Raw genomic sequence first — 144,179 nt, 5'->3', positions numbered from 1 at the left:
TAGACTATGTATTCAGCCGGGGCACATACTTAAGGAATGTCCAGAATTCACTTGCCATAAATGTAGTGAACAAGGGCATTATGCCAGAGAATGTTTGAACATAGGTAATGTGTGTGAAATGTGTGACAGACCGAAAGTTAGATGTAGCTGTAAGAAGGGAAAAGATCACTTACTTTTGCAAACAATGGACCTCACTTCTGAGGAAGAGGAGGGGAGTGTGTTTATGGAAGGAGAAAAAGAGAGTGACATGGGGAGTGTGACTTCAGAGACAGTGGCAGATATGCCTGAAGAGCCTGTAATGTCTTCTGGCAAAACACGAGACGCAGTTTTGGTCTCTGCTGCTGACAAGGTGGAACAGCAGCACATGATGGGTGAAATACATACACAGGTAGAGATGGTGCAAGGTGCTTCTCAGGTGCCTGAGCCAGTTTCAAGCGTGTGTAAAAATGACACCAAAGAGCGAGCTGGGTCCACTGAAGTCACTGGCACTGTTAAAGCGCACTTTTCAAAAGGCTTCCCTGCCGCTCCAAATCAGGAGACGGAGGATGAAATAGATAGTGAGGATCATCAGTTGTTTGCAAAAAATAAGAGGTCATTGTCGAAAACTAGGGAGATGATGGGATTTGGAAAAAAGAAAAAGTAGGTTTTGAAAGGACTTGTTTTGCTCTGATTATACCTCTGCACACATTACTAATGATTACAGTCGCATCCCTAAATGGTAACAGTTTGAGAAACATGAGCAAATTTGAGCAGGTTTTAGTGTCTGTTAAGGCAGACATGTTGTGTTTTCAAGAGACCAATTGGACAGATTCCAAAATACAGGAGATTAAGAGTAAATGGTCTGATTTAATTTTTTGTAGTCATGGAAGTGATAAAACATGTGGTGTGGCTATTTTGATAAAAAACGATGTGGTTCAAAATGTAAAACAAATATATGCTGACAATGATGGCAGACTTATTGCAATTGAATTTGAAGTGCAAAATGTAGTTTTTCGTTTAATCAATGTTTATGCTTCAAACATTGAATCTGAAAGGAGAGAAATGTTTCACAACTTAAAAACACTGTGCTCAGAAAACTGTATATTGATAGGAGACTTTAATGTGAGGTGTAGTAGAATGGATGCCTCTAGTTGTGCTAGATTCAGATATGACTCTTCTAGAAATGCATTATGGAAACTTATGAATGAGGAGAATCTAGTAGATATATGGAGGGCTGAAAATCCAAACAGAAGAGTGTTTTCTAGAAGGCAGGTGGTGCTAAAGGAATTAAAACAAAGCAGAATTGATTTATGTCTAGCAAAACAAGAATTGGTGCAGCATGTTAAGAAGATGTCATATAACTTTACAGCATATAGTGATCACGCAGTAATGTCATTTCAAATGGGTTTTGGTGTGGAGAGGAGAGGGGGAGGTGTCTGGTGTTTAAATGCCAGTCTGTTAAAGGAGGAAGGATATAGAAATGAAATTGTTGAATGTATTAATGATGAAATGTCTAATGTACTGTTAAAAGAGAATGTGTGTTTATGGTGGGAGGAAGTGAAAGGAAAAGTAAAAAACTGGAGTATTAGGTATGCTAGAAATCACAACCGGTTAGATAAGCAGAAAGAAACAATGCTTAGAAATAGGATGTTGCATGAACTTGAAAAGGCTGATACTGATCCAGACTATGATGTTGTGAATTATTTGAAAATCCATGCAGAGCTGGGTCGTTATGAAAAAAAGAAATGTTTGGGTGCTATTGTTAGGAGTAGGGCACAGTACGCTTTGGAGGGAGAGAAATGTACATCCTTTTTTTTGGGGCTTGAAAAAAGAAAACAAACTAAGAGTTACATTGTAGAGTTGGAAAATGAAAAAGGTGTAAAGTTAAACGATTTTGTTGAGATCTTAGATACAGTTGAATCCTTTTACAGAAATCTTTACAAAAAGAATGATGTAGATAAAGTATGTGTTGAAAAAGTGCTGGATACAATTAGTGCCAAAGTATCTCAGGTAGATAGAATGATGTGTGATGAAGAGATTTCGATTATGGAAATCAAGGAAGCAATTGTTAACACTCAAGGCAATAAAAGTCCGGGTTTGGATGGTTTAACAAATGAGTTCTATAAAGTCTTTGTAGATATTTTGGCACCCATTTTAGGGAAGGTGTTTCATTATATGGAAGAGAATAAGGAAATCCCTGAGTCTATGTCAACTGGTATGCTAACGATTTTATTCAAGAATAGGGGCAGTAGATTCAAGTTAGAAAATTATAGGCCTATTAGTCTTCTAAATTCCGATTATAAGATATTGACTAAAGTGTTAGCGAATAGGATGAAAAAGGTGATTGGGAGTATTATTGCATCAACACAAGCCTACGGTATACCTGGAAGAGATGTTGCAGATGTAATTTGTACAATTAGAGATGTTGTTAATCAAATGAAAAATGAAGGCGGTATAGTATTAAGTTTGGATTTTAACAAAGCCTTTGATAGAGTGGAGCATAGCTTCCTATTACAGACTATGGAGAGGTTTGGTTTTGGGCCAAAGTTTGTAGCTTGGATCAACCTGTTGTACAGCGGGGCTAAAAGTTGTGTCAAATGTAACGGAGTGGTAACAGATACTTTTCCTGTAGAGAGGTCAGTAAGGCAGGGCTGTCCTTTGTCAGCTCTGTTGTACAGTATTTCTACAGAACCGTTAGCTACTTTAATAAATAGTAATAAAGAGGTAAGGGGTGTCGGAATCCCAGGTGGTGGTATCAGTGTTGTACATCAGTACGCTGATGACACTACTTGCACTGTGAAAGATATAGGAAGCATTGGAAGCATTATGAGAATCATAGATATATATGGTAAGGCATCGGGCGCTAAAGTTAATATAGAGAAGACTGAAATAATGTTTGTTGGGGATATCGATGCAAATAAGTGTGAGATTCCATTCAAGATAGCAAGGGATTTTATTAAAGTGCTGGGAGTAAACATTGGTGTAAAGGAGAAAGAGGCAAAAGATATAACTTGGACTGGGATCCTTAATAAAGTCAAGCTAACGTTAAATTTCTGGAAAAATAGAAAATTAAGGTTAAAAGGTAAAGTAATTGTTGCAAATGCTTTGGTATTATCTAAATTTGTGTATGTTTTGGGAGTCCTGGACATGCCTGAGTGGGTGCTAAATGAATTAAATAAGGTGGTGTCTAATTTTATATGGGATGGTAAAGGTGTTAGAATAGCTCAGAAAACATTGATAGCTGACTATGTGGATGGAGGTTTAAAACTTGTAGATTTAGATGTCAAAAGAAAAGCTATTAGGATAAAAACAGTAAAGAAATATTTGTATGACAGTGAAGATTATGGCTGGAAACACTTCTTTAAGGTCTACTTAGAGGAGAGTGGTGGATGTGGAGATAATGGTTTATTGATGGGGCTTAAAAGGAAAATGTTTGAAAAGGTACCAGATTTTTATAAAGAGGTGCTAAATGCATGGGCAGAGTTGTTGCCTAATGTATATTATGAATGTGGTCATATTGACCTGATTATGAATCAACCTATATTTCTGAATGAGAAAATCAAGAACAAAGAACAAGTTTTGTATAATAAAGTATTTAGGAGTGCAGGTCTACGACAAATAAAAGATTATACCTATGAGGTAATTCCAGGGTTTTTACCTGAAGAAGCTATTTTTGATATTATCAAGGAATGGGATGAAGAGGTGGGAAGGGGAACAGTGAATAATATGTATGACAAGATAAAGAATAGCATACCAAGCGCATGGGTGGATTTAATAAATAGTGAGGTTGAAAGAGAAAATCTGTTTGTATTTCCTAATTTGTTCATTGGTAGCAGTGAGAAGAAAGTACATTTATCTACTATACCAGTGAAAATATTGTATAGAATAATGGTAGGAAAATGTTATAGAAGGCCGGCTGCTGAAAAATTTTGGAAAACAGTTTTTCCAGAATTTGATGAAAAAAAGATATGGGAAAATTTAAATGTAAAATATAATAGTAAGGAGTGTGAAAATAATGATTTTAAGTTAAGACACAATAGAATATTTACAAAGGTGGTGTTACATCAAATTAATTGTGAAGTAAAAAGGGAATGCGATATATGTGGATGTTTCCCAGAAACGCTTATGCATTTGTTTATAGAATGTGAGGAATTAAAAGATATGTTTTGTAAAGTTAAGGAAATGTTAAGTAAAAACTGGGGGGGTGATTTCTTGAAAAAGTATGTGTGGGAGGAACTTGTGTTATTTGGAGTGTCTGGTAAATGTGATGGTGTTAATGTGTGCTTGTTGAATATTGTTTTGAGTTTTGTGAGGTATGCTATTTTTTGTAGGAGGAATTATGGTTTTTTTGACAGGAAGAGGGTGAAGGTGTGGGGTATTTTTATATCACTGTTTAGTAAACACATGGATATGTTGTTTAATTATGGGATGGAAGATTTTGATGAACATTTTGTTGAGGGGTGTGGGTTGATTGCAAAGGTGGATGGTGGAGGAATCACTTATAATTTTTGAAAGAATTATTTTGAATATTTTCTTTGTTTTTTTTTATTTGATAGGGGGTGGCTTTTATCTGCCTATTTTGTGGGTGGAATGTGTTATGTCTTAGTCATGTCTGTTTTTTTTTGTATAATAGTTTTTTTTTGTATTTTTATTTCTTTGGGTTCTTTGATTTGATAGGGGGTGAATTGTTCACCTGCCTATGTTAGGCTAGTGTCTTCTGTATTGTTCTTTGTAATATTGTACTGTAAATATTGTAAAAAATTGAATTTTTTGATAATAAAAAATAAAAAATAAAAATACGCCCGATCTCGACTGATCTCGGAAGCTAAGCAGGGTCGGGCCTGGTTAGTACTTGGATGGGAGACCGCCTGGGAATACCAGGTGCTGTAAGCTTTTTGTCCCAGTAGAGCGTGCTCTTGTGTCATGGAGCAACTGCTTTTTATTTATCACCCTAATAATATCATGTATTGTTATTGGACTAAATGCAGTTTGTGTGCTGCCCTGCCCTGATCAAATCAAATCAAATAATGGACAGTGCGTTTCCCTCAAAATATAGGCAGTACATGCAGCCTTTGTTTTTAGTCTAGGAGACAGTCAATGTCTGTAGTCCATTAGGGCACTATACAATCCCTTCAATGTTTTGCCTGATTCCGTTAATTCCCAAGTTCCCTTTTCTCCGTTTAGATTTCCCCGTTGACCGTTTGTCCCTGTTTTGGCAGGTTTTCGCTCTCAAAAGTACACCTTTTTAATAGCAAAACAGCACAATTGGATGTTCTATGTCCACAACAATGTTTAAACCCTATCAGGTGACCATTTGTGAGGTCTGGGAAAAATGTAAGACATTTAGATGTTGGGGTGTAGTTACCCTTAAATGCAAGCATGCACCAGGAAGAGACCTTTGTATGGTTAAGCGGTGTTGCTGTAGAACAAATGGCAACTGGAGTGATGCAAATGATCACGGTATAATTCTGCCATGCAGGCATAGGCTACTTTGTAGTTAACATTTACTTGCGAAGGTTTTGGGGAAAGCCATTCCTTCCCTACCAGAAGAAGGTTATCATTAGCATCATCGCTAACGGCTACACAAAGTGTAGACATACGCGCGCACCGCACACATGCACACAGACAGGGGCATTCCTGTGCCGTTTCAGAAAGTTCATGGAAATACGAATCACTGATGCATTTTGTTCATGTCTTATGATTGACTTGGGCAAATGAATGCGTTTTCTAACAAGTTGAATAGATTTAGTTGATTTCTTACTAAGTTCAATAAATGTTTGAATATTGTTGAATTTCGGTTTAATGTCTGGATTCCGTGATTCGGTCCGCAACGCCTATTTTATAGGGCCCTAGTCAATGAACTTGTCATAAATCAACATAGGATATGCCCTCTTCCCCCCCCCCCAACAAGACTCAAATATATATATATATATATATTGGAAATGTAAGCAGGGGTTGAGCTTCTTCAGTTTGTGTCACAAAGTGGATACGTTTCTGTGTCCCTTTCAGAGTGAGTGACACATTGACTTTATATAGTGTACCAAGAGTTGTTCCCTCGCTTACGGCCATACCAGCCTGAATACGCCCGATCTCGTCTGATCTCGGAAGCTAAGCAGGGTCGGGCCTGGTTAGTACTTTGATGGGAGACTGCCTGGGAATACCAGGTGCTGTAAGCTTTTTGTCCCAGTAGAGCGTGCTCTTGTGTCATGGAGCAACTGCTTTTTATTTATCACCCTAATAATATCATGGATTGTTATTGGACTAAATGCAGTTTGTGTGCTGCCCTGCCCTGATCAAATCAAATCAAATAATGGACAGTGCGTTTCCCTCAAAATATAGGCAGTACATGCAGCCTTTGTTTTTAGTCTAGGAGACAGTCAATGTCTGTAGTCCATTAGGGCACTATACAATCCCTTCAATGTTTTGCCTGATTCCGTTAATTCCCAAGTTCCCTTTTCTCCGTTTAGATTTCCCCGTTGACCGTTTGTCCCTGTTTTGGCAGGTTTTCGCTCTCAAAAGTACACCTTTTTAATAGCAAAACAGCACAATTGGATGTTCTATGTCCACAACAATGTTTAAACCCTATCAGGTGACCATTTGTGAGGTCTGGGAAAAATGTAAGACATTTAGATGTTGGGGTGTAGTTACCCTTAAATGCAAGCATGCACCAGGAAGAGACCTTTGTTTGGTTAAGCAGTGTTGCTGTAGAACAAATGGCAACTGGAGTGATGCAAATGATCACGGTATAATTCTGCCATGCAGGCATAGGCTACTTTGTAGTTAACATTTACTTGCGAAGGTTTTGGGGAAAGCCATTCCTTCCCTACCAGAAGAAGGTTATCATTAGCATCATCGCTAACGGCTACACAAAGTGTAGACATACGCGCGCACCGCACACATGCACACAGACAGGGGCATTCCTGTGCCATTTCAGAAAGTTCATGGAAATACGAATCACTGATGCATTTTGTTCATGTCTTATGATTGACTTGGGCAAATGAATGCGTTTTCTAACAAGTTGAATAGATTTAGTTGATTTCTTACTAAGTTCAATAAATGTTTGAATATTGTTGAATTTCGGTTTAATGTCTGGATTCCGTGATTCGGTCCGCAACGCCTATTTTATAGGGCCCTAGTCAATGAACTTGTCATAAATCAACATAGGATATGCCCTCTTCCCCCCCCCCAACAAGACTCAAATATATATATATATATATATTGGAAATGTAAGCAGGGGTTGAGCTTCTTCAGTTTGTGTCACAAAGTGGATACGTTTCTGTGTCCCTTTCAGAGTGAGTGACACATTGACTTTATATAGTGTACCAAGAGTTGTTCCCTCGCTTACGGCCATACCAGCCTGAATACGCCCGATCTCGTCTGATCTCGGAAGCTAAGCAGGGTCGGGCCTGGTTAGTACTTGGATGGGAGACCGCCTGGGAATACCAGGTGCTGTAAGCTTTTTGTCCCAGTAGAGCGTGCTCTTGTGTCATGGAGCAACTGCTTTTTATTTATCACCCTAATAATATCATGTATTGTTATTGGACTAAATGCAGTTTGTGTGCTGCCCTGCCCTGATCAAATCAAATCAAATAATGGACAGTGCGTTTCCCTCAAAATATAGGCAGTACATGCAGCCTTTGTTTTTAGTCTAGGAGACAGTCAATGTCTGTAGTCCATTAGGGCACTATACAATCCCTTCAATGTTTTGCCTGATTCCGTTAATTCCCAAGTTCCCTTTTCTCCGTTTAGATTTCCCCGTTGACCGTTTGTCCCTGTTTTGGCAGGTTTTCGCTCTCAAAAGTACACCTTTTTAATAGCAAAACAGCACAATTGGATGTTCTATGTCCACAACAATGTTTAAACCCTATCAGGTGACCATTTGTGAGGTCTGGGAAAAATGTAAGACATTTAGATGTTGGGGTGTAGTTACCCTTAAATGCAAGCATGCACCAGGAAGAGACCTTTGTATGGTTAAGCGGTGTTGCTGTAGAACAAATGGCAACTGGAGTGATGCAAATGATCACGGTATAATTCTGCCATGCAGGCATAGGCTACTTTGTAGTTAACATTTACTTGCGAAGGTTTTGGGGAAAGCCATTCCTTCCCTACCAGAAGAAGGTTATCATTAGCATCATCGCTAACGGCTACACAAAGTGTAGACATACGCGCGCACCGCACACATGCACACAGACAGGGGCATTCCTGTGCCGTTTCAGAAAGTTCATGGAAATACGAATCACTGATGCATTTTGTTCATGTCTTATGATTGACTTGGGCAAATGAATGCGTTTTCTAACAAGTTGAATAGATTTAGTTGATTTCTTACTAAGTTCAATAAATGTTTGAATATTGTTGAATTTCGGTTTAATGTCTGGATTCCGTGATTCGGTCCGCAACGCCTATTTTATAGGGCCCTAGTCAATGAACTTGTCATAAATCAACATAGGATATGCCCTCTTCCCCCCCCCCCCAACAAGACTCAAATATATATATATATATATATTGGAAATGTAAGCAGGGGTTGAGCTTCTTCAGTTTGTGTCACAAAGTGGATACGTTTCTGTGTCCCTTTCAGAGTGAGTGACACATTGACTTTATATAGTGTACCAAGAGTTGTTCCCTCGCTTACGGCCATACCAGCCTGAATACGCCCGATCTCGTCTGATCTCGGAAGCTAAGCAGGGTCGGGCCTGGTTAGTACTTTGATGGGAGACCGCCTGGGAATACCAGGTGCTGTAAGCTTTTTGTCCCAGTAGAGCGTGCTCTTGTGTCATGGAGCAACTGCTTTTTATTTATCACCCTAATAATATCATGGATTGTTATTGGACTAAATGCAGTTTGTGTGCTGCCCTGCCCTGATCAAATCAAATCAAATAATGGACAGTGCGTTTCCCTCAAAATATAGGCAGTACATGCAGCCTTTGTTTTTAGTCTAGGAGACAGTCAATGTCTGTAGTCCATTAGGGCACTATACAATCCCTTCAATGTTTTGCCTGATTCCGTTAATTCCCAAGTTCCCTTTTCTCCGTTTAGATTTCCCCGTTGACCATTTGTCCCTATTTTGGCAGGTTTTCGCTCTCAAAAGTACACCTTTTTAATAGCAAAACAGCACAATTGGATGTTCTATGTCCACAACAATGTTTAAACCCTATCAGGTGACCATTTGTGAGGTCTGGGAAAAATGTAAGACATTTAGATGTTGGGGTGTAGTTACCCTTAAATGCAAGCATGCACCAGGAAGAGACCTTTGTTTGGTTAAGCGGTGTTGCTGTAGAACAAATGGCAACTGGAGTGATGCAAATGATCACGGTATAATTCTGCCATGCAGGCATAGGCTACTTTGTAGTTAACATTTACTTGCGAAGGTTTTGGGGAAAGCCATTCCTTCCCTACCAGAAGAAGGTTATCATTAGCATCATCGCTAACGGCTACACAAAGTGTAGACATACGCGCGCACCGCACACATGCACACAGACAGGGGCATTCCTGTGCCGTTTCAGAAAGTTCATGGAAATACGAATCACTGATGCATTTTGTTCATGTCTTATGATTGACTTGGGCAAATGAATGCGTTTTCTAACAAGTTGAATAGATTTAGTTGATTTCTTACTAAGTTCAATAAATGTTTGAATATTGTTGAATTTCGGTTTAATGTCTGGATTCCGTGATTCGGTCCGCAACGCCTATTTTATAGGGCCCTAGTCAATGAACTTGTCATAAATCAACATAGGATATGCCCTCTTCCCCCCCCCCCCAACAAGACTCAAATATATATATATATATATATTGGAAATGTAAGCAGGGGTTGAGCTTCTTCAGTTTGTGTCACAAAGTGGATACGTTTCTGTGTCCCTTTCAGAGTGAGTGACACATTGACTTTATATAGTGTACCAAGAGTTGTTCCCTCGCTTACGGCCATACCAGCCTGAATACGCCCGATCTTGTCTGATCTTGGAAGCTAAGCAGGGTCGGGCCTGGTTAATACTTGGATGGGAGACCGCCTGGGAATACCAGGTGCTGTAAGCTTTTTGTCCCAGTAGAGCGTGCTCTTGTGTCATGGAGCAACTGCTTTTTATTTATCACCCTAATAATATCATGGATTGTTATTGGACTAAATGCAGTTTGTGTGCTGCCCTGCCCTGATCAAATCAAATCAAATAATGGACAGTGCGTTTCCCTCAAAATATAGGCAGTACATGCAGCCTTTGTTTTTAGTCTAGGAGACAGTCAATGTCTGTAGTCCATTAGGGCACTATACAATCCCTTCAATGTTTTGCCTGATTCCGTTAATTCCCAAGTTCCCTTTTCTCCGTTTAGATTTCCCCGTTGACCGTTTGTCCCTGTTTTGGCAGGTTTTCGCTCTCAAAAGTACACCTTTTTAATAGCAAAACAGCACAATTGGATGTTCTATGTCCACAACAATGTTTAAACCCTATCAGGTGACCATTTGTGAGGTCTGGGAAAAATGTAAGACATTTAGATGTTGGGGTGTAGTTACCCTTAAATGCAAGCATGCACCAGGAAGAGACCTTTGTTTGGTTAAGCAGTGTTGCTGTAGAACAAATGGCAACTGGAGTGATGCAAATGATCACGGTATAATTCTGCCATGCAGGCATAGGCTACTTTGTAGTTAACATTTACTTGCGAAGGTTTTGGGGAAAGCCATTCCTTCCCTACCAGAAGAAGGTTATCATTAGCATCATCGCTAACGGCTACACAAAGTGTAGACATACGCGCGCACCGCACACATGCACACAGACAGGGGTATTCCTGTGCCGTTTCAGAAAGTTCATGGAAATACGAATCACTGATGCATTTTGTTCATGTCTTATGATTGACTTGGGCAAATGAATGCGTTTTCTAACAAGTTGAATAGATTTAGTTGATTTCTTACTAAGTTCAATAAATGTTTGAATATTGTTGAATTTCGGTTTAATGTCTGGATTCCGTGATTCGGTCCGCAACGCCTATTTTATAGGGCCCTAGTCAATGAACTTGTCATAAATCAACATAGGATATGCCCTCTTCCCCCCCCCCCCAACAAGACTCAAATATATATATATATATATATATTGGAAATGTAAGCAGGGGTTGAGCTTCTTCAGTTTGTGTCACAAAGTGGATACGTTTCTGTGTCCCTTTCAGAGTGAGTGACACATTGACTTTATATAGTGTACCAAGAGTTGTTCCCTAGCTTACGGCCATACCAGCCTGAATACGCCCGATCTTGTCTGATCTTGGAAGCTAAGCAGGGTCGGGCCTGGTTAATACTTGGATGGGAGACCGCCTGGGAATACCAGGTGCTGTAAGCTTTTTGTCCCAGTAGAGCGTGCTCTTGTGTCATGGAGCAACTGCTTTTTATTTATCACCCTAATAATATCATGGATTGTTATTGGACTAAATGCAGTTTGTGTGCTGCCCTGCCCTGATCAAATCAAATCAAATAATGGACAGTGCGTTTCCCTCAAAATATAGGCAGTACATGCAGCCTTTGTTTTTAGTCTAGGAGACAGTCAATGTCTGTAGTCCATTAGGGCACTATACAATCCCTTCAATGTTTTGCCTGATTCCGTTAATTCCCAAGTTCCCTTTTCTCCGTTTAGATTTCCCCGTTGACCGTTTGTCCCTGTTTTGGCAGGTTTTCGCTCTCAAAAGTACACCTTTTTAATAGCAAAACAGCACAATTGGATGTTCTATGTCCACAACAATGTTTAAACCCTATCAGGTGACCATTTGTGAGGTCTGGGAAAAATGTAAGACATTTAGATGTTGGGGTGTAGTTACCCTTAAATGCAAGCATGCACCAGGAAGAGACCTTTGTTTGGTTAAGCAGTGTTGCTGTAGAACAAATGGCAACTGGAGTGATGCAAATGATCACGGTATAATTCTGCCATGCAGGCATAGGCTACTTTGTAGTTAACATTTACTTGCGAAGGTTTTGGGGAAAGCCATTCCTTCCCTACCAGAAGAAGGTTATCATTAGCATCATCGCTAACGGCTACACAAAGTGTAGACATACGCGCGCACCGCACACATGCACACAGACAGGGGTATTCCTGTGCCGTTTCAGAAAGTTCATGGAAATACGAATCACTGATGCATTTTGTTCATGTCTTATGATTGACTTGGGCAAATGAATGCGTTTTCTAACAAGTTGAATAGATTTAGTTGATTTCTTACTAAGTTCAATAAATGTTTGAATATTGTTGAATTTCGGTTTAATGTCTGGATTCCGTGATTCGGTCCGCAACGCCTATTTTATAGGGCCCTAGTCAATGAACTTGTCATAAATCAACATAGGATATGCCCTCTTCCCCCCCCCAACAAGACTCAAATATATATATATATATATATTGGAAATGTAAGCAGGGGTTGAGCTTCTTCAGTTTGTGTCACAAAGTGGATACGTTTCTGTGTCCCTTTCAGAGTGAGTGACACATTGACTTTATATAGTGTACCAAGAGTTGTTCTCTCGCTTACGGCCATACCAGCCTGAATACGCCCGATCTCGTCAGATCTAGGAAGCTAAGCAGGGTCGGGCCTTGTTAGTACTTGGATGGGAGACCGCCTGGGAATACCAGGTGCTGTAAGCTTTTTGTCCCAGTAGAGCGTGCTCTTGTGTCATGGAGCAACTGCTTTTTATTTATCACCCTAATAATATCATGGATTGTTATTGGACTAAATGCAGTTTGTGTGCTGCCCTGCCCTGATCAAATCAAATCAAATAATGGACAGTGCGTTTCCCTCAAAATATAGGCAGTACATGCAGCCTTTGTTTTTAGTCTAGGAGACAGTCAATGTCTGTAGTCCATTAGGGCACTAAACAATCCCTTCAATGTTTTGCCTGATTCCGTTAATTCCCAAGTTCCCTTTTCTCCGTTTAGATTTCCCCGTTGACCGTTTGTCCCTGTTTTGGCAGGTTTTCGCTCTCAAAAGTACACCTTTTTAATAGCAAAACAGCACAATTGGATGTTCTATGTCCACAACAATGTTTAAACCCTATCAGGTGACCATTTGTGAGGTCTGGGAAAAATGTAAGACATTTAGATGTTGGGGTGTAGTTACCCTTAAATGCAAGCATGCACCAGGAAGAGACCTTTGTTTGGTTAAGCGGTGTTGCTGTAGAACAAATGGCAACTGGAGTGATGCAAATGATCACGGTATAATTCTGCCAGGCAGGCATAGGCTACTTTGTAGTTAACATTTACTTGCGAAGGTTTTGGGGAAAGCCATTCCTTCCCTACCAGAAGAAGGTTATCATTAGCATCATCGCTAACGGCTACACAAAGTGTAGACATACGCGCGCACCGCACACATGCACACAGACAGGGGCATTCCTGTGCCGTTTCAGAAAGTTCATGGAAATACGAATCACTGATGCATTTTGTTCATGTCTTATGATTGACTTGGGCAAATGAATGCGTTTTCTAACAAGTTGAATAGATTTAGTTGATTTCTTACTAAGTTCAATAAATGTTTGAATATTGTTGAATTTCGGTTTAATGTCTGGATTCCGTGATTCGGTCCGCAACGCCTATTTTATAGGGCCCTAGTCAATGAACTTGTCATAAATCAACATAGGATATGCCCTCTTCCCCCCCACCCAACAAGACTCAAATATATATATATATATATATTGGAAATGTAAGCAGGGGTTGAGCTTCTTCAGTTTGTGTCACAAAGTGGATACGTTTCTGTGTCCCTTTCAGAGTGAGTGACACATTGACTTTATATAGTGTACCAAGTGTTGTTACCTCGCTTACGGCCATACCATCCTGAATACGCCCGATCTCGTCTGATCTCGGAAGCTAAGCAGGGTCGGGCCTGGTTAGTACTTGGATGGGAGACCGCCTGGGAATACCAGGTGCTGTAAGCTTTTTGTCCCAGTAGAGCGTGCTCTTGTGTCATGGAGCAACTGCTTTTTATTTATCACCCTAATAATATCATGGATTGTTATTGGACTAAATGCAGTTTGTGTGCTGCCCTGCCCTGATCAAATCAAATCAAATAATGGACAGTGCGTTTCCCTCAAAATATAGGCAGTACATGCAGCCTTTGTTTTTAGTCTAGGAGACAGTCAATGTCTGTAGTCCATTAGGGCACTAAACAATCCCTTCAATGTTTTGCCTGATTCCGTTAATTCCCAAGTTCCCTTTTCTCCGTTTAGATTTCCCCGTTGACCGTTTGTCCCTGTTTTGGCAGGTTTTCGCTCTCAAAAGTACACCTTTTTAATAGCAAAACAGCACAATTGGATGTTCTATGTCCACAACAATGTTTAAACCCTATCAGGTGACCATTTGTGAGGTCTGGGAAAAATGTAAGACATTTAGATGTTGGGGTGTAGTTACCCTTAAATGCAAGCATGCACCAGGAAGAGACCTTTGTTTGGTTAAGCGGTGTTGCTGTAGAACAAATGGCAACTGGAGTGATGCAAATGATCACGGTATAATTCTGCCAGGCAGGCATAGGCTACTTTGTAGTTAACATTTACTTGCGAAGGTTTTGGGGAAAGCCATTCCTTCCCTACCAGAAGAAGGTTATCATTAGCATCATCGCTAACGGCTACACAAAGTGTAGACATACGCGCGCACCGCACACATGCACACAGACAGGGGCATTCCTGTGCCGTTTCAGAAAGTTCATGGAAATACGAATCACTGATGCATTTTGTTCATGTCTTATGATTGACTTGGGCAAATGAATGCGTTTTCTAACAAGTTGAATAGATTTAGTTGATTTCTTACTAAGTTCAATAAATGTTTGAATATTGTTGAATTTCGGTTTAATGTCTGGATTCCGTGATTCGGTCCGCAACGCCTATTTTATAGGGCCCTAGTCAATGAACTTGTCATAAATCAACATAGGATATGCCCTCTTCCCCCCCACCCAACAAGACTCAAATATATATATATATATATATTGGAAATGTAAGCAGGGGTTGAGCTTCTTCAGTTTGTGTCACAAAGTGGATACGTTTCTGTGTCCCTTTCAGAGTGAGTGACACATTGACTTTATATATTGTACCAAGTGTTGTTACCTCGCTTACGGCCATACCATCCTGAATACGCCCGATCTCGTCTGATCTCAGAAGCTAAGCAGGGTCGGGCCTGGTTAGTACTTGGATGGGAGACCGCCTGGGAATACCAGGTGCTGTAAGCTTTTTGTCCCAGTAGAGCGTGCTCTTGTGTCATGGAGCAACTGCTTTTTATTTATCACCCTAATAATATCATGGATTGTTATTGGACTAAATGCAGTTTGTGTGCTGCCCTGCCCTGATCAAATCAAATCAAATAATGGACAGTGCGTTTCCCTCAAAATATAGGCAGTACATGCAGCCTTTGTTTTTAGTCTAGGAGACAGTCAATGTCTGTAGTCCATTAGGGCACTATACAATCCCTTCAATGTTTTGCCTGATTCCGTTAATTCCCAAGTTCCCTTTTCTCCGTTTAGATTTCCCCGTTGACCGTTTGTCCCTGTTTTGGCAGGTTTTCGCTCTCAAAAGTACACCTTTTTAATAGCAAAACAGCACAATTGGATGTTCTATGTCCACAACAATGTTTAAACCCTATCAGGTGACCATTTGTGAGGTCTGGGAAAAATGTAAGACATTTAGATGTTGGGGTGTAGTTACCCTTAAATGCAAGCATGCACCAGGAAGAGACCTTTGTATGGTTAAGCGGTGTTGCTGTAGAACAAATGGCAACTGGAGTGATGCAAATGATCACGGTATAATTCTGCCATGCAGGCATAGGCTACTTTGTAGTTAACATTTACTTGCGAAGGTTTTGGGGAAAGCCATTCCTTCCCTACCAGAAGAAGGTTATCATTAGCATCATCGCTAACGGCTACACAAAGTGTAGACATACGCGCGCACCGCACACATGCACACAGACAGGGGCATTCCTGTGCCGTTTCAGAAAGTTCATGGAAATACGAATCACTGATGCATTTTGTTCATGTCTTATGATTGACTTGGGCAAATGAATGCGTTTTCTAACAAGTTGAATAGATTTAGTTGATTTCTTACTAAGTTCAATAAATGTTTGAATATTGTTGAATTTCGGTTTAATGTCTGGATTCCGTGATTCGGTCCGCAACGCCTATTTTATAGGGCCCTAGTCAATGAACTTGTCATAAATCAACATAGGATATGCCCTCTCCCCCCCCCCCCAACAAGACTCAAATATATATATATATATATTGGAAATGTAAGCAGGGGTTGAGCTTCTTCAGTTTGTGTCACAAAGTGGATACGTTTCTGTGTCCCTTTCAGAGTGAGTGACACATTGACTTTATATAGTGTACCAAGAGTTGTTCCCTCGCTTACGGCCATACCAGCCTGAATACGCCCCTTTTTGGAATTTCAGGAAGTGGATGAGCGGCAGGTGTCTGAGTGCTTGAGAGAGGATATCGTTTGTTTGGAGGTTTTTTTGATTTATAAGTTTGAAAGTTTGTGTGTGATTGTAGTTGATTTTCTTTGAAACTTTTTTGTTATTATCCCCCATCGGCGTGAGCTGTTTGGGGGATATTGATTAAAATAACCGGATGGACAACATGGCGTCAACATCAAGAATACAAACGACGACGAGAAAGGACAACAGTGAAATCAGAATTTCAAATGAAGAACTGAAGAAAAGAAAGTATGAGAAGGAACTGACGGTGAACGTGGAAATAATTGGAGAAGGGAAAATAACAACGATGGAATTGCTGAGAGGAATAAGGGAAGTTTGTGGAACAATACTTGGATGTAGAATGAGAGACGGAAATAAGTATGAAATAACAATGTCTCATGTAAAGGGAAAAGAAAGACTAATGGACGGGCTAAAGATAAAGAACTGTCAAATCATGGCTAAAGAGCTAGGGAACGATGAGCTTGTGGTGTCCTTTTTGAACTTGCCTGCATACATTACAGATGGGGAGATATATGAGAAACTAAGAGGCTGGAAAGTGAAGGCGACCACGCCAATCAAGAGGAGGATGTGGCCAGGAACAGACATTGTAGACGGGACGAGATTTTGCAAGGTGAAGTTCACAGACAATGTGCAATCCTTGCCATATTCTACCAAATTTAACACTGTCGAGGGATTTGAATATTTTCGTGTAATCCATGACAATCAAGTGAAGGTATGTAGACTATGTATTCAGCCGGGGCACATACTTAAGGAATGTCCAGAATTCACTTGCCATAAATGTAGTGAACAAGGGCATTATGCCAGAGAATGTTTGAACATAGGTAATGTGTGTGAAATGTGTGACAGACCGAAAGTTAGATGTAGCTGTAAGAAGGGAAAAGATCACTTACTTTTGCAAACAATGGACCTCACTTCTGAGGAAGAGGAGGGGAGTGTGTTTATGGAAGGAGAAAAAGAGAGTGACATGGGGAGTGTGACTTCAGAGACAGTGGCAGATATGCCTGAAGAGCCTGTAATGTCTTCTGGCAAAACACGAGACGCAGTTTTGGTCTCTGCTGCTGACAAGGTGGAACAGCAGCACATGATGGGTGAAATACATACACAGGTAGAGATGGTGCAAGGTGCTTCTCAGGTGCCTGAGCCAGTTTCAAGCGTGTGTAAAAATGACACCAAAGAGCGAGCTGGGTCCACTGAAGTCACTGGCACTGTTAAAGCGCACTTTTCAAAAGGCTTCCCTGCCGCTCCAAATCAGGAGACGGAGGATGAAATAGATAGTGAGGATCATCAGTTGTTTGCAAAAAATAAGAGGTCATTGTCGAAAACTAGGGAGATGATGGGATTTGGAAAAAAGAAAAAGTAGGTTTTGAAAGGACTTGTTTTGCTCTGATTATACCTCTGCACACATTACTAATGATTACAGTCGCATCCCTAAATGGTAACAGTTTGAGAAACATGAGCAAATTTGAGCAGGTTTTAGTGTCTGTTAAGGCAGACATGTTGTGTTTTCAAGAGACCAATTGGACAGATTCCAAAATACAGGAGATTAAGAGTAAATGGTCTGATTTAATTTTTTGTAGTCATGGAAGTGATAAAACATGTGGTGTGGCTATTTTGATAAAAAACGATGTGGTTCAAAATGTAAAACAAATATATGCTGACAATGATGGCAGACTTATTGCAATTGAATTTGAAGTGCAAAATGTAGTTTTTCGTTTAATCAATGTTTATGCTTCAAACATTGAATCTGAAAGGAGAGAAATGTTTCACAACTTAAAAACACTGTGCTCAGAAAACTGTATATTGATAGGAGACTTTAATGTGAGGTGTAGTAGAATGGATGCCTCTAGTTGTGCTAGATTCAGATATGACTCTTCTAGAAATGCATTATGGAAACTTATGAATGAGGAGAATCTAGTAGATATATGGAGGGCTGAAAATCCAAACAGAAGAGTGTTTTCTAGAAGGCAGGTGGTGCTAAAGGAATTAAAACAAAGCAGAATTGATTTATGTCTAGCAAAACAAGAATTGGTGCAGCATGTTAAGAAGATGTCATATAACTTTACAGCATATAGTGATCACGCAGTAATGTCATTTCAAATGGGTTTTGGTGTGGAGAGGAGAGGGGGAGGTGTCTGGTGTTTAAATGCCAGTCTGTTAAAGGAGGAAGGATATAGAAATGAAATTGTTGAATGTATTAATGATGAAATGTCTAATGTACTGTTAAAAGAGAATGTGTGTTTATGGTGGGAGGAAGTGAAAGGAAAAGTAAAAAACTGGAGTATTAGGTATGCTAGAAATCACAACCGGTTAGATAAGCAGAAAGAAACAATGCTTAGAAATAGGATGTTGCATGAACTTGAAAAGGCTGATACTGATCCAGACTATGATGTTGTGAATTATTTGAAAATCCATGCAGAGCTGGGTCGTTATGAAAAAAAGAAATGTTTGGGTGCTATTGTTAGGAGTAGGGCACAGTACGCTTTGGAGGGAGAGAAATGTACATCCTTTTTTTTGGGGCTTGAAAAAAGAAAACAAACTAAGAGTTACATTGTAGAGTTGGAAAATGAAAAAGGTGTAAAGGTAAACGATTTTGTTGAGATCTTAGATACAGTTGAATCCTTTTACAGAAATCTTTACAAAAAGAATGATGTAGATAAAGTATGTGTTGAAAAAGTGCTGGATACAATTAGTGCCAAAGTATCTCAGGTAGATAGAATGATGTGTGATGAAGAGATTTCGATTATGGAAATCAAGGAAGCAATTGTTAACACTCAAGGCAATAATAAGTCCGGGTTTGGATGGTTTAACAAATGAGTTCTATAAAGTCTTTGTAGATATTTTGGCACCCATTTTAGGGAAGGTGTTTCATTATATGGAAGAGAATAAGGAAATCCCTGAGTCTATGTCAACTGGTATGCTAACGATTTTATTCAAGAATAGGGGCAGTAGATTCAAGTTAGAAAATTATAGGCCTATTAGTCTTCTAAATTCCGATTATAAGATATTGACTAAAGTGTTAGCGAATAGGATGAAAAAGGTGATTGGGAGTATTATTGCATCAACACAAGCCTACGGTATACCTGGAAGAGATGTTGCAGATGTAATTTGTACAATTAGAGATGTTGTTAATCAAATGAAAAATGAAGGCGGTATAGTATTAAGTTTGGATTTTAACAAAGCCTTTGATAGAGTGGAGCATAGCTTCCTATTACAGACTATGGAGAGGTTTGGTTTTGGGCCAAAGTTTGTAGCTTGGATCAACCTGTTGTACAGCGGGGCTAAAAGTTGTGTCAAATGTAACGGAGTGGTAACAGATACTTTTCCTGTAGAGAGGTCAGTAAGGCAGGGCTGTCCTTTGTCAGCTCTGTTGTACAGTATTTCTACAGAACCGTTAGCTACTTTAATAAATAGTAATAAAGAGGTAAGGGGTGTCGGAATCCCAGGTGGTGGCAGCAGTACGCTGATGACACTACTTGCACTGTGAAAGATATAGGAAGCATTGGAAGCATTATGAGAATCATAGATATATATGGTAAGGCATCGGGCGCTAAAGTTAATATAGAGAAGACTGAAATAATGTTTGTTGGGGATATCGATGCAAATAAGTGTGAGATTCCATTCAAGATAGCAAGGGATTTTATTAAAGTGCTGGGAGTAAACATTGGTGTAAAGGAGAAAGAGGCAAAATATATAACTTGGACTGGGATCCTTAATAAAGTCAAGCTAACGTTAAATTTCTGGAAAAATAGAAAATTAAGGTTAAAAGGTAAAGTAATTGTTGCAAATGCTTTGGTATTATCTAAATTTGTGTATGTTTTGGGAGTCCTGGACATGCCTGAGTGGGTGCTAAATGAATTAAATAAGGTGGTGTCTAATTTTATATGGGATGGTAAAGGTGTTAGAATATCTCAGAAAACATTGATAGCTGACTATGTGGATGGAGGTTAAAAATTGTAGATTTAGATGTCAAAAGAAAAGCTATTAGGATAAAAACAGTAAAGAAATATTTGTATGACAGTGAAGATTATGGCTGGAAACACTTCTTTAAGGTCTACTTAGAGGAGAGTGGTGGATGTGGAGATAATGGTTTATTGATGGGGCTTAAAAGGAAAATGTTTGAAAAGGTACCAGATTTTTATAAAGAGGTGCTAAATGCATGGGCAGAGTTGTTGCCTAATGTATATTATGAATGTGGTCATATTGACCTGATTATGAATCAACCTATATTTCTGAATGAGAAAATCAAGAACAAAGAACAAGTTTTGTATAATAAAGTATTTAGGAGTGCAGGTCTACGACAAATAAAAGATTATACCTATGAGGTAATTCCAGGGTTTTTACCTGAAGAAGCTATTTTTGATATTATCAAGGAATGGGATGAAGAGGTGGGAAGGGGAACAGTGAATAATATGTATGACAAGATAAAGAATAGCATACCAAGCGCATGGGTGGATTTAATAAATAGTGAGGTTGAAAGAGAAAATCTGTTTGTATTTCCTAATTTGTTCATTGGTAGCAGTGAGAAGAAAGTACATTTATCTACTATACCAGTGAAAATATTGTATAGAATAATGGTAGGAAAATGTTATAGAAGGCCGGCTGCTGAAAATTTTTGGAAAACAGTTTTTCCAGAATTGGATGAAAAAAAGATATGGGAAAATTTAAATGTAAAATATAATAGTAAGGAGTGTGAAAATAATGATTTTAAGTTAAGACACAATAGAATATTTACAAAGGTGGTGTTACATCAAATTAATTGTGAAGTAAAAAGGGAATGCGATATATGTGGATGTTTCCCAGAAACGCTTATGCATTTGTTTATAGAATGTGAGGAATTAAAATATATGTTTTGTAAAGTTAAGGAAATGTTAAGTAAAAACTGGGGGGGTGATTTCTTGAAAAAGTATGTGTGGGAGGAACTTGTGTTATTTGGAGTGTCTGGTAAATGTGATGGCGTTAATGTGTGCTTGTTGAATATTGTTTTGAGTTTTGTGAGGTATGCTATTTTTTGTAGGAGGAATTATGGTTTTTTTGACAGGAAGAGGGTGAAGGTGTGGGGTATTTTTATATCACTGTTTAGTAAACACATGGATATGTTGTTTAATTATGGGATGGAAGATTTTGATGAACATTTTGTTGAGGGGTGTGGGTTGATTGCAAAGGTGGATGGTGGAGGAATCACTTATAATTTTTGAAAGAATTATTTTGAATATTTTCTTTGTTTATTTTTATTTGATAGGGGGTGGCTTTTATCTGCCTATTTTGTGGGTGGAATTTGTTATGTCTTAGTCATGTCTGTTTTTTTTGTATAATAGTTTTTTTTGTATTTTTATTTGGGTTCTTTGATTTGATAGGGGGTGAATTGTTCACCTGCCTATGTTAGGCTAGTGTCTTCTGTATTGTTCTTTGTAATATTGTACTTTAAATATTGTAAAAAATTGAATTTTTTGATAATAAAAAAAATAAATAAAAAAAATAATACACCCGATCTCGACTGATCTTGGAAGCTAAGCAGGGTTGGGCCTGGTTAATACTTGGATGGGAGACCTCCTGGGAATAACAGGTGCTGTAAGCTTGTTGTTCCACTAGAGAGTACTCTTGTGTCATGGAGCAACTGCCTTTTATTTATCACCCTAATAATATCATGTATTTTTATTGGACTAAATGCAGTTTGTATGTGCTGTCCTAACCTGATCAAATTAAATAATAGACAGTGTGTTTCCCTGAAAATATAGGCAGTACATTCAGCCTTTGTTTTTAGTCGGTTCATTAAGTTGCATGGAAATACGAATCACTGATACATTTTGTTCATGTCTTTATATAGTGTACCAAGATTTGTTCCCATGCGTACGGCCATACCAGCCTGAATAGGCCCGATCTCGTCCGATCTCGGAAGCTAAGCAGGATCGGGCCTGGTTAGTACTTCTCTGGGAGACTGCCTTGGAATACCAGGTGCTGTAAGCTTTTTGTTCCACTAGAGAGTACTCTTGTGTCATGGAGCAACTTCCTTTTATTTTTCACCCTAATAATATCATGTATTTTTTTGGACTAAATGCAGTTTGTATGTGCTGCCATGCCCTGCCCTGATCAATTTAAATAATAGACAGTGTGTTTCCCTCAAAATATATGTGTCATGGAGCAACTGCCTTTTATTTATCACCCTAATAATATCATGTATTTTTATTGGACTAAATGCAGTTTGTATGTGCTGCCCTGCCCTGCCCTGATCAATTTAAATAATAGACAGTGTGTTTCCCTCAAAATATATGTGTCATGGAGCAACTGCCTTTTATTTATCACCCTAATAATATCATGTATTTTTATTGGACTAAATGCAGTTTGTATGTGCTGCCCTGCCCTGCCCTGATCAAATTAAATAATAGACAGTGTGTTTCCCTGAAAATATAGGCAGTACATTCAGCCTTTGTTTTTAGTCGGTTCATTAAGTTGCATGGAAATACTAATGACTGATACATTTTGTTCATGTCTTTATATAGTGTACCAAGATGTATTCCCATGCTTACGGCCATACCAGCCTGAATACGCCCGATCTCGGAAGCTAAGCAGGATCGGGCCTGCTTAATACGTTGATGGGAGACTGCCTTGGAATACCAGGTGCTGTAAGCTTTTTGTTCACCTAGAGAGTACTCTTGTGTCATGGAGCAACTGCCTTTTAATTATCACCCTAATAATATCATGTATTTTTTTGGACTAAATGCAGTTTGTATGTGCTGCCCTGCCCTGCCCTGCCCTGATCAATTTAAATAATAGACAGTGTGTTTCCCTCAAAATATATGTGTCATGGAGCAACTGCCTTTTAATTATCACCCTAATAATATCATGTATTTTTTTGGACTAAATGCAGTTTGTATGTGCTGTCCTAACCTGATCAAATTAAATAATAGACAGTGCGTTTCCTTGAAAATATAGGCAGTACATTCAGCCTTTGTTTTTAGTCGGATCATTAAGTTGCATGGAAATACTAATCGCTGATACATTTTGTTCATGTCAGAGTTGGGACGTTCCATGGATTCCGTTAAGTGCATGCATATGCCTGTGTGATTGAGTGCTGGGTTTAGTGAACTTGTCGTTCCATCATCATGATGGCACTGACCTTCTCTCGACCAATGTGTTTTGGCTAATGCAGTTTTCAGAGACTGGAGAAATCAATTGCTCAGTCAGGACAGGAGGTGGGCTTGCACACTGTAGTCAGTTTACTGAGCACAGCCTAATAGACAGTGTGTTTCCCTCAAAATATATGTGTCATGGAGCAACTGCCTTTTATTTATCACCCTAATAATGTCCTGTATTTTTATTGGACTAAATGCAGTTTGTATGTGCTTTCCTAACCTGATCAAATTAAATAATAGACAGTGCGTTTCCTTGAAAATATAGGCAGTACATTCAGCCTTTGTTTTTAGTCGGATCATTAAGTTGCATGGAAATACTAATCGCTGATACATTTTGTTCATGTCTTTATATAGTGTACCAAGATTTGTTCCCATGCTTACGGCCATACCAGCCTGAATACACCTGATCTCGTCTGATCTTGGAAGCTAAGCAGGATTGGGCCTGGTTAGTACTAGGATGGGAGACTGCCTGAGAATACCAGGTGCTGTAAGCTTCTTGTTCCACTAGAGAGTGCTCTTGTGTCATGGAGCAACTTCCTTTTATTTATCACCCTAATAATATCATGTATTTTTATTGGACTAAATGCAGTTTGTATGTGCTGCCCTGCCCTGCCCTTCCCAGATCAAGTTAAATAATAGACAGTGCGTTTCCCTCAAAATATATGTGTCATGGATTAACTGCCTTTTATTTATCACCCTAATAATATCCTGTATTGTTATTGGACTAAATGCAGTTTGTATATGCTGCCCTGCCCTGCCCTGATCAATTTAAATAATAGAGAGTGCATTTCCCTCAAAATATTGGCAGTACATTCAGCCTTTGTTTTTAGTCGGTTCATCAAGTTGCATGGAAATACTAATCACTGATAAATTTTGTTCATGTCTTTATATAGTGTACCAAGATGTATTCCCATGCTTACGGCCATACCAGCCTGAATACGCCCGATCTCAGAAGCTAAGCAGGATCGGGCCCTCTTAATACGTTGATGGGAGACTGCCTTGGAATACCAGGTGCTGTAAGCTTTTTGTTCACCTAGAGAGTACTCTTGTGTCATGGAGCAACTGCCTTTTAATTATCACCCTAATAATATCATGTATTTTTTTGGACTAAATGCAGTTTGTATGTGCTGCCTTGCCCTGCCCTGATCAATTTAAATAATAGACAGTGTGTTTCCCTCAAAATATATGTGTCATGGAGCAACTGCCTTTTATTTATCACCCTACTAATATCATGTATTTTTTTGGACTAAATGCAGTTTGTATGTGCTGCCTTGCCCTGCCCTGATCAATTTAAATAATAGACAGTGTGTTTCCCTCAAAATATATGTGTCATGGAGCAACTGCCTTTTATTTATCACCCTAATAATATCATGTATTTTTATTGGACTAAATGCAGTTTGTATGTGCTGCCCTTCCCTGCCCTGCCCTGATCAATTTAAATAATAGACATTGTGTTTCCCTCAAAATATATGTGTCATGGAGCAACTGCTTTTTATTTATCACCCTAATAATATCCTGTATTTTTATTGGACTAAATGCAGTTTGTATGTGCTGTCCTAACCTGATCAAATTAAATAATAGACAGTGCGTTTCCTTGAAAATATAGGCAGTACATTCAGCCTTTGTTTTTAGTCGGATCATTAAGTTGCATGGAAATACTAATCGCTGATACATTTTGTTCATGTCAGAGTTGGGACGTTCCATGGATTCCGTTAAGTGCATGCATATGCCTGTGTGATTGAGTGCTGGGTTTAGTGAACTTGTCGTTCCATCATCATGATGGCACTGACCTTCTCTCGACCAATGTGTTTTGGCTAATGCAGTTTTCAGAGACTGGAGAAATCAATTGCTCAGTCAGGACAGGAGGTGGGCTTGCACACTGTAGTCAGTTTACTGAGCACAGCCTAATAGACAGTGTGTTTCCCTCAAAATATATGTGTCATGGAGCAACTGCCTTTTATTTATCACCCAAATAATATCCTGTATTTTTATTGGACTAAATGCAGTTTGTATGTGCTGCCCTGCCCTGCCATGATCAAATTAAATAATACACTGTGCGTTTCCCTCAAAATATAGACAGTACATTCAGCCTTTGTTTTTAGTCGGTTAATTAAGTTGCATGGAAATACGAATCGCTGATACATTTTGTTCATGTCTTTATATAGTGTACCAAGAGTTGTTCATGCGCTTACGGCCATACCAGCCTCAATATGCCTGATCTCGTCTGATCTCGGAAGCTAAGCAGGATTGGGCCTGGTTAGTACTTGGATGGGAGACCACCTGGCAATACCAGGTGCTGTAGGCTTTTTGTTCCACTAGAGAGTACTGCTGTGTCATGGAGCAACTGCCTTTTATTTATCACCCTAATAATATCATGTATTTATATTGGTGAAAATGCAGTTTGTATGTGCTGCCCTGCCATGCCCTGATCAAATTAAATAATAGACAGTGCGTTTCCCTCAAAATATATGTGTCATGGAGCAACTGCCTTTTATTTATCACCCTAATAATATCATGTATTTTTATTGGACTAAATGCAGTTTGTATGTGCTGCCCTGCCCTGCCCTGATCAAATTAAATAATAGACAGTGCGTTTCCCTCAAAAGATATATATGTCATGGAGCAACTGATTTTATTTATCACCCTAATAATATCATGTATTTTTATTGGACTAAATGCAGTTTGTATGTGCTGCCCTGCCCTGCCCTGATCAAATTGTCAATCATAAGACATGAACAAAATGCATCAGTGATTCGTATTTCCATGAACTTTCTGAAACGGCACAGGAATGCCCCTGTCTGTGTGCATGTGTGCGGTGCGCGCGTATGTCTACACTTTGTGTAGCCGTTAGCGATGATGCTAATGATAACCTTCTTCTGGTAGGGAAGGAATGGCTTTCCCCAAAACCTTCGCAAGTAAATGTTAACTACAAAGTAGCCTATGCCTGCATGGCAGAATTATACCGTGATCATTTGCATCACTCCAGTTGCCATTTGTTCTACAGCAACACCGCTTAACCAAACAAAGGTCTCTTCCTGGTGCATGCTTGCATTTAAGGGTAACTACACCCCAACATCTAAATGTCTTACATTTTTCCCAGACCTCACAAATGGTCACCTGATAGGGTTTAAACATTGTTGTGGACATAGAACATCCAATTGTGCTGTTTTGCTATTAAAAAATTGTACTTTTGAGAGCGAAAACCTGCCAAAACAGGGACAAACGGTCAACGGGGAAATCTAAACGGAGAAAAGGGAACTTGGGAATTAACGGAATCAGGCAAAACATTGAAGGGATTGTATAGTGCCCTAATGGACTACAGACATTGACTGTCTCCTAGACTAAAAACAAAGGCTGCATGTACTGCCTATATTTTGAGGGAAACGCACTGTCCATTATTTTGATTTGATTTGATCAGGGCAGGGCAGCACACAAACTGCATTTAGTCCAATAACAATCCATGATATTATTAGGGTGATAAATAAAAAGCAGTTGCTCCATGACACAAGAGCACGCTCTACTGGGACAAAAAGCTTACAGCACCTGGTATTCCCAGGCGGTCTCCCATCCAAGTACTAACCAGGCCCGACCCTGCCTAGCTTCCGAGATCGGACGAGATCGGGCGTATTTTTTATTTTTTTTTTCTCTTTATTTATAAAAAACAAAATCAACAAAACAATACAACAAATACAACATAATTACACCATCCTTATTCACTAATCAACATAAAATACATAATCTTATATAGACATTAGACATACTCCATTTCAGAAGTTAACCCTAACTCCCCCTCCTCCCTCCTCCATAGACACTAAAGTACTCCCCTTTATAAACATACTTTCAAATTTCTCTAGTTTTGCATTATACATTAATTCCACCTGCTTTCTTAAGCCTGCTTTAAATATTACCCAGACATTCACCTTTTTCCCTTCAAAATGTTTCATATTCCTTCTACAGTAAATTGCATACCTCACAAAACTCAAAACAATATTCAACAGGTACACATTCACACCCAAACATTTCCCCATTACTCCAAATAATATTAACCTATCCCATGCAAAACTTTCTAAAAACTCTTTTCTCCAGTGCCTCCACAACAAAAGTTTTACTTCCTTGAAAAAACCTGTCAGACTTGGACATTCAACAAATAAATGCAACAAAGACTCTGGCTTCATCATACACACATCACATTCCCGCCGTACATCGCGGTTTATCTGATGTAAAATAATATTTGTGTATATACGATTATGCCGTACCATAAAATCCATGTTCTCACAATTTCGTTTATTCCCAAACAAAACCAAATTCTCCCACATCAAAGAAACATCCAAATCAATAAACATTTTTCTCCACATCCTCTCAGCCGCAGGCCTCACACACACAGACTTCAACATACACTTGTACAATCTTTTCTGTGTTACTTTTGATAATACTTGTTTCCCCGATCCTTTACCCACATAGAGACTTGGCAGCACATACAAGTCCTCATATTCCCCCTCCCCATTTATCACTTTTATCCACTCACCCGGAATACATAATTTAATTATTTCGTATATATCTGTAATACTAATTTTCTCTCCACTGTATCATCAAACTCCCACACAGTATCCAGAATTGCCTGCCCCCTTAAAAACCCCGGTATAACCTCGTAAAGAAAATCTTTTACCAATATTAACCCAGCCTTCATGAACATTTTGTTGTACAGCACCTTCCCACCACTCTCTATTTTCGGATTCAAAAACACAGGCTGATTAAATATGTTGTCCTTATTTGTACATGTGTACTCAATCTTAGGAAGAAATTCCCCCCATGCCAAGAACACCTCTTTATAGAACTCAGGCAAACCCTCCAACATTTCCTTCTTCCATGACATCAATAATCCACTTTCTTCACAACCCCCACTTCTGTACAAAAAATGTTTAAAAAACCTTTTCCATCCATAATCTACCTCCCCATATAAGTATTTTTGCACAGTTTTTATTCTCATTGCTTTTCTCTTCCCATCCAAATCCACCAATTTCAACCCCCCATCCTTTAAATCCGAGATAAGAGTTGCCCTTGCAATCCTAGTCCCCTTCCCCTCCCATAGGAAATCTGTAACCAAACCATTGAATTCTTTTAACACCCATTGTGGCATATCCAACGAACCTAGAACATAGATACATTTGGATGCCACCAAAGAATTAATCACCACCACCTTCCCCCTCAAGAACAGTTTTCTTGCCTTCCAATAGGATAGAGTATGTTTTATTTTATTCAAAACCCCAGTCCATGTCTCATCTCTCGTCCCTTCTTTATCCACCCCCAAAACCACCCCTAAAGTCTTTATATAACCTTCAGCCTTTTTGAAAGGGAATCCACAGTCCACTTTTTCATCTATCCCCACATACATTATTTCAGATTTTTCAACATTAAGTTTTGCCCCTGATGCCTTGCCATATACCTCAAAACACTCCATTACATTCTTCACACTTTCAACATCTATCACAGTACATGTAGTATCATCCGCATATTGCTGTATAACACTCTCCCCCCCATCCGGTATCCGTATACCTCGAATTAATTTGTTTGCTTTAATCATTGCTTCAAGCGGCTCCACCGATAAACTATAAAGAGCAGCTGATAACGGACATCCCTGCCTAACAGATCTCTCCAGAGGAAAATAATCTGTTAAAATCCCATTACATTTTACTCTGCTCCTTGCATATCCATTCAGTAAACTAATCCAACCTATCATTCTTTCACCAAACCCAAATTTCCCAAGTGTACGCAGTAAAAAGGAATGATCAACTCTATCAAAAGCCTTATTTAGATCCAAACTCATCACAAACCCCCCTTCCTCCCCCATATGCTTTATCACATCCCTTATTGTTCCCACTGTGTCAGAAATATCCCTCCCTGGTACACTATATCCTTGTGTCTCTGCTATTACTCCTCCCATAACTTTTTTAACTCTATTAGCTAAGACCTTGGCTAAGATCTTATAATCACAATTTAAAAGTGTCAACGGTCGATAATTATCCAAATTTACACGACTCCCTTTATTTTTATACAGTATGGTTAAAACTCCTGTGGCCAGCGAATCTGGCACCACTTGAGTCTTTTCAATATATTCATACAGTTTTCTTAAAATTGGAGCCAACAAATCTGCAAAAGATTTATAAAATTCCGCAGTTAGGCCATCAGACCCCGGACTCCTATTGCAATTAGCATCTAATATGGCCTCCTTAATGTCAGTTAGACTCATATCTTCATCACACATGTTTTTTTCCCCTTCTGTTAACTTAGTATCCACGTGTTCAAGCACCTTATCCATACAGGAATCATTAACCTCTTCTTTTTTAAATAAGCATTCATAATATCTCTCGACCGTATCCAGAATCCCCACCAAATCATTAACCTTTTCCCCTTTATCATTAATTAACTTCGTAATATAAATCTTCTCTTGTCTTCTTTTTTCTAAATTCAAGAAAAATGAAGTACACCTTTCCCCCTCTATCGCATATTGCACTCTACTCCTTACAATCGCCGCATTACATTTCTTCTTCTCATATTCATCAAGTGCATCCTTAGCCAGTAAATAATCCTCCACCCCATGACCTTCATCCTTTTCTATACACTCAAGTTCATGTTTAACCTTCTTACGTAGTTCCCTCTCCTTCTTTTTCAAAAAATAATTCCTCTTAACAGCATATTTTATAGTCAATTCCTTACATTTGGTTTTCAGCTCCTCCCACCACAACCCCATATTCACCTCCATTAACTGTTGTCTTTTGGCCTTCCCAATACATTCTGATATCATCTCAATATAATTTTCCTCCTCTAGCAAGCTATTATTTAAACACCACAACCCACCAGATTTAGTATGTGTCCTTACTCCACAAGAAAATACCACCGCCGCATGATCACTAAAAGCTGTAAAAACATACTTAATTTCTTTCATTAAATTCCTTAAACCCTCATTTACTAAAACCAGATCTATTCGCGTCTGTTTCAACTCCCCTAAAACCACCTGCCTTCTAGAAATTCCTCTCTTGTTCGGATTCTCATCCCTCCATATATCAATCAAACTGTTTTCAAACATAATCTTCCTTAAGACCCCCCTAGATACGTCATTTCTAAAAATAGCTCCCCTTTTCATATCTAATCTATTCATTTTAACATTAAAATCCCCTACTAAAATACAGTTACCCTTGCACCATTTCCCTAATTCTAAAAATATATTCTTTCGCTCTATCTCATTATTCGGCGCATAAATATTTATAATCCTAAAAACCCTATTCATATATTCAAAATCCAAAATTAAAATCCTCCCATTATTATCATTATATATCTTCTTCACATTTTCTACTACATCCTTCCTTAATAAAATTGCAACCCCACTTGAATTTCCCCTGCCATTGTTAACATAAATAAAATCCCTCCATATTTTTTTTACTTCTAAAACACATGCATTATCCCAGTGCGTCTCTTGAATACATAAAATATCTGAATTCTTCATTTGTACTATTCTATTAAATGTTCCCATTGTTCTCAAACCATTTGCATTTATTGACATTATATTTACCATTCTAATAATTAATAAAATAATAAAATATAATTTCATTATCCTCTACCTGTTATCCAGTTTCTTTCCTCTTCCACCCTTTCTCTCCCCCTCTTCCCCCCGCTTTCCTCTTCCTGTATCCTTCCCTCGTTCTTTCAATCTTTTCTCCATCATCCGTGTCCGATATCTCCAAGTCCTTGTTATCCAGCCAACTCAACTTCTTGTCACCCTCATCCGTTGTGCTCCCCATGTTCATCTCCGTCTCTGGTATTGTCATCGTTGTGCTCCCCGTGTTCATCTCCGTCTCATGTATAGCCGTCGTTGTCGTTTCTGTTATTGTTCTCAAACTCGAACCCCTCTCCATTTCTTCACCCCCCGAGGTACTTGTTAGTACTGTGCTATCCCCCAAAACCTGTGAGTCCCCCGTGCTTCCCCCCAGTCCACTCCCCCCCTCCTCCTGAAAACTCCCTCTTCTTATTTCTGAGTCCATACTACTCCCAATTTCATTCATCTTCTGGTCCTTCTCCCTTCTTCCTTCCTCCGTCTCTCCACTCTCCACCACGTCCTCTCCTCCATCTTCTTCTCCTTCTTGCGACAATACAACTGCTTCCTCGAATAGTGCTTGACTCCCCTCTTCAGCCATAACCTCTCCACAGTTGCACTCCGCCAATCTCTTTCTGCATCCACCACAGAAATTCCTTTCCTTCTCTCCGACACATTCTCTCACATAGTGTCCTTGCTTGCCACATTTGAAACACTTAAATTCAGGGCAGTCTTTAACTATGTGCCCGGGTTGAATACACAAACGACACACTCTGACCTGTTTGTCATGAAGGACCCTAAAATATTCTGCTCCCTCCAACGTCTCAATTCTTGTAGAGTAAGGCAATGATGTCACTTTTTCTGTGAACTTGACTTTGCAAAAACGTGTCCCATCAACCACCTCCGTTCCTGGCCAAACTCTCCTCCTTATCTCCGAAACGGCTGCCACTCCCCATCCACTCAGCTTGCCCAGTATCACACCATCTTCTACATATACTGGGAGATTCATAAAAGACACCACCAATTCCTTCACATTAACATCTCTCGCCAAAATCCTGGTGTCCTTTATCCGTATTCCATCCATTAAACGTTCTTTTCCTTTTCCGTTTCTCATCGTAACTTCATACTTCTTTTCTCCTTTCATTCGGCATCCCACCACCTCTCCACACACCTCCTTAATTGCTCGTAGTAGTTCCATTGTCGTCACTTTGTCTTCTCCTTCCAACTCAATTGCCACCGTGTATTCTTTGCCATATTTCATTCCTTCTTTATCTTCATTTTTCTTCCGTTGCGCCCTTTCGTTGTCTTTGTCCATTCCGTTTGTCATTTCCATGTTGTCCGTCATAGTGCTTCAAAAAAAGAATCCGAAAAGAAAAACTCTCCCCCAAGCAGCAAAACTGCAAGGGGGGAAGACTAACCAAACTTAAAACTATTCAACTGCAAGAACAAACTAAAAATATATTTCGAAATCCAAATAATTAACAAAAATAGCTCTCGCGCAAACACTCTTCAGCAAACAATCACTCACAGCTCAAAACTCGCACCTGTCGTCACTTCTCCAATCAGGATGGGTGTATTCAGGCTGGTATGGCCGTAAGCGATGGAACAACTCTTGGTACACTATATAAAGAAATGAACAAAATGTATCAGTGATTCGTATTTCCATGCAACTTAATGAACCGACTAAAAACAAAGGCTGAATGTACTGCCTATATTTTCAGGGAAACACACTGTATATTATTTAATTTAATCAGGTTAGGTCAGCACATACAAACTGCATTTAGTCCAATAAAAATACATGATATTATTAGGGTGATAAATAAAAGGCAGTTGCTCCATGACACATATATTTTGAGGGAAACGCACTGTCTATTATTTAAATTGATCAGGGCAGTGCAGGGCAGGGCACCACATACAAACTGCATTTAGTCCAATAAAAATACATAATATTATTAGGGTGATAAATAAAAGGCAGTTGCTCCATGACACAAGAGTACTCTCTAGTGGAACAAAAAGCTTACAGCACCTGGTATTCCAAGGCAGTCTCCCATCGAAGTACTAAACAGGCCCGATCCTGCTTAGCTTCCAAGATCAGACGAGATCGGGTGTATTCAGCCTGGTATGGCCGTAAGCGAGGGAACAACTCTTGGTACACTATATAAAGACATGAACAAAATGTATCAGTGATTCGTATTTCCATGCAACTTAATGAACCGACTAAAAACAAAGGCTGAATGTACTGCCAATATTTTGAGGGAAACGAACTCTCTATTATTTAAATTGATCAGGGCAGGGCAGGGCAGCACATACAAACTGCATTTAGTCCAATAAAAATACAGGATATTATTAGGGTGATAAATAAAAGGCAGTTGCTCCACGACACAAGAGTACACTCTAGTGGAACAAAAAGCTTACAGCACCTGGCATTCCCAGGAGGTCTCCCATCCAAGTACTAACCAGACCCAACCCTGCTTAGCTTCTGAGATCAGACGTATTCCGGCTGGTATGGCCGTAAGCATTGGAACAAATCTTGGTACACTATATAAAGACATGAACAAAATGTATCAGTGATTCGTATTTCCATGCAACTTAATGAACCGACTAAAAACAAAGGCTGAATGTACTGCCTATATTTTCAGGGAAACACACTGTATATTATTTAATTTAATCAGGTTAGGTCAGCACATACAAACTGCATTTAGTCCAATAAAAATACATGATATTATTAGGGTGATAAATAAAAGGCAGTTGCTCCATGACACATATATTTTGAGGGAAACGCACTGTCTATTATTTAAATTGATCAGGGCAGTGCAGGGCAGGGCACCACATACAAACTGCATTTAGTCCAATAAAAATACATAATATTATTAGGGTGATAAATAAAAGGCAGTTGCTCCATGACACAAGAGTACTCTCTAGTGGAACAAAAAGCTTACAGCACCTGGTATTCCAAGGCAGTCTCCCATCGAAGTACTAAACAGGCCCGATCCTGCTTAGCTTCCGAGATCGGACGAGAGCGGGAGTATTCAGGCTGGTATGGCCGTAAGCATGGGAACAAATCTTGGTACACTATATAAAGACATGAACAAAATTTATCAGTGATTAGTATTTCCATGCAACTTAATGAAACGACTAAAAACAAAGGCTGAATGTACTGCCTATATTTTGAGGGAAAGGCACTGTCTATTATTTAATTTGATCAGGGCAGGGCAGCATATACAAACTGCATTTAGTCCAATAAAAATACATTATATTATTAGGGTGATAAATAAAAGGCAGTTGTTCCATGACACAAGAGTACTCTCTTGTGGAACAATAAGCTTACAGCACCTGTTATTCCCAGAAGGTCTCCCATCCAAGTATTAACCAGGCCCAACCCTGCTTAGCTTCCAAGATCAGACGAGATCAGGTGTATTCAGGCTGGTATGGCCGTAAGCGAGGGAACAACTCTTGGTACACTATATAAAGACATGAACAAAATGTATCAGTGATTCGTATTTCCATGCAACTTAATGAACCGACTAAAAACAAAGGCTGAATGTACTGCCAATATTTTGAGGGAAACGCACTCTCTATTATTTAAATTGATCAGGGCAGGGCAGGGCAGCACATACAAACTGCATTTAGTCCAATAAAAATACAGGATATTATTAGGGTGATAAATAAAAGGCAGTTAATCCATGACACATATATTTTGAGGGAAACGCACTGTCTATTATTTAATTTGATCTGGGAAGGGCAGGGCAGCACATACAAACTGCATTTTCCCCAATAATAATACATGATTTTATTAGGGTGATAAATAAAAGGCAGTTGCTCCATGACGCAAGAGTACACTCTAGTGGAACAGAAAGCTTACAGCACCTGGCATTCCCAGGAGGTCTCCCATCCAAGTACTAACCAGGCCCAACCCTGCTTAGCTTCTGAGATCAGAGGAGATCAGGCGTATTCCGGCTGGTATGGCCGTAAGCATTGGAACAAATCTTGGTACACTATATAAAGACATGAACAAAATGTATCAGTGATTCGTATTTCCATGCAACTTAATGAACCGACTAAAAACAAAGGCTGAATGTACTGCCTATATTTTCAGGGAAACACACTGTATATTATTTAATTTAATCAGGTTAGGTCAGCACATACAAACTGCATTTAGTCCAATAAAAATACATGATATTATTAGGGTGATAAATAAAAGGCAGTTGCTCCATGACACATATATTTTGAGGGAAACGCACTGTCTATTATTTAAATTGATCAGGGCAGTGCAGGGCAGGGCACCACATACAAACTGCATTTAGTCCAATAAAAATACATGATATTATTAGGGTGATAAATAAAAGGCAGTTGCTCCATGACACAAGAGTACTCTCTAGTGGAACAAAAAGCTTACAGCACCTGGTATTCCCAGGCAGTCTCCCATCCAACCACTAACCAGGCCCGATCATGCTTAGCTTCAAAGATCAGACGACATCGGGCATATTCAGGCTGGTATGGCCGTAAGCACAGGAGCCACTCTTGGTACACTATATAAAGAAATGAACAAAATGTATCAGTGATTCGTATTTCCATGCAACTTAATGAACCGACTAAAAACAAAGGCTGAATTTACTGTCTATATTTTGAGGGAAACGCACTGTCTATTATTTAATTTGATCAGGGCAGGGCAGGGCAGCACACACAAACTGTATTTAGACCAATAAAAATACATGATATTATTAGGGTGATAAAAAAAAGGCAGTTGCTCCATGACACAAGAGTACTCTCTAGTGGAACAAAAAGCATACAGCACCTGGTATTCCAAGGTAGTCTCCCATCAAAGTATTAACCAGGCCCGATCGTGCTTAGCTTCCGAGTTCGGACGAGATCGGGCGTATTCAGGCTGGTATGGCCGTAAGCATGGGAACAACTCTTGGTACACTATATAAAGACATGAACAAAATGTATCAGCGATTCATATTTCCATGCAACTTAATGAAATGACTAAAAACAAAGGCTGAATGTACTGCCTATATTTTCAGGGAAACGCACTGTCTTTTATTTAATTTGATCAGGTTAGGACAGCACATACAAACTGCATTTAGTCCAATAAAAATACAGGATATTATTAGGGTGATAAATAAAAGGCAGTTGCTCCATGCATTCACTAACTGTAAGTCGCTCTGGATAAGAGCGTCTGCTAAATGACTAAAATGTAAATGATGGCAGCTGGTCCTTTTGTGGCAGGGCTGAAATGCAGTGTAAATGTTTTTTGGGGATTAAGTTCATTTTCATGGCAAAGAGGGACTTTGCAATTAATTGCAATTCATCTGATCGCTCTTCATGACATTCTGGAGTATATGCAAATTGCCATCATCAAAACTGAGGCAGCAGACTTTGTGAAAATTAGTATTTGTGTCATTCTCAAAACTTTTGACCACGACTGTATGTACTGACATGTATGTGTAACTGATAGATGCACACACACGACATGTTCATGTTTCTAAATGTATGTCAATTGTATTTTGTCTGTAATGTCTTGTTTGTTATGTGTCGGACACCAGTAAGACTAGCTGTCACCATTGATGTCAGCTAATGGGGATCCTAATAAATCAAATCAAATCAAGAGAGGATAGGCTGTGCTCAGTAAACTGACTACAGTGTGCAAGCCCACCTCCTGTCCTGACTGAGCAATTGATTTCTCCAGTCTCTGAAAACTGCATTAGCCAAAACACATTGGTCGAGAGAAGGTCAGTGCCATCATGATGATGGAACGACAAGTTCACTAAACCCAGCACTCAATCACACAGGCATATGCATGCACGTACACACACACACACAAACACAGGCAGATAGGCAGGAATGCATGCACGCACATACACATATATTTGTGTATTGATTCTGATATTACAACACCTTGCACTATTCACTGAGATAACACCACTAGACCAGAGTCCCAAGGTACAGTATATGATTCCCCGTCCTACCTAGTTCTGCTTGGTTTAATGTTTGAAGTTAAAATGTTTATCCTGTAAATGTATAATAGACTTCATGCCGGCTGTGACCACAGTGGTGGAGGTCATAACACAGAGACATGGCTGCCTTTATTTGTTTAGCTACTGGCCCTCACTAAAATGAATCCAATAAGCCATCAGGATGCACCCTGTGGCCATACAAGTGTCTAGGGGTCTGAAAGGAAGACTAGGTAGAGTGCATAAACACACTGACAGACACACATAGAAGAAAACACACATTGTCCCTCTATAGAACACTTACTACCAACACACCCACATGTACATTAACCCTCTGAAACACATACACACACCCTGCATTTATCTGGCCATTAATGGTCTTGGCTGGAGGATGAAGGCATTTGTTATCGTCTTCAGGAGAGGCCAAGGTTTGTTCATCATCACTACCCAGGAGGCACCACTCTGATCTCTCTGTGCCAGTCTTTGTGTGCGGCTCTCTGTGGATTCACCCAGGCTCACTGGCCTGTAAAGCAATCTAATCTTCACTGGACTGCAAGAGCCTTACTGCCTTTACAGAGAGATGCAGGGCTAAACTGTAGCCAAACACTGAACTGGCAGTTTTTTATCGTTTTCAAATTAATGGCAACATTAATGATCTTTACTATCATTGGATAAAAAAACATATTACACATTTAACAGTCTTGGGAGGATAAAAGAGAGCGAGAGAGAGCGAGAGAGCGAGAGAGAGAGAGAGAGAGGGAGAAACAGGAGGATTCATTGGATAAATGGACTGACATTTTTGAAGGGAATCAATTCAGTTACCCCACTGAAACGTGCACTTGTGTGTAGCCTATGTTATGATGTGTAGACTATTTTATGATATGTGTTGTACTAAACAGTATATTAGAAAACCATTCATGATTGCTTTACATACAACATTTGGTCATTGACATACTGTATGTAGTCATTTGATGCTCTCTGGTGGCCTTTTAAGGCATAGCAGCACAGCACTGCCTCCCCATGCTCTCCCATACAGATGACAAAGATGGTGAATAATGAAGGTGTCGCATAAAGGCTGTTTACCTATCTCTTATGCTACATGTGGCGGCGATCTGCTTTTAATAGTGCAGACATAGAGGAGGTGTGAATATAGATGTGTTGCCATGACTATTGCCCGCTGGCCTGCATGTATTCACTGAGTAGACTCTTGGACTACAACAAGTATGTATTCTGATTGCCAACAGTAGTAATATGTTGAGTGTGGCACTTGATAATCAACTGTATAATCATTATCAATGTGGAGTGATTGACCTGTGCTCAGCCACCCTCTCCTTGCAACATGATGCAGGCAGGCAATAGATGAGAAAACAAAGTGCTTCAATAGGGTGAAGGCAGAGGTTGAATATGAGTATAGGCAGAGAGAGAGATGGAGAGAGAAGGAAAGAGAGAGACAGACATACAGATGTAGGATCTTAATTTGAGCCAGTTTGCTACAGCAGGAAAATAATTTTGCAGCAACAGGAAATGTGAATTATGATGTGGATTATAATTAATGGACATTTTTTGTAGGGGTTGATACATTTTCTGTTTGGGCAAATCAAGTCTGACATTTTAAAATGGAAATGACAAACTTTAGAAGCCTTTTGTAATACAATACAAGTTTGCATTTCTTGCTCTGCAGTACAAATCTCAGCAACAAAAGAGTGATCAAATTAAGATCCTACATCTGTACAGACAGACAGACATACAGACATACAGGCAGACTAGGTCTATAGTAATAGGCTGCTCCAGTGTTCTGGAACTTGATGATGTCACAATGCCACTTTACCAGGGATGGAGCACTAGTTATTATAAGGGAACATTATGAGGTAACGTTGCCACGGAAACACACTTCTAACAGAATCCCAGACCACATTAAAATTGTTAGACAAGCTCAGGAAGAGCGTGTTAGCTACATCTCTCAACCTATAACTGATTTGATTGATTACAACAGTACACTACCCTACCGTGTTATGGGTCAGACACTTAGTGACCCTGTCCCTCTGGTCTCCCCTAGGGAGCAACCAAAGGAGACCCATAAACATAAAAATAAACCCAAGGAGAAGAGCATCCCTCCAGCCCTGACCTTTCTTCAGCTGTTTACACTGCTGAGCTGCGTCAGGATGAAGAAGACACCATTTGATCCCTCCCAGAGTGGTGAGGGGAGAAAGGCAACAACGATACACGATACGAACAACAATAATGACTCTGATACTGGTGAGTGTGAGGATGTGTCTATTGACTAGTGCTGCTACAAAGTACAATTATTTAGGCTTCACTTGGAGGAAATGTTTCACTTACAGGCTCTGACTATTCTGCAGGTGATGTGAAAAGGATCAAGGACAAGACTAAAGGAAAGGTTCGGAAAGAGAAAGTTTGGATTGAAGTTCAGAAATCTCAGGACCACAAACGCAGAACGACACCGGAAACAGAAAAAGACATTAAACAAAGATCTAACTCGGTAAGACATCCAAACCTGCTTATCAATGAGGATTTGCCAATGCATTTGATAATTGATAATGACCACAATAAGGAAAACAGTATATTGTGTTGAATTTAATACTTTGACACTGCTTGACAAATGTGATAATGTCACAATGCCCCATCGGATGGGGTAGGCCCTACTAGTTAAAAAGTCTTAACGGAATCCATGGAACGTCCCAATTCTGACCTTACCCCCATTGAAGTTGAAATTGAAATGGTTAAGGTAAGGGTTAAGGTTAGAGTTAGGGTAAGGGTAGAGGTAAGGTAGGGGTTTAGGGTAGGGATGTCTCAAGTATCTCGGATAGCACTAACCCTAGTTATTATTGGGTAACATTTTGCCATGGAAACACACTAGAGCTCATTGGCTATTGATATTGTAGTTTGAAATATCAGTATATTTCTAACTGATGTACTGATTGTGACCATGAGGTCTCCCCTGTGGAGAAAGCAAAGGAGACCCAGCAGAAAGAGAAGAAGCAGAGCATCTATCCAGCTGTGGCGGCCCTGCAGCTGTTCACTCTCTTCTGCTGTGGAGGGAAAGTCAAGCTGAAGAAAACTCGTCCCTCTCAGCACAGACAGAGTAAAAAGGACCAGGACGAAGATAATGCATCTGATACTGGTGAGTGTTATGGGTTGTCTGTTGATTAGATATAGAATGATATTGCTCCACTTGGAAAGATGTGTCTTCAAAATCAAAATGTCTAATCTAAACAGGCTCAGACTGGTCTGGAGGAGATGTTACAACCAAAAAGGTCAAGGACAAGAGTAATGGAAAGGTAGGGAGGGAGAAAGACTGGACTGAAGTCCAGCTATTGAAATCATCTCAAGACCACGAACCCAGAAGTACAACACCAGAAACAGACAAGGGAACTAATTTGGGACAAAGACCGAACTCTGTGAGACAAGCAAACATGCTGTATCATATTTTATTGTGAGCAAAAGATCTTTCCCATAATGTTTTATCATTGGGTATTGCAATTGTCTTATGCAGGCAAATCAAAGGACACCCCGGCAAGTGAAGACCCATGTGGAGAAAATTTACATAAGTCCTGACTCTCCGACTCTACCGCGTGCCCACGTAAGTTACTGAAACCTGACTTACTATACAGACAGACAGAGATTCACACATCCAGGCAGTTTCCCCTCTGACCTCAACCTAACCCCCCTTTTCCTCCGGGTAGAGCTCCCTCTCCCAGTTCTCCCTGGCTAGGAACCTGGCCATCCTCCCGCTGGAGTGGCAGCTACCTGGAGTCCCTCTGACCACCTTGTCTATGGCAACTAGGACAGAGAGAAAGCCATCCACTACCAACACTTCGACACAGGCGCAGACAGAAACACAGACAACAGATATGAACACAGACACACAGACCACTGCCACCTCTCAGAGACAGATCTCCATGGTGACCACCCAGTCATCAGAGACCATGACAGAGGTTCACACATCAGACTCAAGCACCCAGAACTCCACTCCTGACATGGCACTGACCCCTGAGAGCACTAAGGACATGATCGCTACTGATGAGGATGTGAAGGATGACTCTGCTGAAGATTTGATCTCCACCCTAACAGACACCTCTATGGAGAAATCCGTCAGTGAGACCAGCCTGAAAGCCGTCATCGCTGAGGATGAGGAAGATAACAATGAGATGAAGGATATGGCTGCCTCCGCTAGCCCTGCTACTGATAATGCCAATGAGGATGCAAAGCTACTGGAGCTACTTTATTATTATTATTATTATTCCTTTATGACTACATGTTGACAGTGGAGACCGAGCTGTAGGCCTAATGAACATTTCAATATAGCAAAAGCTATACTATGATAAATTAATAAAAACAGTTAATATTTCTGCAGCAAATGTTCACTACTGTTGATATGTGAAGCAACATGCTTAGGTTAGGCATATGTGTTTGAATTCACCAAAACTAATACATAAACAAAAAATATATCAAACCACTACAGGTAGGGAAGAGTGAATACATCAGCATTGAGTTAATTTCGTCAATAATGATCCATGGGCATATTACATTCTGTAATATATGAAATAACAATCACCCACAGTGAATACAAAGCAGACATGTTCTATTTTCTCCCTCTGTCCTTCCCTCCCATGTCCTGATGAGGTTTAGATTGTCTTGTTATCCACCCCTTCAACTGTTTAGCATTTTAATAACGCCTCGCAATCTCAGGGCCTAATTATTTTTGATTCACATGCTTAAAATAGAGCCCACATATCACCACATATCTGAGCGGCCTGAAGGTGCTGTGTTACTGGTGGGTTTCCAACAGATTACAGGGAGATTGGTGAAATAAGTCAACCTAAATAGGGACGATAGGAACATTATCATACTACAGCCTCATTCTCTTTGCCTATATTACAGCAGGGAGGATATATTGGTGTCATCAGAGTAATGGAGTACCACACATACTGTATGTACCTCATGTTTTCACACATCATGATGTAGTTCTTGTAAGATAACTCTGGAGCGTGATCTTGTCGTTTTATCATCTTGAAGGGTGACAGAATAGTGAGCTTTATCCATGACTTTGAGAATGTAGTTATTTTATGAATTCTCACAGGTACGATTTCTGTCAAACTGCACTTTTCTGTCTCTGTCATGCCTGCGGTCACCAGATGTACAGCCTCCCCAGAGCTGCATATTCCAGTGGCCTACATGCATGGATAATGAGCTGAGAGAAGTAGTTGCAGCACATCGTTTTAGGCTACAGCCAAGCTCTATCTTTAACCTGAGAAACATCTTAGTCCTACATGAGTGCACTCTCCACAACAAAGACCAGCCTGACATCAACATACTGTTGATAAAGTAGACATTGAATTAAATCAACATAACATAGACACTGTACATGTATTTTTGATGATTGTTAATCTAGAAAAGACGCAGAACATATTAACTCTGAAAGGGGAGAGAGAGAAGAGAGAGGGGGATGAATGGGTGGATAGAGGAGAGACAGTACAAGGGATGGTGAGATGTGTCCATTTATGAATTAAAATATTCAACTCCCCAATAAGAGGATCAAAGGTTCTCTCACCCAGGTGTACAAACAAACAGACATGCATGTACATACAGACATGCACGGACACACACCTACACACACAAAAATACCCACGCACACACCCACTCCTCTATCCACATGAAGTGGTCAGGGCATCACAGTGATCTAGCTACAAGGACATTGAGAGAAGCCATTTCTCTGCTCTAGAGACTGTAACATTGATGAGGTTCACTGGACGCTCAAACACACCTCCAACATGTCCGTGAAATAAAAGATTACATCATCATTTTAATCCAAGTACTTTTCATATGACTGCACAGTTAGATAAGTATTACTACAGTGAGGACAATTAATAGAGATCCACACTCTTTTCACACTTCGGTAGGCTATCTATGCCAGGGGCTATTCTAGATCCTGAGCTATGAGAATCCCTTGACCTGGCCGAGCTCCCCTCACTGTACTGTAACACCAGGCTAAAACCTATCAAGAGTAATCATGGCTTTAAGTGACCAGTCTATCCTCAGGGGGATACTCCTGACAACACATTGACAGCCAGGCTCTATTACGGTCTGTCAGCTGCTGTTTTTGCTGGCTCTGTCTTTACCCTGCTCATAGGACATGATGGACAGTGTGTGTGTGTGTGTGTGTGTGTGTGTGTGTGTGTGTGTGCGTGCGTGCGCTTGCGTACATGCGCTCATGCCTATGCATGCATGCCTATGTTTGTGTGTGTCCGTGTCTGCATTAATGTGTGTGTGCATGCGTTCCTATGCATGCATGCGTGGGTGCACATGCAAATCTGTGTGTGTGTGTGTGTATGTGTGTGTGTGTATGTGTGTGTGGGTGTATGACTGAGGGCTGGAATGAACAGTCAACTGTTTCTCATTAGTGTCTAGCTGCAGAGGGAGAGCAATAAGACAGTGATGTATGAATGTCCCCTGAGCAATCAGAGACACTATGAGCCATCATGGGAAGAATATATACAGCTTGGTACGAGACTCTGAAACAATGAATGGGTTTGATAGACAAAACATTTTTATACTCTACTACAGTGTTTCCCAACTCCGGTCCTCGAGTACACCCAACCAGTGGAGGCTGCTGAGGGGAGGACAGCTCATAATAATGGTTGGAATGGAGTAAATGGAATGGTATCAACAACATGGTTTTCATCTGTTTGATACCATTCCATTCACTCCATTCCAGCTATTCCACTCCAGCCATTATTATGAACCGTCCTCCACTTATGAGCAGCCTCCACTGCCCCCAACAATACATATATTGTTGTGGCCCCGGACAAGCACACCTGATTGTACTTGTCAACTAATCATCAAGCCCTTGACATCTGAATCAGGTGTTTTTGTCCAGGGCTACAATACAAATGTGTAATGGAGGACTGGAGTAATGGAAAACTGTGATAATATGATACTATATGATACAGATTCTCTCTCTCTCTCTCTCTCTCTCTCTCTCTCTCTCTCTCTCTCTCTCTCTCTCTCTCTCTCTCTCTCTCTCTCTCTCTCTCTCTCTCTCTCTCTCTCTCTCTCTCTCTCTCTCTCTCTCTCTCTCTCTCTCTCTCTCTCTCTCTCTCTCTCTCTCTCTTCCTCTGAACCATAGAGTTGTATTGTTAATTCCACAGACATCGCTCTGTCAGTGAGACCCCATGGAACAGACATAGCATCTCTTGTGTCACCCTAATAATAAATGACATATATTTTGAGGGAAACGCACTGTCTATTATTTAATTTGACCAGGGCAGGGCAGCACATACAAACTGCATTTAGTCCAATAAAAATACAGGATATTATTAGGGTGAAATAAAAGGCAGTTGCTCCATGACACATATATTTTGAGGGAAACGCACTGTCTATTATTTAATTTGATCAGGGCAGGGCAGGGCAGCACATACAAACTGCATTTAGTCCAATAAAAATACAGGATATTATTAGGGTGATAAATAAAAGGCAGTTGCTCCATGACACATATATTTTGAGAGAAACACACTGTCTATTATTTAAATTGATCAGGGCAGGGCAGGGCAGGGCAGCACATACAAACTGCATTTAGTCCAATAAAAATACATAATATTATTAGGGTGATAAATAAAAGGCAGTTGCTCCATGACACAAGAGCACTCTCTAGTGGAACAAAAAGCTTACAGCACCTGGTATTCCCAGGCAGTCTCCCATCCAAGTACTAACCAGGCCCAATCCTGCTTAGCTTCCGAGATCAGACGAGAACGGGTGTATTCAGGCTGGTATGGCCGTAAACATGGGAACAAATCTTGGTACACTATATAAAGACATGAACAAAATGTATCAGTGATTCGTATTTCCGTGCAACTTAATGAACCGACAAAAAACAAAGGCTGAATGTACTGCCTATATTTTGAGGGAAATGCACTGTCTATTATTTAAATTGATCAGGGCAGGGCAGGGCAGCACATACAAACTGCATTTAGTCCAATAAAAATACCTGATATTATTAAAGGCAGTTGCTCCTTGATCAGAGGAGGGTTTGAAGGAATCAGCTCCAGGATCTCAGAAGTGCTTCCCAGGTCATTTTCCTCAGGCAGGCGAGGTTCTTCTGGTTCTGTCTTTGCATCCGATGTCCTCAGCTCGGAGTAATCGCTTGAATCCTCCGCCATCCAAGATGCACTTTCCTCCCCAGAGTCCTCCATGTCTTCCCTGTCCAGTCCATCACCGGAATGCGTGGCCTCTCCTGCATCTACATTGATCAAAGGTCCTGCAGCATCACTGTCATTGAAGTACTCTGAATCATACATTTCAAATGGCAGGAAGTTCACCTGCAGCAGTAGATTTCTGTGAACCACCTTCTCTCTGCCATCGCGGCCTTGGATTCTGTATGTGTGAGTAAGTGGATTGACTGAAGTCTCTGTGAAAATCTCGGGATTCCACTTGTCAGCCAACTTGCGACGGCCCCTTTCATCCTTGTTGGTGATGAGGACACGATCCCCCATGGACAAACTGATGCCTTTAACCCGCTTGTCGTACTCCCGACCTTGTCGTACTCCCGACCTTGTCGTACTCCCGACCTACTCCCGACAACACTCATAGCTTCCTTCAGCCCAGTGATCAGCATCTCGACATACTTGTTTCAATCCACAACACTGGAGTCGTCCAAGACATTGTGGAACATCACATTCACTGGTAGCCGAGGGACCCTACCAAACATGAGAAAGAATGGAGCATAGCCCGTGGTCTCGTGAACAGTGGCATTATAGGTGAATGTCAATGACTGGATTTGTTCAAGCCAATGTTCCTTGGTTTTCAGGGGTAGACTCCTGAGCATGCTGCCTAAAGTCCTGTTGAAGCGTTCAGTCTCTCCATTCCCCATAGGGTGATATGCCGTGGTTCTTGATTTTTGGACACCAGAGAGCTTAACCAATTCTGCTATCAACTCGCTCTCGAAATTCGCGCCCTGATCAGAATGGATCCTTGCAGCAAATCCATGGACACAGAAGACATGATCCCACAGTTTACGAGCTACTTGCTTGGCTGTCTGGTTTCTGCATGGCCATGCACGGGCAAGTTTAGTGAAGTGGTCAGTCACCACCAGAACGTCAACTGAGTTCTTCTTACTGTCTTCCGCTGTCCAAAAATCCAAACAAACAAACTCCACGGGAGAGCAGGTTTTGATGCTCTCTAACGGGGCTCTAGCCGCTGGCTCTGGAGTCTTTGCTAGAACGCATCTCTGGCAGCAGCGTACATACTCCTTGATGTCTCTCTCCATTGCAGGCCAGAGAAACCTCTGTCTTGCCAGGGCTAGAGTTCTAGCCTGGCCTTGATGTCCTGCAAGGTCGTGAATGCCGGTCATTGCTTTGAGTCGCAACACCTCTGGTAAGACATACTGGAATTTTCTCCGGTTTGTGTGACTCTCCTTAATGACACGATACAGAACTCCCTCTCTTAGGATCAAGCGGTCCCACTGCTTCATCAGCAACAACACTTTAGAAGAAACATCATATCGGTCTCGTCTGGTGGGCCATTTCTTATTGAAGACGAAAGGGATGACCTTGGAAACCACAGAGTCTTGCAGCTGGAGACCTCGAAGTTCCTCATGCGAGAGTTCAGGCAAAGTGTCAATACCAGGAGAAAGCAGCTGTTGGATGTTGGAACCAAGCTGGATTGCTTGCATCTCCGTTGAACATTCCCAGTCAATATGGAGCTGACATATAGCTTTCACTTCAGCAGTGGTCAAGGAGGTTATCTCTTGGAGATAAGAAGCCCACCGGAAGGCATCTTGGACATCATCATTTGGCGTCCCAACAGCCTCAGACAGAAGTGCTAGGTAGGACTCCCTCATAAGTCTCCGCGCGGCAGTCACTGCGAAGGGGTCGCGGCTCAGTGCATCTGCTACTGTATTCTTGCTGCCTGGGATACGCTTCAATCGAAGTTGTACGGCGCAAGCTTGGCAACCCATCTTTGCTCGTAAGCGTCCAGCTTGGGTTTTGTCATGATGTACGTTAACGGGTTACTATCTGTCCAGACAGTGAACTCGTGCCCCTTAAGCCAGTGACTGAATTCCTCACACACGCTCCATTTCAGTGCTAGAAATTCAAGTCTGTGTGCCGGATCCCTTCTCTGCGACTTACTCAGGGTCTTGCTCGCGAATGCTATGGGCCTTGCTTTATCTTCACCTTCAGGCACTTGACAAAGCACAGCCCCGAGACCATCCAAAGAAGTGTTAGTGAAGAGAATGTACGGCCTCTCAAAATCAGGGTGAGCCAGCACGACACAATTCAGAAGAGCATCCTTCAGCTTCTGGAATGCAATGACACACTCCTCAGTCCAATCCCACTGTTGCCCTTCATCCTCCCATCTCTTCCTCTTCTCTTTTGACCCCCATTGAGTGCAAACAAAGGCTTGGCTATGGAGGAACAATCAGGAATGAAGTGCTGGTAATATAATACCATCCCCAAGAAGGATTTCAGCCTCCGAGCAGAGGGAGTACACATTTACATTTTAGTCATTTAGCAGACGCTCTTATCCAGAGCGACTTACAGTTAGTGAGAGCATACATTATTATTATATATATATTTTTTCATACTGGCCCCCCGTGGGAATCAAACCCACAACCCCGGAGTTGCAAACGCCATGCTCTACCAACTGAGCTACATCCCTGCCGGCCATTCCCTCCCCTACCCTGGACGACGCTGGGCCAATTGTGCGCCGCCCCATGGGTGTCCCGGTCGCGGCCGGCTACGACAGAGCCTGGATTCAAACCAGGATCTCTAGTGGCACAGCTAGCACTGCAATGCAGTGCCTTAGACCACTGCGCCAATCGGGAGATAGCTGAGCTTGGCTCATCTTGGCAATGGCCTCCACCTTCTCAGCATCCACTGACACACCATCCTCTTTAATGATATGTCCGAGGAATTTCACTGTTCTTCGTAGGAAGTGGCATTTCTTTGGTGCTAGTTTGAGATTGTTGGCACTTAGACGGCTAAACACAACTTCAAGTCGCTGCAGAGCCAGTTCCTCGGTGGGTGCAAAGACCAACAAGTCATCTAGGTAACAAAGGAGATTTGAGAAATGTAGGTCCCCAAATATACTTAACATCATTCTCATGAAAGAGGCCGGGCTGTTACACAGACCTTGTGGCATGCGATTGTACTCAAAGTCCCATCGGTGTGGTAAAGGCTGTGTACTTCTTGTCCTCTTCATGAACTGGAATGTTATAAAATCCTGAGGTCAAGTCCATGGTGCTGAAAAATGCACTGCCACCAAGGGCTGCGAGGCAATCTGCTTGATGAGGAAGGGGATGAGCGTCCTTCACCGTTCGTGCATTCATCCACCTGAAGTCAGTGCATAACCTCAGACTCCCGTCTTTCTTCCATACCATGACTAAAGGGGAGGCATACTCACTAACCGACTTGCGTATAAGGCCTACTTCCTCCATATCTGTTAATACCTTCCTCAGCTTCAGGTAATGAGCAGGCGGAACCCTTCTGTATGGTAGGCGGAAGGGTCTGTCATCAACCAGATGGACAGTTTACTACCTTTAAAGTGACCAAGCCATCTCCCCACATGGGCGTAATAACTCTACCCACAAGTATGTTTCTGGGCATGACCTTTGACCTGGTAGGCTCGACTATTACAGTGCTGCCTGGAGACAATGCCACATTTTTAGGAAGTTTACCCTAAACTAAGTGTTCAGTCTTGGGAAAAAGAGTCACAGCTTGAGTGAGCTTCACGGTCCTAATCTTGCCATCAACTTGCTGTCCCTTCCATCTTGTGACACTTGTCATCATCTGCAGAAACTGCTCACCCTCTGGTGAGTGAGTCTGGCCATCCATGTTGTTGACTAGATTCCAGTATTCGTCAGTGCCCTTCATCTCATGCAATAGATGCTTAATGACGTTCGATCCCAGGATAAGATCATCACGCTGTCCAGGAACAACTAGGGTGGGCACTTTAACATCAATCCCATAGAAACACTTTGGTGAGGCCTTCTTCCCCCCACAACCCACTAACTCTTTAGGAGGCTGATATTGCTGAGGAAGGGCACCTGCTTCCAAAAGTCTCTGCTCAGTAGGTTAACTCAATGTACAGGCCATAGACCCAGTGTCAAGCATGCCCTTAAGCTGCACTTTCCCATGTACAGACACAGAGGTGTAAAACAAATCTGAAAAAGCCTCAACCTCTTGTGAACCTAACATAACAATTTTCTCTCCTTCTTTCGCATCAGAGCACAACATCTCATATGTTTTCTCAAGATCATCAGATTCTTTCCTGGGGGTAGACAGTTGAACACCCACATTTCCCCCCTTCACCTGTGGGCGTGTCAGTTTAACGGTTGCTGCTGTAGTGGGTTTCTCTGCTGCTGTGTTGGGCGTCTCTCACCGCCGGGATTGGCATAGCATTCCCCCTGTTTTGGACAATTTGATTTCCAATGATATGGGGAAAAGCACCAGAAGCACAGGTTCTCATGTCTACAGTGCATCACAGTGAAGTGATCTGTTGAGCCACAAACCCTGCATTCCCTACGCCTGAAGGGCTGGGCGGGGAAAGATGGCGCCCTGGCCTGTGTCTGTGAAACCATAACAGGTGGTATGCTCTTCTCTAAGGTACGTTCAAGGAGGTGAATGAGCCTCTCGATACTTGCACTCTGCCCATCTTGTTTGGCGCTTGATGTGAGAGAAGTGTCACTGCACGCACCAGCATTGGCCCCGCCTTCAAATGGAGTTGTCTGGGAATGTACTGTTACTTGCTTTGAGGATACAGCGGTAGAATGACACATGGTGGCCTTTCTGCGGCGTTCATGTTCATACATTCTCTCCTGTACTTCACTCGCAGTCCATTTCTCAGCAGACTTGTATTGGAATACTGCTGCCAGTTTGGGGTCGGGGCAGTATGTTACAAACATCATGACGACATCTGAGTTGTAACTGTCAATCTTCTTACCTTGTCTCTTAAGGCCCTCGTCAGCAACATCTACGGCCTTGTTCAATCGAACCCAATACTCCCTAACAGCCTCTCCGGGTACAGGTTTAGTATTGTAAAAATCAGCTAAAGGCATGCATGAGTAGGCCAATTAGCTGAAATTCTGTTTCAGAATGTCAAATACAATCTCTGGCTTCTCTTTAGGATTAACAGTTGTCTCATTGCGTAAATTTATCTTTACCATGTCTCTTGCTTTGCCAGATAATCGACTAATCATCTCATCCGATTGTTCCCCAACCGGACATCTCTTCCTCCTCAAGTATATTCTCATCAACTCCTCCCATTCATGAATGGAGCATTTGTCTGTACCATCTCCTCTATATGTAGGAGGTTCCTTTACATCTGATTGCATGATGAACTTCATTTTACTGAGGTCTACATATCCTGCTGACTCTGAGTGATGATCACTTATCTTTTCTGTACTTACTGGTGGCTCATGAGTGCTGGACCTGCCACTCTGTATTTCCTCCCTAATGGAGCTCCCTATTTCCTGGGCTAGCTGAGTGACCAGCTCAGCTAAACCATCTACAGGGGCATTTTGATTAACACTAGATGAAGGGCTTTCATCAGTATTTTTAGTGGAGCAAAACATGGGGGAACCTACTGCACCTACACGCTTTACAGGTGTTTGATCAGGGTATGAGAAAAACCTCCCCATCCCAGCAGTGAATTTGGGTTCATCATCACCATTATAAGATGCCATGTCACTAAACCACTAATGTTATGTTAAAATTTCTGTTGATGAACACACTTATATATTAGTTAACCATAAACAGCACTCTCAATACATCGTTTTCAGAAAATAAATAAACAGGAGAGAATATAGACTGCAGATTCGCTTTTTGCCCCAAGGCGGCAGGAGTACCTTAATGATGTAAACAGAGTCTCTAGAGCAGCAGCGCCGCGGTGATTGAGCTGACGTCGATCAACGATGAATCCGGGTCTAGAAGGCCCCATAACCGGCACTGTACTGCACGGCTGTATCTCTGCGTTGTGTGTGATTGATTGGGACTATAGACGTGGACTTCGGAGATCAGGCTGTTTTAATGAATCAGAACTATCTCTGCATCCAAAAGAAAAGACAAAACATTTGTAGAGCACAAATATGTTCTGCCCATTGTCGCCTCTTTCTACAACATAGACGCACAATACAAAGGACTGGGATCAGTCGAGGAGCTAGCCATCGTTCACACATACAATACCTTAGCTAGCTAGTAACCATGTTAATATCATCCTAAAAATTACAATCTCATCTTAACAATACCATCCACTCATGAGTAAACTCTAAATATACAACATTATTCATGAACAAAACACTGTGTGTATGACTTTGTTCTTGAAGGAATCCAACTTTTCTAAAGAGGACAGAAAAAGCGTGCCTACCTCTCATAGTGCATCAAAATTATTTGAGCACGCAGGGCAAAACGTAAGTACACACTCTCCTTTTCCCAGGATGCAGGCATGCATAATAACAAATCAACATGCTATATTAATATATGAAGATTGTGAAATTCACAAAATACTTTAACAACTGTTACACAGTCAGTTTCATTATGTTTTCATGTTTCATGATTCTGACATTTGACATATGATCCTCATAGGATTATGCTACATAGTTTCAGTGTTGCAGTAAATGTAATCTCAATTCAATACGATGTGCATATATATATATATATATTTTTTTTTTTTGTGGAAAAATAATTTTTATTTTCATTTCACATTCAAATACAAGTACAAATTCAGTGCATAACGTTGTACATAACATGGATTTACAAAAACAGTACCTTAACCATATAGCCAAATAAGATTTCCCTGAAGTTTCCTCTGGGGAAAAACAAAGTTATTCTATTAAACCCATGTTCACTGACTGTAATCTGTGACGCAAGTGTCCTAATATTTTTGTGACGTTCCACGGAACCCACGTTATTGTTTAAACTCGATTCTGATTGGCTTGCAGGACATTCAACTATGTGAGTTATACATTTTGAATGTGCTTTTACGTCAGTGTGACAGATTCACAATACCGAGCGTTTCTCAAACGGTCCTGCGGTTTTATCTGCCTAACGGTATCTTCACGCACGACTGGATAGGCCTTTTGGATACGCTTGTCCAAGGTAAGCATATGCGTCAAGATATAGCCTACTTTTAATGTTTTAGTTCCGAACTCAAAATACTCAAGTCAAGTGATTAATCATAAAAGTTAGTTGTTTTGAATGAGCATTCCAATGGCCAATGCTGTTTTTGGACTATGAGACCCTCGGCTATATACTATGATGAGACAATAACAAGCATAGATTATGCATTACGCATTGCACGAGTCAGTGTCCAGGAAGGAATATAAAGTTGCTATTTTTGCGAATAATCAGTTGACACTGACTCGTTCAATGGGTAATGCAAAATCTATGCATGTTATTTGCTCATCATAGTATATAGCCCAGGGTCTCATAGTCCAAAAACAGCATGGCCACTGGAACGCTCATTGATGGAATATTCCATATTACCATGGCAGTTATGCATTACAAATTCACAATATTACTTGTATTTCAATGATTCATAAAGGCCCAAGACATAAAGTAGCCTGCAATCATTCCATTGCTGACCCATCGGATGGTTATCACATAGAGGATTGGCTTAATCTAGAATCATGGATACCTTTCATGTGAGTATTCACACACCAGATTTTTTACATACCTCAGAAGGACCAACTGGGATTGCAATATCTGGAAGCACTGTCTCATGTACAATTGTTAATGTTATCTCTGAAATGTCTAACAAAATGTTGACTTGACCGTTTCATCAAGATCTGCGCATCACAAGTTGGAACTAGTGGTCAAAATTGGGACAATGTTGCCCAAAATAAATGTTTTCATGGAGGTAAGCACTACACTTCTGATGGGTTTAAAGATTGTATCGTATCACTTTATCTAAAAGTTTGAAAGTAAACCCCAGCTGTTGTTATTCTTTTCCCAGGGAAGAACAATCCCCCATATGCCATGAATGTTTCATTGCTGAACAACTATAGATATTTTTCCTCTAATTTGGCTCACGTTCCTCCAACAGTGAACAAGACCTGCCAACAGAGCTCACTGGAGCAGGGAGACATCCCGTCATCCCTTCGGCACCTGACAAAGTACACTTTTTTCTTCTAAATAACACTATAGTAACATCTTCTGCACAAAGGTACATTCCTAATAAGATTGGTGTTAAGTGAGAAAGAATCCTAAAGATGGTCCAATGGGCATTGTCTGAAGCCTCTCATCACCTCAGTATGTTGAACCACCTGATTTCCTATAGGATTCAGATCCTGCTGAACGATGTTAAGCAGTCGATTAACCACATGCAGGGGAAGCTGAACACCATGCAGGGGCAGTGTATTGAGTTGCAGACTGCCATATCTAAGGTAGTGCCAGATGAGTCTGAGATACAGAAGAATAAGTCTATGATGGTATGGTGATAATGATTGAGATGGTGATTATAATAATGATGACGAGCGGTACCCCACCCTACGGGCGGTAAATCATTGGATCTGATTAATTCAGTTCAATGCAATTCAATCTTTGAGGACTGCAACCATAGAAATACAATTTATTTATGCTACTAATAAGCTATTGTCAACTTCCCATCTATGGTTATTTTGCTCACTGCTCACTGTGAATTGCTCACTGTTACCCTTTGTGTGCAACTATTATTGATTTCTCTCAGAAAAATAATTTGGTTGCAAATGTAACTGGGGCCATGTAAATAATTGTTAGGCTACTCATTTTGAATCCATTGGTGGCAACGTGTGGGACCATAAAAGTCTGTGTGCGACTGGGCACAGTAAAATAATGTGGTTGCTGACCTGCCCTACATCATAGAAGGCCCCTCACCATGTGCCGTGTTCAAGTGCAAGTCGGAACTAGGAAACTCTGACATTTCTGATCCCAAGTTTCCCACGTGTGAAGTATCAGAATCAACCAATAGGAAGCTCTACGCAAATAACTTATATTCATTTTAACTCTGAGGTTCCAAGTTTCCTATAGTACGTGAATGCGTCAATAATTGCCATGGTAATTTTAAATGTTCAGTCAGTGAGCATTATGGGTAATTGTCCTACATACTTACATCAAATGCTTTATGACAGCATCATCTCCTGTAGTTAAGAGTGCCATTCCAAACACATATTTTTTTAAATAAACAAAAATACAAAACACAGCGGAATATGCCTAAAATGAAGAACATCCACTCAAAATTGTAGAAGGAGATCCCCCGCAGCAAAGAGGCTTACGGTATTATAATATATTGTAGATAACATTAATGTAATTTGTGTATTTACAGTATCAGTACACGTACAAATGAATGTACATGTTTGGGATTGATCTACAATTAGTGTACAAAACATTAAGAACAGCTTCCTAATATTGAGTTGGGTGGTGGACCAATCTTGATACACACGGAAAACTGTTCAGCGTGAAAAACCCAGCAGCGTTGCAGTTCTTGACACAAACCGGTGCGCCTGGCACCTACTACCATACCCCATTCAAAGGTTCTTAAAAATGTTGTCTTGCCCATTCACCGTCTGAATGGCACACATACACAATCCATGTCTCAATTGTCTCAAGGCTTAAAAATTCTTCTTTAACCTCACTCCTTCCCTTCATCTACACTGAGAAGTGGATTTAACAAGTGACATCAATAATTGATTATAGCTTTCACCTGGTCAGTCTATGTCATGGAAAGAGCAGGTGTTCTTAATGTTTTCCACACTCAGTGTATGTGACAATGATGTTATAGATTGCAAGTGGTTGATATTTTAGGGAATTACTATGTGTTCTATATTATACCTGCAAATCATCCCAGCAGCCGACGTTGCTGTACAGAGTGGGGGGGGGGGAAACATCCAACATCGCTGGGCAGGGGGAGGGGATCCTCCCAAAAGCCAACTTTGCTGCGCAGAGGGAGGAGATCCTCCGAGCATCAGGCCTCATCCCTGCACAGAGGGATGGGATCCTCCAATCAACCAGTGTCCCTGCACAGAGGGAAGGGATTCTCCCAGCAGCCATCATCACTGCACAGAGGGAGTTGATCCTCCTGATGGCCAGTGTCACTGCGCAAAGGAAGGGAATCTTCCCAACAGCCAGCGTCCCTGCTCACAGGGAGTGGATCTTCCCAAAGGCCAGTGTTCCTGCACAGAGGGAGGAGATCCTCCCCACAGCCAGCGTCCCTGTGGAGAATGGAAACAATCATCCACAACCACCTCCCATCATCCCCATGTTGGCACCACTGTGGAAATGGGATGGTGGAGTGTGTACTCCACCTGTGGATTTCTATTCCAAGAGAAGAGGTCATTTAAGCCTTATATAATAAGTAAAGACATTGCCATTGTGATAGCGTGGGAATAAGTTGTGACAGACCAAATGTGTATGTATGGCTCATGTGAGTGTATGGCTGTAATACTTTCATGCATTTTCTACATAAAACAGGTTTAGCTCTATTTTCTATTTACATTTTTCGTCATTTAGCAGACACTCTTATCCAGAGCGATTTACAGTAGTGAGTTTTTTCGTAATCCAGTCAATCTCTCCAGGATATCGCAGGGATTTTTGTGATATTTGCAGGCAAATATGCTAGATTTTGCTGCGGCAATTATTACATCTTGCATGGCAGTATGCAATTGTTTTGTCCAATTTCTTGCGAAAATGAGCTGACAAGGGAAACATTTGTTGACGTGTGGCTTGATTGAACCTTATTATGCAGTAAATGTGCGGTGATTGGTTGAAATTGCGAGCCCTCTTTTTGTAATATGTTAATGGGTCAGTTCTATGCGATAATATTGCGATGATTTGACTGTTTTATGCCGAAATACATTTACATTGAAATAATGCGGCGATTGGCAAATTTGCAAGCCCTCACATAATATGCCGGGATTTGTTGATTTTGAAACAACAACAAAAATGTGATCCCATCATCCTTGAAGAACCTTCCAGTAATCCCTGTGACTGCTTGGAGGTTAAGATTGGGTTGTAACAGAGTATCAGAGCAAGACGTTCCTACCTGTCAGCTAGTGATTGTTCTGTATGGTGACATGAGCAGAGTCGCCTGACTTCTCCCACTTATTACAGATGTCCGGCTTAGATATGTTGAGCATCCTGCTATGATGTCCATCACCAAGCCAGAACACTCCGAGGCCAACCCTCAGTGCCAGACTGGCAGCCGGCCGGTGGCTGAGCCCGAGACCCCTGCTGTTCACAAGAACAGTGGAAGCTGGCTCAGCTGGGTCTTTGGGAGTGGAAAAGTTAATAAGAAGGAGGTTCATCTACCTGAGGACAAAGACATATCTGTAAGGAACCTGTTATTTACAGTATATTCTATGTAGAGACAATTGAGTGGATTATTCTTTTTTCATTTTTGGCTTGCTTCACATTGCTAATATCTTCTTCCTCAGATTGTCTGGGATCCAACTCTGCACAGATGGGTTGACAAAACTGAGCCCAAGGCTGAGGTATACACTTAAATTACATTCAATAAAAAGCAGTGAAAGACCATTGTATTTCAACTGTGCTAATGTTACTAACAATTTAGAAAATGTGTTGATGTGAGAATATACTTTGAACTTCAACTCCTCCCATTCATGAATGGAGCATTTGTCTGTACCATCTCCTCTATATGTAGGAGGTTCCTTTACATCTGATTGCATGATGAACTTCATTTTACTGAGGTCTACATATCCTGCTGACTCTGAGTGATGATCACTTATCTTTTCTGTACTTACTGGTGGCTCATGAGTGCTGGACCTGCCACTCTGTATTTCCTCCCTAATGGAGCTCCCTATTTCCTGGGCTAGCTGAGTGACCAGCTCAGCTAAACCATCTACAGGGGCATTTTGATTAACACTAGATGAAGGGCTTTCATCAGTATTTTTAGTGGAGCAAAACATGGGGGAACCTACTGCACCTACACGCTTTACAGGTGTTTGATCAGGGTATGAGAAAAACCTCCCCATCCCAGCAGTGAATTTGGGTTCATCATCACCATTATAAGATGCCATGTCACTAAACCACTAATGTTATGTTAAAATTTCTGTTGATGAACACACTTCTATATTAGTTAACCATAAACAGCACTCTCAATACATCGTTTTCAGAAAATAAATAAACAGGAGAGAATATAGACTGCAGATTCGCTTTTTGCCCCAAGGCGGCAGGAGTACCTTAATGATGTAAACAGAGTCTCTAGAGCAGCAGCGCCGCGGTGATTGAGCTGACGTCGATCAACGATGAATCCGGGTCTAGAAGGCCCCATAACCGGCACTGTACTGCACGGCTGTATCTCTGCGTTGTGTGTGATTGATTGGGACTATAGACGTGGACTTCGGAGATCAGGCTGTTTTAATGAATCAGAATTATCTCTGCATCCAAAAGAAAAGACAAAACATTTGTAGAGCACAAATATGTTCTGCCCATTGTCGCCTCTTTCTACAACATAGACGCACAATACAAAGGACTGGGATCAGTCGAGGAGCTAGCCATGTTCACACATACAATACCTTAGCTAGCTAGTAACCATGTTAATATCATCCTAAAAATTACAATTGCATCTTAACAATACCATCCACTCATGAGTAAACTCTAAATATACAACATTATTCATGAACAAAACACTGTGTGTATGACTTTGTGCTTGAAGGAATCAAACTTTTCTAAAGAGGACAGAAAAAGCGTGCCTACCTCTCATAGTGCATCAACATTATTTGAGCACGCAGGGCAAAACGTAAGTACACACTCTCCTTTCCCAGGATGCAGGAATGCATAATAACAAATCAACATGCTATATTAATATATGAAGATTGTGAAATTCACAAAGTACTTTAACAACTGTTACACAGTCAGTTTCATTATGTTTTCATGTGCCATGATTCTGACATTTGACATATGATCCTCATAGGATTATGCTACATAGTTTCAGTGTTGCAGTAAATGTCATCTCAATTCAATACGATGTGCATATAAATATAGCCAAATAAGATTTCCCTGAAGTTTCCTCTGGGGAAAAACAAAGTTATTCTATTAAACCCATGTTCACTGACTGTAATCTGTGACGCAAGTGTCCTAATATGTTTGTGACGTTCCACGGAACCCACGTTATTGTTTTAAACTCGATTCTGATTGGCTTGCAGGACATTCAACTATGTGAGTTATACATTTTGAATGTGCTTTTACGTCAGTGTGACAGATTCACAATACCGAGCGTTTCTCAAACGGTCCTGCGGTTTTATCTGGCTAACGGTATCTTCACGCACGACTGGATAGGCCTTTTGGATACGCTTGTCCAAGGTAAGCATATGCGTCAAGATATAGCCTACTTTTAATGTTTTAGTTCCGAACTCAAAATACTCAAATCAAGTGATTAATCATAAAAGTTAGTTGTTTTGAATGAGCATTCCAATGGCCAATGCTGTTTTTGGACTATGAGACCCTCGGCTATATACTATGATGAGACAATAACAAGCATAGATTATGCATTACGCATTGCACGAGTCAGTGTCCAGGAAGGAATATAAAGTTGCTATTTTTGCGAATAATCAGTTGACACTGACTCGTTCAATGGGTAATGCAAAATCTATGCATGTTATTTGCTCATCATAGTATATAGCCCAGGGTGTCATAGTCCAAAAACAGCATGGCCACTGGAACGCTCATTGATGGAATATTCCATATTACCATGGCAGTTATGCATTACAATTTCACAATATTACTTGTATTTCAATGATTCATAAAGGCCCAAGACATAAAGTAGCCTGCAATCATTCCATTGCTGACCCATCGGATGGTTATCACATAGAGGATTGGCTTAATCTAGAATCATGGATACCTTTCATGTGAGTACTCACACACCAGATTTTTTACATACCTCAGAAGGACCAACTGGGATTGCAATATCTGGAAGCACTGTCTCATGTACAATTGTTAATGTTATCTCTGAAATGTCTAACAAAATGTTGACTTGACCGTTTCATCAAGATCTGCGCATCACAAGTTGGAACTAGTGGTCAAAATTGGGACAATGTTGCCCAAAATAAATGTTTTCATGGAGGTAAGCACTACACTTCTGATGGGTTTAAAGATTGTATCGTATCACTTTATCTAAAAGTTTGAAAGTAAACCCCAGCTGTTGTTATTATTTTCCCAGGGAAGAACAATCCCCCATATGCCATGAATGTTTCATTGCTGAACAACTATAGATATTTTTCCTCTAATTTGGCTCACGTTCCTCCAACAGTGAACAAGACCTGCCAACAGAGCTCACTGGAGCAGGGAGACATCCCGTCATCCCTTCGGCACCTGACAAAGTACACATTTTTCTTCTAAATAACACTATAGTAACATCTTCTCCACAAAGGTACATTCCTAATAAGATTGGTGTTAAGTGAGAAAGAATCCTAAAGATGGTCCAATGGGCATTGTCTGAAGCCTCTCATCACCTCAGTATGTTGAACCACCTGATTTCCTATAGGATTCAGATCCTGCTGAACGATGTTAAGCAGTCGATTAACCACATGCAGGGGAAGCTGAACACCATGCAGGGGCAGTGTATTGAGTTGCAGACTGCCATATCTAAGGTAGTGCCAGATGAGTCTGAGATACAGAAGAATAAGTCTATGATGGTATGGTGATAATGATTGAGATGGTGATTATAATAATGATGACTAGCGGTACCCCACCCTACGGGCGGTAAATCATTGGATCTGATTAATTCAGTTCAATGCAATTCAATCTTTGAGGACTGCAACCATAGAAATACAATTTATTTATGCTACTAATAAGCTATTGTCAACTTCCCATCTATGGTTATTTTGCTCACTGCTCACTGTGAATTGCTCACTGTTACCCTTTGTGTGCAACTATTATTGATTTCTCTCAGAAAAATAATTTGGTTGCAAATGTAACTGGGGCCATGTAAATAATTGTTAGGCTACTCATTTTGAATCCATTGGTGGCAACGTGTGGGACCATGAAAGTCTGTGTGCGACTGGGCACAGTAAAATAATTTTGTTGCTGACCTGCCCTACATCATAGAAGGCCCCTCACCATATGCCGCATTCAAGTGCAAGTCGGAACTAGGAAACTCTGACATTTCTGATCCCAAGTTTCCCACGTGTGAAGTATCAGAATCAACCAATAGGAAGCTCTACGCAAATAACTTATATTCATTTTAACTCTGAGGTTCCAAGTTTCCGATAGTACGTGAATGCGTCAATAATTGCCATGGTAATTTTAAATGTTCAGTCAGTGAGCATTATGGGTAATTGTCCTACATACTTATATCAAATGCTTTATGACAGCATCATCTCCTGTAGTTAAGAGTGCCATTCCAAACACATATTTTTTTAAATAAACAAAAATACAAAACACAGCGGAATATGCCTACAATGAAGAACATCCACTCAAAATTGTAGAAGGAGATCCCCCGCAGCAAAGAGGCTTACGGTATTATAATATATTGTAGATAACATTAATGTAATTTGTGTATTTACAGTATCAGTACACGAACAAATGATGTACATGTTTGGGATTGATCTACAATGAGTGTACAAAACATTAAGAACAGCTTCCTAATATTGAGTTGGGTGGTGGACCAATCTTGATACACACGGAAAACTGTTCAGCGTGAAAAACCCAGCAGCGTTGCAGTTCTTGACACAAACCGGTGCGCCTGGCACCTACTACCATACCCCATTCAAAGGTTCTTAAAAATGTTGTCTTGTCCATTCACCGTCTGAATGGCACATATACACAATCCATGTCTCAATTGTCTCAAGGCTTAAAAATTATTCTTTAACCTCACTCCTCCCCTTCATCTACACTGAGAAGTGGATTTAACAAGTGACATCAATAAGAAATTATAGCTTTCACCTGGTCAGTCTATGTCATGGAAAGAGCAGGTGTTCTTAATGTTTTCCACACTCAGTGTATGTGACAATGATGTTATAGATTGCAAGTGGTTGATATTTTAGGGAATTATTATGTGTTCTATATTATACCTGCAGATCATCCCAGCAGCCGACGTTGCTGTACAGAGTGGGGGCGGGGGAACATCCAACATCGCTGGGCAGGGGGAGGGGATCCTCCCAAAAGCCAACTTTGCTGCGCAGAGGGAGGAGATCCTCCGAGCATCAGGCCTCATCCCTGCACAGAGGGATGGGATCCTCCAATCAACCAGTGTCCCTGCACAGAGGGAAGGGATTCTCCCAGCAGCCATCATCACGGCACAGAGGGAGTTGATCCTCCTGATGGCCAGTGTCACTGCGCAAAGGAAGGGAATCTTCCCAACAGCCAGCGTCCCTGCTCACAGGGAGTGGATCTTCCCAAAGGCCAGTGTTCCTGCACAGAGGGAGGGGATCCTCCCCACAGCCAGCGTCCCTGTGGAGAATGGAAACAATCATCCACAACCACCTCCCATCATCCCCATGTTGGCACCACTGTGGAAATGGGATGGTGGAGTGTGTACTCCACCTGTGGATTTCTATTCCAAGAGAAGAGGTCATTTAAGCATTATCTAATAAGTAAAGACATTGCCATTGTGATAGCGTGGGAATAAGTTGTGACAGACCAAATGTGTATGTATGGCTCATGTGAGTGTATGGCTGTAATACTTTCATGCATTTTCTACATAAAACAGGTTTAGCTCTATTTTCTATTTACATTTTTCGTCATTTAGCAGACACTCTTATCCAGAGCGATTTACAGTAGTGACTTTTTTCGTAATCCAGTCAATCTCTCCAGGATATCACAGGGATTTTTGTGATATTTGCAGGCAAATATGCTAGATTTTGCTGCGGCAATTCTTACATTTTGCATGGCAGTATGCAATTGTTTTGTCCAATTTCTTGCGAAAATGAGCTGACAAGGGAAACATTTGTTGACGTGTGGCTTGATTGAACCTTATTATGCAGTAAATGTGCGGTGATTGGTTGAAATTGCGAGCCCTCTTTTTGTAATGTGTTAATGGGTCAGTTCTATGCGATAATATTGCGATGATTTGACTGTTTTATGCCGAAATACATTTACATTGAAATAATGCGGCGATTGGCAAATTTGCAAGCCCTCACATAATATGCCGGGATTTGTTGATTTTGAAACAACAACAAAAATGTGATCGCAGCATCCTTGAGGAACCTTCCAGTAATCCCTGTGACTGCTTGGAGGTTAAGATTGGGTTGTAACAGAGTATCAGAGCAAGACGTTCCTACCTGTCAGCTAGTGATTGTTCTGTATGGTGACATGAGCAGAGTCGCCTGACTTCTCCCACTTATTACAGATGTCCGGCTTAGATATGTTGAGCATCCTGCTATGATGTCCATCACCAAGCCAGAACACTCCGAGGCCAACCCTCAGTGCCAGACTGGCAGCCGGCCGGTGGCTGAGCCCGAGACCCCTGCTGTTCACAAGAACAGTGGAAGCTGGCTCAGCTGGGTCTTTGGGAGTGGAAAAGTTAATAAGAAGGAGGTTCATCTACCTGAGGACAACGACAGATCTGTAAGGAACCTGTTATTTACAGTATATTCTATGTAGAGACAATTGAGTGGATTATTCATTTTTCATTTTTGGCTTGCTTCACATTGCTAATATCTTCTTCCTCAGATTGTCTGGGATCCAACTCTGCACAGATGGGTTGACAAAACTGAGCCCAAGGCTGAGGTATACACTTAAATTACATTCAATAAAAAGCAGTGAAAGACCATTGTATTTCAACTGTGCTAATGTTACTAACAATTTAGAAAATGTGTTGATGTGTTTTACAGAACAAGCTTGTACCACCAACTCCACCGATGGGGATGTATGGATTTCAGGGGAACCCTGGCAGTGTCCCCAAAGGAGTGAATCCTTACTCCATGAAAGCAGGTGAATATTGTTTTAGACTACATGTGGTTTAACTCCAAGAATCTGTCAGCCAATCATAGCTTTCCCTGGTGATCTCCTGCTAACACCTTTCCCACTACCAGCAGGTCTATGGGGCAGCAGATACCCTACAATGCATTACACTGATGGGACCAACTCAAAGCCTCCAAGCCAGGGGCCTGGACCACTTCCTCGACAGCTCTCTGGCCTGCTCCCTCCCTCACACTTTGACCTCATGGCACCAATGATTGTGCCACCTGACACTCTACCCTACTGACGTATGAATCTGGAAAATCCTTCCAAAATGTATCCATTCATCATTAACTGAGCTTTTACTTTAACATAGCAAAAGGCTGAAGTAGCACGGATGTCAACTATTTTTCTTTTTGTCCAACAGGCCAACAGGCCCTTTTCCAAGAGTGAATTTGCCCATATCCATAAATTGATTTTTTCAGCATAAAAAAACGTCGGCATTGAACATTTATTAAAATATCATCTTTTAATTATATCTCTCCTTCGGGTCGTCATGTTCAATTTAATTTACCATGCTCATTGCTTGTGCATTGCTTTACGTTACATACTGTACAGACAAGTATATTTGACACACAACAAACCCATCTAATGACACTGGTTTTATTGTCTCATTGGTTGATTGAGCATCTGCATGACTGGAAACAATATTATTCTTTCATTCAGAGGGCACATGGTTGGTGGTTGTAGACACAGGTTAACTCAGTTGATTTTAATTGCTGAAAGGCCAAGGCGAGTGAGCACAATTGAGAGATGGTCCGTGCAATTCAGGTTCCTTGGGACGTCCTTACCCCATTGAAGTTGAAATGTAAAATGGTTAGGGTTAGTTAAGGGTTAAGGTTAGGGTTTAGAGTAAGGACGTCCCAAGGATTCCGAATAGCACTGAGCATTGAAAGATGACTGTGAGAATTTGGCTCTCCAGTCTGTCACAGCACAAGCATTGGTGTATATGGCCATTTGTTTTTATTCATTTTTCAATTTTATAACACACAGCAGGTCAATACAAACACTGCAGTAAATTAATGTGAGATGCATAAATTACAGTGAGTCTGATTCCCAGAAAATGCATCCAAAGAGATTTTAGAGAACATTAAAGGCCCAATGCAGCCATTTTTATCTCAATATCAAATCATTTCTGGGTAACAATTAAGTATCTTACTGTAATAGTTTACAATTAAAATGGTCAAAAAGAAACAAAAATAGTTTTTTAGTAAAATAAACTTTCTCAGGCAAGAATTTTGCTAGGACTATCTGGGAGTTGGGAGGGGGGTAATATTTAATCTGAAAACTAGCTGTTATTGGCAGAGGTTTGGAACGCTCTTTGTTATTGGTCTATATAACCCTATATCACCTGGTGATGTCACCAGGCAAGACAAAACTCCACCCATGCAAAACCTGCTGATTAGAAGGTCCTGTGTAGATTGTATTTTCAACCAGCAACTATCAGGAAATAATTTGTACAGTTAGCTTCATTAGCTGTTGTACAATATGATACAAAACACAGGAAAAACTGCATTTATTGTTGTGAAATTGCTAGATATTATTTGTTAGATATTACTGCACTGTTGGAGCTAGAAACACAAGCATTTCGCTACACCCGCAATAATATCTGTTAAACGTGTATGTGACCAATAACATTTGATTTGATTTTGACTGCACTGGGCCTTTAACATTGTGAGCTCACTGTTGCATGTATTCTCATAAGAATATTCTCTGTTGAAAAGCTGAAGGTCATCTTTCAATTATTATTATTATTTTTTATTACATGTCATTACAAAAACCTTTACATGTAACAGCTATCAGATCCCGTCTCAACATAGTATCAATATAAGACTCTAACCATAATCATCCATACATCAAAATAATGACGGTCACTGACCACGTTTAAATGTGCACAGTATTCCAAATAGTAGCTCATATCCAGCTTAAGGTCTTATTCGGGATAAGCTGTTTGCATGCACCTTTGATATCCCACTCATGAGTATGCCTGCTCCATCAATTAACAGAATATTCCTCATTTAAACTCATATGGGTTAAATGGAATAGTAACTGAAATACGGACACTGACTGTAGGCCTATAACCTCTCCAGTGGTGTAAAGTACTTAAATAGTACTTTAAAGTATTTTTACTTAAGTCGTTTTTGGGGGTATCTGTACTTTTCTTTAATATTGCTATTTTTTTTTTTACAACTTTTACTTTTACTTCACTACATTCCTTAAGAAAATAATGTACTTTTTACTACATACATTTTCCCTGACATGCAAAAGTACTCATTACATTTTGAACGCTTTGCAGGACAGGAAAAGTGTCCAAATAGTGAGTGCATTCATTTTCATACTTTGCTCGAGCTAGTCCCACGTGGGAATCGAATCCACAATCCTGACGTTGCACGTGCCATGCTCTACCAACTGAGCTACACCGGAACATGCCTCTATCAAGAGAACAGGTGTTCATCCCTACTGCCTCAGATCTGGTGGACTCATTAAACACACATGCTTTATTTGTAAATGATGTCGGAGTGTTGGAGTGTGCCACTGGCTATCTGTAAATTTAAAAAACAAGAAAATTGTTCTGTCTGGTTTGCGTAATATAAGGAATTTGAAGTGATTTATATTTTTACATTTGATACTTAAGTATATTTAAAACCAAATACTTTTACTTTTACTCAAGTAGTATTTTACTGGGTGACTTTCACTGTTACTTGAGTCATTATGACAATTGTGTACTTTTTCCACCATTGAACCTTTCACGTAGCATAATATGAACTCCTGCAGAATTATGAATTTCTTGCATTGAAATTATACAACAAATGTTAATTTTGTCTCGGGAACAGGAGTGGAGAAATATGATTTATTTCTTGCAGCATCTCTTGAATAAATTTGAATGTGCGTGTAATGTGTTATATTTGAAACTGTTATGCAAGCAGACAGTATTTCAACAACATAAAATATGCACCCAAGATGAACTGAAGTCTTGTTTCGTCGTTTTCTCAGCTTTTCATTCCTTAAAACCGGTAAAACTGATGACATTTGGACATTTTACACAGCACCAAGCTTTCCCCTGTTTTGGAGTTATTGTGTTTTCTCCCCGGTCCCTAAACAAAACAGACAACTTTACCGGTGTTAACTAGATTACTAATGTATTAATTCGAGCACTACTTTATTTAGTCTTCTGGGGCAACAAGTTATGACAGAAGAGCAGCTGCATGTATCAAACTATAGTTGACAAACAAACGGCCTATCCATTTTCGTAAATTATATTATTATAAGCAGAAACTAAATTAGGGGTGAAAGTAGCCAATAGTAAATTATAGTAAATTAATTATAGTAGGCAACATTATTATGGAATTATTATGGTGGATCGAACTGCGCAGGTAGACTACTTTTTGAAATGATTTGTTTGACAATCAGATGAAAATATCATGACACAACACCCATGATTTTTCGAAATTGACCCTGCGCAGACCGCAAAACCAAAAGTAAAGGGGATTAGATGTTTACTTGTCACAGTATCCCGTCTTAGATCAGCATATCCCAGGCATCTTATCCGGGTTTCTCATAACCGGGATACAAGCTTTTTCAGGTTATTGTAAATGGGATATAATGTTTATGTTCGTCAACTCAAAAACAGAATACTTGAGTATCCCGAATAATAACGGGATATTGGTGTGCATGTAAACGTGGTCATTTATTCAGAGCAGTACCACTCTGGGAAGTTAATAAGACCTATGCACAGGACTCATCCTATCCTCCATGTGCCTAATAAAATAGGAATATATTGCAATACATTTAAATATATTATTGAGCTGCAAATTATAGTAGTCTTGAACGATCACATTGACCAGAGATTAAATTACGATCTATTTGAAAGCAAATCAATTTTGAAACAATGAATAGGCTTTAATACTAGCAGAGGAGTCAGTTGTATTGTAAATAAGAATATAATATGTTTCTAAACATTTCTACATTCATGTGGATTCTACCATGATTATGGATTTTCCTGAATGAATCGTAAACAATGATGGGTTAGAGGGTTAAAGATCAATCAATCAAATTGTATCTATAAAGCCCTTTTTATATCAGCAGATGTCACAAAGTGCTATACAGAAACCCAGTCTAAAACCCCAAACAGCAAGCAATGCAGATGTAAAAGCACAGTGGCTAGGAAAAGCTCCCTAGAAAGGCAGAAACCTAGGCAGAACAATAGAGAGGAACCAGGCTCTGAGGGGTGGCCAATCCCCTTCTGGCTGTGCCGGCTGGAGATTATAACAGTACAGTCGTGGTCGAAAGTTTTGAGAATGACACAAATATTAATTTTCACAAAGTCTGCTGCCTCAGTTTTTATGATGGCAGTTTGCATATACTAAAGAATGGTATGAAGAGTGATCAGATGAATTGCAAAGTCCCTCTTTGCCATGAAAATGAACTTAATCCCCAAAAAACATTTCCACTGCATTACAGCCCTGCCACAAAAGGACCAGCTGACATCATGTCAGTGATTCTCTCGTTAACACAGGTGAGAGTGCTGACGAGGACAAGGCTGGAGATCACTCTGTCATGCTGATTGAGTTAGAATAACAGACTGGAAGCTTTAAAAGGAAGGTGGTGCTTGAAATCATTGTTCTTTCTCTGTTAACCATAGTTACCTGCAAGGAAACACGTGCCGTCATCATTGCTTTGCACAAAAAGGGCTTCACAGGCAAGGATATTGCTGCTAGTAAGATTGCACCTAAATCAACCATTTATTGGATCAGCAAGAACTTCAAGGAGAGAGGTTCAATTGTTGTGAAGAAGGCTTCAGGGCGCCCAAGAAAGTCCAGCAAGCGCCAGGACCGTCTCCTAAAGTTATTTATGCTGCGGGATCGGGGCACCACCAGTGCAGAGCTTGCTCAGGAATGACAGCAGGCAGGTGTGAGTGCATCTGCACGCACAGTGAGGCGAAGACTTTTGGAGGATGGCCTGGTGTCAAGAAGGGCAGCAAGGAAGCCACTTCTCTCCAGGAAAAACATCAGGGACAGACTGATACTCTGCAAAAGGTACAGGGATTGGACTGCTGAGAACTGGGGTAAAGTCATTTTCTCTGATGAATCCCCTTTCCGATTGTTTGGGGCATCCGGAAAAAAGCTTGTCCGGAGGAGAAAAGGTGAGCGCTACCATCAGTCCTGTGTCATGCCAACAGTAAAGCATCCTGAGAACATTCATGTGTGGGGTTGCTTCTCAGCCAAGGGAGTGGGCTCACTCACGATTTTTCCTAAGAACACAGCCATGAATTAAAAAATGGTACCAACACATCCTCTGAGAGCAACTTCTCCCAACCATCCAACAACAGTTTGGTGACGAACAATGCCTTTTCCAGCATGATGGAGCACCTTGCCATAAGGCAAAAGTGATAACTAAGTGGCTCGGGGAACAAAACATCGACATTTTGGGTCCATGGCCAGGAAACTCCCCAGACCCTAATCCCATTGAGAACTTGAGGTCAATCCTCAAGAGGCGGGTGGACAAACAAAAACCCACAAATTCTGACAAACTCCAAGCATTGATTATGCAAGAATGGGCTCAGTCAGGATGTGGCCCAGAAGTTAATTGACAGTATGCCAGGGCGGATTGCAGAGGTCTTGAAAAATAAGGGTCAACACTGCAAATATTGACTCTTTGCATAAACTTAATGTAATTGTCAATAAAAGCCTTTGACACTGACGAAATGCTTGTAATTATACTTCTGTATACCATAGTAACATCTGACAAAAATATCTAAAAACACTGAAGCAGCAAACTTTGTGAAGACACAATACTTGTGTCATTCTCAAAACTTTTGACCACGACTGTACATGGCCATTAAGGCCAGATTTTTCTCCAAGATGTTCAAACGTTCATAGATGACCAGCAGGGTCAAATAATATTCACAGTGGTTGTAGAGGTTGCAACAGGTCAGTACATCAGGAGTAAATGTCACTTGGTTTTTCATAGCCGGGCATTTAGAGGTTGAAATAGCAGGTGCGGTAGAGAGAGAGAGAGAGAGAGAGAGTTGAAAACAGCAGGTCTGGGACAAAGTAGCACGTCCAGTGAACAGGTCAGGGTTCCATAGCCGCAGGCAGAAGAGTGGAAACTGGAGCAGCAGCATGACCACGTGGACTGGGGACAGCAAGGAGTCATCAGGCCAGGTAGTCCTGAGGCATGGTCCTAGGGCTCAGGTCCTCCGGGATGGGAGGGAGAGAGAGAGAATTAGAGGGAGCATACTTAAATTCACACAGGACACCGGATAAGACAGGAGAATAACACCAGATATAACAGACTGACCCTAGCCCCCCGGCACATAGACTATTGCAGCATAGGCTGAGATACTACACCCAAGACATGCTAATTTCTCTTGTTATTGGTAATGGTAATAGAACGTCTTGGGGGTATGATCTTTGACCCTCTGTAACGTTCTCACTCATCATTATTCACGATACTTAACAAAAAAAGAGCAAAATTCACCCAACTTATTGTGGGAAGCTTGTGGAAGGCTACCCGAAACGTTTGACCCAAGTTAACCAATTTAAAGGCAATGCTGTATGAAAAATGTATGCACTCACTAACTATAAGTCGCTCTGGATAAGAGCATCTGCTAAATGACTAAAATGTAATGCTACCAAATACTAATTGAGTGTATGTAAACTTCTGACCCACTGGGAATGTGATGAAAGTAATAATACTGAAATAAATCACTACTATTATTCACATTTATTTCACATTCATAAAATAAAGTGGTGATCCTAACTGACCTAAGACAGGGAATATTTACTAGGATTAAATGTCAGGAATTGTGAAAACTGAGTTTAAATGTATTTGGCTAAGGTGTATGTATTCTGCCCTGGAATTGCGTTCCCATGCAAAACTAGACAGATAGCTAACTGAGTCTTCAATAAAACTTCCAAGGCGTGACTTTTCTTAAACGAATGTATTGAAAACGTTTATGTTCTGAAACTGCAAATACAGAAAATAATATACTTTAGTATTCAATTCATATTGACATACTGTAGCTGTACATTATACATTTCAAGTTGAAGTTGCATAAATACAAAGCAAGTGCCAAGTTACCATGTATCTGACATAACAACAAACCAAATAGATAATTACTCTATGAGTAACAACTAGCCAACTCCTTTCATTACTCTAATAATGTGCCAACACCTCTGTACAATAACAAAGCATATTACACTAGAAACAGTAACAAACTATAGTATGTTTTACACTTCTTTTACATGACGCACAAGCAAACTAATACAGCTGACGGCATCCATGAAAGTCAATGCAATTTGCGTGAGTAAATGTAACCAACTAACATTGATAAGTAAACAATTCTATCATTAACAATATTATCATCACTAGCAATATGCTTGAATTGAACTTACAAACAAATATTTTCCGAGGCTGAAGCATAACAAGAAATAGTTGCACAGAAAGAACTGTACCGTAGCGTAGTTTCTAGCTGCTTGTCTGCGTGCAGAATGACTACTCTACTTCCGGTTTTTGTACATTATTCTAAGTATCAGAAAGCTCCACTCGGGGGCAATAAACACCATGGGACACAATGAAAGTCACTCTTAACCACTGTAATAAAATAATCTGTTACCTTCTAACAGGATGGCAGCACACTCCCCGCCTGGTATAATGAAATTGTGCCACTATGAAACAAAACATTTTGCCTCTAGGATGCTTCAGAAAGAAGAACATTCTGAGATTGGTCTCAGAAACACCTTAGCAGTCCCTTGCTTGACGACCTTTAGTTCTACTTTCTTGACCTTTTCGTCAGTACTGGGAAAGGTTTTGACCACAAGTCCGACTGGCCAGTCATTTCTGTGCGCCTGACTGTCTTTCAATAAGACAACATCTCCCACTTTAACATTTGGCTTTTCTGCTGTCCATTTTCTGCGTCTCTGCAGTGTTGTCAGGTACTCCTGTCTCCACCTTTTCTAAAAAGTGTCAGCGAGACACTGGACTTGCTTCCACTGTTTTCCATGAAGATCGTTCATGTGGAAATATCCAGAAGGGGCTGAGGTAGCGCTGGTCTTTTGTGTCAGTAACATTGAGGGTGTGAGAATGGCAGGCATGTCATGATCGGTTGACACTGACACTAGGGGTCTCGCATTGATTATTGCCATAACTTCAGACATAAGAGTGCTCAAGACCTCATGTGTGAGACAAGTGTGGGGGATTAAATATCCAAGTACATCCCTTGTCTGAGAGGTATTTAGTCAGCTCTAAGACATTTGTGTCGATTCCCAGTTCCCTGCAGGCACCTATAAAGTGTGTACCTCGATCAGAGCGTAGCACTTTTGCTGGACCACGGATAGAGAAAAAACACCTCAGCGCGTTGATGAAGCTGGATGTGGACATGGATTCGATGAGCTCAATATGGACTGCTCTAGTAGACATACATGTAAAGAGTACCGCCCAGCGCTTGGAGTCTGCACTACAACCTCTAGTGCGACGAGTTATGACATTCCATGGTCCAAACACATCAAGTCCAACGCTGGTGAATGGTGGCTCAGATGTGAGTCTGTCTGCAGGTAAGTCCACCATCTTTTGGTCAACTGACTTCCCTCTAACCTTGCGGCAGGTGACACACTTGTGGATGATACCAGAGACCAGATGTTTGCTCCCAACAATCCAGAAGCCTGCTGCTCAAATAGCTCCATCTGAAAGATGACGGCCCTGGTGAGCCACTTGCTCGTGATAATGTCTTACCAGCAGAGTAGCGACATGATGCATCCGTGGGATGATGAGAGGATGTTTTTCGTCTTGTGACAGGTCGGCAGAGGATAATCTGCCTCCCACCCTCAGCAACCCATCCTCATCAATCACTGGGTTCAGCTTTTTGAGTGTACTTTGTTTTGGTAACTCTTTTCCTTTCTCAAGGCATTTGAATTCCTCTTTGAAGGCTTCATGTTGCACACAGTGAATGATTGCTGTTTTGGCTTGTGACAACTCACTTGTACTGCATGGTTTTTTACACTGATGCCAGCCTCTGCAGTTGTTGTCGTCCGCACTTTCGTGGAAGGATCTGGCAACATGAATGAGTCGTGCTGTGGCTCGATTGAGAGCTTTCCAGTTCGAGAACCTCTCAAAGCGATGAGAGCCGAATTGAGCTCCAGAAACCTTAGTGACGAAGGCAGTGACGTCTGGCCGAATCTCTGCGTCTGCGTCAGGCTCTACAAGGTCAAAATTGATGGTCTCAGACTCTACTTGAGTTTGCTTGGGCCAGAAAAGGGGGACCTGAGAACCAACTGGTGTGCTTTAAGAGAGCGGCTAGTATGGGCCTGGTTGCATGGTCTGCTGGATTGCTGTCAGTGTTTACGTAACACCACTGGTTTGGATGGGTAGACTTCCTAATACGAGTTACCCTATTGGCAACATACACATAAAATATTTTGGTGACATTGTGGATGTAACCGAGAACTATCTTACTGTCTGTGTAGAACTTGGCTGCATTTACATCAATGTCTATTTCGTCTCTGATCAGTTCATACATCTCAACAGCTAGCACAGCCGCACACAGTTCTAGGCGTGGGATAGTGTGGGCCGGTCGAGGGGCCAATTGAGATTTCCCCATGACAAATCCAACATGGCATTGACCTTCCGAGTCAATAACTCTCAGATAGGCTACCGCTCCTATGGCTACTGTAGAGGCATCCGAGAAGATGTGCAGCTCTCTTCTTGGAGTGGTAGACAAGTAGACTGGGATGTAGGGCCGCTGAATATACAGATGTTCCAACTCCATCAAAGATTCCTTCCACATTTTCCATTCCACTTCTTTTTCTGTGGGAAGGGGGGCATCCCACTCACTCTGGTCAGAAGAGAGTTCTCTGATTAAGGCTTTACCTTGCATTGTTATTGGAGCCACAAACCCAAGGGGGTCATAAAGACTATTCACTGTGGACAGGATGCCTCTCCGTGTAAAAGCCTTCTCATTGTGGGACACCTGGAATGTGAAGCTGTCTGTTTCCAGGTTCCAGGCAAGTCCCAGGCTCCATTGAAAAGGGAGAGGATCCACTCCGAGTTCCAAGTCTATTAAGTCTTTGGCACGGTCCTCCATGGGGAAGGCTTCCATTACTGTTTTGCTATTGGATGTAATCTTGTGTAGTTTCATGTTGGACTCCGCTAAATTGCTTGTGTTTTTCTCATAATGTTGATAGCTTCTTCTGGAGTAGCTACTGATATCAGCCCATCATCGACGTAAAAGTTCCTCACTACAAACTGCTTGGGTTCTGACCCGTATTCCTTCTCACCCTGTAGAGCTGCTCGTCTCATGCAGTAGATGGCTACGGCTGGTGAGGGGCTGTTCCCAAATACATGGACTTTCATCCTGTACTCAGTTATGTTTCTATCTGGGTTGTTGTCTTCATACCAGAGAAACCCTAAGTAATATCTGTGATCCTCACGCACACCAAAACAGTAAAACATTTGTTGCACATCTGTCGTTAGTGCAATGCAATCCTTGCGGAAGCGCATTAGGACGCCCAAGAGTGTGATGTTTAAGTCTGGACCCCTGAGCAGGACGTCGTTCAATGACACGCCTTGACACTCAGCGCTGGAGTCAAACACCACTCTTATTTGTTCAGGCTTTTGTGGATGGTAAACACCAAATATTGGCAGATACCAGCGTTCTTTGTCTCCCTCTAGTGTCGGAGAATGTTCGGCTTGGTCGTTATCCAGCAACTTTTGCATGAAGTCAATAAAATGAAGTTTCATGTCAGGCTTTTTGTCTAATGTCCTACGAAGTGATGTGAGACGCTTCATGGCCTGCTCCCTGTTATTAGGAAGACGACGTCTAGGGGGCGAATGGGTAGTGGAGCCACCCAGTTGTTTCCATCATCCTGGAAAACCTGTTTGTCCATAATGTCCAAGAAGGCTTTCTTTTCCACAGATGGTGCTGGTTTATCATCGTCTTGTGTTTTGTCGAGCACGGAACATCCCAGGCTGTCTGTGCTCACAGTTGTGCTTGGATCTCTCGAGTGCCCTGTAGAGAGAGAGATGTGTTGCTGAGCTACGTGTTTTAGAATTAGTTGCTTATTAGGCTATATATCGATATGTACCCGATGCCGCCCCTCATCTACATTAAACTGCATTACACACTGCAATGGATATTTCAATCCTGAGCCCTGGCCTGCTCTGCTCTTGCTGATCAAAAATGTATTTGTGTGCTGCCTAACCAATGGCAGTTCAGGAGTCGAGTCAAAGGCTTCTTACACATGTTTAAATTTATTAGGCCTAGTCCAAAACATACACTATCTCACACGCGGACTAGCCTATGTTCTGTTCAGTTTGAGAAGGAGTACATGAAGATGAGAAGGAGGACCGGAAGTCAACTTTGATAGGTTGCTACTGCTATAATTGATTTGATTAAAAACAATATGTTTCTTGCCCATGATGTATTTATCAGAGTTATTTACCTCACAATAAGCCAGATTTGAGTAACTTTCATTGTGTTGCTGAAACTTGAATCAATCGGAAATTGACAGTTTATGGTGCTGAAAGTATGCACATTTGCTATAGGCTGCTATATCAATAGATTTTATAATAATAATAATAATATTATTATTATATTATATTATTTGTCGATCAATTCCTCCACCCGCCATGCACTCTTTAAATAGCCCACCTCCGTGTCAATGAAGGGCTGTTAAGATAAAACAAAGACTTGAATTTAGTGGGTACGAGAGGGTATGCCATAGGCCTACCTTTTCTTAAAGAAAATGGCAAGAACTACAGGCCTACTCATTGTTAGCTTAAGATTTTGAAGAAAATAAAACGGATCCGATTATATAAAATGATCTATAACAGCGCTTTGGTCCGCGATACTTTATGCTAGAAACAAGCTGTAAAATAGGCCTACCCGGGAAAGACGTGACTCTGATGCATATGGGAATATCATTATTCCATTTCTTTGACATTCAGAGGCTGAGCTACAACCTTCTATAGCCGAGGAGACAAAACATGGACTTTGCCTTGGAAGTAATCTAATTCTGTCACTATCAATTGATTAAGCTATTCACGTTCTGTACAAAAGAAGATGGAAAATGTATGCACTCACTAACTGTAAGTCGCTCTGGATAAGAGCGTCTGCTAAATGACTAAAATGTCATATAAAATGTATGTTTAAACCCAGACAGCTTTTAGGGAAACACTTGTGACCTCCTCTCGTTGGGTTAAGCCACGGAAGAAGAGTAGCCAGCAGTTAAAGTTGACATTTTTCTGCGTCAGTACACTCTAAAAAGAAAAGGTTCCTGGAGTATCCTTTAGGACTTCTTCAAATTGAAACTGTGCGGGGACCCCTATAAGTTCTTCAAAGAACCCCTTTTAATGGATTCTTGAAGAACCTTTTGAAGAACCTTTTGGGGTTCATTTTTTATTATTATTAATTATTATTATTATTATTATACTCATAACAATAACAACAATAACACAATATTTTAGTTGTCAGTGTTTATTATGATTTTAGTGGCAAAGCAGAATTAAAAAATCTAAATATGAGGTAAAGTCCAATGGGTATATCCTCTGGCGTGTTGATGTTAGTGTTGATGTTCTCCATATCCATAGCCAGAATGATTTTGCAGTGCATGGTGATCAAACAGGTTTCCTGTTATATTCATCAGAGGTGTAGGGAGGGTGAAGTCTGTGAATCCCAAAAATAGTAATTATACAGATGATTAATAAAACATGCACACGACAGTATTCATACCTTGGTTTTTGTGGTAAATGTGAATGAAAAAAACTGTTTTGATAATGGTTTTCATACACATACCTTGTCCATAATGTAGAGACCTATGGGATATTTATTGAAGAGGTAAGGGAGGAGGATGGTAAATGTGATCTGCATAACATACCAATACCAATTTACATACCTTTGCATGCCTCCTCGTTGTCACGATCGTCTACGAAATGAGTGGACCAAGGCGCAGCGTGCGATACGAACATGACTTTAATTGGTAAAGTACACGAAACAAAACAAAACACGATCGTAAAGTCCACAGTGACAATGACTGACAAGGAACAAAAACCCACAAACACAAGGTGAAAACACACAGTTTAAATATGGCTCCCAATCAGAGATAACGAGCCGACAGCTGACACTCGTTACCTCCGATTGGGAGTCATTTGACCAAACAAGGAAAACACCACCAAATAGACAACCCAACCAAACAGAACACAACGAAACGAACACACCCTGGCTCAACATACAAAGTCCCGGAGCCAGAGCGTGACAGTACCCCCCCCTAAAGGCGCGGACTGCGACCGCGCCTCAAAACCCCCAAACAGGGGAGGGCTGGGTGGGCATTACTCCTCGGAGGCGGCTCCGGCTCCGGGCTTGACCACCACCCTTCTTCAATCCCCCCGTAGCGCCCCCGGTCCGATCTGACCCAGCTGGTAGGATCTGGACTGACGACGCGCACCCCTGGCTTGGCGCGTGAGGCAGGAACGGACCGGACCTGGCTGACGATACGCACCCTAGGCTTGATGCGTGGAGCCGGAACGGGCCTCACCAGGCTGACGACTCGCATCCCTGGCTTGGTGCGAGTAGCAGGAGTGGGCTGGCTCAGGCTGACGGCTCGCACCCTTGGCTTGGTGCGAGTAGCAGGGACGAGCTGAACCAGGCTGACGACTCGCACCCTTGGCTTGGTGCGAGTAGCAGGAACGGGCTGGACCAGGCCGACGACTCGTACCCCTGGCTTGGTGCGAGTAGCAGGAACGGGCTGGACCAGGCTGACGACTCGCACCCTTGGCTTGGTGCGAGTAGCAGGAACGGGCCGGACAGGGCTGACGAAACGCACCATAGACTTGGTGCGGAGAGCAGGCACGGGCCGTGCCGGACTGACGAGACGCACCACAGACTTGATGCGGGGAGCAGGAATGGGCCGGACTGGGCTGGCGACGCGCACCACAGACTTGATGCGGGGAGCAGGGACAGGCCGGGCTGGGCTGGCGACGCGCACCGTACACTTGGTGCGAGGGGCTGGAACAGGCCGGACCGTACTGGGGACACACACCACTGGCTCTACCTCGGGATCTGGAACGGGCCGGACCGGACTGGCAACACACGCCAGTACCTCTCGCCGTGCCTCTACTTCCTCCATCCCCTCTTCGACCAGTGGCCCCCGTAACCCGGCGGCCCTCTCCGGCAACCCACTGGGCCGCTCTATCGCGGCCTCCTGCTGGTCCGACGTCGTGAGCCCCCCCAAAAAATTTTCGGGCCGTCTCTCCTACCCGTGGACCAGGTCTCCATGTCCCTCGCCAGCCTCTCGCCCTTCTGCCATAATGTCAAGCCCTTCTCCTCCTCACTCGGCTTGACCCAGTCCAGGAGGCGAAGGAGATCGGTGAGGGATCTCCCTGGCGATGGCTCCTGGACACGCTGCTTGGTCCCATCTTGGTGGGTTTTTCTGTCACGATCGTCTACGAAATGAGTGGACCAAGGCGCAGCGTGCGATACGAACATGACTTTAATTGGTAAAGTACACGAAACAAAACAAAACACGATCGTAAAGTCCACAGTGACAATGACTGACAAGGAACAAAAACCCACAAACACAAGGTGAAAACACACAGTTTAAATATGGCTCCCAATCAGAGATAACGAGCCGACAGCTGACACTCGTTACCTCCGATTGGGAGTCATTTGACCAAACAAGGAAAACACCACCAAATAGACAACCCAACCAAACAGAACACAACGAAACGAACACACCCTGGCTCAACATACAAAGTCCCGGAGCCAGAGCGTGACACTCGTCTGTATACCTGCAGACACCGACATAAAACATTTACATTTACATTTACGTCATTTAGCAGACGCTCTTATCCAGAGCGACTTACAAATTGGTGCATTCACCTCATAGCCAGTGGGATAACCACTTTACAACCATTTTTTTTTTTTTCTTTTTTTTTTTCTTTGGGGTGGGGTAAGAAGGGGTAAAAAGATTACTTTATCCTATCCCAGGTATTCCTTAAAGAGGTGGTGTTTCAAGTGTCTCCGGAAGGTGGTGAGTGACTCCGCTGTCCTGGCGTCGTGAGGGAGCTTGTTCCACCATTGGGGTGCCAGAGCAGCGAACAGTTTTGACTGGGCTGAGCGGGAACTGTGCTTCCGCAGAGGTAGGGGGGCCAGCAGGCCAGAGTTGGATGAACGCAATGCCCTCGTTTGGGTGTAGGGACTGATCAGAGCCTGAAGGTACGGAGGTGACGTTCCCCTCACATTCCGTAGGCAAGCGCCATGGTCTTGTAGCAGATGCGAGCTTCAACTGGAAGCCAGTGGAGTGTGCGGAGGAGCGGGGTGACGTGAGAGAACTTGGGAAGGTCGAACACCAGACGGGCTGCGGCATTCTGGATGAGTTGTAGGGGTTTAATGGCACAGGCAGGGAGCCCAGCCAACAGCGAGTTGCAGTAATCCAGACGGGAGATGACAAGTGCCTGGATTAGGACCTGTGCCGCTTCCTGTGTAAGGCAGGGTCGTACTCTCCGAATGTTGTAGAGCATGAACCTACAGGATCGGGTCACCGCCTTGATGTTAGCGGAGAATGACAGGGTGTTGTCCAGGGTCACGCCAAGGCTCTTCGCACTCTGGGAGGAGGACACAACGGAGTTGTCAACCGTGATGGCGAGATCATGGAACGGGCAGTCCTTCCCCGGGAGGAAGAGCAGCTCCGTCTTGCCGAGGTTCAGCTTGAGGTGGTGATCCGTCATCCACATTGATATGTCTGCCAGACATGCAGAGATGTGATTCGCCACCTCTGGTTATCAGAAGGGTGAAAGGAGAAGATTAGTTGTGTGTCGTCTGCGTAGCAATGATAGGAGAGGCTATGTGAGGATATGACAGAGCCAAGTGACTTGGTGTATAGCGAGAATAGGAGAGGGCCTAGAACTGAGCCCTGTGGCGAGAGCACGTGGTGCGGAGACAGATTCTCGCCACGCCACTTGGTAGGAGCGACCGGTCAGGTAGGACGCAATCCAAGAGTGAGCCGCGCCAGAGATGCCCAACTCGGAGAGGGTGGAGAGGAGGATCTGATGGTTCACAGTATCAAAGGCAGCAGACAGGTCTAGAAGGACAAGAGCAGAGGAGAGAGAGTTAGCTTTAGCAGTGCGGAGAGCCTCCGTGACACCGAGAAGAGCAGTCTCAGTTGAATGACCAGTCTTGAAACCTGACTGGTTTGGATCAAGAAGGTCATTCTGAGAGAGATAGCAAGAGAGTTGGCTAAAGACGGCACGCTCAAGAGTTTTGGAGAGAAAAGAAAGAAGGGATACTGGTCTATAGTTGTTGACATCAGAGGGATCGAGTGTTGTTTTTTTGAGAAGGGGTGCAACTCTTGGCACTGTGAGCAGTTCAGTCATCTGCACCCAATACAGCTAGCCTTCAACATATTCTTATAGCATACATATTCTTACCTCTTTGTTGATTGATATCCATTGAATCATGTCCATTTTCTGTTTTAGAAAGATTTGCACAAATATGAAAAGATGGATGTTATCATCATACAACAATATCAATTTAGATCATACAAGGGACAAAACGTACTTTAAATTGAGCTCTTTAAATAGGCCTATCTCTCGGTCTATTCTTAGCCTGTAATTTCGGTAATTTGTGAGGTAATAAAAAATATTCTGCTAATACTGTATAGTAACTCTATTGCAGTCGACTCTTGTACAGCACACTAAAAGTGTATCTCTTTCTCTACAATTGAGGAAATGTCAGATATTTTGTTGTTTGTGATGGTACTCTAGTTGTGAGGGCCATCCCGTGCCAGCAGTCAATTGATGGTGGATGACCTTCTGCTTGCCAGGGGACCCGGCTGCCATAGAATTGACCTGGATGGATGTGCCTAGCGACAAGCTGCTGGAGCCCATCATCTGCATGGTGAGAAACACACATTCACAGCACAGACATACTCACATTCACTGCTCACAAACATACAGTTGAAATCGGAAGTTTACATACACTTAGGTTGGAGTCATTCAAACTCGTTTTTCAACCACTGCACACATTTCTTGTTAACAAACTATAGTTTTGGCAAGTCGGTTAGGACATCTACTTTGTGCATGACACAAGTAATTTTTCCAACAATTGTTTACATACATATTATTTCACTTATAATTCACTGTATCACAATTCCAGTGGGTCAGAAGTTTACATACACTAAGTTGACTGTGCCTTTAAACAGCGTGGGAAATTCCAGAAAATGATGTCATGGCTTTAGAAGCTACTGATAGGCTAATTGACATCATTTGAGTCAATTGGAGGTGTACCTGTGGATGTATTTCAAGGCCTACCTTCAAACTCAGTGCCTCTTTGCTTGACATCATGGGAAAATCAAAAGAAATCAGCCAAGACCTCAGCAAAAAAATTGTAGACCCCCACATGTCTGGTTCATCCTTTGGAGCAATTTCCAAATGCCTGACGGTACCACGTTCATCTGTACAAACAATAGTACGCAAGTATAAACACCATGGGACCACGCAGCCGTCATACTGCTCAGGAAGGAGCCGCGTTCTGTCTCCTAGAGATGAACGTACTTTTGTGTGAAAAGTGCAAATCAATCCCAGAACAACAGCAAAGGACCTTGTGAAGATGCTGGAGGAAACAGGTAAGGTACAAAAGCATCTATATCCACAGTAAAACGAGTCCTATATCGACATAACCTGAAAGGCCGCTCAGCAAGGAAGAAGCCACTGCTCCAAAACCACCATAAAAAAGCCAGACTACGGTTTGCAACTGCACATGGGGACAAAGATCGTACTTTTTGGAGAAATGTCCTCTGGTCTGATGAAACAAAAATAAAACTGTTTGGCCATAATGACCATCGTTATGTTTGGAGGAAAAAGGGGGTACCTTGCAAGCCGAAGAACACCATCCCAACCGTGAAGCACAGGGGTGACAGCATCATGCTGTGGGGTTGCTTTGCTGCAGGAAGGACTGGTGCACTTCACAAAATAGATGGCATCATGAGGAAGGAAAATTATGTGGATATATTGAAGCAACATCTCAAGACATCAGTCAGGAAGTTAAAGCTTGGTCGCAAATGGGTCTTCCAAATGGACAATGATAATAATAATAATAATAATATCCCAAGCATACTTCCAAAGTTGTGGCAAATTGGCTTAAGGACAACAAAGTCAAGGTATTGGACTGGCCATCACAAAGCCCTGACCTCAATCCTATAGAAAATCTGTGGGCAGAACTGAAAAAGCGTGCGCGAGCAAGGAGGCCTACAAACCTGACTCAGTTACACCAGCTCTGTCAGGAGGAATGGGCCAAAATTCACCCAACTTATTGTGGGAAGCTTGTGGAAGGCTACCCGAAACGTTTGACACAAGTTAAACAATTTAAAGGCAATGCTACCAAATACTAATTGAGTGTATGTAAACTTCGGACCCACTGGGAATGTGATGAAATAAATAAAAGATGAAATAAATCATACTCTCTGCTACTATTCTGACATTTCACATTCTTAAAATAAAGTGGTGATCCTAACTGACCTAAGACAGGGCGTTTTTACTAGGATTAAATGTCAGGAATTGTGAAAAACTGAGTTTAAATGTATTTGGCTAAGGGGTATGTAAACTTCCGACTTCAACTGTAACATGCTGTTTCAACATACACATCCAGGCATTGCAAACTGACTCTCATATTTGTGTAATTGCTGAACCATGCTCATGCTTTTGTTTGTCTTCTCTATGTGTCCCTCTGCCCTCCAATTGGACAGTCCTGAAGACTGAAAGACTGTTTTCTTTCTTTGCCATCCTGCACTTTTATAGTCAGTACAGAGCTCATCATTGAGTGGGGGAGGTGTTGACATTTCATTATTTCTCCTGTCCTTTTCTGTCTTTTTCAGTAGAAGAGACCTTTTCTATTTCTGGATTTGAACTTTGAAATAATAGTTACACGACAGACACTGTTGTTCCAATACCGTTTCCATAGGTTCAGAGAAACAGAACTCATCTTGAAACAGGAAAATATACAACAAGTTTCAAGTAAACGGAGGACTTTTAATTTGAAGCTTATTGCTCGATTTGGACCCGTCAATGTCGCTGATTTCCAGGAGCTCAACTGTGCATCATTTGCTTCACAAAATCCCGCAAACGTGAACGCGCCAGAAATAAACATCGCGAGAATGTAATTATGTGTGAGAGTCAGAGGTTTGAAACCGGAATATAATATAATATAATATGCCATTTAAAAGTCGCTTTCATCCAAAGCGATTTACAGTAATGAGTGCATACATTTTACGTATGGGTGGCCCAGAGAAATGAGACTTTTCAAAGCAATTTTTTGTATCTCTTTTTTTGTAATACTGTATGTATTCCATAATTTTGAATTGATCTCTTCCCACTGGGCACATAAGTCAATTCAACTTCTATTCCACGTTGGAAACAACTTTGATGCCCAGTGGGTTTATTGTGTCACAGTGAATTTTATAATCTGCAGTTGTAACCGGCACTGTTATGCACGGCTGTATCTCTGCGTTGTGTGTGATTGATTGGGACTATAGACGTGGACTTCGGAGATCAGGCTGTTTTAATGAATCAGAATTCTCTCTGCATCCAAAAGAAAAGACAAAATATTTGTAGAGCACAAATATGTTCTGCCCATTGTCGCCTCTTTCTACAACATAGACGCACAGTCGACGAGCTAGCCATCGTTCACACATACAATACCTTAGCTAGCTAGTAACCACATGTTGAATTCAGAATGTTAATATCATCCTAAAAAGTACAATTACATTTGTTAATCTTATCCAGAGCGATTTACAGGAGCAATTAGGGTTAAGTGCCTTGCTTAAGTGCCTTGCACATCGACAGATTTTTCACCTAGTTGGCTCGGGGATTAGAACCAGCAACCTTCCGGTTACTGGCACAACGCTCTTACCCACTAAGCTACAATTGCATCTTAACAATACCATCCACTCATGAGTAAACTCTAAATATACAACATTAGTCATGAACAAAACACTGTGTGTATGACTTTGTGCTTGAAGGAATCCAACTTTTCTAAAGAGGACAGAAAAAGCGTGCCTACCTCTCATAGTGCATCAAAATTATTTGAGCACGAGCACGCAGGGCAAAACGTAAGTACACTCTCCTATTCCCAGGATGCAGGCATGCATAATAACAAATCAACATGCTATATTAATATATGAACATTGTGAAATTCAGAAAGTACTTTAACAACTGTTACATTCACCCCTCCTGAATTTCACCAACCTTGTAAAACGAAATAAAATAATCTACCAAGCTCAAGGCATAATTCTGAATTCAGCTCAAAGCTACCCATAGGGTTCAGGGCAAGTGAAAGTTGGTCAGACCTTAGTGCCTCTTACACTATATCTACCTTCTTTGCCGGAAAATAAACTGTAATTCTGTACTATATCTCTGTACTATGTTCAACTTGCACCTTCTGGGCGATTGACTCAATTAGTCTCTTGACAGGTTTAACTACCCTCCCTGCCCTTGTGTGACCCACCACTGGGCTAGGGGCCATGGTGACTAACAGTGGTTCTGGCCTTAGATCATTGATTAGAGGAGGGTTTGAAGGAATCAGCTCCAGGATCTCAGAAGTGCTTCCCAGGTCATTTTCCTCAGGCAGGCGAGGTTCTTCTGGTTCTGTCTTTGCATCCGATGTCCTCAGCTCGGAGTAATCGCATGAATCCTCCGCCATCCAAGATGCACTTTCCTCCCCAGAGTCCTCCATGTCTTCCCTGTCCAGTCCATCACCGGAATGCATGGCCTCTCCTGCATCTACATTGATCGAAGGTCCTGCAGCATCACTGTCATTGAAGTACTCTGAATCATAAATTTCAAATGGCAGGAAGTTCACCTGCAGCAGTAGATTTCTGTGAACCACCTTCTCTCTGCCATTGTGGCCTTGGATTCTGTATGTGTGAGTAAGTGGATTGACTGAAGTCTCTGTGAAAATCTCGGGATTCCACTTGTCAGCCAACTTGCGACTGCCCCTTTCATCCTTGTTGGTGATGAGGACACGATCCCCCTTGGACAAACTGATGCCTTTAACCCGCTTGTCGTACTCCCGACCTTGTCGTACTCCCGATCTTGTCGTACTCCCAACCTTGTCGTCTCTGTTGCTTGTCAGTGTGCCTTTGGGCAACACTCATAGCTTCCTTCAGCCCAGTGATCAGCGTCTCGACATACTTGTTTCAATCCACAACACTGGAGTCGTCCAAGACATTGTGGAACATCACATTCACTGGTAGCCAAGGGACCCTACCAAACATGAGAAAGAATGGAGCATAGCCCGTGGTCTCGTGAACAGTGGCATTATAGGTGAATGTCAATGACTGGATTTGTTCAGGCCAATGTTCCTTGGTTTTCAGGGGTAGACTCCTGAGCATGCTGCCTAAAGTCCTGATGAAGCGTTCAGTCTCTCCATTCCCCATAGGGTGATATGCCGTGGTTCTTGACTTTTGGACACCAGAGAGCTTAAGCAATTCTGCTGTTTAACTCTCTCTCGAAATTCGCGCCCTGATCAGAATGGATCCTTGCAGCAAATCCATAGACACAGAAGACATGATCCCACAGTTTACGAGCTACTTGCTTGGCTGTCTGGTTTCTGCATGGCCATGCACGGGCAAGTTTAGTGAAGTGGTCAGTCACCACCAGAACGTCAACTGAGTTCTTCTTACTGTCTTCCGCTATTCAAAAATCCAAACAAACAAACTCCACGGGAGAGCAGGTTTTGATGCTCTCTAACGGGGCTCTAGCCGCTGGCTCTGGAGTCTTTGCTAGAACGCATCTCTAGCAGCAGCGGACATACTTCTTGATGTCTCTCTCCATTGCAGGCCAGAGAAACATCTGTCTTGCCAGGGCTAGAGTTCTAGCCTGGCCTTGATGTCCTGCAAGGTCGTGAATGCCGGTCATTAATTTGAGTCGCAACACCTCTGGTAAGACATACTGGAATTTTCTCCGGTTTGTGTGACTCTCCTTAATGACACGATACAGAACTCCCTCTCTTAGGATCAAGCGGTCCCACTGCTTCATCAGCAACAACACTTTAGAAGAAACATCATATCGGTCTCGTCTGGTGGGACGTTTCTTATTGAAGACGAAAGGGATGACCTTGGAAACCACAGAGTCTTGCAGCTGGAGACCTCGAAGTTCCTCATGCGAGAGTTCAGGCAAAGTGTCAATACCAGGAGAAAGCAGCTGTTGGATGTTGGAACCATGCTGGATTGCTTGCATCTCCGTTGAACATTCCCAGTCAATATGGAGCTTCCCTACCAGAAGAAGGTTATCATTAGCATCATCGCTAACGGCTACACAAAGTGTAGACATACGCGCGCACCGCACACATGCACACAGACAGGGGCATTCCTGTGCCGTTTCAGAAAGTTCATGGAAATACGAATCACTGATGCATTTTGTTCATGTCTTATGATTGACTTGGGCAAATGAATGCGTTTTCTAACAAGTTGAATAGATTTAGTTGATTTCTTACTAAGTTCAATAAATGTTTGAATATTGTTGAATTTCGGTTTAATGTCTGGATTCCGTGATTCGGTCCGCAACGCCTATTTTATAGGGCCCTAGTCAATGAACTTGTCATAAATCAACATAGGATATGCCCTCTTCCCCCCCCCCCAACAAGACTCAAATATATATATATATATATTGGAAATGTAAGCAGGGGTTGAGCTTCTTCAGTTTGTGTTACAAAGTGGATACATTTCTGTGTCCCTTTCAGAGTGAGTGACACATTGACTTTATATAGTGTACCAAGAGTTGTTCCCTCGCTTACGGCCATACCAGCCTGAATACGCCCGATCTCGTCCGATCTCGGAAGCTAAGCAGGGTTGGGCCTGGTTAGTACTTGGATGGGAGACTGCCTGGGAATACCAGGTGCTCTAAACTTTTTGTCCCAGTAGAGCGTGCTCTTGTGTCATGGAGCAACTGCTTTTTATTTATCACCCTAATAATGTCATGGATTGTTATTGGACTAAATGCAGATTGTGTGCTGCCCTGCCCTGATCAAATCAAATAATGGACAGTGCGTTTCCCTCAAAATATAGGCAGTACATGCAGCCTTTGTTTTTAGTCTAGGAGACAATCAATGTCTGTAGTCCATTAGGGCACTATACAATCCCTTCAATGCTTTGCCTGATTCCGTTAATTCCCAAGTTCCCTTTTCTCCGTTTAGATTTCCCCGTTGACCGTTTGTCCCTGTTTTGGCAGGTTTTCGCTCTCAAAAGTACACCTTTTTAATAGCAAAACAGCACAATTGGATGTTCTATGTCCACAACAATGTTTAAACCCTATCAGGTGACCATTTGTGAGGTCTGGGAAAAATGTAAGACATTTAGATGTTGGGGTGTAGTTACCCTTAAATGCAAGCATGCACCAGGAAGAGACCTTTGTTTGGTTAAGCGGTGTTGCTGTAGAACAAATGGCAACTGGAGTGATGCAAATGATCACGGTATAATTCTGCCAGGCAGGCATAGGCTACTTTGTAGTTAACATTTACTTGCGAAGGTTTTGGGGAAAGCCATTCCTTCCCTACCAGAAGAAGGTTATCATTAGCATCATCGCTAACGGCTACACAAAGTGTAGACATACGCGCGCACCGCACACATGCACACAGACAGGGTCATTCCTGTGCCGTTTCAGAAAGTTCATGGAAATACGAATCACTGATGCATTTTGTTCATGTCTTATGATTGACTTGGGCAAATGAATGCGTTTTCTAACAAGTTGAATAGATTTAGTTGATTTCTTACTAAGTTCAATAAATGTTTGAATATTGTTGAATTTCGGTTTAATGTCTGGATTCCGTGATTCGGTCCGCAACGCCTATTTTATAGGGCCCTAGTCAATGAACTTGTCATAAATCAACATAGGATATGCCCTCTTCCCCCCCCCCAACAAGACTCAAATATATATACATATATATATTGGAAATGTAAGCAGGGGTTGAGCTTCTTCAGTTTGTGTCACAAAGTGGATACGTTTCTGTGTCCCTTTCAGAGTGAGTGACACATTGACTTTATATAGTGTACCAAGAGTTGTTCCCTCGCTTACGGCCATACCAGCCTGAATACGCCCGATCTCGTCCGATCTCGGAAGCTAAGCAGGGTCGGGCCTGGTTAGTACTTGGATGGTAGACCGCCTGGGAATACCAGGTGCTGTAAGCTTTTTGTCCCAGTAGAGCGTGCTCTTGTGTCATGGAGCAACTGCTTTTTATTTATCACCCTAATAATATCATGGATTGTTATTGGACTAAATGCAGTTTGTGTGCTGCCCTGCCCTGATCAAATCAAATCAAATAATGGACAGTGCGTTTCCCTCAAAATATAGGCAGTACATGCAGCCTTTGTTTTTAGTCTAGGAGACAGTCAATGTCTGTAGTCCATTAGGGCACTATACAATCCCTTCAATGTTTTGCCTGATTCCGTTAATTCCCAAGTTCCCTTTTCTCCGTTTAGATTTCCCCGTTGACCGTTTGTCCCTGTTTTGGCAGGTTTTCGCTCTCAAAAGTACACCTTTTTAATAGCAAAACAGCACAATTGGATGTTCTATGTCCACAACAATGTTTAAACCCTATCAGGTGACCATTTGTGAGGTCTGGGAAAAATGTAAGACATTTAGATGTTGGGGTGTAGTTACCCTTAAATGCAAGCATGCACCAGGAAGAGACCTTTGTTTGGTTAAGCGGTGTTGCTGTAGAACAAATGGCAACTGGAGTGATGCAAATGATCACGGTATAATTCTGCCAGGCAGGCATAGGCTACTTTGTAGTTAACATTTACTTGCAAAGGTTTTGGGGAAAGCCATTCCTTCCCTACCAGAAGAAGGTTATCATTAGCATCATCGCTAACGGCTACACAAAGTGTAGACATACGCGCGCACCGCACACATGCACACAGACTAGGGCATTCCTGTGCCGTTTCAGAAAGTTCATGGAAATACGAATCACTGATGCATTTTGTTCATGTCTTATGATTGACTTGGGCAAATGAATGCGTTTTCTAACAAGTTGAATAGATTTAGTTGATTTCTTACTAAGTTCAATAAATGTTTGAATATTGTTGAATTTCGGTTTAATGTCTGGATTCCGTGATTCGGTCCGCAACGCCTATTTTATAGGGCCCTAGTCAATGAACTTGTCATAAATCAACATAGGATATGCCCTCTCCCCCCCCCCCAACAAGACTCAAATATATATATATATATATATATATATATTGGAAATGTAAGCAGGGGTTGAGCTTCTTCAGTTTGTGTCACAAAGTGGATACGTTTCTGTGTCCCTTTCAGAGTGAGTGACACATTGACTTTATATAGTGTACCAAGAGTTGTTCCCTCGCTTACGGCCATACCAGCCTGAATATGCCTGATCTCCGAAGCTAAGCAGGGTCGGGCCTGGTTAGTACTTGGATGGGAGACCGCCTGGGAATACCAGGTGCTGTAAGCTTTTTGTCCCAGTAGAGCGTGCTCTTGTGTCATGGAGCAACTGCTTTTTATTTATCACCCTAATAATATCATGGATTGTTATTGGACTAAATGCAGTTTGTGTGCTGCCCTGCCCTGATCAAATCAAATCAAATAATGGACAGTGCGTTTCCCTCAAAATATAGGCAGTACATGCAGCCTTTGTTTTTAGTCTAGGAGACAGTCAATGTCTGTAGTCCATTAGGGCACTATACAATCCCTTCAATGTTTTGCCTGATTCCGTTAATTCCCAAGTTCCCTTTTCTCCGTTTAGATTTCCCCGTTGACCGTTTGTCCCTGTTTTGGCAGGTTTTCGCTCTCAAAAGTACACCTTTTTAATAGCAAAACAGCACAATTGGATGTTCTATGTCCACAACAATGTTTAAACCCTATCAGGTGACCATTTGTGAGGTCTGGGAAAAATGTAAGACATTTAGATGTTGGGGTGTAGTTACCCTTAAATGCAAGCATGCACCAGGAAGAGACCTTTGTTTGGTTAAGCGGTGTTGCTGTAGAACAAATGGCAACTGGAGTGATGCAAATGATCACGGTATAATTCTGCCAGGCAGGCATAGGCTACTTTGTAGTTAACATTTACTTGCAAAGGTTTTGGGGAAAGCCATTCCTTCCCTACCAGAAGAAGGTTATCATTAGCATCATCGCTAACGGCTACACAAAGTGTAGACATACGCGCGCACCGCACACATGCACACAGACAGGGGCATTCCTGTGCCGTTTCAGAAAGTTCATGGAAATACGAATCACTGATGCATTTTGTTCATGTCTTATGATTGACTTGGGCAAATGAATGCGTTTTCTAACAAGTTGAATAGATTTAGTTGATTTCTTACTAAGTTCAATAAATGTTTGAATATTGTTGAATTTCGGTTTAATGTCTGGATTCCGTGATTTGGTCCGCAACGCCTATTTTATAGGGCCCTAGTCAATGAACTTGTCATAAATCAACATAGGATATGCCCTCTTCCCCCCCCCCCAACAAGACTCAAATATATATACATATATATATTGGAAATGTAAGCAGGGGTTGAGCTTCTTCAGTTTGTGTCACAAAGTGGATACGTTTCTGTGTCCCTTTCAGAGTGAGTGACACATTGACTTTATATAGTGTACCAAGAGTTGTTCCCTCGCTTACGGCCATACCAGCCTGAATACGCCCGATCTCGTCCGATCTCGGAAGCTAAGCAGGGTCGGGCCTGGTTAGTACTTGGATGGTAGACCGCCTGGGAATACCAGGTGCTGTAAGCTTTTTGTCCCAGTAGAGCGTGCTCTTGTGTCATGGAGCAACTGCTTTTTATTTATCACCCTAATAATATCATGGATTGTTATTGGACTAAATGCAGTTTGTGTGCTGCCCTGCCCTGATCAAATCAAATCAAATAATGGACAGTGCGTTTCCCTCAAAATATAGGCAGTACATGCAGCCTTTGTTTTTAGTCTAGGAGACAGTCAATGTCTGTAGTCCATTAGGGCACTATACAATCCCTTCAATGTTTTGCCTGATTCCGTTAATTCCCAAGTTCCCTTTTCTCCGTTTAGATTTCCCCGTTGACCGTTTGTCCCTGTTTTGGCAGGTTTTCGCTCTCAAAAGTACACCTTTTTAATAGCAAAACAGCACAATTGGATGTTCTATGTCCACAACAATGTTTAAACCCTATCAGGTGACCATTTGTGAGGTCTGGGAAAAATGTAAGACATTTAGATGTTGGGGTGTAGTTACCCTTAAATGCAAGCATGCACCAGGAAGAGACCTTTGTTTGGTTAAGCGGTGTTGCTGTAGAACAAATGGCAACTGGAGTGATGCAAATGATCACGGTATAATTCTGCCAGGCAGGCATAGGCTACTTTGTAGTTAACATTTACTTGCAAAGGTTTTGGGGAAAGCCATTCCTTCCCTACCAGAAGAAGGTTATCATTAGCATCATCGCTAACGGCTACACAAAGTGTAGACATACGCGCGCACCGCACACATGCACACAGACAGGGGCATTCCTGTGCCGTTTCAGAAAGTTCATGGAAATACGAATCACTGATGCATTTTGTTCATGTCTTATGATTGACTTGGGCAAATGAATGCGTTTTCTAACAAGTTGAATAGATTTAGTTGATTTCTTACTAAGTTCAATAAATGTTTGAATATTGTTGAATTTCGGTTTAATGTCTGGATTCCGTGATTTGGTCCGCAACGCCTATTTTATAGGGCCCTAGTCAATGAACTTGTCATAAATCAACATAGGATATGCCCTCTTCCCCCCCCCCCAACAAGACTCAAATATATATACATATATATATTGGAAATGTAAGCAGGGGTTGAGCTTCTTCAGTTTGTGTCACAAAGTGGATACGTTTCTGTGTCCCTTTCAGAGTGAGTGACACATTGACTTTATATAGTGTACCAAGAGTTGTTCCCTCGCTTACGGCCATACCAGCCTGAATACGCCCGATCTCGTCCGATCTCGGAAGCTAAGCAGGGTCGGGCCTGGTTAGTACTTGGATGGTAGACCGCCTGGGAATACCAGGTGCTGTAAGCTTTTTGTCCCAGTAGAGCGTGCTCTTGTGTCATGGAGCAACTGCTTTTTATTTATCACCCTAATAATATCATGGATTGTTATTGGACTAAATGCAGTTTGTGTGCTGCCCTGCCCTGATCAAATCAAATCAAATAATGGACAGTGCGTTTCCCTCAAAATATAGGCAGTACATGCAGCCTTTGTTTTTAGTCTAGGAGACAGTCAATGTCTGTAGTCCATTAGGGCACTATACAATCCCTTCAATGTTTTGCCTGATTCCGTTAATTCCCAAGTTCCCTTTTCTCCGTTTAGATTTCCCCGTTGACCGTTTGTCCCTGTTTTGGCAGGTTTTCGCTCTCAAAAGTACACCTTTTTAATAGCAAAACAGCACAATTGGATGTTCTATGTCCACAACAATGTTTAAACCCTATCAGGTGACCATTTGTGAGGTCTGGGAAAAATGTAAGACATTTAGATGTTGGGGTGTAGTTACCCTTAAATGCAAGCATGCACCAGGAAGAGACCTTTGTTTGGTTAAGCGGTGTTGCTGTAGAACAAATGGCAACTGGAGTGATGCAAATGATCACGGTATAATTCTGCCAGGCAGGCATAGGCTACTTTGTAGTTAACATTTACTTGCAAAGGTTTTGGGGAAAGCCATTCCTTCCCTACCAGAAGAAGGTTATCATTAGCATCATCGCTAACGGCTACACAAAGTGTAGACATACGCGCGCACCGCACACATGCACACAGACTAGGGCATTCCTGTGCCGTTTCAGAAAGTTCATGGAAATACGAATCACTGATGCATTTTGTTCATGTCTTATGATTGACTTGGGCAAATGAATGCGTTTTCTAACAAGTTGAATAGATTTAGTTGATTTCTTACTAAGTTCAATAAATGTTTGAATATTGTTGAATTTCGGTTTAATGTCTGGATTCCGTGATTCGGTCCGCAACGCCTATTTTATAGGGCCCTAGTCAATGAACTTGTCATAAATCAACATAGGATATGCCCTCTCCCCCCCCCCCCAACAAGACTCAAATATATATATATATATATATATATATTGGAAATGTAAGCAGGGGTTGAGCTTCTTCAGTTTGTGTCACAAAGTGGATACGTTTCTGTGTCCCTTTCAGAGTGAGTGACACATTGACTTTATATAGTGTACCAAGAGTTGTTCCCTCGCTTACGGCCATACCAGCCTGAATACGCCCGATCTCGTCCGATCTCGGAAGCTAAGCAGGGTCGGGCCTGGTTAGTACTTGGATGGTAGACCGCCTGGGAATACCAGGTGCTGTAAGCTTTTTGTCCCAGTAGAGCGTGCTCTTGTGTCATGGAGCAACTGCTTTTTATTTATCACCCTAATAATATCATGGATTGTTATTGGACTAAATGCAGTTTGTGTGCTGCCCTGCCCTGATCAAATCAAATCAAATAATGGACAGTGCGTTTCCCTCAAAATATAGGCAGTACATGCATCCTTTGTTTTTAGTCTAGGAGACAGTCAATGTCTGTAGTCCATTAGGGCACTATACAATCCCTTCAATGTTTTGCCTGATTCCGTTAATTCCCAAGTTCCCTTTTCTCCGTTTAGATTTCCCCGTTGACCGTTTGTCCCTGTTTTGGCAGGTTTTCGCTCTCAAAAGTACACCTTTTTAATAGCAAAACAGCACAATTGGATGTTCTATGTCCACAACAATGTTTAAACCCTATCAGGTGACCATTTGTGAGGTCTGGGAAAAATGTAAGACATTTAGATGTTGGGGTGTAGTTACCCTTAAATGCAAGCATGCACCAGGAAGAGACCTTTGTTTGGTTAAGCGGTGTTGCTGTAGAACAAATGGCAACTGGAGTGATGCAAATGATCACGGTATAATTCTGCCAGGCAGGCATAGGCTACTTTGTAGTTAACATTTACTTGCAAAGGTTTTGGGGAAAGCCATTCCTTCCCTACCAGAAGAAGGTTATCATTAGCATCATCGCTAACGGCTACACAAAGTGTAGACATACGCGCGCACCGCACACATGCACACAGACTAGGGCATTCCTGTGCCGTTTCAGAAAGTTCATGGAAATACGAATCACTGATGCATTTTGTTCATGTCTTATGATTGACTTGGGCAAATGAATGCGTTTTCTAACAAGTTGAATAGATTTAGTTGATTTCTTACTAAGTTCAATAAATGTTTGAATATTGTTGAATTTCGGTTTAATGTCTGGATTCCGTGATTCGGTCCGCAACGCCTATTTTATAGGGCCCTAGTCAATGAACTTGTCATAAATCAACATAGGATATGCCCTCTCCCCCCCCCCCCCAACAAGACTCAAATATATATATATATATATATATATATTGGAAATGTAAGCAGGGGTTGAGCTTCTTCAGTTTGTGTCACAAAGTGGATACGTTTCTGTGTCCCTTTCAGAGTGAGTGACACATTGACTTTATATAGTGTACCAAGAGTTGTTCCCTCGCTTACGGCCATACCAGCCTGAATACGCCCGATCTCGTCCGATCTCGGAAGCTAAGCAGGGTCGGGCCTGGTTAGTACTTGGATGGTAGACCGCCTGGGATTACCAGGTGCTGTAAGCTTTTTGTCCCAGTAGAGCGTGCTCTTGTGTCATGGAGCAACTGCTTTTTATTTATCACCCTAATAATATCATGGATTGTTATTGGACTAAATGCAGTTTGTGTGCTGCCCTGCCCTGATCAAATCAAATCAAATAATGGACAGTGCGTTTCCCTCAAAATATAGGCAGTACATGCAGCCTTTGTTTTTAGTCTAGGAGACAGTCAATGTCTGTAGTCCATTAGGGCACTATACAATCCCTTCAATGTTTTGCCTGATTCCGTTAATTCCCAAGTTCCCTTTTCTCCGTTTAGATTTCCCCGTTGACCGTTTGTCCCTGTTTTGGCAGGTTTTCGCTCTCAAAAGTACACCTTTTTAATAGCAAAACAGCACAATTGGATGTTCTATGTCCACAACAATGTTTAAACCCTATCAGGTGACCATTTGTGAGGTCTGGGAAAAATGTAAGACATTTAGATGTTGGGGTGTAGTTACCCTTAAATGCAAGCATGCACCAGGAAGAGACCTTTGTTTGGTTAAGCGGTGTTGCTGTAGAACAAATGGCAACTGGAGTGATGCAAATGATCCCGGTATAATTCTGCCAGGCAGGCATAGGCTACTTTGTAGTTAACATTTACTTGCAAAGGTTTTGGGGAAAGCCATTCCTTCCCTACCAGAAGAAGGTTATCATTAGCATCATCGCTAACGGCTACACAAAGTGTAGACATACGCGCGCACCGCACACATGCACACAGACTAGGGCATTCCTGTGCCGTTTCAGAAAGTTCATGGAAATACGAATCACTGATGCATTTTGTTCATGTCTTATGATTGACTTGGGCAAATGAATGCGTTTTCTAACAAGTTGAATAGATTTAGTTGATTTCTTACTAAGTTCAATAAATGTTTGAATATTGTTGAATTTCGGTTTAATGTCTGGATTCCGTGATTCGGTCCGCAACGCCTATTTTATAGGGCCCTAGTCAATGAACTTGTCATAAATCAACATAGGATATGCCCTCTCCCCCCCCCCCAACAAGACTCAATATATATATATATATATATATATATATATATATATATTGGAAATGTAAGCAGGGGTTGAGCTTCTTCAGTTTGTGTCACAAAGTGGATACGTTTCTGTGTCCCTTTCAGAGTGAGTGACACATTGACTTTATATAGTGTACCAAGAGTTGTTCCCTCGCTTACGGCCATACCAGCCTGAATATGCCCGATCTCGGAAGCTAAGCAGGGTCGGGCCTGGTTAGTACTTGGATGGGAGACCGCCTGGGAATACCAGGTGCTGTAAGCTTTTTGTCCCAGTAGAGCGTGCTCTTGTGTCATGGAGCAACTGCTTTTTATTTATCACCCTAATAATATCATGGATTGTTATTGGACTAAATGCAGTTTGTGTGCTGCCCTGCCCTGATCAAATCAAATCAAATAATGGACAGTGCGTTTCCCTCAAAATATAGGCAGTACATGCAGCCTTTGTTTTTAGTCTAGGAGACAGTCAATGTCTGTAGTCCATTAGGGCACTATACAATCCCTTCAATGTTTTGCCTGATTCCGTTAATTCCCAAGTTCCCTTTTCTCCGTTTAGATTTCCCCGTTGACCGTTTGTCCCTGTTTTGGCAGGTTTTCGCTCTCAAAAGTACACCTTTTTAATAGCAAAACAGCACAATTGGATGTTCTATGTCCACAACAATGTTTAAACCCTATCAGGTGACCATTTGTGAGGTCTGGGAAAAATGTAAGACATTTAGATGTTGGGGTGTAGTTACCCTTAAATGCAAGCATGCACCAGGAAGAGACCTTTGTTTGGTTAAGCGGTGTTGCTGTAGAACAAATGGCAACTGGAGTGATGCAAATGATCACGGTATAATTCTGCCAGGCAGGCATAGGCTACTTTGTAGTTAACATTTACTTGCAAAGGTTTTGGGGAAAGCCATTCCTTCCCTACCAGAAGAAGGTTATCATTAGCATCATCGCTAACGGCTACACAAAGTGTAGACATACGCGCGCACCGCACACATGCACACAGACAGGGGCATTCCTGTGCCGTTTCAGAAAGTTCATGGAAATACGAATCACTGATGCATTTTGTTCATGTCTTATGATTGACTTGGGCAAATGAATGCGTTTTCTAACAAGTTGAATAGATTTAGTTGATTTCTTACTAAGTTCAATAAATGTTTGAATATTGTTGAATTTCGGTTTAATGTCTGGATTCCGTGATTCGGTCCGCAACGCCTATTTTATAGGGCCCTAGTCAATGAACTTGTCATAAATCAACATAGGATATGCCCTCTTCCCCCCCCCCCCAACAAGACTCAAATATATATACATATATATATTGGAAATGTAAGCAGGGGTTGAGCTTCTTCAGTTTGTGTCACAAAGTGGATACGTTTCTGTGTCCCTTTCAGAGTGAGTGACACATTGACTTTATATAGTGTACCAAGAGTTGTTCCCTCGCTTACGGCCATACCAGCCTGAATATGCCCGATCTCGGAAGCTAAGCAGGGTCGGGCCTGGTTAGTACTTGGATGGGAGACCGCCTGGGAATACCAGGTGCTGTAAGCTTTTTGTCCCAGTAGAGCGTGCTCTTGTGTCATGGAGCAACTGCTTTTTATTTATCACCCTAATAATATCATGGATTGTTATTGGACTAAATGCAGTTTGTGTGCTGCCCTGCCCTGATCAAATCAAATCAAATAATGGACAGTGCGTTTCCCTCAAAATATAGGCAGTACATGCAGCCTTTGTTTTTAGTCTAGGAGACAGTCAATGTCTGTAGTCCATTAGGGCACTATACAATCCCTTCAATGTTTTGCCTGATTCCGTTAATTCCCAAGTTCCCTTTTCTCCGTTTAGATTTCCCCGTTGACCGTTTGTCCCTGTTTTGGCAGGTTTTCGCTCTCAAAAGTACACCTTTTTAATAGCAAAACAGCACAATTGGATGTTCTATGTCCACAACAATGTTTAAACCCTATCAGGTGACCATTTGTGAGGTCTGGGAAAAATGTAAGACATTTAGATGTTGGGGTGTAGTTACCCTTAAATGCAAGCATGCACCAGGAAGAGACCTTTGTTTGGTTAAGCGGTGTTGCTGTAGAACAAATGGCAACTGGAGTGATGCAAATGATCACGGTATAATTCTGCCAGGCAGGCATAGGCTACTTTGTAGTTAACATTTACTTGCAAAGGTTTTGGGGAAAGCCATTCCTTCCCTACCAGAAGAAGGTTATCATTAGCATCATCGCTAACGGCTACACAAAGTGTAGACATACGCGCGCACCGCACACATGCACACAGACAGGGGCATTCCTGTGCCGTTTCAGAAAGTTCATGGAAATACGAATCACTGATGCATTTTGTTCATGTCTTATGATTGACTTGGGCAAATGAATGCGTTTTCTAACAAGTTGAATAGATTTAGTTGATTTCTTACTAAGTTCAATAAATGTTTGAATATTGTTGAATTTCGGTTTAATGTCTGGATTCCGTGATTCGGTCCGCAACGCCTATTTTATAGGGCCCTAGTCAATGAACTTGTCATAAATCAACATAGGATATGCCCTCTTCCCCCCCCCCCCCAACAAGACTCAAATATATATACATATATATATTGGAAATGTAAGCAGGGGTTGAGCTTCTTCAGTTTGTGTCACAAAGTGGATACGTTTCTGTGTCCCTTTCAGAGTGAGTGACACATTGACTTTATATAGTGTACCAAGAGTTGTTCCCTCGCTTACGGCCATACCAGCCTGAATATGCCCGATCTCGGAAGCTAAGCAGGGTCGGGCCTGGTTAGTACTTGGATGGGAGACCGCCTGGGAATACCAGGTGCTGTAAGCTTTTTGTCCCAGTAGAGCGTGCTCTTGTGTCATGGAGCAACTGCTTTTTAGTTATCACCCTAATAATATCATGGATTGTTATTGGACTAAATGCAGTTTGTGTGCTGCCCTGCCCTGATCAAATCAAATCAAATAATGGACAGTGCGTTTCCCTCAAAATATAGGCAGTACATGCAGCCTTTGTTTTTAGTCTAGGAGACAGTCAATGTCTGTAGTCCATTAGGGCACTATACAATCCCTTCAATGTTTTGCCTGATTCCGTTAATTCCCAAGTTCCCTTTTCTCCGTTTAGATTTCCCCGTTGACCGTTTGTCCCTGTTTTGGCAGGTTTTCGCTCTCAAAAGTACACCTTTTTAATAGCAAAACAGCACAATTGGATGTTCTATGTCCACAACAATGTTTAAACCCTATCAGGTGACCATTTGTGAGGTCTGGGAAAAATGTAAGACATTTAGATGTTGGGGTGTAGTTACCCTTAAATGCAAGCATGCACCAGGAAGAGACCTTTGTTTGGTTAAGCGGTGTTGCTGTAGAACAAATGGCAACTGGAGTGATGCAAATGATCACGGTATAATTCTGCCAGGCAGGCATAGGCTACTTTGTAGTTAACATTTACTTGCAAAGGTTTTGGGGAAAGCCATTCCTTCCCTACCAGAAGAAGGTTATCATTAGCATCATCGCTAACGGCTACACAAAGTGTAGACATACGCGCGCACCGCACACATGCACACAGACAGGGGCATTCCTGTGCTGTTTCAGAAAGTTCATGGAAATACGAATCACTGATGCATTTTGTTCATGTCTTATGATTGACTTGGGCAAATGAATGCGTTTTCTAACAAGTTGAATAGATTTAGTTGATTTCTTACTAAGTTCAATAAATGTTTGAATATTGTTGAATTTCGGTTTAATGTCTGGATTCAGGGGGGCGCTGTTGGAAGCCAAGGATGTAGCACGCGTCTCCCTATCGCTCCTGAGTTAGTGACCAAATTTATATATTTAACTTTGCAAAATTGCATACATTTCTGTTTCCCCAGGCGTCTGAAGAGACCCATAAACAACTCAGTTCAAGTTTAATAAATTTAAATTCGTAATGACATCAACCCGGCCAAAAACAGAGTCTGCAAGAGCAGGCCGCAGCAAGCCTGCAACTTCTCCCGACTCACCCCCGCCACCGAACGCTGCCAATGCCGGCCCCACGGAAACACTGACTGTGGAGATGCTGCAATCCGTGATAGGCACCCTCAAAACCGACATTTTCTGAAAAATTGACTGTCTCTCTACCAATCTCAGGTCAGAGATATCAACGATCAAAGACGAGCTTAAAAAATCTATCGAGAGTATACAGAATAAGCTCGACGCACATGGGGTGACTTTATCGGATTTGGAGCGAGGTGCTACAGACCACAGCACTCGCATTAGCGAGCTAGAGGCTAACGTCGGCTCATTGACAACTAGGGTGGCATTCCTCGATAATAGATGCGAAGATATGGAAAGTAGAATGCGGAGGAACAACATTCGTCTACTGGGAATACCGGAGGGAGTGGAGGGCCCAAGGCCCACGGAGTACATGGCCCAGCTACTTCAGGAGCTGCTCGGGCTAGAGGAGAAGCCATTGCTAGACCGGGCTCACCGCACTCTGCGTAGCCGACCCAGGGATGGAGAACCCCCGCGACCATTTGTCATCAGGGTGCATTTCTTTCACGTCCGCAACGACATACTGAGAAGATCGGGAGAAGCATCCCCTCTTCTACATAAGGGTAAAAGAGTCTCGATATTTGCGGACTACACAACAGCTGTGGCTAAGAGGCGGGCTAGCTTTGGAGCTGTGAAACGCCAACTACACGCCTGCCCGGGCGTGAAGTTCGGCCTCATCTACCCTGCGGTTTTGAGACTGACTTTACCGGACGGCTCCATGCACAGATTCGAGGACCCGGCTATAGCGGCAGATTTCATCAACAAGAACGTGAAAGCGGCTGTTGTACCGCATGGTGTGTAACAAATGGTTGGCTGGCTGGTCTTCCTAGCAGGCTAGTTAGCAGGCCGAATGGGTGACTAACGAAGCCATCTTTGCTGGGTTCATCGACATATGAATGTCATTCTCTTTTTTATCTCTTTATTTCCAGCCCAGGTTTGCCGCCTCTAATGCCAATATCTGGGGGTCTGCATGGCTGTTTCAGTTTGATCATTTACCATCTGCGTCGAGGTTAAACCTCTCTTAATCGAGGATAGTTTTCCTTAGACTCTGTTGGGGACCATTCTATCCATGTTTGGCTTACTCTAGTTAAATGGTCACTAATCTTAGGTAGCACAGAGTAAGAGTTATCATGCTTAGCTCTAAACTTTCTTTGTATTTAGGGTTTTGCTTGCATCTCATTTGGGGAGATGCTTCGGCAAGGGCGGGTGTGAGGGAAGGGTTTGATCACTCTCTATTTGTATATAGTTTGTATATGTTTTTTGTGCCTCTTCGCTTGTCTTTGTTTTTTACATTTGCGCTTTTAGGTTCAGCTAAGATCTTCAGTTTACATTGTACCTTGTCCTTTACACATCCTCTCTCTCTCTTAAGATATGACTCAGCCTAGTGTAGCCCATACTGCTGGAGGGAATGGCTTTAATTTTCTTACTTGGAACTGCAGGGGCATAAATAACCCAGTTAAACGTAGTAAGGTGCTACACCATCTTCATCATTTGAAAGCTCACATCATCTTTCTCCAAGAAACTCATCTGAAGGTATCACAACACTCAAGTCTTAGGTGCAGATGGGTGGGTCAGGTGTTCCATTCCTCATTTCAGAGTAAGGCGAGAGGGGTGGCTATTTTACTTCACAGATCGGTACCTTTTACATGTTCTAAGGTGATCGCAGACCCCCATGGTAGATATATAATTGTCAGTGGTAGGCTGCTCAATACAAAGGTTCTTCTTGTTAATATCTATGCTCCTAATTGGGACAATGGTGATTTTTTCAAATCGGTTTTCTCTACACTCCCAGATATGTCCACCCATATGTTGATTTTAGGAGGTGACTTTAACTGTTGGTTAGACCCACAATTGGATCGATCCTCCACTAAACCTACCACCTTATCAACCTCAGCTAGAGTTGTTCGAACCTTTATGTCTGAATTCGCAGTCTCAGATCCTTGGAGAATGGTTAATCCAGCTGGGAAAGCATACTCTTTTTTCTCATCGGTTCACCACACTTTTACGCGCATAGACTACTTCCTTGTTGATGACCGGCTCCTCCACTCCATATCTTCATGTTCATATAACCCAATTGTTGTATCTGACCACGCCCCTGTTACTATGGAAGTAGCTTTTCAAAATGTTGACAATCAGCGACCGCCTTGGCGACTAAAAACTCAACTGCTCAGTAATGAACACTTTGTCAATTTTGTTTTGAGTCAAATCGACTTTTTCATGATTACAAATAGAACCCCAAACATCTCTGCGTCTACTCTCTGGGAAACTTTGAAAGCTTATATCAGAGGTGAAATTATCTCCTACACCGCACATGAGAACAAATTGAAAAGGCATAGGTTATCTATGTTAACACGCTGTATTGCCCAATTAGATGACATTTATGCCGTTTCACCATCCCCGGATATTTATAAGGAACGTTTAACTCTGCAAGCAGAATTTGACACACTATTAACAGACCAGGTTACTGAAATGCTTGTCAAGTCTAGGAGCACTTACTATGAACAAGGAGATAAAGCCAGTAAATTATTAGCTCACAAGTTACGTCAACTATCATCATCATCTCAGATTACAAAAATTCGTACATCATCTGGGATATCATTAGATCCTGGGGGGATCAATGAGGAGTTCAAGAGATTTTTACCAGTCTCTATATACCTCTGAAAGTAAAGCGGATACACTGGAATTTGATGATTTCTTCCACTCACTTTCTGTGCCTTCGGTCGGCCGGGATTTGGTTAAAAAATTTGAGCAGCCGATCACTGTTGAAGAACTGTCTAACGCTGTCAAATCCCTTCAATCTTGGTGAAGCCCAGGGCCTGATGGCTACTCGACAGAGTTTTATAAAAAGTTTATCTCCAAAATAGCCCCTATTCTAATTGAAATGTACAATGATGCATTTGTAAATGGTGCTCTCCCACATACTCTCACTCAAGCAACCATCTGTGTTATTCTTAAAAAAAACAAAGACCCTCTTGACTGTGCATCATACCGTCCAATTAGCCTGCTAAATGTGGACTATAAAATTCTAGCCAAAATTCTGGCAACGCGGCTAGAAACAGTCCTCCCATCAATTATCTCTCCGGATCAAACAGGATTTATAAAAAATAGACACTCATTCTTCAATCTCCGAAGATTATTTAATATTATATACAATCCTTCTGTCGACAATACCTCTGAAGCCATTATATCCCTGGACGCGGAGAAAGCGTTTGATCGGGTGGAATGGAAATACCTTTTTTACACTCTAAATAAATTTGGCTTTGGCTCCAAATTCATGACCTGGATAAAACTTCTGTACTCATCCCCCCAAGCCTCTGTCAGGACTAATAACACTCAATCAGATCGCTTCCCTCTGCAAAGATCGACACGTCAGGGTTGCCCTTTAAGTCCCTTACTGTTTGCCCTCGCCATAGAGCCACTTGCAATAGCACTTCGCTCCAACCCCTTCATCAAAGGCATAGTCAGATACGGGCACGAACACAAACTGTCTTTATATGCAGATGATTTATTAATATACACATCCAATCTTTCTGTCTCTGTCCCTGCTGCCCTTGCCACTTTCGCATCCTTCGGTCACTTATCAGGGTATAAACTAAATCTCAGTAAAAGTGAATTGATGCCACTTAACATGGCTGCAAAAAAATCCCCTTTACATAACTTGCCATTTAAAATAGCTCACAGTAGTTTTATTTATCTCGGGGTACATGTCACAATTAGGTTTGAAAACCTTTTTCAAGCCAACTTTGCTCCTCTCTTAACCCGTACTAAGGACGATTTGGAACGGTGGTCTTTGCTACACCTCTCCTTAGTTGCTAGAATTAACTCTATTAAAATGAATACTCTCCCTAAATTCTTATACCTCTATCAGTGCCTTCCAATATTTCTACCCAATACATTTTTCAAAAAGATCGACGGCCTAATTCTACCCTTTATATGGGACAAAAAGCCTCCTAGGATGCGAAAACAGCTCTTGCAGCGGCCCAAACCAGACGGCGGTCTAGCTCTACCAGATTTCAGATTCTATTATTGGGCCGCTAACCTTAGGATCATTCAGTACTGGTTGCAGAGCAGAGTGATATTCCCACCCCCAACTTGGCTGGAGATGGAGGCTGCCTCGTCTACACCGGCATCATTGTCTTCCCTCGCTCACTCCTCTGTTACAGGCCCTTACTCCTCCTTCACCAATAATATATGTGTCAAAACAACATTGAAGATCTGGAATCAATTTAGGCGCCACTTTGGGTTTCAAACAACCTCTTCCTTGGCTCCGGTAGCCTCAAACCCAGCTTTTCCCCCATCTATGATTGATGGTGCTTTCTCAACATGGTCTAATCTCGGTATTAAAAGATTCAGAGATCTGTATACTAACAATACATTTAGTACGTTTCAACAATTATCAGCTAAATTTGGTCTCCCCAGACATCATTTTTTTAGGTTCTTACAAGTCCGGAGTTATGTCCGCAGCATAGATCCAGGATTCCCCAACCTTTCTGGTGGAACACAGTTCGACACATTTCTCACCCCACTTCCTAATCAGAAAGGCACATTGTCAATAATCTATAGTCAAATTTGCTCACTACAAGCCATCTCATTAAACAATATCAAATCCTCTTGGGAGGAGGAACTGGGTGAGGAAATATCTGATGAACTATGGGAAGGGGCACTCAAAAGGGTACATAGCTCTTCTATTTGCGCTCGACACGGCCTCATCCAATGCAAACTCATTCATAGGGCCCACTGGACCAAAGCAAGACTATCAAAAATTTACAAGGATGTGAACCCTAATTGTGTTCGATGTAACCAGTCCCCTGCTAATCATGTGCACATGTTTTGGTGCTGCCCATCTCTTGTTGGTTTCTGGAAAGACATCTTTAACACACTCTCAGAATTAAGCGGCACACAGATCGAGCCAGACCCTCTCATTGCATTATTTGGAGTTTCCTTACCCACAATACAATTGACCAAAATGAATAAGGATGTAATTGCCTTTGTCACGTTGTTAGCGAGACGATTAATTTTACTTAGATGGAAATCCCCTGCAGCCCCTTCTCATGCTCTTTGGATTAAATCTATTTTGAATTGCATAAAGTTGGAGAAAATAAAACAGACACTCAATGGGTCTGTAGACAAATTCTATGCAAAGTGGGCTCCCTTCTTTTCTTATGTTAAAAGAATACATTTCCCTGCAGTTCCAGAGTGATGTGTATTTATATATTGGTGATGTAAGAAGCCTGGTATGTGCATATACGACATCTCGGATGTTAAGGACGGTAATAACTGTGCTAGCTGACCTATAACAACTGGATCAAAACAGATATTTTTCCTTTTTTTTTTTTTTTTTTTTTTTTTGTGTTTTATCTTATTTATGTGTTTAATGTCTATTTTTTCTTTCATGTCTGTCTCTCTATGTTTTGCTGTATCGTTGTCTTCAAATTGTTGTTCCATATTCATACCAAATAACTTTCAAGTGCAATTATTTACTAAATGCTGGTACTGAAAATTCAATAAACAAAGTATAAAAAAAATAAATAATGCGTTTTCTAACAAGTTGAATAGTTTTAGTTGATTTCTTACTAAGTTCAATAAATGTTTGAATATTGTTGAATTTCGGTTTAATGTCTGGATTCCGTGATTCGGTCCGCAACGCCTATTTTATAGGGCCCTAGTCAATGAACTTGTCATAAATCAACATAGGATATGCCCTCTTCCCCCCCCCCCCAACAAGACTCATATATATATATATATATATATATATATTGGAAATGTAAGCAAGGGTTGAGCTTCTTCAGTTTGTGTCACAAAGTGGATACGTTTCTGTGTCCCTTTCAGAGTGAGTGACACATTGACTTTATATAGTGTACCAAGAGTTGTTCCCAAGCTTACGGCCATACCAGCCTGAATACGCCTGATCTTGTCTGATCTCGGAAGCTAAGTAGGGTTGGGCCTGGTTAGTACTTGAATGGGAGACTATCTGGGAATACCAGGTGCTGTAAGCTTTTTGTCCCAGTAGAGCGTGCTCTTGTGTCATGGAGCAACTGCTTTTTATTTATCACCCTAATAATATCATGGATTGTTATTGGACTAAATGCAGTTTGTGTGTGCTGCCCTGCCCTGATCAAATCAAATCAAATAATGGACAGTGCGTTTCCCTCAAAATATAGGCAGTACATGCAGCCTTTGTTTTTAGTCTAGGAGACAGTCAATGTCTGTAGTCCATTAGGGCACTATACAATCCCTTCAATGTTTTGCCTGATTCCGTTAATTCCCAAGTTCCCTTTTCTCCGTTTAGATTTCCCCGTTGACCGTTTGTCCCTGTTTTGGCAGGTTTTCGCTCTCAAAAGTACACCTTTTTAATAGCAAAACAGCACAATTGGATGTTCTATGTCCACAACAATGTTTAAACCCTATCAGGTGACCATTTGTGAGGTCTGGGAAAAATGTAAGACATTTAGATGTTGGGGTGTAGTTACCCTTAAATGCAAGCATGCACCAGGAAGAGACCTTTGTTTGGTTAAGCGGTGTTGCTGTAGAACAAATGGCAACTGGAGTGATGCAAATGATCACGGTATAATTCTGCCAGGCAGGCATAGGCTACTTTGTAGTTAACATTTACTTGCGAAGGTTTTGGGGAAAGCCATTCCTTCCCTACCAGAAGAAGGTTATCATTAGCATCATCGCTAACGGCTACACAAAGTGTAGACATACGCGCGCACCGCACACATGCACACAGACAGGGGCATTCCTGTGCCGTTTCAGAAAGTTCATGGAAATACGAATCACTGATGCATTTTGTTCATGTCTTATGATTGACTTGGGCAAATGAATGCGTTTTCTAACAAGTTGAATAGATTTAGTTGATTTCTTACTAAGTTCAGTAAATGTTTGAATATTGTTGAATTTCGGTTTAATGTCTGGATTCCGTGATTCGGTCCGCAACGCCTATTTTATAGGGCCCTAGTCAATGAACTTGTCATAAATCAACATAGGATATGCCCTCTTCCCCCCCCCCCAACAAGACTCAAATATATATATATATATATATATTGGAAATGTAAGCAGGGGTTGAGCTTCTTCAGTTTGTGTCACAAAGTGGATACGTTTCTGTGTCCCTTTCAGAGTGAGTGACACATTGACTTTATATAGTGTACCAAGAGTTGTTCCCTCGCTTACGGCCATACCAGCCTGAATACGCCCGATCTTGTCCGATCTCGGAAGCTAAGCAGGGTAGGGCCTGGTTAGTACTTGGATGGGAGACCGCCTGGGAATACCAGGTGCTGTAAGCTTTTTGTCCCAGTAGAGCGTGCTCTTGTGTCATGGAGCAACTGCTTTTTATTTATCACCCTAATAATATCATGGATTGTTATTGGACTAAATGCAGTTTGTGTGCTGCCCTGCCCTGATCAAATCAAATCAAATAATGGACAGTGCGTTTCCCTCAAAATATAGGCAGTACATGCAGCCTTTGTTTTTAGTCTAGGAGACAGTCAATGTCTGTAGTCCATTAGGGCACTATACAATCCCTTCAATGTTTTGCCTGATTCTGTTAATTCCCAAGTTCCCTTTTCTCCGTTTAGATTTCCCCGTTGACCGTTTGTCCCTGTTTTGGCAGGTTTTCGCTCTCAAAAGTACACCTTTTTAATAGCAAAACAGCACAATTGGATGTTCTATGTCCACAACAATGTTTAAACCCTATCAGGTGACCATTTGTGAGGTCTGGGAAAAATGTAAGACATTTAGATGTTGGGGTGTAGTTACCCTTAAATGCAAGCATGCACCAGGAAGAGACCTTTGTTTGGTTAAGCGGTGTTGCTGTAGAACAAATGGCAACTGGAGTGATGCAAATGATCACGGTATAATTCTGCCATGCAGGCATAGGCTACTTTGTAGTTAACATTTACTTGCGAAGGTTTTGGGGAAAGCCATTCCTTCCCTACCAGAAGAAGGTTATCATTAGCATCATCGCTAACGGCTACACAAAGTGTAGACATACGCGCGCACCGCACACATGCACACAGACAGGGGCATTCCTGTGCCGTTTCAGAAAGTTCATGGAAATACGAATCACTGATGCATTTTGTTCATGTCTTATGATTGACTTGGGCAAATGAATGCGTTTTCTAACGAGTTGAATAGGGTCAATAAATGTTTGAATATTGTTGAATTTCGGTTTAATGTCTGGATTCCGTGATTCGGTCCGCAACGCCTATTTTATAGGGCCCTAGTCAATGAACTTGTCATAAATCAACATAGGATATGTCCTCTTCCCCCCCCCCAACAAGACTCAAATATATATATATATATATTGGAAATGTAAGCAGGGGTTGAGCTTCTTCAGTTTGTGTCACAAAGTGGATACGTTTCTGTGTCCCTTTCAGAGTGAGTGACACATTGACTTTATATAGTGTACCAAGAGTTGTTCCCTCGCTTACGGCCATACCAGTCTGAATACGCCCGATCTCGTCCGATCTCGGAAGCTAAGCAGGGTCGGGCCTGCTTAGTACTTGGATGGGAGACCGCCTGGGAATACCAGGTGCTGTAAGCTTTTTGTCCCAGTAGAGCGTGCTCTTGTGTCATGGAGCAACTGCTTTTTATTTATCACCCTAATAATATCATGGATTGTTATTGGACTAAATGCAGTTTGTGTGCTGCCCTGCCCTGATCAAATCAAATCAAATAATGGACAGTGCGTTTCCCTCAAAATATAGGCAGTACATGCAGCCTTTGTTTTTAGTCTAGGAGACAGTCAATGTCTGTAGTCCATTAGGGCACTATACAATCCCTTCAATGTTTTGCCTGATTCCGTTAATTCCCAAGTTCCCTTTTCTCCGTTTAGATTTCCCCGTTGACCGTTTGTCCCTGTTTTGGCAGGTTTTCGCTCTCAAAAGTACACCTTTTTAATAGCAAAACAGCACAATTGGATGTTCTATGTCCACAACAATGTTTAAACCCTATCAGGTGACCATTTGTGAGGTCTGGGAAAAATGTAAGACATTTAGATGTTGGGGTGTAGTTACCCTTAAATGCAAGCATGCACCAGGAAGAGACCTTTGTTTGGTTAAGCGGTGTTGCTGTAGAACAAATGGCAACTGGAGTGATGCAAATGATCACGGTATAATTCTGCCAGGCAGGCATAGGCTACTTTGTAGTTAACATTTACTTGCGAAGGTTTTGGGGAAAGCCATTCCTTCCCTACCAGAAGAAGGTTATCATTAGCATCATCGCTAACGGCTACACAAAGTGTAGACATACGCGCGCACCGCACACATGCACACAGACAGGGGCATTCCTGTGCCGTTTCAGAAAGTTCATGGAAATACGAATCACTGATGCATTTTGTTCATGTCTTATGATTGACTTGGGCAAATGAATGCGTTTTCTAACAAGTTGAATAGATTTAGTTGATTTCTTACTAAGTTCAGTAAATGTTTGAATATTGTTGAATTTCGGTTTAATGTCTGGATTCCGTGATTCGGTCCGCAACGCCTATTTTATAGGGCCCTAGTCAATGAACTTGTCATAAATCAACATAGGATATGCCCTCTTCCCCCCCCCCCAACAAGACTCAAATATATATATATATATATATTGGAAATGTAAGCAGGGGTTGAGCTTCTTCAGTTTGTGTCACAAAGTGGATACGTTTCTGTGTCCCTTTCAGAGTGAGTGACACATTGACTTTATATAGTGTACCAAGAGTTGTTCCCTCGCTTACGGCCATACCAGCCTGAATACGCCCGATCTCGTCCGATCTCGGAAGCTAAGCAGGGTAGGGCCTGGTTAGTACTTGGATGGGAGACCGCCTGGGAATACCAGGTGCTGTAAGCTTTTTGTCCCAGTAGAGCGTGCTCTTGTGTCATGGAGCAACTGCTTTTTATTTATCACCCTAATAATATCATGGATTGTTATTGGACTAAATGCAGTTTGTGTGCTGCCCTGCCCTGATCAAATCAAATCAAATAATGGACAGTGCGTTTCCCTCAAAATATAGGCAGTACATGCAGCCTTTGTTTTTAGTCTAGGAGACAGTCAATGTCTGTAGTCCATTAGGGCACTATACAATCCCTTCAATGTTTTGCCTGATTCTGTTAATTCCCAAGTTCCCTTTTCTCCGTTTAGATTTCCCCGTTGACCGTTTGTCCCTGTTTTGGCAGGTTTTCGCTCTCAAAAGTACACCTTTTTAATAGCAAAACAGCACAATTGGATGTTCTATGTCCACAACAATGTTTAAACCCTATCAGGTGACCATTTGTGAGGTCTGGGAAAAATGTAAGACATTTAGATGTTGGGGTGTAGTTACCCTTAAATGCAAGCATGCACCAGGAAGAGACCTTTGTTTGGTTAAGCGGTGTTGCTGTAGAACAAATGGCAACTGGAGTGATGCAAATGATCACGGTATAATTCTGCCATGCAGGCATAGGCTACTTTGTAGTTAACATTTACTTGCGAAGGTTTTGGGGAAAGCCATTCCTTCCCTACCAGAAGAAGGTTATCATTAGCATCATCGCTAACGGCTACACAAAGTGTAGACATACGCGCGCACCGCACACATGCACACAGACAGGGGCATTCCTGTGCCGTTTCAGAAAGTTCATGGAAATACGAATCACTGATGCATTTTGTTCATGCCTTATGATTGACTTGGGCAAATGAATGCGTTTTCTAACGAGTTGAATAGGGTCAATAAATGTTTGAATATTGTTGAATTTCGGTTTAATGTCTGGATTCCGTGATTCGGTCCGCAACGCCTATTTTATAGGGCCCTAGTCAATGAACTTGTCATAAATCAACATAGGATATGTCCTCTTCCCCCCCCCCAACAAGACTCAAATATATATATATATATATTGGAAATGTAAGCAGGGGTTGAGCTTCTTCAGTTTGTGTCACAAAGTGGATACGTTTCTGTGTCCCTTTCAGAGTGAGTGACACATTGACTTTATATAGTGTACCAAGAGTTGTTCCCTCGCTTACGGCCATACCAGTCTGAATACGCCCGATCTCGTCCGATCTCGGAAGCTAAGCAGGGTCGGGCCTGCTTAGTACTTGGATGGGAGACCGCCTGGGAATACCAGGTGCTGTAAGCTTTTTGTCCCAGTAGAGCGTGCTCTTGTGTCATGGAGCAACTGCTTTTTATTTATCACCCTAATAATATCATGTATTGTTATTGGACTAAATGCAGTTTGTGTGCTGCCCTGCCCTGATCAAATCAAATCAAATAATGGACAGTGCGTTTCCCTCAAAATATAGGCAGTACATGCAGCCTTTGTTTTTAGTCTAGGAGACAGTCAATGTCTGTAGTCCATTAGGGCACTATACAATCCCTTCAATGTTTTGCCTGATTCCGTTAATTCCCAAGTTCCCTTTTCTCCGTTTAGATTTCCCCGTTGACCGTTTGTCCCTGTTTTGGCAGGTTTTCGCTCTCAAAAGTACACCTTTTTAATAGCAAAACAGCACAATTGGATGTTCTATGTCCACAACAATGTTTAAACCCTATCAGGTGACCATTTGTGAGGTCTGGGAAAAATGTAAGACATTTAGATGTTGGGGTGTAGTTACCCTTAAATGCAAGCATGCACCAGGAAGAGACCTTTGTTTGGTTAAGCGGTGTTGCTGTAGAACAAATGGCAACTGGAGTGATGCAAATGATCACGGTATAATTCTGCCAGGCAGGCATAGGCTACTTTGTAGTTAACATTTACTTGCGAAGGTTTTGGGGAAAGCCATTCCTTCCCTACCAGAAGAAGGTTATCATTAGCATCATCGCTAACGGCTACACAAAGTGTAGACATACGCGCGCACCGCACACATGCACACAGACAGGGGCATTCCTGTGCCGTTTCAGAAAGTTCATGGAAATACGAATCACTGATGCATTTTGTTCATGTCTTATGATTGACTTGGGCAAATGAATGCGTTTTCTAACAAGTTGAATAGATTTAGTTGATTTCTTACTAAGTTCAATAAATGTTTGAATATTGTTGAATTTCGGTTTAATGTCTGGATTCCGTGATTCGGTCCGCAACGCCTATTTTATAGGGCCCTAGTCAATGAACTTGTCATAAATCAACATAGGATATGCCCTCTCCCCCCCCCCCCCCCAACAAGACTCAAATATATATATATATATATTGGAAATGTAAGCAGGGGTTGAGCTTCTTCAGTTTGTGTCACAAAGTGGATACGTTTCTGTGTCCCTTTCAGAGTAAGTGACACATTGACTTTATATAGTGTACCAAGAGTTGTTCCCTCGCTTACGGCCATACCAGCCTGAATATGTCCGATCTAGGAAGCTAAGCAGGGTTGGGCCTGGTTAGTACTTGGATGGGAGACCGCCTGGGAATACCAGGTGCTGTAAGCTTTTTGTCCCAGTAGAGCGTGCTCTTGTGTCATGGAGCAACTGCTTTTTATTTATCACCCTAATAATATCATGGATTGTTATTGGACTAAATGCAGTTTGTGTGCTGCCCTGCCCTGATCAAATCAAATCAAATAATGGACAGTGCGTTTCCCTCAAAATATAGGCAGTACATGCAGCCTTTGTTTTTAGTCTAGGAGACAGTCAATGTCTGTAGTCCATTAGGGCACTATACAATCCCTTCAATGTTTTGCCTGATTCCGTTAATTCCCAAGTTCCCTTTTCTCCGTTTAGATTTCCCTGTTGACCGTTTGTCCCTGTTTTGGCAGGTTTTCGCTCTAAAAAGTACACCTTTTTAATAGCAAAACAGCACAATTGGATGTTCTATGTCCACAACAATGTTTAAACCCTATCAGGTGACCATTTGTGAGGTCTGGGAAAAATGTAAGACATTTAGATGTTGGGGTGTAGTTACCCTTAAATGCAAGCATGCACCAGGAAGAGACCTTTGTTTGGTTAAGCGGTGTTGCTGTAGAACAAATGGCAACTGGAGTGATGCAAATGATCACGGTATAATTCTGCCAGGCAGGCATAGGCTACTTTGTAGTTAACATTTACTTGCGAAGGTTTTGGGGAAAGCCATTCCTTCCCTACCAGAAGAAGGTTATCATTAGCATCATCGCTAACGGCTACACAAAGTTTAGACATACGCGCGCACCGCACACATGCACACAGACAGGGGCATTCCTGTGCTGTTTCAGAAAGTTCATGGAAATACGAATCACTGATGCATTTTGTTCATGTCTTATGATTGACTTGGGCAAATGAATGCGTTTTCTAACAAGTTGAATAGATTTAGTTGATTTCTTACTAAGTTCAATAAATGTTTGAATATTGTTGAATTTCGGTTTAATGTCTGGATTCAGGGGGGCGCTGTTGGAAGCCAAGGATGTAGCACGCGTCTCCCTATCGCTCCTGAGTTAGTGACCAAATTTATATATTTAACTTTGCAAAATTGCATACATTTCTGTTTCCCCAGGCGTCTGAAGAGACCCATAAACAACTCAGTTCAAGTTTAATAAATTTAAATTCGTAATGACATCAACCCGGCCAAAAACAGAGTCTGCAAGAGCAGGCCGCAGCAAGCCTGCAACTTCTCCCGACTCACCCCCGCCACCGAACGCTGCCAATGCCGGCCCCACGGAAACACTGACTGTGGAGATGCTGCAATCCGTGATAGGCACCCTCAAAACCGACATTTTCGGAAAAATTGACTGTCTCTCTACCAATCTCAGGTCAGAGATATCAACGATCAAAGACGAGCTTAAAAAATCTATCGAGAGTATACAGAATAAGCTCGACGCACATGGGGTGACTTTATCGGATTTGGAGCGAGGTGCTACAGACCACAGCACTCGCATTAGCGAGCTAGAGGCTAACGTCGGCTCATTGACAACTAGGGTGGCATTCCTCGATAATAGATGCGAAGATATGGAAAGTAGAATGCGGAGGAACAACATTCGTCTACTGGGAATACCGGAGGGAGTGGAGGGCCCAAGGCCCACGGAGTACATGGCCCAGCTACTTCAGGAGCTGCTCGGGCTAGAGGAGAAGCCATTGCTAGACCGGGCTCACCGCACTCTGCGTAGCCGACCCAGGGATGGAGAACCCCCGCGACCATTTGTCATCAGGGTGCATTTCTTTCACGTCCGCAACGACATACTGAGAAGATCGGGAGAAGCATCCCCTCTTCTACATAAGGGTAAAAGAGTCTCGATATTTGCGGACTACACAACAGCTGTGGCTAAGAGGCGGGCTAGCTTTGGAGCTGTGAAACGCCAACTACACGACTGCCCGGGCGTGAAGTTCGGCCTCATCTACCCTGCGGTTTTGAGACTGACTTTACCGGACGGCTCCATGCACAGATTCGAGGACCCGGCTATAGCGGCAGATTTCATCAACAAGAACGTGAAAGCGGCTGTTGTACCGCATGGTGTGTAACAAATGGTTGGCTGGCTGGTCTTCCTAGCAGGCTAGTTAGCAGGCCGAATGGGTGACTAACGAAGCCATCTTTGCTGGGTTCATCGACATATGAATGTCATTCTCTTTTTTATCTCTTTATTTCCAGCCCAGGTTTGCCGCCTCTAATGCCAATATCTGGGGGTCTGCATGGCTGTTTCAGTTTGATCATTTACCATCTGCGTCGAGGTTAAACCTCTCTTAATCGAGGATAGTTTTCCTTAGACTCTGTTGGGGACCATTCTATCCATGTTTGGCTTACTCTAGTTAAATGGTCACTAATCTTAGGTAGCACAGAGTAAGAGTTATCATGCTTAGCTCTAAACTTTCTTTGTATTTAGGGTTTTGCTTGCATCTCATTTGGGGAGATGCTTCGGCAAGGGCGGGTGTGAGGGAAGGGTTTGATCACTCTCTATTTGTATATAGTTTGTATATGTTTTTTGTGCCTCTTCGCTTGTCTTTGTTTTTTACATTTGCGCTTTTAGGTTCAGCTAAGATCTTCAGTTTACATTGTACCTTGTCCTTTACACATCCTCTCTCTCTCTTAAGATATGACTCAGCCTAGTGTAGCCCATACTGCTGGAGGGAATGGCTTTAATTTTCTTACTTGGAACTGCAGGGGCATAAATAACCCAGTTAAACGTAGTAAGGTGCTACACCATCTTCATCATTTGAAAGCTCACATCATCTTTCTCCAAGAAACTCATCTGAAGGTATCACAACACTCAAGTCTTAGGTGCAGATGGGTGGGTCAGGTGTTCCATTCCTCATTTCAGAGTAAGGCGAGAGGGGTGGCTATTTTACTTCACAGATCGGTACCTTTTACATGTTCTAAGGTGATCGCAGACCCCCATGGTAGATATATAATTGTCAGTGGTAGGCTGCTCAATACAAAGGTTCTTCTTGTTAATATCTATGCTCCTAATTGGGACAATGGTGATTTTTTCAAATCGGTTTTCTCTACACTCCCAGATATGTCCACCCATATGTTGATTTTAGGAGGTGACTTTAACTGTTGGTTAGACCCACAATTGGATCGATCCTCCACTAAACCTACCACCTTATCAACCTCAGCTAGAGTTGTTCGAACCTTTATGTCTGAATTCGCAGTCTCAGATCCTTGGAGAATGGTTAATCCAGCTGGGAAAGCATACTCTTTTTTCTCATCGGTTCACCACACTTTTACGCGCATAGACTACTTCCTTGTTGATGACCGGCTCCTCCACTCCATATCTTCATGTTCATATAACCCAATTGTTGTATCTGACCACGCCCCTGTTACTATGGAAGTAGCTTTTCAAAATGTTGACAATCAGCGACCGCCTTGGCGACTAAAAACTCAACTGCTCAGTAATGAACACTTTGTCAATTTTGTTTTGAGTCAAATCGACTTTTTCATGATTACAAATAGAACCCCAAACATCTCTGCGTCTACTCTCTGGGAAACTTTGAAAGCTTATATCAGAGGTGAAATTATCTCCTACACCGCACATGAGAACAAATTGAAAAGGCATAGGTTATCTATGTTAACACGCTGTATTGCCCAATTAGATGACATTTATGCCGTTTCACCATCCCCGGATATTTATAAGGAACGTTTAACTCTGCAAGCAGAATTTGACACACTATTAACAGACCAGGTTACTGAAATGCTTGTCAAGTCTAGGAGCACTTACTATGAACAAGGAGATAAAGCCAGTAAATTATTAGCTCACAAGTTACGTCAACTATCATCATCATCTCAGATTACAAAAATTCGTACATCATCTGGGATATCATTAGATCCTGGGGGGATCAATGAGGAGTTCAAGAGATTTTACCAGTGTGACGTTCTGGCTCCGGGACTCTTTGTTGTGAGCCAGGGTTGTCATTTTCTTTTGGGTGTATTTCTATGTGGGATCTGGTTGTTCATTTTCTATGTTTGGTTTTGTTGTTAATTGGGCATATGACTCCCAATCGGAGGTAACGAGTGTCAGCTGTTCGGCTCGTTATCTCTGATTGGGAGCCATATTTAATCTGTGTGGTTTCACCTTTGTTTGTGGGTTTTTGTTTCCTTGTTGCTGTCTGTATCAGTAGTGGAACTTCACGTATCGTATTTTGTTGTTTTCTTCGTGGTTGCACTTTAATTAAATAAAGTCATCATGTTTCTCGGAACACGCGCTGCGCGTTGGTCTCATCCTTCAGACGATCGTGACAGAAAAACCCACCAAAGAAAGACCAAGCAGCGTGTCCAGGAGCAAGGTGACTGGACATGGGAGGAGGCGCCGGGCAAGGAGATGGAGAGGCTGGCGATGGCCCAGGTGGGCACAGCGTGGTCCTGGGAGGACATGCTCGGAGGCAAGGGACCTTGGGGGAAGATCAAGGCCCTGGCAAGAGAGGAGCATCGGCGGCAGCAGGTTCAACGTCGTAAGGACGAGAGGCAACCCCAAGAAATTTTTGGGGGGGGGCACATGGCTTGGGCGACGGAGCAGCAGGAGGCCGCCACAAGGCAGAGTCAGAGGGCTGCCAGGTTAAGGGGGCTGACGGAGGCAGAGAAGGGAAGGATTCAGTGGGCTACCAGGTCAAGGGGGCAACTGGGTAAAGCAGAGAGGGAAGGTGTTGAGGCACGGCGTGTGGTACTGGGGTGTGTAACCAGTTCGGTCCGGCCCGTTCCTAGTCCCAAGGTGCAGCCAGTAGTGTGTGTTCCCCGTACGGTACAGCCTGTTCCGGTCCCTCGCACTAAGTGTAAGGTGCGCGTCGCCAGCCCAGCCCGGCCTGTTCCTACTCCACGCACCAGGGATACGGTGCGCTTCACCAGCCCAGCCCGGCCTGTTCCTACTCCACGCACCAGGGATACGGTGCGCTTCGCCAGCCCAGCCCGGCCTGTTCCTACTCCACGCACCAGGGATACGGTGCGCTTCACCAGCCCAGCCCGGCCTGTTCCTACTCCACGCACCAGGGATACGGTGCGCTTCGCCAGCCCAGCCCGGCCTGTTCCTACTCCACGCACCAGGGATACGGTGCGCTTCGCCAGCCCAGCCCGGCCTGTTCCTACTCCACGCACCAGGGATACGGTGCGCTTCACCAGCCCGGCCCGGCCTGTTCCGGCCACTCGCACCAGGGATACGGTGCGCGTCGCCAGCCCCGCCCGGCCTGTTCCTGCTCTCCGCACTAGGCGTGAGGTGAGTCCCCAGGGTCCAGCATGCCCTGTTCCGGCTCCCCGCACTAGGCGTTATGGGAGTCCCCAGGGTCCAGCATGCCCTGTTCCGACTCCTCGCACTAGCCCTGAGATGCGTGTCCTCAGCCCGGGACCACCAGTTCCGGCACCACGCATCAGGTCTACGGTGCGCCTCAGACGGCCAGAGTCTGCCGTCTGCCCAACGGCGCCTGAACTGCCCGTCTGGCCAACGGCGCCTGAACTGCCCGTCTGCACAACGGCGCTTGAACTGCCCGTCTGCACAACGGCGCCTGGACTGTCTGTCTGCCCAACGCCGTCTGAACGGCCCGTCTGCCCAACGCCGTCTGAACTGCCCGTCTGCCCAACGCCGTCTGAACTGTCCGTCTGCCCAACGCCGTCTGAACTGCCCGTCTGTACTGAGCCTGCAAAGCCGCCCGTCTGCCATGAGCCTTCAGAGCCGTCCGCCAGACCGGAGCCGCTAGAGCTCTTCGCCAGACAGGATCAGCCAGAGCCTTCCGCCAGACAGGATCAGCCTTCCGCCAGACAGGATCAGCCAGAGCCTTCCGCCAGACAGGAGCAGCCAGAGCCTTCCGTCAGACCGGATCAGCCAGAGCCTTCCGCCAGACAGGAGCAGCCAGAGCCTTCCGCCAGACGGGATCAGCCAGAGCCTTCCGCCAGCCATGAGTGGCCAGATCCGTCAGCCAGCCATGAGCCGCCAGATCCGTCAGCCAGCCATGAGCAGCCAGATCCGTCAGCCAGCCATGAGCCGTCCAGCCAGGATCCGCCCCTTAGTCCAGTGCTGCCCCTTAGTCCAGTGCTGCCCCTTAGCCTGGTGCTGCCTCTTAGTCCGGTGCTGCCCATTAATCCAGGTGGGTTTAAGTGGAGGGTGGTCATTGGGAGGAGGTTAAGAAAGCGGGTAGGAACTATAGTGGGGTGGTGGTCAAGCCCGGAGCCGGAACCGCCTCCGGGGAGCAACACCCACCCAGCCCTCCCCTATTGTGGGGTTGTGAGGCGCGGTCGCAGTCCGCGCCTTTAGGGGGGGGTACTGTGACGTTCTGGCTCCGGGACTCTTTGTTGTGAGCCAGGGTTGTCATTTTCTTTTGGGTGTATTTCTATGTGGGATCTGGTTGTTCATTTTCTATGTTTGGTTTTGTTGTTAATTGGGCATATGACTCCCAATCGGAGGTAACGAGTGTCAGCTGTTCGGCTCGTTATCTCTGATTGGGAGCCATATTTAATCTGTGTGGTTTCACCTTTGTTTGTGGGTTTTTGTTTCCTTGTTGCTGTCTGTATCAGTAGTGGAACTTCACGTATCGTATTTTGTTGTTTTCTTCGTGGTTGCACTTTAATTAAATAAAGTCATCATGTTTCTCGGAACACGCGCTGCGCGTTGGTCTCATCCTTCAGACGATCGTGACAACCAGTCTCTATATACCTCTGAAAGTAAAGCGGATACACTGGAATTTGATGATTTCTTCCACTCACTTTCTGTGCCTTCGGTCGGCCGGGATTTGGTTAAAAAATTTGAGCAGCCGATCACTGTTGAAGAACTGTCTAACGCTGTCAAATCCCTTCAATCTGGGAGAAGCCCAGGGCCTGATGGCTACTCGACAGAGTTTTATAAAAAGTTTATCTCCAAAATAGCCCCTATTCTAATTGAAATGTACAATGATGCATTTGTAAATGGTGCTCTCCCACATACTCTCACTCAAGCAACCATCTGTGTTATTCTTAAAAAAAACAAAGACCCTCTTGACTGTGCATCATACCGTCCAATTAGCCTGCTAAATGTGGACTATAAAATTCTAGCCAAAATTCTGGCAACGCGGCTAGAAACAGTCCTCCCATCAATTATCTCTCCGGATCAAACAGGATTTATAAAAAATAGACACTCATTCTTCAATCTCCGAAGATTATTTAATATTATATACAATCCTTCTGTCGACAATACCTCTGAAGCCATTATATCCCTGGACGCGGAGAAAGCGTTTGATCGGGTGGAATGGAAATACCTTTTTTACACTCTAAATAAATGTGGCTTTGGCTCCAAATTCATGACCTGGATAAAACTTCTGTACTCATCCCCCCAAGCCTCTGTCAGGACTAATAACACTCAATCAGATCGCTTCCCTCTGCAAAGATCGACACGTCAGGGTTGCCCTTTAAGTCCCTTACTGTTTGCCCTCGCCATAGAGCCACTTGCAATAGCACTTCGCTCCAACCCCTTCATCAAAGGCATAGTCAGATAAGGGCACGAACACAAACTGTCTTTATATGCAGATGATTTATTAATATACACATCCAATCTTTCTGTCTCTGTCCCTGCTGCCCTTGCCACTTTCGCATCCTTCGGTCACTTATCAGGGTATAAACTAAATCTCAGTAAAAGTGAATTGATGCCACTTAACATGGCTGCAAAAAAATCCCCTTTACATAACTTGCCATTTAAAATAGCTCACAGTAGTTTTATTTATCTCGGGGTACATGTCACAATTAGGTTTGAAAACCTTTTTCAAGCCAACTTTGCTCCTCTCTTAACCCGTACTAAGGACGATTTGGAACGGTGGTCTTTGCTACACCTCTCCTTAGTTGCTAGAATTAACTCTATTAAAATGAATACTCTCCCTAAATTCTTATACCTCTATCAGTGCCTTCCAATATTTCTACCCACTACATTTTTCAAAAAGATCGACGGCATAATTCTACCCTTTATATGGGACAAAAAGCCTCCTAGGATGCGAAAACAGCTCTTGCAGCGGCCCAAACCAGACGGCGGTCTAGCTCTACCAGATTTCAGATTCTATTATTGGGCCGCTAACCTTAGGATCATTCAGTACTGGTTGCAGAGCAGAGTGATATTCCCACCCCCAACTTGGCTGGAGATGGAGGCTGCCTCGTCTACACCGGCATCATTGTCTTCCCTCGCTCACTCCTCTGTTACAGGCCCTTACTCCTCCTTCACCAATAATATATGTGTCAAAACAACATTGAAGATCTGGAATCAATTTAGGCGCCACTTTGGGTTTCAAACAACCTCTTCCTTGGCTCCGGTAGCCTCAAACCCAGCTTTTCCCCCATCTATGATTGATGGTGCTTTCTCAACATGGTCTAATCTCGGTATTAAAAGATTCAGAGATCTGTATACTAACAATACATTTAGTACGTTTCAACAATTATCAGCTAAATTTGGTCTCCCCAGACATCATTCTTTTAGGTTCTTACAAGTCCGGAGTTATGTCCGCAGCATAGATCCAGGATTCCCCAACCTTTCTGGTGGAACACAGTTCGACACATTTCTCACCCCACTTCCTAATCAGAAAGGCACATTGTCAATAATCTATAGTCAAATTTGCTCACTACAAGCCATCTCATTAAACAATATCAAATCCTCTTGGGAGGAGGAACTGGGTGAGGAAATATCTGATGAACTATGGGAAGGGGCACTCAAAAGGGTACATAGCTCTTCTATTTGCGCTCGACACGGCCTCATCCAATGCAAACTCATTCATAGGGCCCACTGGACCAAAGCAAGACTATCAAAAATTTACAAGGATGTGAACCCTAATTGTGTTCGATGTAACCAGTCCCCTGCTAATCATGTGCACATGTTTTGGTGCTGCCCATCTCTTGTTGGTTTCTGGAAAGACATCTTTAACACACTCTCAGAATTAAGCGGCACACAGATCGAGCCAGACCCTCTCATTGCATTATTTGGAGTTTCCTTACCCACAATACAATTGACCAAAATGAATAAGGATGTAATTGCCTTTGTCACGTTGTTAGCGAGACGATTAATTTTACTTAGATGGAAATCCCCTGCAGCCCCTTCTGATGCTCTTTGGATTAAATCTATTTTGAATTGCATAAAGTTGGAGAAAATAAAACAGACACTCAATGGGTCTGTAGACAAATTCTATGCAAAGTGGGCTCCCTTCTTTTCTTATGTTAAAAGAATACATTTCCCTGCAGTTCCAGAGTGATGTGTATTTATATATTGGTGATGTAAGAAGCCTGGTATGTGCATATACGACATCTCGGATGTTAAGGACGGTAATAACTGTGCTAGCTGACCTATAACAACTGGATCAAAACAGATATTTTTCCTTTTTTTTTTTTTTTTTTTTTTTTTGTGTTTTATCTTATTTATGTGTTTAATGTCTATTTTTTCTTTCATGTCTGTCTCTCTATGTTTTGCTGTATCGTTGTCTTCAAATTGTTGTTCCATATTCATACCAAATAACTTTCAAGTGCAATTATTTACTAAATGCTGGTACTGAAAATTCAATAAACAAAGTATAAAAAAAAAAAATAATGCGTTTTCTAACAAGTTGAATAGTTTTAGTTGATTTCTTACTAAGTTCAATAAATGTTTGAATATTGTTGAATTTCGGTTTAATGTCTGGATTCCGTGATTCGGTCCGCAACGCCTATTTTATAGGGCCCTAGTCAATGAACTTGTCATAAATCAACATAGGATATGTCCTCTTCCCCCCCCCCAACAAGACTCAAATATATATATATATATATTGGAAATGTAAGCAGGGGTTGAGCTTCTTCAGTTTGTGTCACAAAGTGGATACGTTTCTGTGTCCCTTTCAGAGTGAGTGACACATTGACTTTATATAGTGTACCAAGAGTTGTTCACTCGCTTACGGCCATACCAGTCTGAATACGCCCGATCTTGTCCGATCTCGGAAGCTAAGCAGGGTCGGGCCTGCTTAGTACTTGGATGGGAGACCGCCTGGGAATACCAGGTGCTGTAAGCTTTTTGTCCCAGTAGAGCGTGCTCTTGTGTCATGGAGCAACTGCTTTTTATTTATCACCCTAATAATATCATGGATTGTTATTGGACTAAATGCAGTTTGTGTGCTGCCCTGCCCTGATCAAATCAAATCAAATAATGGACAGTGCGTTTCCCTCAAAATATAGGCAGTACATGCAGCCTTTGTTTTTAGTCTAGGAGACAGTCAATGTCTGTAGTCCATTAGGGCACTATACAATCCCTTCAATGTTTTGCCTGATTCTGTTAATTCCCAAGTTCCCTTTTCTCCGTTTAGATTTCCCCGTTGACCGTTTGTCCCTGTTTTGGCAGGTTTTCGCTCTCAAAAGTACACCTTTTTAATAGCAAAACAGCACAATTGGATGTTCTATGTCCACAACAATGTTTAAACCCTATCAGGTGACCATTTGTGAGGTCTGGGAAAAATGTAAGACATTTAGATGTTGGGGTGTAGTTACCCTTAAATGCAAGCATGCACCAGGAAGAGACCTTTGTTTGGTTAAGCGGTGTTGCTGTAGAACAAATGGCAACTGGAGTGATGCAAATGATCACGGTATAATTCTGCCATGCAGGCATAGGCTACTTTGTAGTTAACATTTACTTGCAAAGGTTTTGGGGAAAGCCATTCCTTCCCTACCAGAAGAAGGTTATCATTAGCATCATCGCTAACGGCTACACAAAGTGTAGACATACGCGCGCACCGCACACATGCACACAGACAGGGGCATTCCTGTGCCGTTTCAGAAAGTTCATGGAAATACGAATCACTGATGCATTTTGTTCATGTCTTATGATTGACTTGGGCAAATGAATGCGTTTTCTAACAAGTTGAATAGATTTAGTTGATTTCTTACTAAGTTCAATAAATGTTTGAACATTGTTGAATTTCGGTTTAATGTCTGGATTCCGTGATTCGGTCCGCAACGCCTATTTTATAGGGCCCTAGTCAATGAACTTGTCATAAATCAACATAGGATATGCCCTCTTCCCCCCCCCCCCCAACAAGACTCAAATATATATATATATATATATATTGGAAATGTAAGCAGGGGTTGAGCTTCTTCAGTTTGTGTCACAAAGTGGATACGTTTCTGTGTCCCTTTCAGAGTGCGTGACACATTGACTTTATATAGTGTACCAAGAGTTGTTCCCTCGCTTACGGCCATACCAGCCTGAATACGCCCGATCTCGTCCGATCTCGGAAGCTAAGCAGGGTCGGGCCTGGTTAGTACTTCGATGGGAGACCGCCTGGGAATACCAGGTGCTGTAAGCTTTTTGTCCCAGTAGAGCGTGATCTTGTGTCATGGAGCAACTGCTTTTTATTTATCACCCTAATAATATCATGGATTGTTATTGGACTAAATGCAGTTTGTGTGCTGCCCTGCCCTGATCAAATCAAATCAAATAATGGACAGTGCGTTTCTCTCAAAATATAGGCAGTACATGCAGCCTTTGTTTTTAGTCTAGGAGACAGTCAATGTCTGTAGTCCATTAGGGCACTATACAATCCCTTCAATGTTTTGCCTGATTCCGTTAATTCCCAAGTTCCCTTTTCTCCATTTAGATTTCCCCGTTGACCGTTTGTCCCTGTTTTGGCAGGTTTTCGCTCTCAAAGGTACACCTTTTTAATAGCAAAACAGCACATTTGGATGTTCTATGTCCACAACAATGTTTAAACCCTATCAGGTGACCATTTGTGAGGTCTGGGAAAAATGTAAGACATTTAGATGTTGGGGTGTAGTTACCCTTAAATGCAAGCATGCACCAGGAAGAGACCTTTGTTTGGTTAAGCGGTGTTGCTGTAGAACAAATGGCAACTGGAGTGATGCAAATGATCACGGTATAATTCTGCCAGGCAGGCATAGGCTACTTTGTAGTTAACATTTACTTGCGAAGGTTTTGGGGAAAGCCATTCCTTCCCTACCAGAAGAAGGTTATCATTAGCATCATCGCTAACGGCTACACAAAGTGTAGACATACGCGCGCACCGCACTCATGCACACAGACAGGGGCATTCCTGTGCCGTTTCAGAAAGTTCATGGAAATACGAATCACTGATGCATTTTGTTCATGTCTTATGATTGACTTGGGCAAATGAATGCGTTTTCTAACAAGTTGAATAGATTTAGTTGATTTCTTTCTAAGTTCAATAAATGTTTGAATATTGTTGAATTTCGGTTTAATGTCTGGATTCCGTGAATCGGTCCGCAACGCCTATTTTATAGGGCCCTAGTCAATGAACTTGTCATAAATCAACATAGGATATGCCCTCTTCCCCCCCCCCCCAACAAGACTCAAATATATATATATATATTGGAAATGTAAGCAGGGGTTGAGCTTCTTCAGTTTGTGTCACAAAGTGGATACGTTTCTGTGTCCCTTTCAGAGTGAGTGACACATTGACTTTATATAGTGTACCAAGAGTTGTTCCCTCGCTTACGGCCATACCAGCCTGAATACGCCCGATCTCGTCTGATCTCGGAAGCTAAGCAGGGTCGGGCCTGGTTAGTACTTGAATGGGAGACCGCCTGGGAATACCAGGTGCTGTAAGCTTTTTGTCCCAGTAGAGCGTGCTCTTGTGTCATGGAGCAACTGCTTTTTATTTATCACCCTAATAATATAATGTATTGTTATTGGACTAAATGCAGTTTGTGTGCTGCCCTGCCCTGATCAAATCAAATCAAATAATGGACAGTGCGTTTCCCTCAAAATATAGGCAGTACATGCAGCCTTTGTTTTTAGTCTAGGAGACAGTCAATGTCTGTAGTCCATTAGGGCACTATACAATCCCTTCAATGTTTTGCCTGATTCCGTTAATTCCCAAGTTCCCTTTTCTCCGTTTAGATTTCCCCGTTGACCGTTTGTCCCTGTTTTGGCAGGTTTTCGCTCTCAAAAGTACACATTTTTAATAGCAAAACAGCACAATTGGATGTTCTATGTCCACAACAATGTTTAAACCCTATCAGGTGACCATTTGTGAGGTCTGGGAAAAATGTAAGACATTTAGATGTTGGGGTGTAGTTACCCTTAAATGCAAGCATGCACCAGGAAGAGACCTTTGTTTGGTTAAGCGGTGTTGCTGTAGAACAAATGGCAACTGGAGTGATGCAAATGATCACGGTATAATTCTGCCATGCAGGCATAGGCTACTTTGTAGTTAACATTTACTTGCGAAGGTTTTGGGGAAAGCCATTCCTTCCCTACCAGAAGAAGGTTATCATTAGCATCATCGCTAACGGCTACACAAAGTGTAGACATACGCGCGCACCGCACACATGCACACAGACAGGGGCATTCCTGTGCCGTTTCAGAAAGTTCATGGAAATACGAATCACTGATGCATTTTGTTCATGTCTTATGATTGACTTGGGCAAATGGATGCGTTTTCTAACAAGTTGAATAGATTTAGTTGATTTCTTACTAAGTTCAATAAATGTTTGAATATTGTTGAATTTCGGTTTAATGTCTGGATTCCGTGATTCGGTCCGCAACGCCTATTTTATAGGGCCCTAGTCAATGAACTTGTCATAAATCAACATAGGATATGCCCTCTTCCCCCCCCTCAACAAGACTCAAATATATATATATATATATATTGGAAATGTAAGCAGGGGTTGAGCTTCTTCAGTTTGTGTCACAAAGTGGATACGTTTCTGTGTCCCTTTCAGAGTGAGTGACACATTGACTTTATATAGTGTACCAAGAGTTGTTCCCTCGCTTACGGCCATACCAGCCTGAATACACCCGATCTCGTCCGATCTCGGAAGCAAAGCAGGGTCGGGCCTGGTTAGTACTTGGATGGGAGACCGCCTGGGAATACCAGGTGCTGTAAGCTTTTTGTCCCAGTAGAGCGTGCTCTTGTGTCATGGAGCAACTGCTTTTTATTTATCACCCTAATAATATCATGGATTGTTATTGGACTAAATGCAGTTTGTGTGCTGCCCTGCCCTGATCAAATCAAATCAAATAATGGACAGTGCGTTTCCCTCAAAATATAGGCAGTACATGCAGCCTTTGTTTTTAGTCTAGGAGACAGTCAATGTCTGTAGTCCATTAGGGCACTATACAATCCCTTCAATGTTTTGCCTGATTCCGTTAATTCCCAAGTTCCCTTTTCTCCGTTTAGATTTCCCCGTTGACCGTTTGTCCCTGTTTTGGCAGGTTTTCGCTCTCAAAAGTACACATTTTTAATAGCAAAACAGCACAATTGGATGTTCTATGTCCACAACAATGTTTAAACCCTATCAGGTGACCATTTGTGAGGTCTGGGAAAAATGTAAGACATTTAGATGTTGGGGTGTAGTTACCCTTAAATGCAAGCATGCACCAGGAAGAGACCTTTGTTTGGTTAAGCGGTGTTGCTGTAGAACAAATGGCAACTGGAGTGATGCAAATGATCACGGTATAATTCTGCCATGCAGGCATAGGCTACTTTGTAGTTAACATTTACTTGCGAAGGTTTTGGGGAAAGCCATTCCTTCCCTACCAGAAGAAGGTTATCATTAGCATCATCGCTAACGGCTACACAAAGTGTAGACATACGCGCGCACCGCACACATGCACACAGACAGGGGCATTCCTGTGCCGTTTCAGAAAGTTCATGGAAATACGAATCACTGATGCATTTTGTTCATGTCTTATGATTGACTTGGGCAAATGGATGCGTTTTCTAACAAGTTGAATAGATTTAGTTGATTTCTTACTAAGTTCAATAAATGTTTGAATATTGTTGAATTTCGGTTTAATGTCTGGATTCCGTGATTCGGTCCGCAACGCCTATTTTATAGGGCCCTAGTCAATGAACTTGTCATAAATCAACATAGGATATGCCCTCTTCCCCCCCCTCAACAAGACTCAAATATATATATATATATATTGGAAATGTAAGCAGGGGTTGAGCTTCTTCAGTTTGTGTCACAAAGTGGATACGTTTCTGTGTCCCTTTCAGAGTGAATGACACATTGACTTTATATAGTGTACCAAGAGTTGTTCCCTCGCTTACGGCCATACCAGCCTGAATACACCCGATCTCGTCCGATCTCGGAAGCAAAGCAGGGTCGGGCCTGGTTAGTACTTGGATGGGAGACCGCCTGGGAATACCAGGTGCTGTAAGCTTTTTGTCCCAGTAGAGCGTGCTCTTGTGTCATGGAGCAACTGCTTTTTATTTATCACCCTAATAATATCATGGATTGTTATTGGACTAAATGCAGTTTGTGTGCTGCCCTGCCCTGATCAAATCAAATCAAATAATGGACAGTGCGTTTCCCTCAAAATATAGGCAGTACATGCAGCCTTTGTTTTTAGTCTAGGAGACAGTCAATGTCTGTAGTCCATTAGGGCACTATACAATCCCTTCAATGTTTTGCCTGATTCCGTTAATTCCCAAGTTCCCTTTTCTCCGTTTAGATTTCCCCGTTGACCGTTTGTCCCTGTTTTGGCAGGTTTTCGCTCTCAAAAGTACACATTTTTAATAGCAAAACAGCACAATTGGATGTTCTATGTCCACAACAATGTTTAAACCCTATCAGGTGACCATTTGTGAGGTCTGGGAAAAATGTAAGACATTTAGATGTTGGGGTGTAGTTACCCTTAAATGCAAGCATGCACCAGGAAGAGACCTTTGTTTGGTTAAGCGGTGTTGCTGTAGAACAAATGGCAACTGGAGTGATGCAAATGATCACGGTATAATTCTGCCATGCAGGCATAGGCTACTTTGTAGTTAACATTTACTTGCGAAGGTTTTGGGGAAAGCCATTCCTTCCCTACCAGAAGAAGGTTATCATTAGCATCATCGCTAACGGCTACACAAAGTGTAGACATACGCGCGCACCGCACACATGCACACAGACAGGGGCATTCCTGTGCCGTTTCAGAAAGTTCATGGAAATACGAATCACTGATGCATTTTGTTCATGTCTTATGATTGACTTGGGCAAATGGATGCGTTTTCTAACAAGTTGAATAGATTTAGTTGATTTCTTACTAAGTTCAATAAATGTTTGAATATTGTTGAATTTCGGTTTAATGTCTGGATTCCGTGATTCGGTCCGCAACGCCTATTTTATAGGGCCCTAGTCAATGAACTTGTCATAAATCAACATAGGATATGCCCTCTTCCCCCCCCTCAACAAGACTCAAATATATATATATATATATTGGAAATGTAAGCAGGGGTTGAGCTTCTTCAGTTTGTGTCACAAAGTGGATACGTTTCTGTGTCCCTTTCAGAGTGAGTGACACATTGACTTTATATAGTGTACCAAGAGTTGTTCCCTCGCTTACGGCCATACCAGCCTGAATACGCCCTTCCGGTGAGTTGAGTGAGACAGGTGCAGGTGATTAAGCTGTAAGTGAGTGTTTGGGAGAGAACTATTTGCTTGAGTTTCTTAGTTTATTGAAGGACAATTGTTTGATTTTGAATTCAATTAAGTTTAAGGTTAGTTAGTTTTTTCCCCCCCTTGCAGTTTTGCTGCTTGGGGGTGAGTTTTTTGAGACTTTTTTTCTGTTTGGTTAATGACGGACAACATGGCAAAGAATAATGGAACGGATAAAGACAAAGGCAATGCACAACGGACAAAACTTGGACCTGAAGGTGGCTCAAAATACGGCAAGGAACGAACAGTGGCAGTGGAATTGATGGGAGAAGACAAGATAACGACGATGGAATTACTAAGATCAATTAAAGATGTGTGTGGAAAGGTGGTGGGGTGCAGAATAAAAGGAGAAAGAAAATATGAAGTCACGATGGGGGATGAAAATGGAAAAGAGTGTTTAATGGATGGGTTCATGATTAAGAACACGAAGGTAATGGCGAGAGACATGATGGCAAACGAACTCATAGTCTCGTTTATGAATTTGCCAGTTTATATCGAAGACGGAGCTATACTGGATAAACTGCGGAGCTGGGGTGTAGCTGCGGTCTCAGAAATCAGAAGGAGAGTCTGGCCGGGGACGGAAATCGTGGATGGGACAAGATACTGTAAGGTAAAGTTCACGGACACCGTGCAGTCCTTGCCGTATTCCACTAAGTTCGAGACAATGGAGGGTGGTGAATATTTCAGGGTGATTCATGACAAGCAGGTTAGGGTATGTCGCCTGTGTATTCAACCTGGACATATTTTAAAGGACTGCCCTGACTTTAGGTGTTTTAAGTGCGGAAACCAGGGACACTATGCGAGGGAATGTGCTGGAGCGAGAGATAGGGCAGTTTGCGCAGGATGTCGGAAGGGAACCGATGAGTGCAACTGTGGAGAGGTTGTAAGTGAGGAGGAGAGCCAGGACCTCTTAATGGAAGCCAATGTATCACCGGGAGGAGAAGAAGAGGATGGGGAAGAGGATGTGGAGGAAGGTGGAGAGATGGAAGAGCAAAAGGCAGACGAAATAGGGAGCAGCTTGGACTCAGAGATGAGAAGAGGGAGTTTACAGGAGGAGGGGGGGATCGGGCTGGGTGGAGGCACTGGGGACGCACAGATTTTTGGGGAAAGCTCAGGCCCTGCGAGTACCTCAGGGGGTGAAGACATGGAGGGCAGTTTGAGTTTGACGACAATACCAGAGACGGAGAGAGATACGGGGAGCACAACGGATGTGGGAGTAAAGAACTTGAGTTGGTTGGACGAAATGGGCTTGGAGGAGATATCTGATACCGACGAAGGGGCAAAGGTAGAAAAACTAAGGGAAAGCTACAGGAAGAGGAAAGCGACGGGGGGGGAGAAGAAGGATAGAAGAGGAAAGAAACAGGACAAAAAGTAGAGGACAATGAAGGTATTTCTTTTCATTTTATTATTTTTTGAAATGGTTAAGTTTGTGTCCCTAAATGTAAATGGTTTAAGGACGATGGATAAATTTCAAAATATAGTTCAAATGAAGAATGTGGATATCTTATGTCTACAAGAGACGCATTGGGACAATGATTGTGTATTGAAAGTAAAACAAATGTGGAGGGATTTTATTTTTGTTAATAATGGTAGAGGGAATTCTAGTGGGGTTGCTATTCTAGTGAGAAAGGATGTGGTGGACAAAGTGGTACATGTACATGATGATAATAATGGGAGGATTTTAGTTTTAGATTTTGAGTATATGGATATGAAGTTTAGAATTATAAATGTTCATGCGCCAAATAATGAAATAGAGCGCAAGGTTTTATTTGTTGAAGTGGGACGATGGAGTGTGGGAAATTGCATCGTGGTGGGGGATTTTAATGTGAAAATGGACAGATTAGATATGACAAGGGGAGCTGCTTTTAGAAATGATGCATCTAGAGGGGTTTTAAAGAAAATGATGGTTGAGAAAAAACTTATTGACATATGGAGAGATGACAATCCCGATAAACGAGAATTTTCTAGAAGGCAGGTGGTTTTAGGGGAATTAAAACAAACCAGGATAGATTTGATTTTAGTTAAAGAAGATTTAAGGGATTGTATGAAAGATGTTAAGTATGTATTTACAACACTCAGTGATCATGCATGTTTAAATTTCTCGGTGGGTTTAGACAAAGAAAGAATAGGAGGTGGTACATGGTGTATGAATGCGAGTTATTTGGGGGATGAGGATTATTGTAAACAACTTAAATCTTTGATAATATGTGAAATGGAGGATAAGCAGAAAGGGGAGGATAAGTGTTTATGGTGGGACAAGGTTAAGGAAAAAATAAAAGTTTTTAGTATAAGATATGCAAGGAAAAAGAGAGGCAGGATGAAAAGAAAAGAAAATGAGTTGAGAGCCAAATTGGTTGAGGAAATGGGGAAGTGTGACAGTGAACCTAATTATAATATAGAAAAGTTTTTAGAGTTGAGAGCAAAATTGAGTAAATATGACATGGATAAGTGTATGGGGGCCATTATAAGAAGCAAAGCAAAGTATTTTTTGGAGGGGGAGAAATGCACTTCTTTTTTTCTTGGATTAGAGAAGAGTACTCAAAGAAGAACATATCTTAGACAGATTGAAAATGTAAAGGGGGAAGTAGTAGATGATTATGTAGAGATTTTAGAGACAGTGCAGAGTTTTTATAAGGACTTATTTAAAAAAGGGGAGGTGGATGAGGGGTGTGTACAGGAGATTTTAGATAGTGTGGAGGTGAAAATTAATGGAGAAGATAAGGTGATGTGTGATGGGAAGATTACAGTAAATGAAGTGATGGATGCGATAAAGGGTTTACAGGTGAATAAGAGCCCTGGTGTAGATGGTATCATTGCAGAGTTTTATAAAGTTTATGAAAGTCTTTTAGCACCTATTTTATTGGAGGTTTATCACTATATGGAGGAGAATGATTGTGTATCAGAATCAATGGTGACAGGAATGATAACTATTTTATATAAAAACAAAGGGAGTAAGGTGAAATTGGAAAATTATAGGCCAATTAGTTTATTAAATGTGGATTACAAGATTTTAGCCAACATTTTAGCGAATAGGATGAAGAGAGTTTTACATGATATTGTAGCATCAACACAGAATTATAGTGTTCCTGGGAGAGATATAGCTGACACAATTAATACGATTAGAGACGTGATACACAAAATGAATGGGGATAAGATAGGAGGTATTGTTTTAAGCATAGATTTAAATAAGGCTTTTGATAGAGTAGAACATGATTTTATGTTTAGGGTCTTGGAAAGATTTGGCTTTGGTAATAAAATAATAGGGTGGATTAAATTATTATATAGAAATGCAAAAAGTAGGGTGAAATGCAATGGGGTTTTAACCGATTCTTTTACTCTGGAGAGATCTGTGAGACAGGGATGTCCTTTATCTGCTTTATTGTATGTTTTATCAGCTGAGCCTTTAGCGGCTTTTCTTAAGAAGGATAATTTTATTAATTGTGTACAGACTCCACAGGGGGGATTTAGTTTGATTCACCAATATGCAGATGACACAACTATAACAGTTAGAGATGAGGACAGTGTAAAAAGGGTAATAGAAGGTTTTAAAGTATATGGAAGAGCATCAGGAGCTAAAGTTAATATGGAAAAGTCTGTTGTAATGTATATTGGGAAGGTAAATGAGGGGAATTTTCCTTTTAAAGAGGCCAAAGAATATTTTAAGGTGTTAGGAGTTTTTTTAGGTGTAAAAGAAAAAGAAGCTAGGGATTTGACATGGAGTGGGGTGATAAATAAAGTCAGAAAGGTTGTAAATATGTGGAAGGGGAGGTTGTTAAAATTAAAGGGGAAGGTTATTGTTATAAATTCTTTACTGATGTCAATTTGTATTCACGTCATGAATGTCTTAGATGTGCCAGAATGGGTTTTAATTGAAATTAATAAGATTTTAGTTGAATTTTTATGGGATGGGAAGGGGGCGAAAATCGCTTTTAAAACATTGATTGCGGGTTATGAGGAGGGGGGCTTGAAGTTAGTGGATCTAAGGGTGAGGAAAATAGCAATAAGAGTGAAAATGGTTCGGAAGTATTTATATGGGGAATTAGATTACGGGTGGAAAAAGTTTTTTGCAGAGTATTTGCAGGAGGTTGGGAGGATAGGGGATAATGGTTTGTTAATGAGTGTAAAACAAGACATGTTGGGAAATATACCTTTGTTTTATAAGGAAGTTTTCGAGGCTTGGGGGCAGGTTTTACCACACATTTCTTATGAATGTAACAGTTTGGAAAATATTTTAAATCAGCCTATCTTTTTGAATCCAAAGATCAAATATAATAATACAATGTTGTATTGTAAATATTTTATGAGAGCTGGGATGCGACAGATTGGTGATATTCTATATGAGGTCAGGCCGGGGTTTCTACCGGTACAAGCTATTTATGACAATGTTGTTGAGGTCGATGATGAAATAAGCAAAACTACAGTAGAAAATATGTATAAGAGAATTTTAGGGTGCATTCCGAAGGAGTGGGGTGTTTTAATAAATACAGGGGCGGTTAAGAGAGCCAGGGGTTTGCCGGTTTTATTGTATGAAAGTGGTGGAGTGAAATGTGATTTGTCAGGCTTGAAAGTTAAAACAGTCTATAGTAAATGTATTTTAAAAGAGATAAGAGTGCCTGCTTCGGAGAAAGTGTGGTCGGAGGTTTTTGTAGATTTGGATGTGAAGTCAATATGGAGGAATGTTAATGTAAAGGGGAACTCCATAGAATGTGAAGACAATGATTTTAAAATAAAACATAATAGGATTTTTACTAATGTGGTCTTACATCAAATCAACAGAAATATTAATAGAGAATGTGACATTTGTCATATAGAGGTGGAAAACTTTATGCACTTTTTCATTGAATGCAGTAGAATAAGAGGTTTTCATGAGTTTTTAAAGGAGCTTTTAGTGAAACATTGGGGGGAGGAGATTTTTAATGGGGTGGAATGGAGGAGATTTTTTCTTTTTGGTATTAATGGGAAAAGTAAAGTTTTGAATTTTAATTTGGTTAATTATGTTTTAAGTCATGCTCGATATGCTGTAAGACTAAGAAGGAACTTGGGGCATTATGAAGGGAAATGTGTGAGTGTGGAGGTACTTTTTAAGAGTATGTTGGAGGGAAATATAGAGATAATGCAGAGATATGGTGGGGGCAACTTTGAAAAAGAATTTGTGTGGGGGAGTACATTTATTAGAATGTCATCAAATGGAAAACTTGTGTTTAACTATTAATTGGATTAGGTGAGTGTTTTAATTGTTGTTTTATTGTATCTTCTTGCTGATTTTGTAAAAGGGTGAATAGTTCACCCTTTAATGATGATTGAAATGATGTAAAATTGTCTGATTTTCATAATAAAATATAAAAAAAAAAATACACCCGATCTCGTCCGATCTCGGAAGCAAAGCAGGGTCGGGCCTGGTTAGTACTTGGATGGGAGACCGCCTGGGAATACCAGGTGCTGTAAGCTTTTTGTCCCAGTAGAGCGTGCTCTTGTGTCATGGAGCAACTGCTTTTTATTTATCACCCTAATAATATCATGGATTGTTATTGGACTAAATGCAGTTTGTGTGCTGCCCTGCCCTGATCAAATCAAATCAAATAATGGACAGTGCGTTTCCCTCAAAATATAGGCAGTACATGCAGCCTTTGTTTTTAGTCTAGGAGACAGTCAATGTCTGTAGTCCATTAGGGCACTATACAATCCCTTCAATGTTTTGCCTGATTCCGTTAATTCCCAAGTTCCCTTTTCTCCGTTTAGATTTCCCCGTTGACCGTTTGTCCCTGTTTTGGCAGGTTTTCGCTCTCAAAAGTACACCTTTTTAATAGCAAAACAGCACAATTGGATGTTCTATGTCCACAACAATGTTTAAACCCTATCAGGTGACCATTTGTGAGGTCTGGGAAAAATGTAAGACATTTAGATGTTGGGGTGTAGTTACCCTTAAATGCAAGCATGCACCAGGAAGAGACCTTTGTTTGGTTAAGCGGTGTTGCTGTAGAACAAATGGCAACTGGAGTGATGCAAATGATCACGGTATAATTCTGCCAGGCAGGCATAGGCTACTTTGTAGTTAACATTTACTTGCGAAGGTTTTGGGGAAAGCCATTCCTTCCCTACCAGAAGAAGGTTATCATTAGCATCATCGCTAACGGCTACACAAAGTGTAGACATACGCGCGCACCGCACACATGCACACAGACAGGGGCATTCCTGTGCCGTTTCAGAAAGTTCATGGAAATACGAACCACTGATGCATTTTGTTCATGTCTTATGATTGACTTGGGCAAATGAATGCGTTTTCTAACAAGTTGAATAGATTTAGTTGATTTCTTACTAAGTTCAATAAATGTTTGAATATTGTTGAATTTCGGTTTAATGTCTGGATTCCGTGATTCGGTCCGCAACGCCTATTTTATAGGGCCCTAGTCAATGAACTTGTCATAAATCAACATAGGATATGCCCTCTTCCCCCCCCCCCAACAAGACTCAAATATATATAATATATATATATTGGAAATGTAAGCAGGGGTTAAGCTTCTTCAGCTTGTGTCACAAAGTGGATACGTTTCTGTGTCCCTTTCAGAGTGAGTGACACATTGACTTTATATAGTGTACCAAGAGTTGTTCCCTCGCTTACAGCCATACCAGCCTGAATACGCCTGATCTCGTCCGATCTCGAAAGCTAAGCAGGGTTGGGCCTGGTTAGTACTTGGATGTGAGACCGCCTGGGAATACCAGGTGCTGTAAGCTTTTTGTCCCAGTAGAGCGTGCTCTTGTGTCATGGAGCAACTGCTTTTTATTTATCACCCTAATAATATCATGGATTGTTATTGGACTAAATGCAGTTTGTGTGCTGCCCTGCCCTGATCAAATCAAATCAAATAATGGACAGTGCGTTTCCCTCAAAATATAGGCAGTACATGCAGCCTTTGTTTTTAGTCTAGGAGACAGTCAATGTCTGTAGTCCATTAGGGCACTATACAATCCCTTCAATGTTTTGCCTGATTCCGTTAATTCCCAAGTTCCCTTTTCTCCGTTTAGATTTCCCCGTTGACCGTTTGTCCCTGTTTTGGCAGGTTTTCGCTCTCAAAAGTACACCTTTTTAATAGCAAAACAGCACAATTGGATGTTCTATGTCCACAACAATGTTTAAACCCTATCAGGTGACCATTTGTGAGGTCTGGGAAAAATGTAAGACATTTAGATGTTGGGGTGTAGTTACCCTTAAATGCAAGCATGCACCAGGAAGAGACCTTTGTTTGGTTAAGCGGTGTTGCTGTAGAACAAATGGCAACTGGAGTGATGCAAATGATCACGGTATAATTCTGCCATGCAGGCATAGGCTACTTTGTAGTTAACATTTACTTGCGAAGGTTTTGGGGAAAGCCATTCCTTCCCTACCAGAAGAAGGTTATCATTAGCATCATCGCTAACGGCTACACAAAGTGTAGACATACGCGCGCACCGCACACATGCACACAGACAGGGGCATTCCTGTGCCGTTTCAGAAAGTTCATGGAAATACGAATCACTGATGCATTTTGTTCATGTCTTATGATTGACTTGGGCAAATGAATGCGTTTTCTAACAAGTTGAATAGATTTAGTTGATTTCTTACTAAGTTCAATAAATGTTTGAATATTGTTGAATTTCGGTTTAATGTCTGGATTCCGTGATTCGGTCCGCAACGCCTATTTTATAGGGCCCTAGTCAATGAACTTGTCATAAATCAACATAGGATATGCCCTCTTCCCCCCCCCCCCCCCAACAAGACTCAAATATATATATATATATATTGGAAATGTAAGCAGGGGTTGAGCTTCTTCAGTTTGTGTCACAAAGTGGATACGTTTCTGTGTCCCTTTCAGAGTGCGTGACACATTGACTTTATATAGTGTACCAAGAGTTGTTCCCTCGCTTACGGCCATACCAGCCTGAATACGCCCGATCTCGTCCGATCTCGGAAGCTAAGCAGGGTCGGGCCTGGTTAGTACTTGGATGGGAGACTGCCTGGGACTACCAGGTGCTGTAAGCTTTTTGTCCCAGTAGAGCGTGATCTTGTGTCATGGAGCAACTGCTTTTTATTTATCACCCTAATAATATCATGGATTGTTATTGGACTAAATGCAGTTTGTGTGCTGCCCTGCCCTGATCAAATCAAATCAAATAATGGACAGTGCGTTTCCCTCAAAATATAGGCAGTACATGCAGCCTTTGTTTTTAGTCTAGGAGACAGTCAATGTCTGTAGTCCATTAGGGCACTATACAATCCCTTCAATGTTTTGCCTGATTCCGTTAATTCCCAAGTTCCCTTTTCTCGGTTTAGATTTCCCCGTTGACCGTTTGTCCCTGTTTTGGCAGGTTTTCGCTCTCAAAAGTACACCTTTTTAATAGCAAAACAGCACATTTGGATGTTCTATGTCCACAACAATGTTTAAACCCTATCAGGTGACCATTTGTGAGGTCTGGGAAAAATGTAAGACATTTAGATGTTGGGGTGTAGTTACCCTTAAATGCAAGCATGCACCAGGAAGAGACCTTTGTTTGGTTAAGCGGTGTTGCTGTAGAACAAATGGCAACTGGAGTGATGCAAATGATCACGGTATAATTCTGCCAGGCAGGCATAGGCTACTTTGTAGTTAACATTTACTTGCGAAGGTTTTGGGGAAAGCCATTCCTTCCCTACCAGAAGAAGGTTATCATTAGCATCATCGCTAACGGCTACACAAAGTGTAGACATACGCGCGCACCGCACACATGCACACAGACAAGGGCATTCCTGTGCCGTTTCAGAAAGTTCATGGAAATACGAATCACTGATGCATTTTGTTCATGTCTTATGATTGACTTGGGCAAATGAATGCGTTTTCTAACAAGTTGAATAGATTTAGTTGATTTCTTTCTAAGTTCAATAAATGTTTGAATATTGTTGAATTTCGGTTTAATGTCTGGATTCCGTGAATCGGTCCGCAACGCCTATTTTATAGGGCCCTAGTCAATGAACTTGTCATAAATCAACATAGGATATGCCCTCTTCCCCCCCCCCCAACAAGACTCAAATATATATATATATATTGGAAATGTAAGCAGGGGTTGAGCTTCTTCAGTTTGTGTCACAAAGGGGATACGTTTCTGTGTCCCTTTCAGAGTGAGTGACACATTGACTTTATATAGTGTACCAAGAGTTGTTCCCTTGCTTACGGCCATACCAGCCTGAATACGCCTGATCTCGTCCGATCTCGGAAGCTAAGCAGGGTTGGGCCTGGTTAGTACTTGAATGGGAGACAGCCTGGGAATACCAGGTGCTGTAAGCTTTTTGTCCCAGTAGAGCGTGCTCTTGTGTCATGGAGCAACTGCTTTTTATTTATCACCCTAATAATATCATGGATTGTTATTGGACTAAATGCAGTTTGTGTGCTGCCCTGCCCTGATCAAATCAAATCAAATAATGGACAGTGCGTTTCCCTCAAAATATAGGCAGTACATGCAGCCTTTGTTTTTAGTCTAGGAGACAGTCAATGTCTGTAGTCCATTAGGGCACTATACAATCCCTTCAATGTTTTGCCTGATTCCGTTAATTCCCAAGTTCCCTTTTCTCCGTTTAGATTTCCCCGTTGACCGTTTGTCCCTGTTTTGGCAGGTTTTCGCTCTCAAAAGTACACATTTTTAATAGCAAAACAGCACAATTGGATGTTCTATGTCCACAACAATGTTTAAACCCTATCAGGTGACCATTTGTGAGGTCTGGGAAAAATGTAAGACATTTAGATGTTGGGGTGTAGTTACCCTTAAATGCAAGCATGCACCAGGAAGAGACCTTTGTTTGGTTAAGCGGTGTTGCTGTAGAACAAATGGCAACTGGAGTGATGCAAATGATCACGGTATAATTCTGCCATGCAGGCATAGGCTACTTTGTAGTTAACATTTACTTGCGAAGGTTTTGGGGAAAGCCATTCCTTCCCTACCAGAAGAAGGTTATCATTAGCATCATCGCTAACGGCTACACAAAGTGTAGACATACGCGCGCACTGCACACATGCACACAGACAGGGGCATTCCTGTGCCGTTTCAGAAAGTTCATGGAAATACGAATCACTGATGCATTTCGTTCATGTCTTATGATTGACTTGGGCAAATGGATGCGTTTTCTAACAAGTTGAATAGATTTAGTTGATTTCTTACTAAGTTCAATAAATGTTTGAATATTGTTGAATTTCGGTTTAATGTCTGGATTCCGTGATTCGGTCCGCAACGCCTATTTTATAGGGCCCTAGTCAATGAACTTGTCATAAATCAACATAGGATATGCCCTCTTCCCCCCCCCTCAACAAGACTCAAATATATATATATATATATTGGAAATGTAAGCAGGGGTTGAGCTTCTTCAGTTTGTGTCACAAAGTGGATACGTTTCTGTGTCCCTTTCAGAGTGAGTGACACATTGACTTTATATAGTGTACCAAGAGTTGTTCCCTCGCTTACGGCCATACCAGCCTGAATACGCCCCTTTCGGTAATTGAGGAAGTGGTTACAGGTGCGGTGGTATTGGAGGAGAAAGAGAGGGAATTGGTTGCTGCGTTTTGAAATCTTTTTTTGTTTGGTTATTTATGTGGAATTTGATTTTTGTTTTGATTTATTAGTAGAGTTGTTTCTCCCCTAGCAGCTTTTGCTGGGGGGGAAGGAAAGGAGGGAAAATACAGATATAATTAGTTAATCGGACGGACAACAATGGATACAACGACCTACGCGATGGAACAGAAAAAGAGTACTGGACATGGAGGAAAAGTTCCTGATGCACCATCATCGAGGGAAAAGTCCTATGAGAAGACTTGTACGGTGGCGGTGGATATCACTGGGGAAAAGAAATTAACGATGATGGAATTGCTGAGAGGGATAAAGGAGGCGTGTGGAACGGTGATAGGGTGCAGATTTAAAGGTGATCAGAAGTATGAGATTACGATGTCCCATGTCCATGGGAAGGAGAGGTTAATGGATGGACTAAAAATCAAATCGTGCACGGTAATGGCGAGGGACATTTCAGCGGATGAGCTGGTGGTGTCCTTCATGAATTTACCAGTGTATATTAGTGACGATACTATCGTGGCAAAATTGGAAGGATGGGGTGTGAAGGCGGTTTCTGGGATTAAGAGGAGATTATGGCCAGGAACAGAGATCGCTGATGGCACAAGATTCTGTAAAGTCCGGTTTACAGACGTGGTGCGCTCACTACCATATTCTACCAAGTTCGAGACGTTGGAGGGGACTGAGTACTTTCGAGTGATACATGACAGGCAAGTTAAAGTGTGCCGAATTTGTATTCAGTCTGGCCACGTAGTACGGGACTGTCCTGATTTTCTATGTCGGAGATGCGGAGCACAAGGGCACTATGCAAGAGAGTGCGTCGAGAGAGAGGAGAGACCATGTAATGGATGTGGGGAGAGAAGAATGCGCTGTACGTGTACTGGGCCAACAGATGGTGAAGACATGGAACAACAGGAGGAGGAGATGGAAGAAGAGAGAGTGGAGGAGGGGGACGTGATGGAGGACGGGGAAAAAGGAGGCAAGGATGGTGGAGGAGGAGGAGATGGTGAATCTACTGCGACAGAGGGGGATGGAATTGGGGCGAGCATGGATGCCGAATTCCTAGATGACTACTGCACAGATGGAAAGGAGCCTGATGGTGGAGGAGGAGGAGGAGGTGAGCAGGAAACGGAAACATCTGAAGGTGAGGGAGATGAAGATAATGGAGGGGTTGTACCTGACACTATTCCTGAAAGTATGGATGTGAAGGGGGAATCCGCGAAGAGGAAGGACTCTGAGAGTGAAGTGTCCGCGGGTGAAGTCCAAAGGGTGAGGGAAGAAGCAAAGGAAAGTAGGAAGAGCAAGATCAAGAAGAAGAAGAAAAAGACTGGGTCTTGATGATGGGAAAAATCAACATATTAATTGTACTTATGGTGAGTGTTGTATCTGTTAATATTAATGGACTAAGGAATATGGGAAAGTTAGAACAGACAGTGAGTCTACTACAGGCTGATATTTTATGCTTCCAAGAGACACACTGGACTGACAGTATGATGGATGGAGTAAGAAAGAGATGGATGGATTTGATTTATTATAATAATGGTGGGGAGAGGACGTGTGGGGTTGCTATATTAATTAAGAGGGATAGTGTACAGAATATTAGGCAAGTGTATGCGGATAAAGAGGGTAGACTTTTGAGTGTTAAATTTGAATTTCTAAATGTGCAATACACTTTATTGAATGTTTATGCACCTAATAATGAGAGTGACCGAGAAGTATTTTTTAAGGCACTTGAGCAACATTGTGTGGGTAACTGTATATTGGTTGGGGATTTTAACGTTAGATTGACAAAACTGGACACGTCAAGGAGTACTTTGTTGCGCTCTGACATGTCTAGGCGAGTATTGTTGGGGATAATGAAGGATCATTGTCTGAGTGATGTATGGAGGGGAATGCATCCAGGTCAGAGAGTTTTTTCAAGGAGGCAGGTTGTTTTGAAGGTTCTCAGGCAAAGCCGCATAGATTATTGTTTAGCGGCGGAAAATGTTGTGCAATATATACAAAAGATTAGGTATGATTTTAATACATTAAGTGATCATGCCTCTCTTGGTTTCCTGCTGGGTCCTAGTGTGCCTTCTAGAGGGGGTGGTGTATGGTGTTTGAATGCTGAGCTACTAAAAGAAGGAAAATATATTGATATGATTTCTGATTGTATAAATAGAGAAATATTGAGTGATTTTAAAAGTGTTAATATTGGATTGTGGTGGGAGGGTCTAAAAGAGAAGATTAGAGGGTTGAGCATTAAATATGCAAGACGAAGGAATTTTTTTTTTAAAGAGGGAGAGGATAGCTTTGAATAAAAGACTAGACATTGAGCTGGGAAAAGTTGATACGGTGGAGGGTTATGATATGGCAGGTTTTATGGAAGCTCAGGCTGCGGTACATAACTTTGAAAAGAGTGCATGTATGGGGGCAATAGTAAGGAGTAGAGTACAGTATGCCATAGAAGGAGAGAAATGTACATCCTTCTTTTTAGGGTTAGAAAAGAAGAAGCAGGCTAGAAACTATATTACAGAAATCGAGAATGAGAGGGGGGAGACAGTGAATGATCTGGTGGGGATTTTAGATACAATAGAATGTTTTTATAGTAATCTTTTAAAAAAAGAATGCAATGATCAAGGATGTATAGAAGAGGTGTTGAGCTATGTAGATGCCAGAATATCAGAGGATGAAAGACTCATGTGTGACACAGACTTGGCGGTCACAGAGATACGGGAGGCGATTTTGTCTGCTCATAGAAATAAGAGCCCTGGCTCTGATGGGCTGACAAGTGAGTTTTACAAAACATTTGTGGATATACTGGCACCTGTTTTATTAGATGTGTACAAATATATGGAGCAATCTCAGGAAGTCTCGGAGTCGATGGCGACTGGCTTAATAACTATAATATATAAAAACAAGGGAAGTAGGAAAAGATTAGAAAATTTTAGGCCATTATCTATTTTAAATGTAGATTATAAGATCTTAACTAAGGTGCTGGCTAACAGAATTAATAAAGTAATGGGAAGTATTATTTCAGAGACACAGGCTTACAGTGTTCCTGGTAGAGAAATAGCAGACATTATTTGCACTTTAAGGGATGTCATAAGACATATGAAGGGTGAGGGAGGTGTAGTATTGAGCATTGATTTAAATAAAGCTTTTGATAGAGTAGAACATTCATTTCTAATGCAGACGCTTAAAACTTTTGGATTTGGGAGCAGAATGGTGGCCTGGATACAGCTGCTATACGGTGCTGCAGTAAGTAGAGTAAAATGTAACGGGTTACTTACTGATGCTTTCCCATTGGAGAGGTCGGTGAGGCAAGGATGTCCATTGTCTGCGGCCTTATATTGTATGTCGGTTGAGCCTCTGGTGGCTCTCCTTAAAGCAGACCACCAGATCCGAGGCGTTTCTATTCCAGGGGGTGGAGTCAGCATTGTGCAGCAATATGCAGATGACACTACAATTACTGTTAGAGATGTGGAAAGTGTAAATAGAGTGATGGAGTGTTTTGAGCTCTTTGGGAAAGCATCAGGTGCTAAGATTAATGTAGAAAAGACTGAGGTTTTGTATGTGGGGCTAGTGAATGATAATGGGTGTAGGTATCATTTTAAAAGAGCTAATGGATATTTTAAAGCGTTGGGAGTTATTTTGGGTATTGATGAAAAGGAGGCATGTGATAGGACTTGGGCAGGTGTATTGAATAAAATCAAACAAACTCTGGCATTTTGGAGATGGAGGAATTTAAAATTGAAAGGAAAGGTAGTGGTAACAAATTCTTTACTAATGTCTAAATGTGTATATGTCATGAATGTGCTTCAGATGCCTGAGTGGGTTTTAAAATAACTTAATTCTATTGTTTCTAACTTCTTGTGGGATGGCAAAGGGGCTAGAATATCTAGGTCTACACTTGCTGCAGAGTATAAAGATGGGGGTCTAAAATTAGTGGACATAGACGTGAAAAGAAAAGCATTTAGAATTAAAATTATACAGAAGTATTTATATGGGGAGGAAGAATATGGGTGGAAGAGGTTCTTTAGGAATTATTTGTATAATAATGGTGGATGTGAAGAGAGTGGGTTATTAATGATATGGAAAAAGCCTATGTATGAACAAGTTCCTCTGTTTTATCAGGAAGTGTTACGTGCATGGGGAGAATTTCTTCCTCGTGTAAAATATGTGTGTGAACATAAGGATATAATACTGAATCAACCTGTGTTTTTAAATCCCAAAATTATGTTCAATGATGAAGTGTTGTATAATCCCCTTTTTATGAGGGCTGGACTGAGACTTATTAAAGACTTTGTATATGAAGTTATTCCTGGGTTTCTAAGAGACCAGGCCATTTATGACAATGTGAAGGATGTGGATGATACAGTTTGGAAAGGTACTATATTGAATGGTTTTGAACGGGTGAAAAGGAGCATTCCAGCAGAATGGGTTTCTGTCATTAATGGAGATGGAATTTGGGAAGATTTATATGTATTACCGAATTTATATATTGACGATGGGGATAAATGGAAAACATTGTCTAGTGTCAGAACAAATGTTTTTTATAAACAATTACTGGTTACTGACAGGCCTGCTGCTGAGAAGAGGTGGGTAGAACTGTTTCCGAAGATGGATCGAAAAGTATTATGGAAAAACTTATACTTACATGGGAATAAATTGGAATGTGAAAATAACGATTTTAAAATAAGACATAATCGGATATACACAAAAGTAGTGCTGCATCAAATAAATAAAGAAATAAAAAGAGAATGTGATATATGTGGTAAGGCACCAGAAAATTTATTACACTTATTTGTAGAATGCGAGGATTTAAAAGATATGTTTTGTAAAGTAAAGGAAATAATATGTAAAAACTGGGGGAGTGGTTTGTTGGAAAAGAATGCGTGGGAGGAATTGGTTTTATTTGGAGTGGGAGATGAATGTAAAGGGGTTAATGTGAGGTTGTTGAATATTGTATTGAGTTTTGTTAGGTATGCTATTTTTTGTGGGAGGAATTATGCTTATTTTGAAGGGAGGAGGGTAAGGGTGTGGGGTATTTTTGTAGCTTTGTTTAAGAAGCACATCGATATGTTTTATAGTTATGGATTGGAAGATTTTGATGAACTTTTTGTAGAGGGGAGTGGGTTAATTGCAAGGGTGGATGGTGGAGGAATCACTTATAATTTTTGAAAGAAATATTTTGATATTTTCTATGTTTATTTTTATTTGACAGGGAGATGCTTTTAAATCTGCCTATTTAATATGTGGAATTTGTTATGTCTTAGTCATGTCTGGTTTTTGTATACTAGTTTTTTGTTTTTATTTCTTTGGGTTCTTTGATTTGATAGGGGGTGAATTGTTCGCCTGCCTATGGTAGAATAGTTTCTAGTGTATGGTTTTTTGTATATAACACTGTACATGGTATAATATAAGTGTATTTGATGAATATTTTACAATAAAAAAAAAAAAAAAAAAAAAAAAATACACCCGATCTTGTCCGATCTCGGAAGCTAAGCAGGGTCGGGCCTGGTTAGTACTTGGATGGGAGACCGCCTGGGAATACCAGGTGCTGTAAGCTTTTTGTCCCAGTAGAGCGTGCTCTTGTGTCATGGAGCAACTGCTTTTTATTTATCACCCTAATAATATCATGGATTGTTATTGGACTAAATGCAGTTTGTGTGCTGCCCTGCCCTGATCAAATCAAATCAAATAATGGACAGTGCGTTTCCCTCAAAATATAGGCAGTACATGCAGCCTTTGTTTTTAGTCTAGGAGACAGTCAATGTCTGTAGTCCATTAGGGCACTATACAATCCCTTCAATGTTTTGCCTGATTCCGTTAATTCCCAAGTTCCCTTTTCTCCGTTTAGATTTCCCCGTTGACCGTTTGTCCCTGTTTTGGCAGGTTTTCGCTCTCAAAAGTACACATTTTTAATAGCAAAACAGCACAATTGGATGTTCTATGTCCACAACAATGTTTAAACCCTATCAGGTGACCATTTGTGAGGTCTGGGAAAAATGTAAGACATTTAGATGTTGGGGTGTAGTTACCCTTAAATGCAAGCATGCACCAGGAAGAGACCTTTGTTTGGTTAAGCGGTGTTGCTGTATAACAAATGGCAACTGGAGTGATGCAAATGATCACGGTATAATTCTGCCATGCAGGCATAGGCTACTTTGTAGTTAACATTTACTTGCGAAGGTTTTGGGGAAAGCCATTCCTTCCCTACCAGAAGAAGGTTATCATTAGCATCATCGCTAACGGCTACACAAAGTGTAGACATACGCGCGCACCGCACACATGCACACAGACAGGGGCATTCCTGTGCCGTTTCAGAAAGTTCATGGAAATACGAATCACTG

The sequence above is a fragment of the Coregonus lavaretus genome (genome assembly GCF_964263955.1).
Source record: "Coregonus lavaretus genome assembly, contig: HAP1_SCAFFOLD_309, whole genome shotgun sequence".
Classification (NCBI taxonomy): Eukaryota; Metazoa; Chordata; class Actinopteri; order Salmoniformes; family Salmonidae; genus Coregonus; species Coregonus lavaretus.
Note: the sequence above shows the minus strand (reverse complement) of the source record.